The 136,732-nt window shown below is 47.1% G+C and overlaps 2 protein-coding genes across 2 annotated transcripts; one reads left to right on the top strand and one right to left on the bottom strand.

Moving 5' to 3' along the window:
* The first annotated feature begins 42,154 nt into the window (after positions 1–42,154).
* On the top strand, positions 42,155–129,694 carry GPSM1 (G protein signaling modulator 1). Its single transcript, XM_063316219.1, has 14 exons — positions 42,155–42,226; positions 57,595–57,819; positions 58,336–58,471; positions 59,401–59,546; positions 60,633–60,756; positions 71,243–71,358; positions 75,780–75,935; positions 77,910–78,018; positions 80,710–80,821; positions 92,642–92,712; positions 94,295–94,462; positions 126,225–126,384; positions 127,512–127,714; positions 129,134–129,694. Exons 1-14 carry the CDS (start codon positions 42,174–42,176, stop codon positions 129,335–129,337), a joined length of 1,983 nt encoding a protein of 660 aa, XP_063172289.1. The 5' UTR covers positions 42,155–42,173; the 3' UTR covers positions 129,338–129,694.
* Positions 129,695–132,481: 2,787 nt separating this feature from the next.
* Positions 132,482–136,349, bottom strand: DNLZ (DNL-type zinc finger). The gene is made up of 3 exons (XM_063316251.1): positions 136,070–136,349; positions 135,128–135,267; positions 132,482–134,387 (listed from the first exon to the last, which is right to left on the bottom strand). The coding sequence occupies exons 1-3, from the start codon at positions 136,301–136,303 to the stop codon at positions 134,249–134,251; spliced, it is 513 nt and encodes a 170-aa protein (XP_063172321.1). The 5' UTR covers positions 136,304–136,349; the 3' UTR covers positions 132,482–134,248.
* Positions 136,350–136,732: the final 383 nt, after the last annotated feature.

Genomic DNA, 136,732 nt, shown 5'->3' with positions numbered 1-136,732 from the left:
GAGGACTACCTGCATTTTCAAATACTTTCAAACACTTTCAGTCTTGCAAGATTCTGTAAATGTAACCTTATAGAAAGACAGAGTTAGCAGTCCTGGTTGTGCTTCTTGTCAACAAACCCTCCAGAGTCACCTCCCTCCTCCAACCCCTCCCCAGATACATCACCTGCTCTTGCTTCAACTTGGTTAGGATGCAGAGCTGCTTCTTGGCTGTGGATGATGGGCCTCCTGTTCCTTGCAAGACAGTTGGGCAACTGAAAGAAGGAAACAGATTGCAATCAAACTTTGGGAACTGAATTTCTGTCCTTGGGATCCAGTCAACCAATGCTCCCCCCACACCCTCCATCAAAAGGAGGTTCGGTTCTTACTCCAGACCATCGTCCTGGAGCTGATTCCCCATTCCATAAATAAAAAATGGGAGGAGCAGAAAAAGTCTAAAAAAGTTGTGTGCAGATGCACGTAGGCAGAAAGTGCTATGCAATCCTAGTTTTTAGCCTTGTTTCCATCTCCTTTTATCTCTATCTCCAGGCTCCATTAGCTCTACCCAGAGCCCCAACTTGGTTGCAAAAAAACTGTAAGCAGAATTTTAGGCTGCATCAATAGACATGTCCTTTCCAAATCCTGGGAAATCACTGTCTACCCTATCATGCATAGATCAGACCCACTTAAAGTTGTAATAGGGTGTGGGAATGACCGTGGGAGACAGGAGGAAGAGCCACAGACTGGACAACGGGTGTGGAAAAGGTGTCTCAGCCCACAGAAGGAAAAGGGGCATGGGAAACATCTCAGAAGGGGCCCTCCCTAGTTTTCTGGACAGTAAAAGGAAACACAAAAGCAGAATACAGATCAAACAAGACAGGAATATTATTAGCCAAATTCCTGGATGAAGCTTGATTGCTTAAATTGATGCTGGAAATTTTTAAGGCTTGGTACTAAATATGGGGAGACAGGAATTCAGTAATTGGAGGATGGAAGCATATCCCCAAATGTCGTAGAAGCATGGATAGATTGCAAAGTTTAAAAGGGATGGACAGGAAGAACTATACAGTGAAATCTTGATTTAACAGACTTTGGAAGCAATGGACTGAATTTACATTCAGACAAATCTGTGATTTCCCAAATAATTTTCCTCAATTTACATCATTTGTGTAATGATATAATTACAAATAATTACCAAATAATGCAAATGATGTGGACATTTGGATTTAAAGGATGTCTTTTCCCTCCCCATGGTCTGTTAAATCAAGATCTTTCTACAGGTAGTCCTCAACTTATGACCATTTGTTTAACGACAGTCTGAAGTTAGGATGGCCTTGGAATGGGTGCTTTATGGCCTGTAAAGCACTTCCAAGTGTCACAAAATGTCACACCACCACCCTGCGGTCACATGATCACATTTTGAGTGCTTGGTACCCAGCTTGCATTTACAACTGGTTGCAGGGTCCCATGGTCACGTGATCACATTTTGTGGCTTTTTTTGCCATTTCCCATTGGGAAAAACACTCATTAGGGAAGCTGGATTTGCTTAACAACTGTGGTGATTTGCTTAACAATCCATGGTTCACTTAACGACTGCTGTGAAATTGTTTGTAATATTGGGTCCAGTCACGCGGTAACTCAACTTACGACCGTAACAACTTATGATGGACGTTCTGGTCCCAACTGTGGTCATAACTCGAGGACTACCTGTACATTTCCTTTCCTTTCCTTTCCTTTCCTGCCTTTAACTTCTCTGGTTAATTATTTCTTCTTCTTCTGTGTTTTGCATAAAATTGCTTACCCCAGAAACACAAGTTTTGGTAGAAGCCGTGATGACATCATGGACATCGTGACATCATCATTGTGTGATACACATGATGCTACCCCTTGCCTTCTCTTGACACCCATGCCCTAAAGAGGATTTTGTTGTATGGATTTTTTGGGGGTGGGGGGTAAACTCTAAGAGGGATTTCTGCATTCGAGAGGCTCAAAGGGGGACTGCTTGGGGCGAAGGGGTCCTCACCGCTCCCCGTGTGCCAGCCAAGCCAGCTCGGCCTGGGCTTTCTCCTGGAGGGCCTGTCCACGCAGCCGGAGGAGGGCACGCTGGTGACGGGCTCGCAGCTCCTCCTCCCTCAAAGATTGCTCCACCAGAGTCAGGCTAAGGCGGCCAAAGGACCGGGATCCTCCGTAGAACTGGCTGATCTCGCTCCACTAGGGACAGAAGCACAGCGCAGGGAGGCAGAAAGATGTGACTTTTTTAGAAACGTGACCCACGTAAGTCAATTGTTCAACAAACAAACAAACAAACAAACAAACAGTGGTTTTTAAATTAAGGTCTAACGCATGGATACATAAACATCAAACGGTGAGGGTTTGGATCAAATTAAAAGGTCTGGGAACCCTTGCACTAAAAGATGGTTTTGATCTTTTTTTTTTTAATGAGGGCAGTTAGCTCAGGTTAAAAAGGGTAGATCTGAGAGGAGAAGCAAGGCCTGGGCTCAGCCCCACTACCTGGCTGTTTGAATCTGCCGCCTCAGAGAGATCTTCTGCAGGGGTGGCTTTTCTGGGGGGCAAATTAACTGGCAGGGAAGGAGAACCAGGCGCCTGGTGCTGCGCAGGGAAGACATGGCCATCTCGTCCAGGTTGGTGCTCTGGGGAAAACGAGATAGAACATTCAAACCTTCATATCTGGCATTATTTATTTTTTAACGCAATGTATCTCCCCCCTCCCACTGTAGGCATTTGCAGAGCATAGTGGTAAAATATGACAATCGTCATAAATGACACCACAGTATACTAATTCATTAACACTGGCTTCTCCGACTCTTCTCTGGAAAGTCAGACTAAATCACAAGTGTGACTCCAAAAGCAGATTTGTAATCTGCTGTCCACCTTGCTTCCTGATGCTTTCTCAGTTCATCAGTTTTAGTCTCTTTGGGCTTCTCACATATCCACCTTCGGTTTTGAAAATTCAGTTCATGCCATTACTTTACAAGTTTAAGAAAAAATATTGGCGTGGTTTAAGAAAGGAGACTATAAATTTCCTCCCTTCCTCCCTTCCTTCCTGTTGGAATTATCAGGGGTCAACTCAACATTGTCTCATAAGCATAAGGTGGTCGCTCTAGCAAATCGCATCTCTATTGTGCTTGTGGGATATCACATGGGTCACCTGATTTCCACTTCCTCCTTCTTCTTGGACTGGGGGATTAACAGTCCCCATTACCCTTCTGGCACACGTGCAAGCAGGAGCTGCTGCAGGAATGCAGCCCTCCCCCCACCATCTCACTTGCACGCAGACTTTCTGTTCTACATAGAAAGTGTCTACAAAGAACCGCTGATGATTAAGTGCTTTCTTCCATGAACCTACCTGTACCCAGATCTACTGACTAAAAGTAAGCTGCCTCTATTTTTTCTTCACCTAACTACAGGGTAAAGACTGAATTTATTTCTGAACACAATTAAACTTAATGTGCAAGTTCTCCTTTTTGGTTCACGCTTCTCCTCTGCAAGATTGCGGTTAGCTGGAGTTCTTTCATTAACCTTTAAAACTCCATCACTTCCTTCCTCCTATCTCAGGAGACTTTGATCTGAGACTCCACAGGAATGTCTTCCCACTCTGGCCTCTCCAGAAGAGAGACTTCAATTCCTGGAATTCCTCATCCAGTAGGACCATTGCTAGGAACGCTGGAACTGAACCCTACACATTTCAAGGGGACCCAGCTTGGGAAGGTGGCCTCTAGAGCCACTGCCAGTCATGGAAGACCAGTAACCCAGAACCTGGCGTCCTCTAGATGTCTTTGGCTATGTCCCCATGTCAGTGCCTCTAGGTAGACCAAACCAAGAAATCAACTCCACAGGAAGGCTAAAACTACTTTAAACATGTTTTACCCCTTGTCACCTTGGCAATGGAGCCTGCATATCTCCATCAAGGTCATCTTCCTTACTCTATGCCCCACTAGCAACTTTTATACCATCTTCATAGCTTCGACTATCCATTGCTGAAGAAATAGAAAGCTTGTTCTCACGACTGCTATTTCCACATGAGGAAGACTCTGAAAGGTTCTAGAAGTTGCCTGGTGGAGAAACAATCAGTCTCTGCTAATTTGCATAAATCCTGGTGGCCAAAATTTATGGAAGGAGAAAGTTGTGGAAGCCCAGTGGAACCTCCAAAGATCTCAGGATCTTTGTGGTGGACGGGAGACAGAAGAATGGGAATATTTCCAATGACGCTCACAGACACGTGCACAGAGAGAGAGACTTCTCAGTCTGTGCAATTTTTCTTTACATCTTACTTAGAGGCTTCTTCTCATGACTGTCTCCTTCTGGCTGGTCCTTCTGGTAAGAGCCCTCTGGAGCTTCAACCACAGAGTGGATTGACTGGCTAAAAGGAGAGAGAGAGATGTGAATTCAGATGCTGGACTTCCACATGGCCTTCAGCCTAAACAGCCTGATCCACCCCTAAAGTTGCACTTTGGAAGCATCTGGTTGGCACACTCATGCAATCTCCCTCGGGGGAGATGGGCGGTGACAGAAATTTGAAATATAAACAAATAACTATAATAAATGACCTCCACCAAAGCCCCACCTATTCCAAAAACGGCGATCATGGGGAGTGCAGACAGTCCAAACCATCTCCTGTATAGACTACTGCAATGTGCTCTACATGGGGCTACCCTTGAAGAGTATCCAGAAGCTACAGCTGGTCCAGAATGCGGCCACATGAGCAATTTTGGGTGCCCCAAGGGTGGCACACGTAACACCTTTGCTGCGGGAGCTGCACTGGATGTCAGTCTGCTTCCGGGTCCAACTCAAGGTGTTGGTTATCAACTTTAAAGCCCTACATGGCACGGGGCCAGGGTACCCAAGGGACCGTCTCATCCCCATCACATCGACCCATCCTGCCCAGTCATGCAGAGAGGGCATGTTGCAGACCACATCTATGATGGGGAGGGGACCAGGAGGGGCCCAGGTAGAGAGCCTTCTCTGCCATTGCCCCTGCCCTATGGAACACTCTTCCCCCAGCGGTGAAGTGGGCCCCCACTGTCCCAGCCTTCCAGAAAGGGATGAAGACCTGGCTCTGCCATCTCGCGTGGGGCACGAGGAAGGGTAACCAACCCTGGGGGTGGTTAGCACCCTGATGATGCTCCTGTACATTAATTTAAGAACTTTTTACCATCTATCCCCTTGGAATATATTATTTATTTAAAATGATTGTTTTTATTGCATTGTTTTATTGTTTTATTGTATTTTAATTGGTATTTATTCTTGCTTTATTGTAAACTGCCCAAAGTCACTCTTTGAGTGAGATGGGCAGTGACTAAATTTGAAATATACAGTAAATAAATAAAAATAAATAAATGATCAGAAGCAGAACTCCCAGGATGCTCCCTGCTGCTGCAAATAAATAACCCCTTAGAACAGGAAGGCACCTTTTGAATTTTACTCATCTTTATTTGCTGAAGCTTTGATATGGCTCCCATCAGTCATTCATGCTACATCTCCAACAAACTATTCTCCTCTGGGGTAAGCAATGTTACACACAGGGCAGAAAAAAAAAGTACAGGTAGTCCTCACTTAACAACCACAATTGGGACTGGAATTTCAGTTGCTAAGCGAAGCAGTGATTAAGCAAATCTGATCTGATATTATGATCTTTTTTGGGCAGTTAAGCAAATCACCACGGCCATTAAGTGAACCACATGGTCGTTAAGCAAATCACGTGGTTCCCCATTGATTTTGCTTGCCAGAAGCTGGCTGGGAAGGTCAAAAATGGCAATCATGTGATCACAGGACAGAGTAGTAAATGTGAACCGGTTGCCAAGTGCCCAAATCGTGATCACATGACCGCAGGGACACTGCAACAGTCATAAGTATGAGGAATGGCTGTAAGTCAGTTTTTTCCAGCACTGTCAGAAGTCAGAACCATCACTAAACAAATGGTCGTTAAGCGAGGACTGCCTGTAAAATAGAGAAATTAAACGTATGGGAGAAGAGAAAGGAAGCACAGTTAAATCTGGGTTACACCAAATCCATTCGCTCTTCAGACCTGTTTGTCCCTCCAAACCATCCTTGCCTGCACCACGTCTACACACCAATTCTCCCCACTGCGTTCAAGAGAAACTTGGAAAGGCTTTCAAGACGGATGCCAGCCCTTTAAAGTAGGCCAGGTCAAGAAAAAACAGACACGGCAAGGATTCCAGGAATGCGACGTTATTGTTGTAGGGTATAATAACCGAATCCTGAAAGACTGCAGAATTTCTCTCTGTCCCCCCTATACGAAACCCAATCAAGGCAAACTTATTTTGAGTTTCTTTCTCACGCTTCCTTCAATCTCTAGACTGGGCAGTCTCTTCTCCAAGTCCCTCCTTAATATCTCCTTAATATTGCCTTGATAATCTGAACTGCGACTGTGGGACGTCCCGCAAACCTGACACCGCACCGCGATGGACTGTCCCCGCAGAAGGGGTTTCCTGGCTCCCTGCAAGAACTCCGTCACCTCGAGGGCACTGCTGTCCAGTGGCTAAACGATCTAGATAGCCGGCCACAGGCTTAGTTACTTTAGCAAAGCTCATACATAACTTAATTGATTCACAATTCTATTCATCATTTGTATTGCGTGTTTTTAAAATAATTTATTGTCCCAATGTCCTAAATTTTATATATTGTTTTTGTGATTTTTATGCAGCAGTGCTGCATTCTGCTATGCCATACAAAATAAATAAATAAATCTCATTCTTCCCCCCACTCCCCCGAATGGCTCTTCTATATCCCTGCCAAGGTCAGCCCTAAATTCCTTTCCACAACAAAACCCAGTTTTACGCTAAGCACTATTTTATGCAAGCTGGGACCTCTAATCTAGAGACCGACTTGCAAGGCAACACACTGTTGCTTGTATTCTGCCCATGAGAAGCTACTGTACGGGCCCGATCCTAGTACACCCAGGATGCTCCTATTTACCAATAGAAGAGAATCCATATAGCCCAGGGTTGAACTGGGGAGTCCTTGGTGTTCTCTGAGCTTGGTTGTGTGCTTGCAGACGTTTTGTTACCCAACTAGGGAACATCTTCAGTGCTAGAAGGGTGTGCAGTTTGCTCTAGCACTGAAGATGTTCCCTAGTTGGGTAACAAAACATCTGCAAGCACACAACCAAGCTCAGAGAACACCAAGGACTCCACATGCTCCTATTTCATTATTAAAAAAAACATTTTTACAAATGTCAGGAGGAGCATGGAACATGGAAGACACCAAAGGAGGTTCTTGGGAAGAAATGGATGTTCCTGGAAGCTTGGCACTGAGGCCATGGTATTCCTTTAGCCCTCCACATCTGGACAAGGGAGCAGACTGAGCACCATCCCCTTCGTTGATGAGAAGCTGGGCTACCTGAGAACGCATTTGAGCTCTTGTTCTTTGGGACCAGGGCACAGAGCTCAGCCCGTTTGCCTTGGCAGAGCATCGAGGGACTGGCTCAGCTCACCAGATTAGTGAGGGATGTGTGAAAAAGAGGACCTTTCTGGACCAGGCAGAAACTCTCGGCAGATGTTTCCTGGGGAAGGGAGTCAAAAGAGACAGACTGGAGGCCCTGTTTTTATTTCAATCGGCAATCTGCTTAGCGAAAATCTCATTTCATTTTTCACGTTAATAAGCTTTTTCCCCCCTTGTCACAGGATGACCCAGAAACAGCAGGGATGGGGTGAAAAGGGGGGGAGGGGAGGGAGGGGGGGGAGGGGGTGGCTTATAGGCCATGGGGTGGGGATGATGGGTGAGAGGGCAGAATTTTTTTCTTCCCCACTTTCTCGAGGGGCAAATCACGTCTGCGGTAGCATTTCAGGGACCTGCTTCACAAAAGCCACATTTCAGCGCACCGATATGAGAGAGAGAGATCCCTCCTGTGCACGGCGCGACTTTGCAAGTGCAGATTTCATTGTGGCTTCAATAGGGAGGAAAGGATTAAACATGTCTTCCTGCCTGCTGCGGGACCAGTAATTATCTACCATCCGTTCCATGGTATTTCTACTTTTTCGGAGAAAAAAAACACTTTATTAGCTGAATATGAAAAACAAACAGAATGAACAAAATCCCTCTGCTTTAAGAATTTGGCCCCTGTCAAAAATGCATACATTACAGGCTCTTCGCCTCACCGTACTTGTGCTTTACTACAGCCTTACTACAACTGCCACTGTTGTAAAGTGGTAGTAATTGCCTCAGACTCTGCTTTGCATTCCACAGTTCCTGCTTTGTGCTTCTCTGTGTCTTTCCATGGGTGTCCATGGGCCCGGGGAAGGGGATGAAGGATGTCACAGGATATTGATTTGCAGATTATGCCAAACTATGTTTGACCAGGGTTGAACGCTCCATGGTTGACTGGAATCAAACAGTTGTTTAAGCTATAAACCAGGTTTTATAAACCACAATGACTGGGTTCAACCAGGCCCAACTCACCAGGTCTTCTAATATGGGTTGGGAGGGGTCATTCATCAGTCTGGGGTGACGTATCATCAGGAGGCTGAAGTACCTCAACTAGATATCACCATCCTGGGCCAAGCTGGAGATGCTGTGAAAGTTCTGGACTGGGGTCTGGAGGCTGTGATGTCTGGATGGGACCACACAAGCTCAGATTTCATCCCACCAAGACAGAGTTGGCGGTCATCCCTAAGCCTTGGATAGCATCACTCCTGGTGCTTACTGTGGATGGGTCGTGCTCCCCCCAGAGAAGGAGGTTCATGGCTTGGGGGCCTTTAGGATCCTCAGATTTTGGCTAGTGCACCAGTTACGACCCTAGCTGGACCAGGATACCTTGACCACAATATAACTCACATCCTGATGATGACTGTCCAATTGGACATCTTCAGTGCAATATGGGTGCTGCCTTTGGAAACCACCTAGAACCTACAATAGATACAAAATGCCCCACTGAGCCTGCTGGTGGGGTCAACCCCACCAATTTAGAATAATACAGTTGGGAGGTATTTTAATGGTCATCTACTCTAACCCCTTCGATGCAGGATCTGCTAAAACATCTCCAACAGAGGACCATCCAGCCTCTCTTGGAAGATCTCCAGGGGAGGAGAACTCATCATGTGGCAGCTGTTCCACTGGCTGACAGCTCATATAGTCAGGAAGTTCCACCTGATATCTAGCTTGAACCTAATTCCCGGTACTTTTAACCTGCTCATTCTCTGGGACAAGAGAGAATAAATCCACTCCCTCTTCTCTATGGCCACCATTCAGATATTTGAACACTGCAGAACAACCCCTCTACTAAATTCCCTACAGGTAGTCCTCACTTAATAACCATTTGTTTAGTGATGGTTCAGACTTACGACAGTGCTGAAAAAAACAACTTACAACCAGTCCTCACACTTACAACCATCGCAGCGTCCCCACGGTAACATAATCACAATTTGGGTGCTTGGCAACCGGTTCACATTTATGACCATCGCAGCATCCTTCATGTGATTGCCATTTTCAACCTTCCCACATGGCTTCTGGCAAGCAAAATCACTGGGGAACCACATGATTCACTTAACATTCACTTGGTTCACTTAATGCCAGGGTGATTCACTTAATGACCACTGCAAAAAAGGTCGTAAAATGGATCTCATTTGCTTAATCACTGCTTCCCTTAGCAACCAAAATTTCGGTCTCAATTGTGGTCATTAAGTGAGGACTACCTGTACTTGATTCCCAGTAGAAATGTGTGCATGACATTTAAAAATCTCCAATATGGTTAAATTTGGTGAAATTGACAATCTAACCCAATACAGGTAGTTCTCACTTAACAACCACAATTGGGACCAGAATTTTGGTTGCTAAGCAAAGCGGTCATTAAGCGAATCCAACCCTATTTTATGATCTTTTTTGCAGCAGCCATTAAGCAAATCACTGCAATTGTTAAGCAAACCACGTGGTCATTAAGTGAATCATGAAGTTCCCCATTGATTTTGCTTGCCAGAAGCCGGCTGGGAAGGTCAAAAACGGCGATCATGGGACAGTGCAAGGGTCATCAATACAAACTGGTTGCCAAGTGCCCACATCGTAATCACATGACCGTGGGGACACTGCAATGGTTGTAAGTGTGAGGATCAGTCATAAGTAGGCTTTTTCAGCACCCTCATAAGTCAGAACCATCACTAAACAAATGGTTGTTAAGCGAGGAGCACCTGTATATTATTCATTTTGTCTGTCCCAATGCTGAAATACTGACAGGGTCTAGCTCCACTTTTTGTTTCATGCACACACAAAGGCGAGTGAAAACAACTGCAGTAAATAAATCCGCAGGATCCAATTGGTTAATCTCTTGTTCAGCTTGAGCAGAAAAGGGATCAGCAGGGATTTCAAGGGGTGCTTGTAAAGATAATCAAGAGACTTCAGTTCCGTCTCTGCCATATGCTGAAACAGATTCTCCCAGCCGAGGAATTATTGCCAGAGGAGCGGCATAGCTTAATATCTCCATTTTTATGCAAAGGAGGTTCTCAGGAGCAGGCCAGGTCATTCAAATGGGATTAGGGGACTTGTAGTCATGAGAAAGCTTCACGCCATAGCAAGTTTGGTGGGAAGAAAACCAAAGAAGGAAAGCGAAACAGTGGCTTGTTCAGGTAACCCATGTGTCTTATTTAGCTTGGGCGTAGCCTGCTGTAGAAACCCAGCCAATGATGGTTCTTTGAGTCAACCATGGTCAAACAAGCTTGGTGCAGAAGCAGTGGAGGGTGACTGGGAGAGAAAAGTGTTAATTGACGCAAAAAGATGATTTCTTCATTCATTCCTCTCACCCCCAGGAAAGTGTCATCTGTGGGCAGGTTTTAAGGGTTCTCAGTATAATATTTGAAGAAACCGATATTTGAGATGGAGGTCCATATTGGATGTTCTGCTGATTTCAGTAAAAATCCAGAAGTAGAAACTGGAAGTTTTTTGGGGGTGCAAGCCATTGTCAGCCACAGAAACTCCCCGAGTCCTTTTGGCCTCAGCCTACCTCACAGGGATGTCGTGGGGAGAAAATGAAGTTCCCCCCTCCCAGGAAAAAAAATCTAACAAAAACAGTGGATCATAAAAATGTGCATGAGTATTCAAATAAAAATAATGCATCACAATTATGTGTATTTTTTTTAATTGGCATTCCTTTTTCTTTCTTACACTGTTCACTGGTTGCCCATTTATTCTACTGTTCGTTATTTTTATTTATTTGCTCATTTTTGTAATCAATCCAAAGTTACTATAACTTGGGGATAAAAATGGTCATCCATCAGTCTGTCTCAGGCAGGATGTAGAAAATCCCACTTAGACAGCGAATGCCATCCATCAGATTCCCTTGGGAGAGTTGGACCTTTTTCTATAAAAAAGTTTGACTTAACACCAGAGGCATCTGTGAGGGGGGCAGGGTGGAGGTTGAAAAAGGCAATATTTATGTAAATTCATTGATTGATTGATTTAAGCAATTTATATAGCCACTCATCTCACAACAGTGACTCTGGCAGGGCACTAAACCAACAAAACACAATACAAAAATTAAAACCTAAATTACTAAGTAAGATGGTGGCGGTCAGTGGGTGATCAAAGCTCTACCCCTTTTTTACATGCATCATATGTAAAAAGGAGGAGGAGCTTTGATCACACAGTTGAGGCTGCCTTCTTGACTTTTTTGACACCCCAGCAGACACTCCTGTCCAAGATATTCTGAATTAGCAGAGCAGCGATGCCATGTTCCTGTTGCCATAGTAACCATGGATGCTTTCTCCGGGACCACAGGCTTCCCTCTGTAACCATGGTTACAGAGCTGCCTATCAGCCCATCAGCCTTTTCCATCCAGAGGCTTCTAGAACTGTTGGATTCCAACTCCCATCATTCTCAACCAGCCATCAGCAGCCTAGAGAGCAATCAGGCTGCATCCAAGGTGGATTCTACGTCCCCAAACAGTGCTTGGCTCAATTCCTTCCCAGCTAGCCAACATCTGGAGGCCGAGGAGCAACAGCAACAAAATCCAACCCATCTACCCCTCCAGCCCACCCCCCAAATCCCCAGAGCTCATACTTCCTGCCTGAAAGGCTTTTATCTCAGTCTTTCACAGCTTGGGGCTCATGGCCTCCAAGATGTTGCTCAACTACAGTTCCAGCTTCTCAGGGTACCAGCCAGGTTGGGGAGGGCTGCTGGGATTTGTAGTTGAGAAATATCAGAAGGCCACCATTTCTGGCCAAGAACAGCTTGAGGCGAGCTATCTGAAAGATCTTGGGCACCTTCCTTTGGAGAGGCCAGGTGGTGCCCACTGAGAGGGTTAACAGCCCCATCCTGTGGGCACCTGTGAAACGGCACGGTGCCGGGTTTTGAGAATGAAATTCCCTGCGTTTGAATCTTATTTTTGGAAGGACGAACGTGAGCTGCTCAGAGCTGCCGCTGCTGCTGACTGAAGCCACATTTAAGCCTTAATCAATAAATTAAATTATGGGATCCTGATCTACAGTATATCCCATAGGGTAAGTGGGATTTTATTACACCCCAAACACCACTCAACAACATTTCATGAGTGGTCTTCCAGGGCTTCCAGCTGGCGAAAACCAACATCTTCCATAGCTCTTTCCTTATTTTTCACTGTCCCCTGGACTCTTGATTTCTCTCTTTAGCCCTCTTCCCTGGCAATCCCAAAGTAGCTGAAAAGGCTGGCTTCTTATAAATGTGATTTAAAAATAACCAAGTTTAATACAGTCACCTTTCTGTGAGATGGGTGGCTATACAAATTTGATAGATGAATAAATAAAGAAAAATAAATCCTAGTCCTGGGCAGAAAACTTATTCTGCCTTCCCCCACCCGCTAGTCAGTTTGAGGAAAGAGAAATGCTTTCACAATCGCTCTCCAAAAAGAGGAGAAATTGGCACTTATTTGGAGTGGTTTTGCTTTCAGCCTCTTTTCTAATTTTCCCAGAATTCCCTAAGGCCTGTTCCAATGATGGAAGGGAAGCAGCATTGCAGCATGGCCCCAAAAGCTCCGCCCCTTCTGGGAGGGCGGGCAACGTAGAAAAGAGGCGGGGCTTCCATCACAAAGCTGCTGTGGCTGGTCTGACTCCGTTTCCCAGCGGGGAAATCTTCCCATGGGGCTGTTTTGGACCCAGAAGTGTGGCCAGCAGAGGAAACCGCAGAAGAGGAGAAGAAACACTCAAGCAAGAAATCCCTCCCTTTATTGCTTCCAACAATAAAAATGTCTCAAAGCAACCCCAGAGGTTTCTGAAAGTCTCAAACAAGAGCGTAAAGTAAAAAAAAAAAAACCGAAGAGAGGCAGTCTGGTGTAGTGGTTAAGAGAAGACCCACATTCAAGCACAAAAACTCCTGAGGTGACTCTTAGCCAACCAGTCTTGTAGCCCAGCCTACCTCACAGGGTTGTTGTTGTGGGGGAAAAGGGAGGAGGGAGCACCTTGAGGTCCTGCAGGATGGGCCTTAATGAAGGCTTAAAGAAAATTGGATAATAGAAAAAAAGGGAGCTTTTTTTGTAATCATAGAGAAAGAGATAATTTTGTACTTGTACTTTTATTTGCTGCAAAGGAAATCGGAGCTGCTTCTTTCTATTTCTATTTATCTTTTCTTTCTGCACTTTTCGTTTTTCATGTATTAGCTTGTGTTAGTTTTTATGTTCTCTTTAAAACTTTTAATACTATACACACACATGCAGTATATATAAAATGAAGTCACGGGGGCAAAGAAAGAACAAGCTTCCAGGCAGGGTGTGGTCAAAAAAGTCAAGATGGCATCCATTACGGCACAATCACAGCTCTGCTGAAAATGGACGGAGCTTGCCTCCTATCCTGACTTTTGACCACCCCTTGAGGACACCCCTGCTCCACCATGGGCAGGATCCAGGGATGCCCCATGGGTTGGAAAGAGGTCCACGGGCAGGGTGCTTACCCTCCACTGAAGACGCAGGCTGCTGGCACAGAAGGGTCCTTCTCCCCAGATCCCACCTTTGAAGCGCCACCTTGGGAAGAACAACAGAAGTGAGGCAGAAAAGGAGGACGGATCTGGCTGGGGAATTAAATCGGCCTTCCTGTTCCATGTTCTTTCCAGTCTTTCCTCGCCTGACTTTGTCCTCCAAAGCACCCAAATTTCCTAGCCAGGTTTAACAAGACATCCAGGGAGATGCTGGTTTCCAGTCCTTTGGCAAACCTTCTGCCCCATTGCTTTGGGGGAAACAACCATCTTCTTTCGGTGACTGTGCTTCTCCACTCTTTCGCTAGAGACGGGGGCTATGTTGACTCCAAGTATCAGGGGCATCTGGGGGGGGGTCTAAAAAGTCAAGATGGCAGCCACAATCATGTGATTAGACCCCACCCTTTTTACATGCAAGAGTGGGGCTTTGATCACATGGTTGACCCCCCTCTGCAGAAACCAATGCCAAACATGCAAAGGATTGGGCCTGCATATGTGAGGAGGAAGGAACTGATAGGAAGATGGCTGAGAAGAGAAATTCCCTGCACATAGAAAACAGACTTGCTCTACAAGAGTGCCATCTTTCTCCATTAGTTGCCAGTTTTACGCACCTTGAATTCTACATGCAGGAAATTGCACTCTGCATTCAGCCCAATAGAGAGTTCAAATCCCTCCTGCTATTTAAGTCTATATTACATCTAACTGAGCAAAAGCCCAAGAAGGAAGGAACTTGTCAGCCTTGCAAGGTAGACCAGACAGGAAACACAACCAGATGAGCTAATTCTACTTCATTGTAAAGCTGCATTGACAGAATCTTGCAAGTCTGGAAGTACAATTCTCCCGCCATCTCCTTTACCGCCCGAGAAACTAGGGAGGGTCCCTTCTGAGCCTCTTGCCTGGCCCACTCTCCAGCTGCAGGCTCAGCTGCCTCTTATCTGCCTGTTCCCCTGGCTGTGGCTGTCCAGGTTTCAGCCTCACACACACACACACACAGTTTCTTGGAAATTTATCAGTTTTATTTTCAGGTAACAGAGTTAGCAATGTACTCAGGAATGTCAAAGAAAGCAGAGGCTTGCCTGAGAAGTCTAAGGTCATTCCCGCATACCAGAACTTTTAAGGGCAACTACAGTAAAACAAGGGACGCGGTGGCGCTGCGGGTTAAACCGCTGAGCTGTTGATCGGAAGGTCGGCGGTTCGAAACCGCGCAGCGGGGTGAGCTCCCGTTGTTAATCCCAGCTCCTGCTCACCTAGCAGTTCGAAAACATGCAAATGTGAGTAGATCAATAGGTACCGCTTCGGCGGGAAGGTAACGGCGTTCCGAGTCGTCATGCTGGCCACATGACCCGGAAGTGTCTATGACAACGCCGGCTCCATGGCTTAGAAACGGAGATGAGCACCGCCCCCTAGAGTCGGATTCGACTGGACTTTACGTCAAGGGAAACCTTTACCTTTACAGTAAAACAAAAAAAGTAAAAATGGGTGTAGTGCCCAGTAAATTTGATTGGGTACTATACTTCCACACTTGAGCTTTTTAACACATATGTGACTTGGCTAGTTATTGAAATCTCATTTGCCCTTTACAATGTTAATTGAAACATTCCTGTTTATTGGTTCAGAATTTAGTTCCTAGTACTTCGTTTAGCAAGCTTTTGTCATCTGAAGATCAGTTTTTCTCTTTGAGGGGAACAAATCTGTTGCTTCTTTGTCTATGATGTTATAGGTTTCTTTCCAAATGGAAAGGAACAAATAGAGATAGAAGCAAGTAAATGATAACAAAAGGAAAGCTGCTGGCCAGAAGAAAAATCCATAACCCCGAGAAAAATATTTGTTGGGCCAACCTGAGTCCCAGGTCAAATAAAACTTGTATAAAACTTCTGCTGAGCTAATAAAAGCATTGCCCTGTTGTGGATTAAGACGTTTCATGGAAAAGTGAATACATGAAGAATAATTCAGCATTTCCCGACCTTGTGCTGCCTTGCAATAAAATGGGCTGAATGGAGAACAGGAACTATCCATTTCAATGAACAGTTCCTCTAAAAAATGTTGGAAGTTCTGGCAAATCCAGCATGCCTCATTTGCATGTGAATTAACATGTAAATTAAGTTGTCCCACAATGCAACTCTGAGGAAGCTGTTTCTTGCCACTTCCTTTTTCTCTTTTCCCTTCTTCTCCACCCGAAGCAAGCACAGGGATGTGTGCTGCTCTCCTCCATTCTGGGCACCATGTGGTGGGCCTGGAATTCCCCTTTCTTCCATGCAGCTCTTGTCAGCTGTAGGGCTGAGAGTTTAGGGCAAAACTAAGTATTTAGAAAGAAAAGAAGAACAAAGGAACTTCATTTTTTCACCAAGATGGATGTAGCAGAAGCAACAATAAAGTCAGTAAGAAATTATTTTACTAATCTGTCTAAGCATGTGATTCTTTATGCTTGAGAGGGCTGTGTGTGTAAGATCCATAACCTGTGTTTCTCTGGCATGCTCATTAAAGCTATCTAAGATAATTTTCTTTTTCTGTGCCAGCTTCTCAGCTGTATTATAAGCCCAGCTCCATTTCAGTGGTTCTAGCAGGCCACTAAATTGGCCTCAAAAAAATCCCCTCTTAATTTGCCAATCTACATTAGATAATACTGGATTTAATAGTACATTATTCTTATTCTTGGATTTTATAATTTTTACTGTGGCATAATCCTCCTGGAATCTTTCAATTTGGAAGGGCTATAAAAATGGTGAAATTAAGCAAGCAAGCAAGCAAGCAATAAGACAATAATGACAATACTAATTTGCAAGAGAGTCTGGCCAGTTACTGTAGATAAATAAATACATAAAATAACAGTAACATCTGGTTTGCTAAAACAAGGAAGGACGATGCAGGAAACATCTCTACCAACCTTCATTTAGACCTTTTGTCTCCATCACGCTGTGCCTTCTCTCAAGTGAGTCCATCTGCATCACTTGAAGGCCGTCCCCGTCAACTGGCTGAAGATGTTGGATGATCCTTTCCTTGACCATTGGGATTCCTAACCCTTTCTCAAGACAAGCCCTCTCTCCTTTGTCTTGAGGACACATTGATGGACTCAATGAAGGTCTTGAACTCCTAATGGCCGCTGCATGTTCTGGGGCATCCAACTTCTCATGAGGAGCTCCAGGTGGAGTAATCATCTGAGACCTCTTGGAAACAGATGGAGTTCCAGGTGGACATCCTTGGTCCCTGAAGGCCTTGGTTGCTTGAAACCTCTCCATTTCTCTCCCCAACCTCTCACTGAGATCCTTAGCTAAGTTGTGAATGGCCCTTACTCTCTCTTGCTTGCTTCTGTAAGAAGAGGAGGTAGAGATGTCCGAGGAGAACGGGGTCTCCATGCCAATAACATTCCCTCTCCAGGTAAGAAAAGGGCTTGGTGAGCGGTCACTTGCCCGAGGGGAGGAGATGTCCAAGTTCTTGAGCTTCAGAGGGCTCCTCAGTTGAGCTTCAGGACGCGTGGGGGGACAGAATCCCAGCATTGGTAGCACTTGTCCGGTTTTGGCCATCCTTGAGTCCAACTCACTAATGGCATAACAAAGGAATTCCACAGAAAAGAACACATCAAGCCTCTTTTTTATTACTGAACTGTTAGTGTACAAAATAAATCCAACAAGATAATCCTAACAATACCTATACGATTGCACCAATTGAATCACAGAGATGGAATGGGTCTTGAAGATCATCTAGTCCAACCCCTTGCTCAGAGCAGGATCCGCTACAGCATCTCCAACAGATGACCATCCAGCCTCCATCTGAAGACCTCTGTTGAAGGAGAACTTGCCACTTCATGTGGCAGTCTGTTCCACTGGCTGACAGGTTGTACAGTTAGGGAATTCCTGCCCAGCCCAAACTTCCTTCCTTGTAGCTGGTTCTGGTCCTGCCCCCTGGGGCAATAGAGAACAACCCCCCCTCCCTCTTCTCTTTGACCATCCAACAGGTCCTGTTTGACAATAATTAAATTCTCAGCCATTTTTCCACTAAGCTGGTCTGCAAGTCACTTTCAAGAAGAAGAAGTAATCAAATGAATCCAGAAACATATGCAGAACACAGTGATAGTTTCAGTAAAATAATACTTATAAACCTCTGCTACATCTTTGCCTGCTTATGCAACTGGGGCCAATTGTCACATACCTGCTGACTTTTGACTCATTCTTTAGCAGAGCCCGTGATGCTTGATGAACCCATTCTGTGTCATCTCTTCCTGGGTGTTGTCCACCTGTATATTTCTAAAGTTTAAAACAGTGTCTGAAAATAGCACAATTATTTTATATTAGCTTTCCCCAACCTGGGACAGATGTGTGGCCCTCACCCACCAGTATAGCCCATCTGGCATAAACATTGCAAAGAATTCTGGGGGTTGAAGTCCAAATATCTGGATGGCCATTGGAGGCTGGACAAGGTTTTTTATAGTGTTATAAAATGATTTAAAGTCACCTTCAGGGGTAATGGAGAGAGGCAAGTCTAATTATCTCATCCTTCCTACCATTTTGGGGTACTGTATAAGACGTTGAATTAGGTTGACACAATTTATAATCCCCAAGGAGGTTTCCTTTCTTCTGACTTAGACTGTTAGCACCCAGCCACTGTAACCAGTAAATAATGGTTTATTGTTACATGGGAATGCAGCAATTATGACTTATTCAACAAACCACAGCTTATTACAACATGCAACCGTGGTCATTACATAAAGTTATGAAATACTAGTATTATCTAGCCTGGAAAAGTGGGCAATTAAAGTTCCTTTTCCGCTCCTGAATGTCCGTACAGTACCTTTTCCACAGATCAGAGAAATATAATGACCCCAGGAACAATTATCCTTCAAATCCAACCCAGAAACAGATTATTTTCCCTCCCTGGAACAAATCAGATGGGTTCATACAATATTGTAGACTAAATACAGTTGGAACCTTTGCATGTAATCTCATCATTTCCTGTGGATGCAGCCAACTGGTTTAGTTTGGTAAGCCATAGTTCAGTTAACCATGGTGTAGCATTTTACGCAAACAGCTGATGCGGGCTGCTGTTTCTGAGATAACATACAAGCCCCATTGTATGTGGGACTCCATCTTAGCACAGGACTTTCTATAGAGTTCTCCCTCATTTATCACTTCCTTGTGACCTTACCAAATCAAGATTATTCTTGGTGGATGGGATGGAAGTCACATCTTCACTCAGTTGCTTTGCACAGTGGCTTTTTCTGCCGACTGCTTCTCTCTGCTTTCGGTAGACTTCTTGAAGTTTCTTGTTTTTCTCTTCATGGGCTTGCTTTGAGATCCTTCTCTCTTCTTGGATCCTCCTGTTTCTCTCAGCTGCCTTCTGGTCCATAAATTCACGGACCTCTTCAGGACTATACGGCTTCTTCCAGCCCTCTACCAATCTGGTTGTGGGTTGGCGTTCTTTCCTAGATGTGCCACTTCTCAGAGGAGACCCACTTGGTCTTCCCTTGCCATGTCTGGAGGTCTGTCTCATGCCCATCATCTGAGCGTTAGCAGATGCATTTTTGATCTTGGGAGAAGACGTGGTCTTCAACCCATCAGAGGAACCTCTCTTAGATCCTGCTTTTCTCGCTCTTCCTGTGGACCTTGGCTGATTTTCACTCCCCTTCTCTGTATCGGGAGCCTTCTGGTGCCTTCTGCTCCATTTCTGTATCCAATTAGGGTTCTTCCAATCTTGCACTTTAGGGTTTAGATCTGCAGCTTGTCTTTCTCGCTTTGTCTTCTCCATCTCAGGCTGTACAACATGACCATTTTCACTGAAGCTTTGCTCTAACTGGGATACTGTTAACAAATCCCTCTGAGGTTCTGGGGGAAAGAATATCAGTTTCTGTATGTTTGGTCTCTCATCCATCTGTCCAGTGTTGTTGTTTTTTTTTCAGAGTGGGCATACATGATCCTTTAAAACTCTCCACCAAGCTTGATCAGAGAAATTGAGTGGACAATTTCTCCTCAATTCTCCAGGGAAGGAGAAGTTCTCCAACCATTTCCCCAAGGCAGGATCCTCCCTCAGCAATGGTATCAGCACCATTATTGAAAAAGTTTCCTGCGTTAATTTCTCTCTTTTCCCTCCCTGAATGGAAAAGGATGATGCAGCAAGGGACAGGACATTCACACACACACACACACATGCACGCACAGCCATTTGCACAGAAGTACAAGAAGGCCAACTCCTCCCAGGAAAAATTATCTGATGTTCTCGCCTCCTCGCCAGAAATTTAGAAACCAAATGATCTTTTGTCAAACGGAGTGAGAAAAGAACATATGCTGAATTTCTCTGCACATCATATGTTTCTTCTGAATTTCTTCCTTTTTGCAAATCTATTCTGCACAGTTCATTAAACTAGGAAGGAAGGAAGGAAGGAAGGAAGGAAGGAAGGAAGGAAGGAAGGAAGGAAGGAAGGAAGGAAGGAAGGGGAAAAGGAAAAGGAAAAGGAAAGGAGGAAAGAAAGGAGGGAGAGAGGAGGAAGGGAGGGGAGGGGAAGAAGGAAGGAAGGAAGGAAGGAAGGAAGGAAGGAAGGAAGGAAGGAAGGAAGGAAGGAAGGAGGTTATCTTCCCATGCCCCTCATATCAAGATGGCAGAGTAGTGGTCACTCAGGGCAGGGAGATGGAAGGAAACATGATCACTGGTTCCATGGGGACCTTCATGCAGTAAAATCCTAGAGGTGCCATGAGAGTGCAGTTGAAGCTCTATTTTTTAGGTTTGTCACGGAGCTTCAATTGGACTCCCATTCTGACTTTTTTGACCACACCCCTGAAGGGTCACCACTGATGCATGAGCCATCATCCTGCCAGCATACCCCTTGCCACTCCAGCCACCTGCAAATCCTAACAGAATCAAGAAACTCTCTGAGAGCCAATGCATCCCTGTATCAAGTCAGTTGATGGCCCCACAAACAGGCTTCTCTAGCCCGGCACACTCCAGGGATGTGGGCTTCCAGTCCCAGAATCACCCAGGTCCTTCCTGTGAATTCTGGGTGGGAGTCGCCACACATCCGGGGGGAGCCATGCTGGGGATCATCCACAGGATGAAGAGCAAGAACCAAAAAAGCAGAGTTTCTGCAGAACCTGTATGATGCTTCTTTCATCATCCCTCCCATCCAAACCTCCTCTTCTGATGCCAATTTAATTTAATTTAAGCCATTTAGGTGCAAATTCAGAAGAAGCACCAACTTCAGAAAACACTTATTCAAATGTTTCCTGACCATCTTGGCTTAAATTCGTTTATTTCATTCAATTTATAAACTGCATTCTATTTAAATGCCATTCTAGAGAAAACCCAAAGAACAGGAATTAGCTGCTTTTGATTAAACTTTTAGCAGGGGACAAGAGTGTTCTCAGGGGTGGTCAGAAAAGTCAAAATGGCAGCCATGTGCCCATAAAAAACCTGGCAGAACTTTGAATTGCACCTTCGTGATCACCACCTTGTTTTTTTTTTTACTATACCCTGAAGGCCAATTTGGTCATAAATACTGCCAAGGGGAAGTTTCAGAACCAAGAACTGATCCATGGCCCTGGGACTAATGGCAATCTGAAGGGAACTCCCTTGAGCAGTGTTTCCCAACCTTAGTAACTTTAAGACATGTGGACTTCACACAAGCTGGCTGGGGAATTCTGGGAGTTAAAGTCCACATGTCTTAAAGTTGGTAAGAATGAGAAACATTGCTCTTAAACATGACTTGAACCAAAATAAATGATACGTATATGTATATATTTTTTTAATATGTATCTAAACGTACCTTTGATAGGCTCCTTTCCTTTGCTTTTCAATCCAATTTTCAGGTTTGGATATTTCAGAGGTGGGCCGAGAATGTTTCTAGCCAGTTTTTGGCCTTCTCTCCAAGCAAATGCACCAAATAAATTAACAGCTGGAATTTAAGCACAAAGAGGAAGCTTTCAGAAACAAGCAATGGCGAAGGAAGGAAGGAAGGAAGGAAGGAAGGAAGGAAGGAAGGAAGGAAAAGAAGTTAAAGAAACAAGAAAAAATAAGCAACTTCCAGCCTTCTTTACAGCAGTTATAAATGAAATCATTATCCCTCCTCCCTCTTATTATTGCAAAAATCTCTTCAGCCCCTTATTTAATCCTTTTTCAACCATGAAACCCATAAATCATCACTTCACTTTTTTCCAGTTTCAGCAAAAAGTCCATAAAAGTTTCCAGTATTTTAGGAAAAGACTTGTTGCTTTATCCCTGACCAAGCAGGTCAGTTTTGTCATCTGCCAGTTCTGACATCTTTACAATCCATTTCTCCATTGTGGGAATTTCAGTATTTTCCATCTTTGTACATATAGCAGCCTTGCTGCAGTTACATATACAAAACCAATCTTCCATGAGTCTTTTCTAATTGGTTAGCCGTAAGTCCCATCTTGACTTTTTTGACCCCTTTTGGCCCCTTTCTCTTATCCCAACTGTTTTGGGATCCTCTGATTGTGGCCTTGGAGCTCTCAGAAAAATGCAGGGGGTCTAAAGGCAACATCCAAAAATGCACAACTCCCTTGAGGACAATCATTTGCAAAAACTGTACGTTGGGCCATTCTGCAAAGAGAAACTTAGCCAAAGTGAGAAACAGATCCAAACCACAATTGATGGTTAAGTTTCAAGGCTGGCCAGGAAAGCTAAGTGAGGAAGCTTCTAGTGCCCCCTGCTGGAGCTTCAGGCTTACGACGATCTGCTTGGAGCTGAGCAACCTTCTCTTCCCACCCAGCAGAGCATCAGAGGTGTAAGAGCCACTGACCGAAACGTCCCAGAGATTCCCCAGCAATGCTCCCTCCCGACTCCATGAATATTTTATCTCCGGCCTGACTTAATTTTTTGTTAACTGCTGCAAATCTCCAATTCATCAAACCTCCAGTGCTTTACCTCTGACCTGCGACCCCTCATTCATCTCCCCTGCTTCGTCCCTGACAGCATTTAATGGCTGGCAAAGCTTCCCACCAACGCTGACAGCTACAATGATGGATGCCTCGCGTGGCCCCGGCCGATTATGACCTGCCCTCTCAGGAAGAAGACCGTGCCATTTTTCAAACAATCCATTAAAACAAAGCACTGGGGGTTGCGGGAGAGACAGCCGGGGAAAATTATTTAATTTTTCATGCCTTTTAAAATGGAACACCCACCTCTGCTTTGCATTTGGTGGGGAACCACATTGTCTGCGACTGGCTTCCTCGGAGAAGATTTTTGTTTCAGATCAGTTTTCTATCGAAGGGGAGAGCATGGCAGACCTCCAGGGGGTCCATGGGGGGTCAAAAACCAAGTAGTGGCCACACCTATGCAATCGAAGCCTCGCCTTGTTTACATGGGTGGGGTTGATGTGGGTTGCTTGTGGCTGCCATCTTGACTTTTTTGACCCCTTCCCTTGAACGCCCCTGCAATTTGCCATTTACAAAGACGACTGTTCAGAAGAGATACAGGTAGTCCTTGCTTAACAACCATCCATTTAGCGACAGTTCAGATTTATGATGGCACTGAAATAACCAACTTCTGACCAGTCCTCACACTTACGACTGTTGCAGCATTCCCCCAGGTCATGTGATTGTGATTCAGGTGCTTGGCAACTGGTTTGCATTTATGACCGTCGCCTGTGGTCACGTGATCGCCATTTGCGACCCTCCTAGCTGGCTTCCAGCAAGCAAAATCAATGGGGAACCACGTGATTCGCTTAATGACCACATGGCTCGCTTAATGGCTGCAGTGATTCACTTAATGACCACTGCAAAAATAGTCGTAAAATTGGGTTGGATTCGCTTAGCGACTGCATCGCTTAGCGACCAAACTTCCAGTCCCAATTGTGGTCATTAAGCAAGGACTACTTGTAGTGTTGAAATTGCAGTAGGTTCTGCTGGTTATAGAAAAAAGCTAGACCCTGAGATGGTGGTTCAGCACTTAAAGTCCCCTCTTCATTTTTCACTCAACATCCCATCAGAAGTGGATGGCACAGTTGGCAGCAACACATGCCACCAGACTCAGGTGGCCACACCCTTAGAAACATTTTCTGGGGGAAGGAAGAACAGTTGACCCACAAAAGGCTTTGAAGAAATTCTCAAACTTCCATAATTCCTACCTCTGCAGAAACGTGCCCGGAATTCTGCAGCTAGCCAAGCGCAGAGACTGCATGGATAGACACAGATAGCAAGGCTATCTGCAGGGGGGAGGTCAAAATCTGCAAGATGGCAGGCCTGGCATGGCGATCAAAGCACTGCCCCTTTTGGACGAGCATGTGTTGAAGGGACAGGGGCTTCAGTCGCACCCTCCTGCCTGCCCTCGTGCAGATTTCAAGACACACGCCCCACCCGCCCCATTGGTGAGATAAACTGTTTTATTATGGAGAAGAAACAAGATATATATGAAGAAGAACCAGGTTTGTTTAACCTCAAAGAGAAAAGGCTGGAGGGAGACATGACAGAAGACTTCTCCAATCCTTGAAGGGTTGTCCCAGGGAAGAGGGGACAGATTTATTCTCCAAAATGACCAAAAGCAGGGTAAGGACCAATGGACGGAAGCCTTACAGAGAGAGATCTAAACTCAAATTAAGGAGAAATTCCTGACTGTGAGAGCTGCGAAGCAGTGGGCCAGCCTGCCTCCTGGAGTCGTGGGGTCTCCATCAGTGGAAGTTTTCAAGAAAATGTCAGGCAGCCATTTGTCTGGGATGGTTGAAGGATTCCTGCTGAGGACAGGGGGTTGGAGTAGAAGGCCTCCAAGTTCCCTTCTGATTCTATGATTGCTTGATTCTTTGATTCCTTGACTCCATGACTCCATGATTCTATTCTCCATAGCTTCTGTAGGTAGGACAAGAACCAATGAGTACAGTAGAAGCTATGTGCAGGGAGATGCAAGGAAGAATTTCCTGACCGTGAGGGCTACGAAGCAGTGGTCCAGCCTACCTCCTAGAGTCAAGGGGGCTCCATCGCTGGAGGGTTTCAAGCAAAGGTTGGGCAGCCACTTGCCTGGGATGGTCTCAGAATTCCTGCCCTAAGCAGAAGGCTGGACTAGAGGACCACCAAGGCCCCTCCAATCCATGATTCTACCTGCCTGCCACAGTTCACAGCAGCCAAGGTCTCTCTATGGGTCTCTTCCCTTGTGCTTCACTCCAACATCTTTTCCTCCCACCTTTCCCCTCCACAGATTCTGTTCTTCAGGCCCAGAGACTGCTGGACTTGACCCCTCTTGACTTAATGGTTCTGCCTGGCTTGAGAATCAGAGCTTCCCACCTTGCCAGCTTCAGCCCTTGGAAGAACAAGATACGAAGCTAAACTTGAGGCTCATTTTGGAAGTGACCTGATTATCTTCTTGAAGAGCATCTTCTCCTTTCTCTCCAAATGCCCCTCTTGAGGGCAAAGAAGGGTGGATTGTGCTGGTTTGTTGTATCACAAATGCACACACCACTTTGCTCAGTGTGCCCAATATGCTTTCCCTGATGATAAACAATGCCAAATCATTCATTACAGCCTCAGGCCTGTCCCCTTGGCCCAGCCACACAGTTCGTGTGAGATCCTTGGCATTTCAGATGACCCAACTGGGCTGTTGACCTGGTCAGGTAATTGACTACCTGTCCACCCCCAGGGTGGACATCATATTGCATTTCGCATGTCACTGGCTGTGTGATCCATACATTTTATTCTCATAAGAAGGTGGCTGTGGGCTCTTGTGCTACTTAACAACTCCCATCACAGGCTACACCCCCACATTGCAAGTTCCCTTTGGGATGAGTGAGTATGCCATGTTCAGTTTTTTTCAAGTTCTCATTTCTGCAAGCACGTCAAACCTGGCTCATCAAACTTTAGAGTTTCCAATAATATTTAAATCTATTTCACATTTTCCTAAAGGTATGCCACCTCTTCGCAATTTGTCCTAATGCACCCAGTGCTTGCAAATAATTTCTCCAAGGTAATGCATGCTGTGCGTTACTTCCATGCAATAGATTGCTTTGCATCAGGATATATCTATTAATGCTAACTAGCCGGATTGCAAAATTTGGAGAAGTATGAATTGCAAAATGTGACATTGAATGGACTTATAGCCAAAGACTTACTGGTCAGCATTGGAAAGACAAACATACAGTTCCAACCATTTAGTGGTTTGCAGAATTGATTAATAGAGATCAGCTCTGGATGACTGTCAGGAATCCTGGCTTCAATTTATTGATATCCGCATGTCTGTAAATATACGTCTCGTGTGCTTTTGTTTCTTTTTAAAGCTTTTTTTCTTTTATAACTTTGTGAATTGTTTATTTGCTTTTTGTATTTAGTTAATTAAAAAACAGAAAAGAAAAAAAGAAAAGAAAAAGTGGCATTGGCTCCAAATGACAACTTAAATAAATTCATGTTCCAAATGCGAACCAAACAACTTTCTCCTTTTTGCCCAGAGAGCTGGCCTTTATGTAAAAGTTTAAACCATTTGCTGCAGCTGTTCCTCGCTCTCCGTGACCTCACCTCTCTCTTTCTGTGCCTTCAGGGAAGAAGAGGCTGTGTTCTGCCTGGTTTTCAGCTTCTTTCCTGTTCTTCCGCTATGACCTTCACCAAAGATAAAAGATATTACATGATATGGATGACTAAGGAGAGATACAATGACAAAGACTTCTCGATTGCTTCAAAGGGCAGGAACTCACGGAGTCAAAACTACAAGGAAGGAGGTTCAAGGTTCAAGGAGGAACTTCCTGACTATACAAGATGTCAGCCAGCGGAACAGGCTGCCACATGAAGTGGTGAGTTGGCCCATGCTAGAGGTCTTCAAACAGACATCATCTGTCCCAGATGCTCCAGCGCAGTGCTTCTCAACCTCAGCAACTTTAGGATGTGTGGACTTCAACTCCCAGAATTCCCCAGCCAGCATGGGTTAGGGTTAGGGTTAGGGTTAACGTTGCCGAGGTTGAGAAACACTGCCGTAGTAGATCAGGAGGTTGGACTAGATGATCTCTGAGGCCCCTTCCAAATCTATGAGTCTATAATACTGAAGCTAGTTTTTAATAATATCCCCAAAGAAGCCTGTGAGGTTGCTTGGCCTTCTTAGCAACTGGAGGAGCCCCAGGATGCTCTATGATCAGCTGAATCCTGGACTGACTGCTCTGGCTTTGCAGGCATAGACCAGGGTTCTCGACCTTGGCAACGTTAAGCTGTGTGGACTTCAACTCCCAGAATTCCCCAGCCAGCCATGCTTAATGTTAGGGTTAGGGCAACGTTAGGGTTAGGGTTAGGGCAACAGCTTAGCATTGCCAAGGTTGAGAACACTGGCATGGACAATGAAGGCTTGAAGAATTCAGTCTGACCAGACACCAACTGAGTTGGTCCACTGTGTTCCAGTCCAAGCTGCAGGTTGAAATGAGCTATACTAAGTGGAGTTTCTTCGATTTGGGTCTTAGCACGTGACGCAGCCTCAGCTAAGCGGAACTGCGGGGTGAGGAGTTTGGGGAGCGGCCGAAGAACGCTCTTAATGTTGTCCCGAGAACATTGTTCACACGGAAGGAAATTGCACCATCCTTTCTCAGCAAACGCACCGCTGAACGTGGGCAGATTGGGGAGGGCTTCCAGAGAATTTGGGTGGCATGCAGCCCTGGAATGGATGAGCGCCGTGCCATTTTCATCCAAGAAACTAGGGGCAACCAAGTTCGCCCAGCACGCATAATGAGGTTTAGAAATGAATCCCTGCAGACATAAGGACACAACAGGCCCAGAGCTCATGTTCCAAGCTCAGGCAGGCGTAGGGAAGACACCCTTCACGGAAATATGCAGGAATTGTTACTTAGGCAAAAGGGGCTGTACCATTTTTTAAGTCCAGAGCAAGACAATAGCATTCAGAAGCAGCTCAGACAGAGTTCCTCCCTCATTCACTGGCGTATAAGGAGGGGAGGCAGCCCAGCACAAGCAGACTTGCAAGATTCTGTTACAGGTCGTCCTTGCTTAACTATCACAACTGGGATTGGAATTTTGGCCACTCAGTGAAGTGGTCATTAAACAAAACTGACCTGATTTTACGAACATTTTTTGCGGCAGTTGTTAAGCAAATCATGCAGTTTCCCATTGATTTTGCTTGCCAGAAGCTGGCTGGGAAGGTTGAAAATGGCAATCATGTGACCGCGGGACACTGTGACAGTTGTAAATGCAAACCGGTTGCCAAGCGCCCAAATCGCGATCATGTGGCCACAGGGACACTACAATGGTTGTAAGTGTGAGGACCAGTCGTAAGTCAGATTTTAGTGCCGTTGTAAGTTCGAACCATCACTAAACAAATGGTCATTAAGCAAGGACTACCTGTATAGCCAATCAAAGTAGTTTTCACCTTCCTGTGATTTCATAGTCTGGTCTACTCAGTGGCTAACAGCAGAGCCCCTTCCATTTCAAAAGCAACTAAGAACAAGACGTCCTAGACTCACTTGGGCAAGCTGGAGCTGAGAGGGCAGCTTTGCAGACCTTCCTCTTGAGAGGTTTTGTGCTCCGAGGTTCCCCTACAAATGGGAGGCCCGCTGTCTTCTCTTCTGGAGGGCAGGAGATGCATTTGCGCCGTTGGGCAAGAACCATTTTCTTCAGAGCCCACAGTTTCTTATCACAAGGACAGTTCTCCTTGAGGCACCTGATCCTCCAAGCCAGGTGTTGAGACATGGCCAGCCCCGAGCATGGCCGGAGAAGAAGAGGATCATTCCAAGTGATGCCAGCTGGAGCCACAGAAGAGACCCTCCCTTTCCGGAGGATGGAGCAGGGCCCATTGCCCCTTTCCTGCTCCGATGCATGGGCTTGGCACCGAAACTCAGGACCCAACATTGGTTCTGTAGAAGGTAAGGAAGATGACCTTGACAGAGATAGATGTAATGGTGTGTGGGAAAGACCTTGGGAGATGGGGCGAAGAGATGCTGTCAAGGGAACAGTTAGATAAGAGAGGGCATAGCTAATTCTACTTTATTGTAAAGCTACATTAACAGAATCTTGCAAGTCTGAAAATACAATTCTCCCACTGTCTCCTTTAGAGTCCCTCCTGAGCCTTTCTCCACCCACCATCTAGTTGCAAGCTATACCTGCTCTTATCTGACTGTTCCCTTGGCAACATCTCTTCGCCTGGTCTCCCAAGGTCTTTCCCACATGTCCGTATCATAGGCCATATCTGTTACCAAAGCAATGAGGGGAACATGGCTAAGCAGAGAGTACTGCATGGGAAAACAGCTCAGAGAGACACCTCCCCAATTCACATGGGTATAAGAAGGGGGGCAGGAATCCAAAACAAACAGACTTGCAAAACTCTGTTATTGAAGCCAATCTCAATAAAAGTAGTCCTAGCCTTCCTGTGGAGTTGAGTTCATGGCCTTGTCTACCTAGTGGAGCTGACAGATTCCTTGAGCAAGAGAGAGGAGGTATTATTGAAATCTTTCTAAGTGGAGGTCAAGCAGCCCCAGCTTCTCCAAGGGACACTAGACATCTCCCAGATGGTGGCTTCTAAGCAGCCACCATCTGAGTTTGGAGGAACAATGCTAGTTTGGAGAGAGGGAGGTCTGGAAGAATCTTTAGATTAAAAAAAAAACCAACCAGTCTGGGCAGAATATTCCTTGGAACTTCCATACGCACAGACAGACACACAAACTCACACACCCTCTTCCCACTGCATCCTTTCAATCCATCCTCCATTGTTTTTGACCTGTTGAAGCCAATGGCTGAGAGGATGCTGCAAAGGCCAAATAACTGTCTAGATCTATGGGGAAACAGCTCAGAGAGACACCTCCCTAATTCACATGGGTATAAGAAGCAAGCTGACTGGGGAATTCTGGGAGTTGAAGTCTACACTTCTTAAAGTTGCCAAGGTTGAGAAACACTGGATAAGCCTAAGATGAATCAAGGGCTTGTTGAGGACCTCTACAGTTGGGGGGGTGGGGTGGGGGACTGTATAATCTCAGGTCCACCTTGATGAGATTCCAAAAAGTCAAAGAGAGTCTCTGTTGCCTCAAACAGACACAAGTTCCAATCTATCAGGGGTTCCAGGATTGGCCAGCGCTTGGTATTAGCACACTGCAAAATCCACAAGACCATTGTCAAAAGCATCCTCTGGAGTCCCTCGGCCCCACCATCTTGCTCCCCAATGATCGCGGTCTCTCTCCCATCTTCCTTTTCCTTGCCTTGCCCCCAAGGGAGAACATATGGTGCATTTCAGGGCCTTTTTCGGCAGCTGGCAGCTAAAAAGCTTCTGATTAATGTTTTCACTTGCAGCAGCTGTGTGTACAAAACACACGCCCGGGCTTGCCAGAAAGTGGTATTTTTGACGGTTGGGAAAGAGGAGGAGGAGGAGGAACTTGGCAGGAATGGACAAACTGCCAACAGGGTTCTCTCCACGGCCTCTGCCATGGAATTGGAGATGGGAGATTTGTTACAGAAGGGGCTGACTAGACCCTTGCCGAGGTGTCACAAATATGGGCGATCACCCTGTTCCACTCTTGGTGCCCATCACTTGCTCTATAAGAGATGCTGTTGGGGATTTGAGAATTAAGAAACAGCCCCTGCTTCTATTTAAACATTTATAAGCCACCCAACTCCATTATGACTCAGAGCGGTGAATTCAACAGCCAAGGATGGTCCTGGCAGGACAGCGATGCCCCTCACCCTGTGACATCATCCTGCAAAGGATGCAGCTAAATGGCATAATTTGCATCACTGGAACAATGGCATCATTTGTGATGCAATGGCGTGTGTGCGATGATGTCATTTATACAATGACATCATGCACACAATGGCATTGTTTAAGGGATGAGGTTGTGTGTGGGATGACATCATTGGCTGATTACACACCTTGTCGCCTCTTCTCCCTCTAGGGGTGCTGAAAGATAGACTCAATACTCCTGAACTTCTCCAGTGGTTTTTGAAAACTGTCTTCATCGGTGGCCTCCCCATTTCTGAATGCAACGATTTAACTGGGCACAACTCCTTCCTTTGATCTTCTGTGATTCTCCCCACATGTTGGTTTATAGGGGGAGTTTTAGCTTTGTGAGAATGGGAGGAAAACTCCATGCTGTACCTGATTTTACATTTCTTCCCTCCAGGCTAAAATTCTAGTTCCTTTAGTCTCCCACTAGGAAAACTGCTCTGCCCTTCTCAATCATCTGGGATCCCCCCCTTTTTTTTTGCCCCTCATCCAGGTGTGTGACTTAGCAAATGTGAAGGGCTTAAGAAGTCCCTTAGATTGGCACGAAGATGCCAGATGCTTCCCAGCCAACAGAAGGCAGTTTTCAGCCACTGAATTCTGCTGCAATTTTGCACTAAAGCTTGGTTCAATTCCAATGGGTACAGTGCCTGTGGGGAGTGGGATATTGCATTTTTCATGTTGCTTCCTGGGAGGGAGAACATAGGCCTGGGGCTTCACATCATTTGGGGAATTTGATCTGCCAGTGAAGGATTCTGTATGGAGATTTTATTTTCTTACTTCTGAATTTATAAAGCACCTAAAACTCCTCTAAGCCATGTATCAAAGCCACAGCTGTAGGCAAAGGAATCACAGATTTTTGTCCTGGCCAGGGGGTGGACTAGATGATCTCCAACTCTCCCATTCCATGATATTTGGGGAGAACCCTGAAGACCCTTCTCAGTGGAGAAGAGACAGTGCTTACTTAAAATCTGCGAAGCATCCCTTCTTACCAGGGGGTGAAAACTTGGTCCTGAGTAAGTTTGTCGGTGCTTTCAGCAACAAACTTGCTCAAGTGTTATTGAGCACTTTGCTGAATCGTTGCACAACACCCAGAAATAGCAGCTTCCCTCTCGGGCTGGGTTTGCACAGCCATGCCATGGGTGGATGGGGTTAGAGGATGGGAATGGGGATGCTGGGGGATGCTAAGGACCCCTTCATCGGTGTTCCCCTCCACAGCTCCATTACCTCTTTGCAGCAAGATAAATCCTCCAACAGATCTTCCTTCTGCTCCTCCTTCCTGTCCAAGCAAGCAGTGGGTCTGAAGGCCAGCTCAGATCCAGGCAGGAGCCCTGGATGGTGGCTGGAGAAGCGGGAAGGGACACACCTTTGTTTGGGGGCAGGCACCCACGGTAGCTGCCAAGGAGTTGCCAGGCAAACACACGCTCACCACCCTGCCAGGCTTCACTGTCCTTCAGTTAGATAGCAAGATCTCAGGACAGAAAGGAGGAACAGATTCAAACAGAAAATGAGACAGAGAGACCTTAATAGCAACTTGCACCCTAGCAGCGGAGGACATACACAGAGGAGGAAGCACATGGCACTAACAGAATTTATGCTTTCCTGGCCCCCCAAGTTAGTAGAGGGTCCTTCTCTGAGAAAGGATGGAGCTCAGCACTGGGCACTTTCATGAGTATGATTACAGTAAAACTCCGATTTAATGGACCATTTGGGCGGGGGGAGTCTGTTGAATCCAAATGGCTATTAAATCAGAACGTATGTAATTGACATGATTTATGTCACTTGCGTAATTAGGTTACTGATGTTTTACATTCATAAGAGAGCCAGCTTGGTGTAGTGGGTAAGCTACCAGGCTAGAAAAGGGAAGATGGTGAGTTCTAGTCCCACCTTAGGCACAAAGCCAGATGGGTGACCTTGGGCCAGTCACTCTCTCTCAGCCCTAGGAAGGAGGCAAGGGCAAACTACTTCTGAAATCTTGCCAAGAAAACTGCAGGGACTTGTCCAAGCAGTCACCAGGAGTCAACACTGACTTGAAGGCGTGTGCACACACACACACACACACAGAAACATCCACATTTATAAAGGCAAATGATCTTAATTGGTACAAATGTCATTTCTGCAATTATTCCAGTGATGTAAATTGATGCCCAGGGTATAAATCCAGGCAGGTTTCAGAAATAAAGGCCTATCCGTTATTTCAGGAGTGAAATGAAATCAGAACACACATTTGGTCCCACTGCAATCAAAGTCCATTAAGTGGCATCTGTTCAATCAAGGTTTCACTGCATTTCAGTTTGGGACGAGGGAGTGGAGAGTGGAAATAGCTGTACAATAATTTGCAAAATAAAGGAAAAGCAAGAACAATATGTAAATCCTTTGCATACATATCTTTGGTTCATTTTCATATTTCTGCATTTTAATGACCTGCTCATTTAGAAATGGAAATTTTGATGGCTCTTCAATTTAGGAAAACTTTTCAATATTAGCTGGAGGGGTCACAAATAAAACTGCCCAAAAGTGGCCTTGAACTTGTAGCTACTGTGTCCCCAGTTAATATATCACACCCACTTCATAGCAGCCCTGCTCACCTGCAACCAGGCAAGGGTACCTCTGTGCATGTGCAAAGTGCTTTCCTCTCACACAAACCCACTTCACCACTTGAGACTTGAGTTTAGCTGGGCAAATTGGACCCCTTCTTGTCCTCTGCTGCAGAGGGGTGTGTGTGTGTGTGTTTTAGATCCAGTTTTGCAAACTCTTACCAACTTTGCCCTTTCTTGACAAAGAAGGCCCCCAAATCTTATTTCCATGTAAACTACACTGCAATGCCCTGTAGATGGTGCTCGCAACAACTGGCAGAAGAGGGCATTTAAATTTATATCAAAATAAAAATAACCTGGTTTTAAGACTGAGCTGAGGTAAAACCGCTGGCCCAGAGTCACCCCTGGTGGGTTCCATGGCTGAGAACGGGCTTGAACTGGATTTATCTTTTCGTTATTTTAATTCTTTTTAATTCTCCCTGGATCTGCTCCTCCTCTGACCATGTTTGGCAACTAATTCTGTCCCAGATGACAGCTGCTGATCCGTTGCTATTTACTTGGAGGGGACAGTTTTGATATGAAGCCTGTTAACTTTTTACAAACTTATAGTGCAACCCTAAACATTGTTGAGGTTTTCCTACTAATAGATTAAGCTACTATTATACCTAATCATTTGGCCAGGTGAAGGGGTTGCATTTGATTGTCTCCTCTCACGTGCTTCATGCAAAATAGCCTGGGGGGAGGACCTGCCCGGACTTGTTCTTCACTTCCTCTTTTTCTCTCTGCTGGAAATGTAGCTCAGCAAGGCTTGCTCCAAACGGAGCTAAGTACTTTAAATGTTTTGCTTTTGTTTTTGTTTTCTGTAAATAAATTATTTGTATAGAAATGCTTGGTGTGTGACTTTTTTGACCTCTCCTGGGCTAAAGGCTTTCCCAGCATTCTGCAACAGGTTATGGGCCCAGTAAACAACGCAGTAAAACCCAGAGAGAAAAGAGAGGTCAGCTCCACACCTCGTGCACAATTTAAAGGCAGGTAGCAAAGACCTGTGAAGATTTTCTTTGGAGCCACCTGGAGATTTTCCAGCAACTGCCGGTCTGCAGGACTTAGAAGCTAGCTGAGGTGACTTGCAAAAGAAGGAAGAAGCCATGGCTGCCTCCCAGCCCTCAGCGATGCCTCTGGAGCGCCTATCAGAGACCAACTATTTGAATTGGGCACTGAAGATGGAAATGTATCTTCGCAGAGAGGATCTTTGGCTGCCAATTGGTGAGCAAACCCCCCAAAATCCCAATGCTGAATGGCTGAGACAGGATGAGCGGGCTAGAGCCACCATTATCTTGGGAGTTGAGGACAATCAGCTAGTCCACGTGCGAGGCATGCAGTCTGCAAAGCAACTTTGGGACGCTTTGAGAGACTTATATGTAAAGGCAACAGCAGGGAGTAAAGTTACTCTGACGAAAAAGCTGTACAGAGCCTACCTTGCAGAAGGAGATAGCCTTCCTGAGCACCTGCATTTTATTCAGCAGCTGTTTGTTGAGTTGCAGGAGAGAGGAATGGAATTTACACCTCTCACAAAATCCTATATCCTCCTGTCCTCACTAAATGAAACGTGGGACACGCTGATTTGTACCCTGGAGGCTATGCCTGAAGCAGACCTCACCCCATCGTATGTTACACAGCGCTTACTCGCTGAATGGGAGAAGAGAGAGGAAAGATTCCCCCCCATCTCTTCTGGAAAGCTGCAAGACCAGAAAATGAAGGAAAAGAAGGGAAAGGAACCTGAGGCCACAGCGCTAGCAAGCCAGCGATGCTTCACTTGTTGTTCAGCTGGACATTTGCAAAGAGACTGTGCCATGAGACCCAAGAGTAGAAAGACAGAGCAGAAGAACACAAGGGCAACACAGAAGAAGGCTCTTCAGACAACCCAAATTGCACAGGTTGCTGAGAAGGGTAATTCTGATGTATGGGTGTTAGATTCTGGGGCCAGTTGTCATTTATGTAATTGTAAAAGCTCTTTTGTGTCACTGTCTAAAACTGAAAGACAAAGTGTATCTTTGGCTGATGGGTCTGTGACCAAAATTATGGGACAAGGTGACTTGTATTTATACTGCTTAGGAGAAACTGTAAAAGGTGTGTTGTATGTGCCAAATTTACAATCAAACCTTTTATCTGTGGCACAATTGGCTGCAACAGGGTATATCATAACATTTAAGAAAAATGGTTGTGAGATACGTAAAAATGGGAAATTGTGTGCTACTGGTATGTTAAAAGACTCCTTGTACATTGTGCAAAATGCAAGGAAGCCAAGCTGCAAGGCTGCAGTTGGCAACACACCATATCATGACCAATGTGTACACCTGATGCACAGGAGATTTGGTCATGCTAATATCAAGTATATAGCACAAATGCCACAGCTGTGTGCTGACCTAAAGATAAAACCCTGTGACAAATACTTAGATTGTGTAGTTTGCAAAGAATGCAAAACACTGAAAGCTCCTGTGAGTAAGCACAGTGACAGAGTTACAACTAGACCTTTGGAAATTGTACACTCTGACATTATTGGTCCTTTTGCTCCAAGTCTTGGACAAGCAAGGTATGCAATGACCATCATTGATGATTTCTCAAGATACACATTTATCTACATCTTAAAACATAAAGATGAGGCATTTGAGAAATTTAAAAGTTTTGTGACATGGGCAAATGGAAAATTCCCTAGGCCTGTATCTGCACTCCAATGTGATAGAGGAGGAGAATACCTTTCTCACAAATTCAGAAGGTTCCTAGTGGAAAAAGGGATAGAACAAATTCTTTCTAACCCGTACACCCCTCAGCAAAATGGTGTTGCTGAAAGAAAGGGCAGAACCTTGCAAAATGCGATGGAATGCATGTTAAAAGATTCACGATTATGTTTTAAGTTCTGGGGAGAAGCTTTATCGACTGCTTGTTATGTACAGAACAGGTTGTATAACTCTATGATTCAGGACACTCCATTCCATTTGTTTTATGGTGTGAAACCAAAGGTAAGCCATCTTAGAGTGTTTGGTAGCACTGCATGGGTTCACATTCCAAAACAGCAGAGAAGGAAAGGAGGCCCCACAACAAAGAAAGCCATCTTTGTTGGCTATGAACAAAGCCAGAGGAGCTACAGGTTCATAGTGGGAGAGGAATTGATAATTAGCAAAAGCGCTTCTTTTGCTGAACAAAACTGGGGGAGATTAAATTCTAGCTCTCCAGTTGATCTGACCACCACAAGAGAACAGCAAGGACTTGCTGATGGTGATCGTTTGCCTGATGAGGACATTAAACCAGAAAAGCAAACTGAAGATCTGTCTGATGAGACAGATGCTTCTCAGGAAAGGAGTCAAAATTTAAGCCCTGTATTACCTCGCAGATCTCAGAGGAGTAATAAAGGCGTTCCTCCATCACGTTTTCAGGCTGAAACAGTAAAGGCTTTTCACATATTCACAGAACCTGAGTCTTTAGAACAAGTGAATGCTTTACCACCTGAGATTGCACAAAATTGGCATTCTGCCATGCAACAGGAGTTAGCATCCTTGAAAGAAAAAGCCTTGGAGTTGTGACCAATTACCTAGGTTTGGAAAAACACAGGAAGAAGAATGGTAGCTTTCTGTTAAACCAAAGGGGAGATAATGGTAATGTGAATGGAAAGACATATAAAGTCAGAGAAGATTGGTTTGCAACTTAATCTATAGTGTAAAAAGGGGAGTGTTGAGGTTTTCCTACTAATAGATTAAGCTACTATTATACCTAATCATTTGGCCAGGTGAAGGGGTTGCATTTGATTGTCTCCTCTCACGTGCTTCATGCAAAATAGCCTGGGGGGAGGACCTGCCCGGACTTGTTCTTCACTTCCTCTTTTTCTCTCTGCTGGAAATGTAGCTCAGCAAGGCTTGCTCCAAACGGAGCTAAGTACTTTAAATGTTTTGCTTTTGTTTTTGTTTTCTGTAAATAAATTATTTGTATAGAAATGCTTGGTGTGTGACTTTTTTGACCTCTCCTGGGCTAAAGGCTTTCCCAGCATTCTGCAACAAACATATCTGATTAAAACAGTGTTTCTCAACCTTGGTGACTACAAATGTGTGGACTTCAACTCCCAGAATTCCCCCTGGGAGTTGAAGTCCACACATCTTGAAGTTGCCGAGGTGGAGAAACACTGGATTAAAAGAACGGCCCAGTTTAGCCACAAAGGTTTTAACTGCAGGTAAGTGTGCATCATGGGGTTGTTAACCATCTTTTTATTCATGCCTGTTCTCTCCCCAAATAACCTGGTTCCTAAACTGCAGTGGCTGAGCTGAGCTTTGGGTATTTTCCTCCAAAGAACCTCTCCTCTTATTTATTTATTTATTTTTTGATTTGATTTGATTTGATTTGATTTGATTTGATTTCTATAGCTGCCCATCTCAGCGAGTGACTCTGGGCAGCTTACAAAAATAAGCCTTGTTCTAGCAGAAGTAACTCCGAAGAATTTCTCAAGCATGTTTCCCCTTGACATTTAGAAAGGGGCCAGAGACCAGCTAGGCTGGGGGTGGGGTAGGGGGTGCAAACAGGAAACAAATGATGCTTGCCCGCAGGACCAAAGGGCTTTTCCTACAGGAGTTTGTAGATGAACAGCGTTTCAGACAGGAAATAAAACAAGGCTTTAAAGGGGGTGGGGAAAGACATAGCCGGCAGATGGCGCGATGCTCTTGTGCAGGAGCCAAAGGTCAGCGGGGCTGGACAATGCAGAAATGTTGAGCCTGGGGCACTGGGGTTCCCAGGGGAGAAATGCATCTCTGTGTAACAAAGCATCTATTTGTACGACATGGAGCCTCAGTGGCAGAAATGCCTGTTGGGTCTCTGTGGAAAAGTGAATAATTGAGTCTTTCTTTTTCTTTCTTTTTCTTTCTTTCTTTCTTTCTTTCTTTCTTTCTTTCTTTCTTTCTTTCTTTCTTTCTTTTTCTTTTTCTTTTTCTTTTCTTTTCTTTCTTTTTCTTTCTTCCTCCCTCCCTCCCTCCTTTCTTTCCTCTCCTCTCCTCTCCTTTTTCTCCTTTTCTTTCCTTCTTTTTCTTTTCCCTTCCTTCCTTCCCTTCTTTTCCCTTTTCCTTTTTCCCTCCCTTTTTTCTGTTTTCCCTTCCTCTCTTTTCCCTTCCCTTTTTTCTTCCTCCCCTCCCCTCTTCTTTTCTTTTCCCTCCCTCCCTCCTCTCTTTTCTTTCCTCTCTTTTTCCTCCCTCCCTCCCTCTTTCTTTTTCCTTCCTTCCTGCCTGCCTGTCTGCCAGCCAAAAATGGCACTTGAGGAAGTTAACAATAATATAATAAACATAAAAACAAAATTATGTTTATCCAAGTCAGTGAAGAGCACAAATAAAAATATATTAGTAAAAAAATAAACAGCACCAGAGAATTAATCCCCTATTTTCAGCAGATAAATCAGCTTAAGGACCAAAAGTTTTTAAATAACAACTTATTAACCTGCCAGGAACAGGATACCAAAAGAAAGAATTAGTCCAACCTCTTGTAACAGGGAGTTCCACAGGCCAAAAGCAACAGCATGAAAACTCTCTTGCATTCCTGCCTAATGTATCTCAAATGTGGCAGAATAAAATGCAGAATACTGTATGTCTTGGAGGATATGAAAACAGAAAGGTTTGTGTGAATGAATGCAATCTTTCAAAGAATATCTGTAGATATAAGTAAAAATGGTATTGACTCCATGGACACATCCATGTAGTTTTCTTGGAACAGCAGAGAAGTGGCTTACCACCATCTTGTTCCAGAATATTTTTCAACTTTTCAATCTATTTTATCATCCTGTGATTACCTTGTGGTCTCCCATCCAAGTCCTAACCAGCTCAGCTTTCTAGATCAGCCCAAGTCAGTCAGCTGTTGTCACTGGAGCCTGGCAGAGAAGAGGCTCAGACCACTTTACAATGAAATGCACCCCTACTTCTGCCTGTTAGAAACGGAGCAAAACTTGGCCTTTGAATGTCAGAAGCTGCATTCCAAAAGGAGAAACAAACGAACAAACAAAAAGTGATCCAGGGCTAATCCTAAATTTGATTTCCTCTGATTTAAAATCAAAAATTAATTCCAATGCACCAACTCACCCCACAGGGTTGCTGTTGTGGGGAAGATAGGAAGAGGAAGGAGTATTAGGTATGTTTGCCACCTTGAGTTATTTATAAAAATAATAAAGGCGGGATAAAAATTAAATAAATAAAACAATAATAATTTTCTTGGGAGCAATACCAAAGCTGTTTGCAATTAGCTTCTTCCCAGATGGCCCTTCCCAGTATAGTCTAAAACCCTAGTGTTTTCCTGGTGGTCTCCCATCCAGCCAGGTCCAACCTGGCATAGCTTGTTTTCCGAGATCAGCTGACACGGTGCTGCCAAAAAGCCTTAGAACATCATAATTATATGATGTAGAATTATACGCTTTCACTGTGCCTCTCCCAATTATTCTGCAGTGGCCTTATTTTTCTTGTGGTTGTTTCTACCTAAGACGTTCATTTGATGGCAACGATGGCTTAAGGAGGGCCTGTTTTCCTGGCTTCTTTCAGAGGTAGGAAACCCAGGATGGTTTTCGGATGTGGCACAGAACCCCTGGCACTGGGGGGTTTGAAAGAGGAGGCCTCGCCCTCAGCAACGTCAGAAAAACCTCTGCAGAATCCCCCAGTTTTGCTTAGGAACTCTGCTGTCAGCTGCATGGACAGGAGGGATGTTGTTTCCATGGCAGCAGACAACGGTGAAATGCAGTGGAGAACAGGATGCCCAGGTAAAAAAGACAGAAAGTAAAAAAAAGATGCTTTCTTACTACCCTATCATTTGTTGGAAGGCAGCCCCACATCTTGCAAAAAATTAAAAAGAACAGGAAAATAGCATGTTGCCCTGAAACGTCAACCGTAAAGATCAAAGCACCAACAGCCCTTTCTAATTTTTAAAAAGGAGGCGTCGCTTCCTCAGCACAGGGCTGGAGGTCCCCGCGGGAGAAAGGGACGCCCCTCGGGGGAGGGCCGGGCGAAGCCTCCCCGGCGAACCGGCTGACCCCCTCCAGCGGGCTCCGGAGACGAGGGGGGCGCCGGGCGGAGCGGGGGCCCAACGCCCCGCCAGCCTCGCCAAGGGCCCCGGGAGCGCGCGGTCCTCGGAAGGGTGGCGAGGGGCGAACGTCCCGGTGGCTGAGCCGGAGCCTCGCCTGTTTTCGCAGCCCGTCGCACGCACCCTCCGGGGAACACGCTTCGGGAAAGCGCCTCGAAGCCAACCGCGTGGGGCCGAGCTTGCCCCGGTGGAACGGATGATGCAGGCGGCTCAGAGGGGACGGGAGTTCAGTTCAGCAACCTCTCGGGAGAACCGGGGCTGTTTCCACGATCGGTCAACCCCGGGAGGAGAACCTATCCTCGGCTCGACCCTGTTGTCTGGAAGCGCCGAGCCAAGGCTGTGTTGCTGGGACTAGCTTGTGGTGGGAACGCAGCGGATAGGGGGAAACAGGTCCCAGGATTCAGCTTTGGGTGCTGCACTGGTGCCGGAGGTGGGGGATGTCTGGATGATCAGACCTGGGTTGCAATTCCCGAGATGGCCCCTAAGGGGCAGCCAAGTCCGGGCTTTTGAGAAAACTCCCAAGTTGGAGAGAAGATGCTGCTTAAGATCTGGACCCGGGTTAAGGCCTGCTGAATTCAGGCCTGCTGGTTAAGATCTGGCCCACACAACCTAGGAACCCCCCAACTGACCAACCATGTTAGCCAAGTAGGAACGCCACATAATGAGAAGACAGGACACCCTGGAGAAGATGCTGATGCTGGGGAAAGTGGAAGGCAAAAGGAAGAGGGGCCGACCAAGGGCAAGGTGGATGGATGACATTCTAGAGGTGACGGACTCGTCCCTGGGGGAGCTGGGGGTGGCGACGGCCGACAGGAAGCTCTGGTATGGGCTGGTCCATGAAGTCACGAAGAGTTGGAAGCGACTGAACGAATAAACAACAACACAATGGGCTGGGATTGTGCAACACACTCAGCTGCAAAAAAAAAAAAAAGTAGCCAGGCTTAGCAAATGGTGCCCAGCAAGTGGCAAGAACGTTTCTCCAGCCTGGTGAAGTGTCTTGTGTGAACATTGTCCTTGCAGGAAGAAAAGTGTTCCTGGCTTATTTCAGTTACAAACTATTGTTCAGCTTGTCTCAGCTGAATTAATGTCCTTCGGGGTTCCCATCTTTCATTGACCCATCAGCCAACAGGTTAAACCTCAGAAAACAAACTGTGGTTTAAAAGTTGCAGGTGTGAGGGACCGGATTAAATGGGCTCTATGGACGTGACCAGAGCCAGTTTGGTGCAGTGGTTAAGATGCCAGCCTAGAAACCAGCAGGCTGTGAGTTCTAGTCCCGCCTTAGGCACAAAACCAGCAGGGTGACCTCTCTCTCAGCCCTAGGGAGGAGGCAATGGCAAACCACTTCTGAAAAACCTTGCTAGGAAAACTTCAAGAAAACTCACAGGAATCAAAGACTGACTCAAAGGCACACAAACCCAGGGATATGACATGGGAAATTTACTTCCCTTTTAGCCATGTATAAAATCTCCGGGTCAGTTCCACGCGTGGCCTTTTTCACAACACAGAAACACAGCTGGCCCACGATGTGGGCCTTCCTGCTGGCCTCCCACCCAAACAGGCCTGCGCCCGGCTTCCTTCCTGCAAGCTCAGCCCAGCGCCGCTGACCTAGCACTCGCGAAACTTGGACAGATGTTTGCAGCTGGTTCTGCTGCGCAGAGGCGGACCGAAAACCCTGATCCTGACCAAAAGGAAGAATTTCAAGTCCTCATCTGGGCGAGGACGGGGGCGGGCGACGTAGCGGCAGTCCTGGAGGGCCGGGAGCGCTCGCGGGACTGCAGGAGGTCCGCTTCCCTTTCTGGCAAGGGGCGGGCGCGTTGGAGAGGGACACTGGCGCCCCCCCCCCCCGGACAGCCGGACAGACCCGCGGGCGCTCGGAAACCTCTCCGCCGAGGGAGGGGGCCCTCCTCGCGCGGGGGGAGGAGGGAGAGCGCTGACGTCACAGTCGAGGGCGGGGCCGCGCCCGGAGTTCGGGTCCCCGCGCGGAGCTCCGGGGTGAGTCGGCAGCCGCCCGCCGTCGGGAGCGCAGCGCAGCGCGGCGGGGCGCGCGCCATGGCTGGCCAGGAGACCCTCCGGGAGGGGAGCACCAGGCGCCTGCAGTCCAGGTGGGGCGCGCCCGGCGGGGGTCCCGGGCGGGGTCGGAGCTGGGCCACTCCTGCAGGTGTGCCCGCGGGGGCAGCCGGGCACCGCTGGCGCTGGCACCTCCTTGCGCGCTCGCCTCCCCTCGCCTGCCATCCCGAGCGTGCAGCCCGCCCGTCCGCCCGCTGCCCAGCTGAGAGCCAACCGGTTCCGGGGTCAGGCCGGCCGGCGGCGGCGGCTCCGTTCGCCCTCGCCTGCCCCCGGGGGCGCTGCCCAGCCGGGCGCCTCTCCTTGCCGGCCCGCAGATGCAGGCGCCCCCCCCCAGCTATCCCCTGCCGGGAAGTGGGGCTCCCCGCGGCGAGGGGGGTCCCTCTGGCCCTCCAAGGGCGGGCGAGGGGAGCTGCCCCCGTGGCGCCAAAGGCGGGGAGGCCGGGGGGAAATGGGGCGGGGGGCGAGTCTTGCGAGAGTCTGAGCCTGGCTGGTTCGGTTTGGACCTGGCGGTTGGATTCTGTTAACCCGGGTGTAAGGGGTTGTGTGAAGCCGACCCAACCGCTGGTCCTTGCCCAAAAGAGGGGGACCACGGGAGGACCAAAATTTCTTGTGCTCCTTTCTGGTGTCACTGGCAGAATCCCCAGGTGTCAGGATGTGGGGCTTTAAAATGTGTGTGGGGTGATCAGGTCTGGATTTGGACAGCCTCAGCCAAGCACAGCTTTGGGGGGACCCCAGGGCAGGACACCCTCGGTCCCCTTTGCAGGACACCACTGGAAAGCCACTGCGTGTGGCCCGAGGGCGTCACGCAAATTTCCCACCCAGTGGTTTACGGTTCCGTGTGCCCTGCAAAATTGAGCAGAGTAAGCCACTCTCTGCTAACCATCATGAGTAAGTGTGTGGTCTCCTTAACCTGGATTGTGAAGGCATCCCATTTCCTGGGCTATGTGGAGTCATAAAGGGTCTTAATGGGCCAAGTTCACAGCTAATGTTAATTGCGTCCAGACTTTTTCAGGCATTTCTGTAGCGGTTTTAGCAGGTCCGGCACATCTCAGGCTGGCAATTCCCACAGGCAGGCATGAATATTTTCTCTTGTGGAAAAGAGCTGGTCTTTAGAGAGGACCAGTTTAAAAGCAGCTTCTTTTCCCCTTCCATCCCAAAAGGATGAGAGGAATCGCTAAGCAGCCGGGGTCTTTGGTCAACCATCGAGCCCCTAAAAATATTGACTGAGGTTTTAAAACGTGCTTATCCCATTTCACACATTGTGCTAAGCCAGAATATGGTTGGTTGGTGGTGGCTCAGGCCTATGGACCAGGCCAATTGCAGTTTATTCAACAAGCCACGGTTAGCATGGCGTGTGAGTTGAAGTGCAGGATATGGTAGGTTGTTCTCTTCTACAGCAGGTGACACTGAAGGGCAATCTCTTGTTTGTCCGACACTCTAGGCTGAAGTGGTTCGGTGTGTTGTGAGAATCCAGCCTGAATGTCTTTGTGTAAAGGACATTTCCAGCAAATGTCGTCTTCTTCTTCCGAGCATTTTCCCGCTATCGTGCGGTCTGCTTTTTGGATCCTGAAACGCCACTTTGCCCGGTCATCCGCATCCTCAGGGCACAGGCCCTCGATTTGCATGTCCTTATTGATGGTGTCTTGCCATCCCTGTTTTGGTCGCCCACGTGGCCATCGATTTTAAGATGGTAAACTATTTTGGCAACAGTGGAAGTTTCCGCTCTAAGGACATGTCCATACCAACGAAGGCGGCTTTCTCTCACCTTCTCTGTAATTAATGACACGCCTAGTTGTTGTCGAGTGGCATCGTTTGTGACCTGATTGAGCAGGGTGATGCCCGATATCCAATGGAGCACACGCATTTCCATAACATGGAGGCGGCTCTCTATAGCCTTTCTTGCTGCCCGACACTCGGTTCCATACAGTGCCACGGGGCAAACAATCGTCTTATAGATTGTAGATTTGAGACAGGTTGGTATTTGTTTGTCACAAAGCACACTGGAGAGTTCTCGCCAGCGCATTCACCCTCGCTCGCACGTCACTGCTGATGCAACCATCACCTTGGAAATGGGATGCCAAGGTACCGAAAGATACCCACCTTCTTTAAGTTTTCTCCATTTATTTGGAGCGTCCCATGGGTGGTTACATTCTCTGGATACTCAATTTTCTTTACGTTCAGGTGGAGTCCAAAATGGGTGAGGTGGTCATTCCATGCCTGTACTTGCCACTGCAATTCATTCACACATTTCCAGCAAATGTGTGCGACAGAAATCAGAATTTGGGCTTGCTTCCAGCAGACCCCAAAGCAAACATTCAGAGATCACCCTTAGCTCCAAAATATTTACATCTATTAGGGTGTCAGCCGAGCTAAGCAGAATCAGACCTAGTGGATGGGAGGCCACTAGGAAAGTTTTAAAATATATATCTCAGAAGAAAGCTGTGGCAAAACCACTTCCCTGGGATTGCCAAGAAAACTGTGTGGATGTGAAGTGAGTTGAAACTCACTTGCTGTGGTTTTTGAAAAACGGAGAGCATGCAAATGAGCATCAGGGACAGCCGAGAATCTGCCATTCGGTCCCAAGCATCTTCATTAACAAGGACGTAATAATAATAATAATAAATTACTAAATTACTAAATTACTAAATTATTAAGACAGCCAGTTTGGCAAGGAGCTGGGAGACTGTGAGTTCTAGTCCCACCTTGGGCACGAAGCCAGCTGGGGACCTTGGGCCAGCCACTCTCTCTCCGCCCTAGGAAGGAGGCAATGGCAAACCACTTCTGAAAACCCTTGCCAAGAAAACTGCAGGGACTTGTCCAGGCAGTCTCCAAGAATTGGACACAATTGAATGGATTAAAAAAACATTAAATTACTAAACTAAAGTTCATGGCATAAGCCAGCAGTGGTGGTGCCAGTGGTTATTGGCACACAGGGTGCCATACCAAAAAACCTTGCATGGCCCTTAGAAAATCTGCGCATCAACAAAATTTCCATCTCTCAGTTACACAAGGCCACATGGCTTGGATCTGCATATACGCTATGCTGATACATTACGACATCCTAGATTCTTGGGAAGAACTCAATTCGAATGAAGGCCAACACCGGTTAAAGAACTGGCAGCTGTGATTTCATGTTGTTGTGTATAATAATAATAATAACAACAACAACAACAACAACTTATTAAACTTGTGTGCCACCCTACTCTTATCAATTTTGGACTTCTTTCTTTCTGGGATTTGGGAGGATCACTCTCAGCCAAGTCGACAAGGCGCTGAGTGTCAAGGCCGTGGGTCAGAGAGATGCCCGGATCTGGAGCTGCCGTCTGGCTTGGCCACTGCTCTTCCGTGAGGTTGCGCTGCAGCTGTCAAAACACGCTAGAGTCGCACCGCAGGACAAAGCCTGGAATGTTGGCTTCTTGGAAGGGCTGGGGGCTGAACGGCCTCGTGGGGCACTGTGGGTTCCTGGGGTGGCCAAGGAAGGGGCGCCTGTGTGGTTGGCAAAACCCTTCATTTTGCCAACCCAAACTAGAGGGGTTTGGGTTGGCAAAATGAAGGGTTTTGCTGCAAGAAGCTGAATGCATGCTTGGGGGTGCTGATCTTCATTTGCATGCGCAGCCCTGCTCTCAAACTTTTGGCCCTCCAAATGCTGCCGAGTTTCAGCTCCCAGCAGTCCCAGCAAGGTGGGGGATAATGGGAACTGTGATTCAGTGCTCTTCCTGAGCCAGAGGTTTAAAATATTATTGGCTCCCCCAAAGAAGGAAAAATATAGTGTATCTGGAGACCCAAAGAGGAACAGAAAACAGATTTTTGTCTCTTTTCTGACCACACTGAGGTGGCCAAACGTTGTCTTTGGCTCCCAACTTGAAATGTTGTATATTTTCTGTCACTGGAGCAACCGGCCATTAAAAGCGGATGGCCAAATATTATCTAGTTCCTTGATAGTTCTTGCAGTGGGATAGTTGCCGGTGAACAGAGGACTTGGATGGCAGTGCAAAGTAGGGGATGATGGGAATTATAGTCCAGTCTCCCTGGAGGGCAGCAGACAAAGGAGGCAGCTGCAGACAAGTTCATTGTAGTTTTGGACTACAGTTCCCATCAGATCCAGCCTGCATGGGCATCCAGGTACTTTGTTTACCAGTTATCCAAAGGAGGACCATGGACATTGTAGTCCAGCACAGTTGGAGGAAGCCAGAATGGCTAAATTTACATATTATTCCAGTGCTTCTTTCCATCAAGATTTTTTAAAAAAATAGATAGATAAGTAGTCCTCGCTTACAGCCACAGCTGGGACCAGAATTTTCATTGCTAAACAAAACAGTCATTAAGCGAATTTTACAACCTTTTTTGTGCCGGTCGTTAAGCGAATCACACAGTTCCCCATTGATTTTGCTTGCCAGAAGCTGGCCGGGAAGGTCAAAACTGGCAATCGTGTGACCACGGGATGCTGCAACGGTCATAAATTCAAACCGGTTGCCAAGCACCCAAATCATGATCACATGGCTAGGGGGACACTGCAATTATCGTAAGTGTGAGCACCGGTTGTAAGTTGGTTTTTTCAGCACTGTCGTAAGTCTGAACCATCACTAAATGGTCATTAAGTGAGGACTACCTGTATTGATTCTCTGTGGTTTTTCAGTTTTTGTACTCTGATGTTATGCAGCTCCTGTGTCAGTCCCCCATTATGCTCAAAGGCACCTTTCTCTGTCCCTTCCTTCCCTCCCGAGTCTTCCCCCTCTTCTGCATATTGAGCTGTTTCTCAGGGGAATTCATTGGAGGCTGTTTGCACATCTCACCTGGTGATGTGAAGGAAGAGTGAAATCTTTGCCAAATGCCACCCACCGAAGATAAGAGCAAACACACCTTATGCTGGAGGAGACACAGACATCGTGGGAGTTCCTGCAGGATTGCTGCCCTCTGACAGTGGAAAAGCAGAGGCTACATTCACACAAACTGGGTTCACCCAATACACTAAAATGGGAGTGGGCAGTTGGTGGTGCCACATGCTGGACCCCACCCCTTTCCTGTGTGAATGTGTGAAGCAGGCCATCACACTAAGGCAGCATCTGGTTTATATGTTTAAGCGTGGCACGTTATTTATTTATTTATTTATTATTCACATTTCTATCACCGCCCATCTCCCCCTAAAAGGGGGACTCTTTATGCCAACGTAGCAGTTCTCTTTCGTTGACCTGAGTTAAGGGTGTTGTGTGAACTCACCTAGATTTGCCACAAGTCAGCTGTGTGCTGGCCAATGCAGTCTGTTTGCACACCGGATTGAAAACTTTTTATAGGATCTGCTTTTGGATTTGGGGTTCATGGCTGCCCAGCATGACAACATTCACAAGACAGGAACTAAGTCTGGTTTGTGATCCTGGCTTGTGAAGGAAGGAACATCTCAGTTTTTGGCTTGTTCTCAAACAGGCTGTTTATGCCAAATGCAACGTGTTTGTGGTTGCTACCTCTGAGTTTTTATATGTTTTTGCTTTTTTTAAAAAAGGGGAGACTACATAATCTGCTTTCTTGGAGATCCAGCATTCTGCTACTGTACTGGCAGTGATTGCTCTCCCATGTTTCTAGTCCTCAGCATCCAAGCTTATGACCCTTACTGATCCACCTTACTTTGGTAGAAAGAGTTTTGAGGAAATGAATGCAAAGCTGTGACCACTGTAATTCTTGAACACAATTACTATACTTACGTGATAAACGCTGGAAGGCGGACAGCTTTTAAAGAGGGCTGGTGAGTTTTAAAATCAGGAAAAGAAAGCTGTTTTTCTGGATAGCAGTAGACTCAAACATCAAGGAGTGCCAGTTTTCCTGGATGGATCATGCTGAACCCCGTGTGCAATTCAGGCACATCCTGTGCCCCCCATACCTCCAAATAAATCCTAGAATGTTGAACTCTTTGTATGCAAATTTCCTTGCAAATTTCAGAGAGGTTTTAAAGCAAATTCTTTTCCACTGAGGCGAACGAGAAGTGACCGAGGGAAAAAATGCAAGAGAAATTTTTGGCCTGGCCTCTTCCTACTGTGTGTATTGCAGTGTAGGATGATAGATATGCCAGAAGAAACCGGCTGTTAATCTTCCGTTGTAAACCTGAAATAAAGCAAAAATGGAGCCCCAGTCTTCTTTGTGAGTGACTTTCCTGCACCTCTGCGAGCGCTGATCACAAATCCACCTACTTCTTCCCTATTGTGAAGGTTTTACTGTTTACTGTGTTGCTTATATTTTTCCCCTGGATGTTTTATCGCTTACCTTGTGTTGTCACATCAAGGACCTTTGAAGCTGCGTTGGGTTGGGCTGGATTGGGGGACGCACACATCCCAGGCGTGGTGGTGGTGATGCGTGCAAACGCACAGGGCGGTTGAGAATCTCCCGCAGCCGTGGCTGTCCACGGAGCAATATTTTCAAAAGGAAGGGTTTGATCTAGAAAGCTTGCCCTCCGTTCCAAAGTGGAGGAATTGCTTGGACTCTGATCGTGGCTCCTGGTACGAAGCAAAGCTGAGTGCTGAAGATGCGGGCCTTTCCCTGCAATCACACAATGCCACGTCCAGCCACTTGAAACGTGGCTGGATCACCAGGCCCGGATGCCCTGTTGCTTCCTGGCGGCTGGTCCTCAGCCGAGCCTGTAATCAAGTTTCAGCTGACGAGAGCCCGCTGGCCGCACCAGACTCCTTTCCATTTCCCAGCGTTGGCCTCGCTGCCTTGAGTAAATACAGCGGCTCATTTTTCCATGCTTGGTGGGCTTTTCCAGAAATGGCAAATTTCCCTTCCCCAAGTTGAAGCCTTGAGTTTCACTGTACTTTGTGGCTCATTGTTTTCCTCCTGAATTGGACCAAGGATGCTGGGCGAAAGAGATGCTTGTTGGTCAGAGCCTAAGCTATCATAAAAGGGATAAACTTTATGGTTTGCAAGCCTGTTGCAACACAGGCTCTCCAAGGTTGACCACAGAGCTCTAAGTGCTGGTTCAGGACAGCCACCACTCAGTTATATTTTTTAATGCGCCAGGAGGGGCAAGCGAAGGGTGTGACTCGTGTTCCAAATTCCAAACGCTCTTTCAAAGGGTGAAACGGCTGGTTTCCGTGCAAAATCAGCCACTTCGGTTGGAAGTCCTTTGGCTAAAACAGCTCGGCTGGGAGAGGCTGGAGGCGGTAGTAAGCTGCTGAGAAGCTGACCAGAGGGCTGTCTGATGGTTGTTCTGGAGAAAGGTTGTGATCTGTGGTTGTCAAATCTGAATGGGAAATGCCACTTTTTGTTACGCACAGATCCTCTCTTCTGTCAGGAGTGCAGCAGTGATGATCTGTGGTTGCTGGCTGGGGGATTCTGGGAGTTGAAGTCCACACATCTTAAAGTTGTCAAGTTTGAGAAACACTAGTCTAGATAATCTCCAGGCCTTGCATTCTCTGATTCCCCAAAGAAGATATCTCTGAATGATGCCTTCTAGAAAAGAGAGGACTATAAAAAAAAAGGAGCTTTCACTGTTATCTTTTCAGTAAATCCTTGACAAACCTCCCGTTTTAAAAGTAAATTAGTTGTGGGGCCAGGGAGACCTTTCAGATAAAGTTAGGCTAAAAAAATATCTCATAGAATTAAAAAAGATACGAGCCATGTTTAGACGTGCATTCAGTCTGCTGTATAAGACTGGGGGCTTTGTGTCTGGTCTGATCCTGACTATTGTCGTTTACAAGCCAGTGTATGCAGCTTAATGGATTGTGCAATTGCCTCAGCCAGCTGCAACACATTGAATAAACTATGGTTAATGCACAGGGCTTGCCAGAACGTGTGAACAGATTCGAAGTCTGGCATTCGGGCAATAGAGTTGGAATAATGGGAGAGCGAGCGAGCGGTGTGTTTATGGGTAGAGGACGTCTGTGATTTTCCACAATTTCTGAACAAAGCTTACGTTTAAAGTAACACTGATAGAGACTGGTAGAGATTTGTCCCTGGGTGTTCAGAAGTTCTGGTGTCAGAACTGGTGACTTTGATCCTTCTTGCCCAGCAGAGCCTCACACATGTTTTTAGATGCTGGTTTCCAGAATTCCCAATTGGCCAGGCCAGCCAAGTATACAGGGAGTTGCTCACCACAGCAGAAAGGCTGGGTATATATGAAATTGAATAAAAAAAGGGAGTGTGGTTATTACCCACGCCGGGTTCGCTTCATTTCTCTATCCTGCCAGGCGTTGGGAGAAATAATAGACGCTGCCGCTTTCTAGAGTCTTTTTCTGAGTCCTATTTATGGATCTCTGTGCTGCCCAAATTTAGTGAGTAGCCCCAAGTGGCCTTTCTGCGCGTTCCTTCCAAATGCATGGACTTCAGCTCCCATAATCCTCAGCCGCAGCTATGCAGATGGCAAAGACAGGATAATTTTCTGTTTCTGTTCCTTGTCTTCTGGAACAATTGCCTGCATCAGGGTTTTCAGACTGCATCCTGTTAAAAACATAATAATTCTGGAATCTCCCGATCAAGAGACAAAGCTGTCGTGATAGAAAATTGGTTCCGTGTGAGTGAGGTTTTTCCCCCCTTAATTTCACCCTATCAAGTTCTCGTGGAACCCTGGAGGTCCACAGAACACAGTTTGGAAAAACCTGGTCTGTAAAACAGCCGTTCAGATACTTGACTCAGCAATCAGGTCTTCCCACAGTCGTCCCTTCTCCCGGATGAACATACTCGACACCTCCAACCACTTCTCAGAGTTTTTCCTTCCTTCATGATGGGTCTTCTCAGCGGAGGCCTCCAATTTCTGGAATACCTCCTCCTGGAAGTACGGATGGCTCCAAGCCTGCTTACCTTTTGCAAACATGTTAAAACCATCTCAGAGCACGATGTTGGCCTTAAACGTTCTTGGTGCCTTGTTTTGTTACCTGTTTCCATATGATAAATAAATAAACTGTAAAGCCACTGTTTCTTGCCCTGGAACAATGCTGGATAATTCCACGTGACAGTTTGTTAGATACTTGATAGCGCTCATGTCGCCATGCAGGGTTCTCTTAGCGAATCATGGAAGGGACCTAGAAGATCATCCAGCCCAACCCCTTGCCTAGTGCATGAATCCATTGCACCATCCCTGCGAGATGGCCATCCAGCCCCAGTTGAAACATCTCAGGCAAAGAGAGTCCACCAGCTCTTGAGACAGCCGCTTCCATTGTTGAAGAGCTCCTGTCCTTAGAAATATCTTCTTGATGTCCAACCAGCATCTGCTTCCTTATAATTCAGTCCCTTTGTCTCTTTCCCAGTCTCCTGGAATGTCTCAAAATAATTCTGCTCCATCTTCTACATGACATCCCTTCAGATCCTAGAAGACAACTATGATATCTCCTTATAGTCTTCTCCAAGCCAAGCATACTCAATCCCAACATCCCAACATCTCCAAGTGTTCCTCGTACGTTTCCCCTCCAGGCCCCTCATCGTCCTGGTTGGTCTCCCCTAGACATGCACCAGTTCTACCTTCATCAAATTACTTCAGGTGGATCGACAAGGAAGGAGAAACAGGGTGGAGGTCCCCTTGTCAAGGGAACGGAAATGGGTTGGAAAATATCTTAGCGGGACTTTGTGTGATCAGCCTGACTTAGAGCAGGCTTAGCAAACAACTTTTAATTGGAGGAAAGATTGGAAAATTGCAATTGGAGGAAAAATATCCTGATACAAATAACTAACATGGAAAAGGCATTTCCAGACTGGGACACCCAGCGATGCAGAGATCAGGGTCTGAACTGAAGCTCTTGTAAGAAAAAAGTCACCATGTAGTGATGGGTCACCATATTTATTTTTTTTTAATAGAGTAATCAAATGGCTTAAGTCTTAAGAAATGTGTTCCTGGACTCCTCCGTAGCAGTTATTTAATTGCTCAGAAATTAAGTTGGAAGTCAGAAAGCCAAACGTACCAGTTGCATTGATCTAGAAGATGCTGTCCAGCCAAGTTCTGCCTCCTTGAATCACTTTGTAGGATCTTTCCTTGAAGATACTGTGGACTTCATGATGATTGTGGCCACCCACATTCCCTCCTGCAAACGGGTAGGGTCCGTGGCTGGGGGGCACCTCTCTGAAGATCCCACCACTAACATTTTCTTTTAAATCACTTAGTTGTTACCTGCTCACTCCCCATCCCGTGGTATGGATGGCCCTAGGGATATTACAATTCCAAAGTTGACAGAAGGGAGGATATAAAATTCTTTTTATGTTTGAAAAGGTGGCAGCATCCTGTGCATGGCCTGCCAGATTAGCACCTAGTCACCCAGGGAGAGCTTTTAAGGGTTATTCACATTCCATAGCCAGAGAGATGGTGGACCAAGTGACCCTGTTATCTCACAATGATGTGACAAAATATTATATACAGACAGAGGTTTAGAGAAGATTCTTATGTTCCCCAAGAAGGAGTTAGAGAATTGTGGGCTCAGTGGTTACAACCAGATATAAATAGCGAAGGAGGGGTTCCTGGAACAGTTCCTACAAGTTATTCCTGATCCAGTGAGGTTTGGGGCAACAGAGCACCACTCAGAATCTGGAAAAGTTTTGCAACAGGCTGCTCTGCAACTCTGCCCAAGTCTGAAGTGTCAGGGAGTGGCTGGATTCGCAGTGTGTCCCACACTTTGCTCAGAGTGTGTTCTAAGAACCAACCGCGATGGCTTCCAAACCAGGATCAATGTTTTAGGTTATATGTAAACCCAATTAATTGTGCCATGTTTGGCTTATCATGGCCATAACAAATTGTGGTGTGTGCATTATGCAAAGCCAATGGCTGATGAACTCTGCAGGGTTGTTGTTGTTGTTTTGGCTGTTTTCCAAAATGGAAGTAACATCTTGGGAATTGTTGGTCTAGATCAGTGTTTTTCAAACTTGGCAACTTTAAGATGAGTGGACTTCAACTCCCAGAATTCCCCAGCCAGCTGGCTGGGGAATTCTGGGAGTTGAAGTCCACTCATCTTAAAGTTGCCAAGTTTGAAAAACACTGCTCTACATGCTTCCCTTGTGTCAGGGGTTAAGGCCATGCACCAAGTTTTCTTTTTGATGACTCTTGGCTAACTCACAGGTTGCTGAACAAGGCGCAGCCAATTTTGCAGATGAATCCTAGGTTGTTTGGCTAATTCCTGGTTAGGCTTCCTCCTTTTTAAATTGTTGTCTTGCATCTCTGGTTTGATTAGCGGCTTCGGCCACAAGCCACGAATAAGTCAAGAAACTGCAAATGAGCCACTACATCTCAGACGCAAACCATGCCTATCAGGCTATGTTAGAGTTACGAGTCATTTCCAAATTCACCCTGGCTTGTTCAGAAAGCCAGCATAAGCTGATAAAGCATGTTGTGGCAATTCATTAAGCCATCATTTGCTTTATTTGAGCATTGCCTCTTACATGCATTAAATTACATTTAAATCACATTCCGTGACGTATACTTAGCTGGATTAATCCCCATGAATTTAACCTTCTCCTTTCCATCCCATTAAGCATGAAAAGACCTTGGTAACTTGGAGGGTAGGGACACAAGATTTTGCGGTGCCACCATTTGCAAACCTCACTGGCTCGCTAGGACCAGGCCACCCCAACTTGGGTTCTTCGACTTGATTTTCTCCAGATACTGGACTTGGAATCGGAGATGTGCAAAATGTTTCAATCCTAACCATGCCCACTTCAAAAGGCACCATCTCAAGTGTCAATCGGTCATCCTGCACACAAATGGGGTTGGCGGGCTGGCATTTTGGAGATGGCCCATACCCAAGAGCTGGGCACTTCACCCTCAAAGCAGACTTGCCAGCCTTGAAACACTGCCTGGCGGTATGACTAGGTCAAGCGTGACACACACGGTTTTGCATTCGAAATACTTTGCACACCCTTCCTTGGGCTGTGGTGGTCACTAAGATTTGCCCCACATCACATGGGCTTTTTGGTTAGCTTTCAGTCCCTCCCTGGGACTGGTGCACAGAGGATTAACCATGTGCCAGGCGCCTCCTGTGTTTGTTCAGTGCCAAAGAGAATTTCCTTAATACAGCCTGAAGTATGTGGAGGTTCATGGATTTTTTGGCATTAACGTGACACTGGGGCCTCTGCTCTGCCGCTCCGGAAGTTTACAGTTGTTGGGTGTTTGCTTTTTTGGAAAGCTTAGTATCTATCCTTCCTATATTGTATACATATCTATAATGTATACAATAATATGTTATATGCAATAATGCATTATGAATGTATAGAATAAGAGGAAGAGGCTGCGATGGAGATTAAAACCAATACTTTGAGTCTGGAAATACTGTAGGTCTAATTGGCGGTTCCCTGTTCAGCTGTGCGGTTCATACACTCACACAGCAAAGAATGTGGTTTATATGGTTTGGTTATTTGTTGCATGATGCCATCCCCTGCAGTTAGCAAACTGTTTGTCTGAACCAGACCATGGTTACAGGCACATCCCGTAAGCCATGATGAAAACAAATGTGATTTGTGAACTTGGCCCTCAGTCTGGGTGTCAAGTCCAGGAAGAGCTGAAACGTCTAGATTTTCGGAGATGGGGTAGCGACAGAGCGGTTCTCCCAGAGAGCATTAATTCACGTACTGATCTTGGCAGTGTCTTCATTGTCACTGGCAGTCCTCACTTAACAGCCATTTGTTTAGTGATGGTTCAGACTTACAATGGTGCTGAAAAAAAATGACTTGCGACTGGTCCTCAAACTTACGACCATCGCTGCATCCCTGAGGTCACGTGATCGTGATTCGGGCACTTGGCAATAGGTTCACATTTATGACCATCGGAGCATCATGTGGTTATGTGATCGCCATTTTTGACCTTCCCAGCCAGCTTCTGGCAAGCAAAATCAGTGGGGAACCATGTGATTCGCTTAACAACCACATGGTTCGCTTAACGCCTGCAGCGACTCACTTAGCGACTGCTACAAAAAAGATAATAAAATCAGGCTGGATTCACTTAATGACTGCTTTGCTTAGCAACCAAAATTCCCATCTCAATTATGGTTGTTAAGCGAGGATTACCCATATATTCCATATTTATGCTCCCATAATCGGGTGTGATCGCTGTGTCTCTCCCCAGCATTCCCACTTCATTCCTCGCTTTGTTCTTCTTGTTGATGGTAATGCTGGTAATGTTTGAGAATCCCATGATGTGGAGATTACAAATTAATTATTACCATTCAGTTATTAAAGGTAAAGGGTCTATTTTTTGCCCAACCCTAATCCCAAGGAAATCATTAGTTTTTCTCCTGTGGAGAAGGCTGCACGAATGGATTTATCATTTTAGGAGGTTGTGATACTACAAAGTTTGGGAAGCCCCGTGCTGAGGGCTGCTGCACAAAAATGGAATTGTTTAACATGCTCGCTGGGGAATTCTGGGAGTTGAAGTCCACTCATTTTAAAGTGGCCAAGGTTGAAAAACACTGGTCTAACTCATACAGTTCTCTGGTTCCCAAAATTCAACTTACCCCCTACTCCACAGTTAAATTTCCTGGCCAGCATCCACCAGCATTGATGGCTTGTAAATACAGGCTGGATTTCGTGTTTGCCAAAAAAACCCAGAATCACCAGGAAACAGAAAGGGGATAATTAATAAATACACAGAGAGCACTCATATTGACCGATACCAAATCTGAATTAGTTTTAATTAGCTATCCTTTTGATCAATTAGCCCCACCTACTTCATCCTGGCTCCGCCCACTTTGCAGAGTCTGGCCCCTACGCTGTCACTCAAAGGCTGAGAAAATTACATCACTTTTCCTCTGAACTGCACCCATAATTGGGGTGCATTCCACTGCCCAGCTTTCTGAAATGCAGCCTTTTCTTACAACATTCCATTGGCTGTTGTGACTGGGGAGGATGGGACTTGTAGTCTGACATTTCTGAAAAGCATCTGATGGGAAAAAGCTGTTGTGAGGCATTTGCCTCCTGGGATCTGCTATGGATTTGCTCCCCACATTTATCTTCTGCAAACATCAGAGAGATATTGTAGATAAGTGATGATGGGAATTCTCTGGCTGGAAACCAAGCCCAGTTACAATCCTGCACTGAGCTTGGGTTGGACTAGCTGCCCTCTGGGGCTCCCTTTTAACTCTGTGGTTTTATGTGGAGTTCATAGGAAGTTTTTCAATCAGAAAAAAATCCATTGATGATTATTAGTGAAAATCTGGTTGAGTGCACTTATTTGATTTGTATTAGGAAGCTTTACATGCTAAATTAATAATAATAATAATAATAATAATAATAATAATAATAATAATAATAATGTGGATTTGGTAAGCGTCAGAACCATTTCCCCCCCGCAGAGGCTAGGATAGTTGAATTGACCTATTTAATTAGGAGAAAATCAATGAGATCGGTGATGTTTGGATTTATACGAAATTCCAGCCCAGGTTGACAGAAAGTGCTCATGGAACACATGAGGTGCAATTAAATAAACTTCGTTATGGCTTCAAGCCATGGGCTGGTTCCCAAACCACATTTTAGCCATTATGCGAACCCAGCCTTATTATAATAAAAAGTTGTTTCAGGCCAAATCAATATTTTACTCGGATTTTTTAAAGATCGGAATATTTGTAAATATTTTAAAATGTTGTTGCTTAATAGCATATGTTTCCCTTACTTTATTTAGGTTTGTATCTTCCTCGTGTTTTGCAATGTTTTCTGAAAACCACTGGAGGTTTCTGTCTGCAAACTAGGCTGAGATTTATTAACCCAAAAGGATTTCTTCCTCAGAAAAGCTTTTAATGTGATAATTTTGCATGCCTGAAGCGCCCTGTTTATAAATATATGTATTTCATAGGGAGAGTTTGAATTAAAAAGCAATGTATTATTTCCACTGTTACACGTTAGAAGTTTTGCATCTACTCTCATGGTCCAGTTTGACATGCATTGAGGTAGTTAATTAATGTTTAGGAGATGAGGCATTTCTGAAAATGGGAAATATGGTGCAGAAGAGTATGTCAGTGCAGAGATTCTCAAAGTAGTTATGGATTCCTCCAGAAAGTACTTGTGGATTCCTGGGCTGGAGGTTGGACTAGATGATCTTGATTATTTATTTAGAAGATTTTTATCACCACCCATCTCACTACAGTGACCTGGATGGTATACAAGGGTTAAAATAATAGGTCCTCTCCAGTGCTTCCATTTTGATTTGATGCAGTGGATTCCTGTGCTGTGTAGGGGGCTGGACTGGATGGTCTTGAAGGTCCCTTCCACAGAGTCCATTTTGTGATTCGCTGTAGTGGATTCCTGCACTGGGCAGTAGGGTTGGACTAGATGATCTTGAAGGTCCCTTTCACAGCTTACACTCCGTGATTCTGTGAATGTGTGCAGTACTGTGTTCTCCTCAAAGGGTTTGTGGGACTCCCCTGAATATTATTAATTAATACTAAAACGGCTGTGATTTCTAGAAAATGGTGTTTTGACTGAGATTGCTTGCTTGCTTGCTTGTTTCTACTAGGAGGATGGAGGCTTCCTGCTTGGAATTAGCCCTGGAAGGAGAGCGGGCATGCAAAGCGGGGGATTTCCCTGCTGGCGCCGCCTTCTTCGAAGATGCGGTAAAGGTGGGAACAGAGGACCTGAAGACCCTCAGTGCCATTTATAGCCAACTGGGCAATGCCTACTTCTATCTGAAGGACTATGCCAAAGCTCTGGAATACCACAAGCATGATCTCACCCTGGCCAGGTAAGGGCGGTGGGGCCAGAACTGGCCTGTTGGGACATGAAAGAGGAGCTGGGGCTGCAGCGGTCAAGCCCTGCGGGGTTGCAAGAATACCACCCGAGGGGGAGAAACTAGAATATCGAACCCCCTTATTTTCCCTTTGGGGTGGGGCTGGGCTGGAAAAGAAAGGCACATTGTCTGTTGGAGATGGGAGAGATTGTGGGGGGGCTGGGAAAGGAGGGGAAGAGAGAGCAGATGAAAACAGTCAAGAGACAGAAAGAGTTGGCAATTTATTTCATACCTGCAACTCCCCCAATAAAAATGTGGAGCTGCTGAGAAAAAGCCAACATTTTTAGTTCTGCTCCCTTGGAGGGCCTTGCAAGGACACCACGCCTGCTCTCGCAGCCCCCGAGCAGGCAGAAGGAGGAAATGCAACGCCCAGTCTGAAAATGCTGTCCCCCCCCACCCCCTGGCCAGTCCTTACTTCCTTGTGGCTTTCTTCCGAGAGGAACTCCCAGCGTCTTTTCACAATGCCCACAGGACCATCGGGGATCGGATCGGAGAGGGCAAAGCCAGCGGCAATCTTGGCAACACGCTGAAAATCCTGGGTCAGTTTGACGAAGCCTTGGTTTGTTGCCAGAGGCACCTGGACATTTCGCAGGAACAAGGAGACAAGGTACAGAGGATGGCCAGGAAGAGAGCAGCATTTGATGGGGAAGAACAAAGCCTTTCACAGTTGCAGGGTTGCCGCTCTTGACCCCCCTGAGCATTGGCAAGTCTCATTCGGCAGGGAAGAAAGTTTGGGAGAAATTGGAAAGCCCGTTTCAGTGCCGAATCAGTGTAAACCGTGGTGGGCAGCACAAATGCACAATTTCCATTCACTCAAGGGCCAAAGATATTGAGGATTGCAGCCTAAGAGTTTTGGGGGGCGTTCAGGGTTTCAGGGGGTGAAAGAGGTGCCTCAAACCTCTGCTTATCCACCTGCTTTTGCTCCTTAACCTCATCAGGTACAAGAAAAGTCACCGTTTTGGGACCTTCCCAATCTGGGGGTGCTGTGGGGGTCGAGAAGAAACATTGATGGGTTTCCTGCACCCACCCCACAAGCCACACTTTTATACTGCTGGCTTCTAGCCAGAGCAGTGTTTCTCAACCTTGGCAATTTAAAATGCGTGGACTTCAATTCCCAGAATTCCCCAGCGAGCCTGGCCAGCTGGGGAATTCTGGGTGTTGAAGTCCACACATTTTAAAGTTGCCAAGGTTGAGAAACACTGAGCTGGAGTGTACATTCAGGCTGGTTAAAGCTGCTTAAAGCAGGTGACGTAACACTGTGTCATTCTCTGCCACATGGAGGAGCGATGTCACACAGGCCATGATATCACAATGCACCTGGTATGACTATGATGTAAAAAATGTGCTTCCTTTGCATGATGATGCAGTGGAGGCAAATTGCATCATTCCCATCACTGATGACATCATGGCTTTCCCCCTGAGGGTCTAAGTTTCCGAATGCAGCTTTGTGGGGATTCTTCCCTGTCCTGACACCAGCAGCCACATGTGGATGAGGAATTGGCCTTCGACAAACATGAGCTCCTCTTTTTTTGCTAGGTGGGGGAGGCCCGAGCGCTCTATAACATTGGCAATGTCTACCACGCCAAAGGCAAGGAGGCCTTGTGGAGCGTGCCCCCGGAGGAGCCAGGCCGGCTGCCCCAGGAGATCCAAGGGGCTCTGCAAAAGGCGTCCGAATTTTACGAGTGAGTGAAGGCTCTTCTCCAGGCGGGGAGCAGCCAGGGGTCCCACTGAGGCCACCCAATACTCCACGTGGCCCTCGTTTGCTCCCAATCTTGCCAGGAGCACTCTCTGGATTGCAAGGAGGGCCAGGCAAAGCCTAAGCCCGGTTGGAGCCTTAGATCACCAGAAAGCTTGCGGGTGGGAAGTGGTGCCAGGGAAGGGAACCTGCTATTCCTTCTTTTAAAAATTAGTTTTTATTAAGAAATTTTTGCAGAATAACGGCAATAGGAAAAGAAAAAGGGAAGAGTAAGAAAAAGCAATAGAAAAAAAAGAAAGGAACAGCTTCCGCTCTTCTTTGTAGCAGTTATAAATGGATTTATCCTCTCTCTTTAAGATGACATCATAACTCCCTTTTTTCCATATTTTACCCATTCTAATTATCAGACCCATAAATTGCAAGTTCCTTTTTTTTTCCATTTTCAGCAAAAAGTCCATCAAGCATTTAGAGTCTCTAATAAATGTAGTTAATGTTTTTGCCCTGCTATTCATGGGCACCAAGATGTCTGTGAGGACTCCTTTGGCACCCCCACCTTCCCTTCCCAACCACTTCAGTTGGTTAGAATCGACCTGCGTTGACTTCTTACTCTACACTTTTGCCTCACTTTGAGGAGTTGGGAGAGTGAGTTAGCCCCCCCCCACCTTCCAACCCCCCCCAACTATTCCATCTCCATTGTTAGTGAAATCTTGTCATTCACTGGAGCATTGATCTGCATCACTGCTTCAAGAAGCTTCAGCAGTGGGTAGCCCTTGACCAATCTTGTCTGGCCTTGGAAAGTCATCAATTCAGAGCTGAGAGAGGAGACCACAAGGAAATCCGACGGTGCTTTTTAACTTGAAAAACATCCTAAATGCACCTCTTGGGGGCAGAATCCAAAACTGAGCTCCGGGCAAAAGTCTAAGTTGTTAACAAGGAAGGGGAGAAGTAATAAGCAAGGGAATGAAGGGGTGCCAACGCTGCTTTTGAGGAATGCACAATGTTCCTATTAGAAATGGCGTTCTGCTCCTTTTCCCGCGCATTAAGGGCTGTCTCTTTCTGACTTTCCTAACAGGAGGAACCTCTCTCTTGTGAAGGAGCTGGCTGACAGAGCTGCACAAGGCAGGGCATACGGGAACCTGGGCAATGCCCAGTACCTGCTGGGCAACTTCAGCAAAGCGATTGTCTTCCATAAGCAGGTGAAACTCTGGGTGGTCTCTTTTCTCTCCCAGTTTAGACGTCTACAGATTTGGGGGGTGGTCAGGGCCTTGGAGAGATCCGTTGAGATCCACACTTCAAAGATTTATTACAACTGGGATAAAAACAGTATTTGGTTTGTGTTGCCAGTTCTTTTTTTAAACTGTACCCAATTAGACTAACCCAGACTCAAGAAAGCCACAAGCACTTAGATCCTGGATGGGTGGTTTCTTTGTATTTCCCTCTAAGGGTTGGGAGATGTTTTATTTTGTAAAAACAAACCTATAAAAGTGGTACGTGAGTGCTTCCTATATTCCTATTGGTATCTCTATACTATTACTATGATAATTACTATTAAAATTACTACACTATTACTATTCAATTACTATTACTATGTCAATATTTATACTCTATACCAGTGCTTCTCAACTGTGGCAACTTTCAGATGTGTGGACTTCAACTCCCAGAATTCCCCAGCCAGCCATGCTGGCTGGGGAATTCTGGGAGTTGAAGTCCACACATCTGAAAGTTGCCACAGTTGAGAAACGCTGCTCTATACTATTACTATTCAATATACTATACTCTATTGATTACTATTACTATTACCTATTACAATTATCTATATGGCTTTCTACTATTACTAGTATGCATCAACGTTTCTTTCTTAAACCTGTTCTGTCTCAAGTCCCCTCTCCCTGAGATTTCTTGTCCTTTTTCTGTCAACGGCCAGCGTGTAGAGCTCTTGTGCCTTTTTTATGTTGTGCTTCGTCTTGCTGGACTGCCATACAGGCAGACCTCAACTTACGACGGGAATCGGGACGGGAATTTCCATCCTAAGCGATGCGGTCGTAAAGTGCATTGTCACATGACCACATTGCTTAATGACAGCAATCCCGGCACTCCCCATTGCTGTTGTTAACTGAATTCCACCAATGTTAGCTTGGACCAAATCCAAGTCAATCCAGGCTTGGTCCCTCCCAGCCCCGAGCCTCAGTAAGGTAATGGACTGCCTCCCATTCCCCGCCACCTATCTCACCTCCCATCTCTGCCCTTTTGGCCACCCTGCTCCCTGCCCTGTAGGGCGGCAAGCAGCCTCAGAAACACATGGATCTGGGGCTGCTTGCCACACTGTGGCTTAGTGGCTTCTTGGCGCGCCGTGGCACTGAGAATGCAAGAAACCCTTAAGCTGCAGTGCAACACGAAGCCACAGCGGCCCTGGGAAGCCTCAGCCACCCCAGCTGACCTTCCCCATCTTCTTTCTCCTGCTGCAGACGAGGCATGCCCACCCTGGCCCTTTGCAAGGCAGCTGCTGGCCACGTGAGGCTATCTTCCCCAGATCTCACGAGGAAACTCAGGCACCCCAGGTTTGGCATGGGGCTGATAAAAACTTGGTCCCTGAATTTGGGAGATTAACTTTTGCAAGGTGGCTTTTTGCCTACCCAAAAACACAAATCACACAGAAATTCAGGGAAAAGCAAAAGCATTTATTACGGGGTGGGGGTAAGTCCTTTTATAGGGTACAGAGACAAATGATACATACATTTGGTATACGTGATACGTCATAAAGCAAGTAATCAAACAATAAGAGACATTGATTACATGTGAGAATTGAACAATAGAAAACATGGATTCTAGATAACATTCCACAAGTGGCAGATTTATGGGCTATGTCACTCCCTTTCCCAGCCGGGTTTGTGTCATTTTAAAACTTGCAAGTGTATTCAAGGACTTTCAGAATACGCTCCCTATTGTTTAGTTGCTGAAAAGGCTAGTTTTTTCATGTAAAAGAAAGAATGGTTTTGGGTAAAAGGAAAACATGGTTTCTTGAACTTCAAAAGAAGGCATGGATGCCATGCTTAAATGCTAATGTCACTTTTATTAAAAAGCTAATGAAGCCTAAAATTTCAGGTAACATGAGGCCATCTTCCCAGGCCTCGTGAGGAAACCGCCGTGCAAAGCCTTGTGCAAAGAAAGAAGGACCCAGCCGGAAGGGTCCTTCTTTTGCACCGGTGCAGCTGGGTTCCCCTTGCACATGCCTGCCTTCCAAAACCTTGCAAGGAGGCTGCATGCAATTTAGACAAAGCCATGCACAATTTGGACAAGGGAAGGAGGAAGGCCCGGTGTGGCCAGCAGCTGCTTTGCGAAGGGCCAGGCCAGGCGCGCCTCGTCAGCAGCAGCAGGAAGAAGAGGGCGAAGGTCAGCCGGGGCAGTGAGGGCAGGGCAGCCAAAGGGCAGAGATGGGGGGAGATAGATGGGTGGCGGGGTTTGAAGCGCCCCTGCGGTTGTAAGTGCGGGCGGGCTGCCAAGCGCCCAAAATTTGATCATGTGACTGCGGGGTCACTGCAACGGCCATAACTTTATTTATTTGTTTGTTTGTTTGTTTGTTTATTAAATTTATATCACCGCCCATCTCCCCCAATGGGGGACTCTGGGCGGTTTACAATAAATAGCATTAAAACATAGCCAGATAAAAATTACATTAAAATATACATTAAAAAACTTTAGGTGTCATGGCCAGCTCAGGCTCCTCGGAAGATGGCAAGGCGTTACAGGAGGGTCCTCAGACTGGGGGGATCCAGCTGAGAGTTGCAGGCCAGGGAAGCCGTGTTGCCTAGCAACCAGGAGAGGCAGTTATGGGGGGGAAGCCGCGTTGCCTAGCAGCCAGGAGAGGCAGTTATGGGAGGAAGCCGCATTGCCTAGCAGCCAGGAGAGGCAGTTATGGGGGGGAAACCGCGTTGCCTAGCAACCAGGAGAGGCAGTTATTGCTAGCCTCAGAAGATGAAGGGGCGGAGCTAACACCTCCCTCCCACGTGAAGAGAGGCGGGCTGAACTAAGGCACTCAGCAAGATGATTGGCCAGAAAGAACCCTGCCCTGCCAAAGGAACAAATCCTGGTCATGCCGCCCCTATATAAGGGGAGCCGCATGCCTCACAGAGCCATTGGTGACAACTCTCCCTTTACTTGGCTGCTGTGTTCCTCAACTCCTTAGCCTGCCTTCTCCAGTAGTGACCCTGGACCCTCATAACCACATTTGTTTCACCTTCCAGTACCTTGTTTATGATTTGAAATCTCTCTTGCCTCTAATTTAAGGTGGTTGAGTTTTTGTGGGCTGATATTTTGGGCGTGAGGGACTACGTTTGGCTGTTCAAACCTTTTTGCCGCTAGAGTTCTGTTTGAAAACCATTTTAGTAAAGATATAAGACTTAGCTGTGTGTCTGTGATTTCCATGGGCCAGGACAGGACCTCAGGCACTGGTCGTAAGTCCCTTTGTTCAGCGCCGTCGTAACTTCGAGCGGTCACTGAATGGATGGTCGTAAATCGAGGACTACCTGTACTTCTTTTCCTCTCTTTTCGACCATCCACTGAAGAAAGTTGGGGTGGAAAGTTTTTAGAGGACAAAAGTTGGACGGTGGTGTACTAGAAACAGGGAGATTCAAGTTCATCTCCATCCTTAGCTATGAAAATCCTCGTGAGCCTGGCCAGCCTACTTTGCAGGGTTGTTGTGAGGAATACTGGAGGAGGAAATGCTGTGACTGCAGCCTTGAGTTCCTAGAGGAAAGACAAGGTAGAAATCTAAAAATAAACCCCTAACTGCATTCTGCTTACCTTTTCCACAATGCTGGCTAGTGAAAGGGGAAGAATGTGTTATCTTTGTAATGGCATACTTATTCTTGGCTGGGTTCTCTTTGTAATTGTAGGCCTTTTACAGTCAAAAGACACAATATGAAACAAAGCAATATAAACATTTAGCCAGCAGTTCTCAAAGTGTGGTCTGGGGCCCCCTGGGGGCCCCCAAGAACCTTTCAGGGGGTCTGCAAAGTCAAATAAATATTTTAAAATGTCTCAGTTTTAATTTCTAATACAGTAAATATTGATAGATATAATCCACATAAACCAAAGCTCTTTGGGGTCCTCAAATCATTTTTAAGAATGTAGCGGTATCCTGAGACCAAAATGTTTGAGAACCGCTGCCTTAAGCAGTACCGAAAAAACAAAGCAATATATTAAAACTTAACTGTTAACTAATTTATTATATTAAAACTGAACTATTAAGTTAACTATTAACAATATATTAAAACTTAAGTTAACTGTTAACTATTTTAATATATTAAAACTTAACTATTAAATTAACTATTAGCAATTTATTTATTTTCTATCCCATCTTTATTACTTTTATAAATAAGTCAAGGCAGCGAACATACCTCATACTCCTTCCTCCTCCTATTTTCCCCACAACAACAACCCTGTGAGGTAGGTTGGGCTGAGAGAGAGGGACTGGCCCAAGGTTACCCAGTTGGCTTTCACACCTAAGGCGGGACTAGAACTCACAGACTCCTGGTTTCTAGCCCAGCACCTTAACCACTAAACCAAACTGGCTCTCCAGTTTGGTCTAGTGGTTAAGTTATATTATATTATATATTATATTATTATATTATATATTAAGTTATATTAAAACATAACTATTAAGTTAACTGTTTATTTTAGTATATTAAAACTTAACTATTAAATTAACTATTAGCAATATATTAAAACTTAACTATTAACTATTAACAATATATTAAAACTTACTTACTTATTTATATTTCAAATTTCATCACCACCCATGTCCCTCAAACTTAATTTTTTTTTTTTAAAACTTAACTATTAAGTTAACTTAACTATTTTAATATATTAAAACTTAAGTTAACTTTTAACAATATATTAAAACTTCCACCATCCCTACTTGATTCTGAAGCCAATGTGGACAGCTAGGACCACTCAATGGAGCAGAGCTTAACACAGCAGAGAAGCTGTGCACAGAAAGAGAATATTATCTTAAATAGCTTTAATGAGCACGTCAGAGAAATACAGGTTATTGATCTTACACACTCAGCCCGCCCAAGCATAAACCTCTTGCCAGGAAGGAAATTTAGGGTAAATTTAAAACGGCTAAAAAATTGAGCCCAATGAATTTGTTTGCCATTCAATTTCCTGGGGGTTTGTAAAGCTTGGAGGTTTTTGTGATCAGTCCAAACCTCAAAGGGGTAACAAGCACCCTCTAGCAAATGCCTCCAATGTGTGAGAGCAGTCTTTACAGCAAAAGCTTCTTTTTCCCAAATGGGCCAGTTGCGCTCAGAGTCAGAAAATTTGCGTGAGAGGTGCTCGCAGGGGCGGGGGAAACCTGTTTCATCTTTTTGCACCAAAACTGCCCCGATAGCTGAGTCAGAAGCATCTGCTTGCACAATAAAGGGGTGAGTTGGGTCTGGGTGAGCCAGAATGGGTTCTCTAGTAAAAGAAGCTTTAAACAGTCAAAAGCTGCTTGACAATCAGAATTCCAGGCAAGTTTAGCCCCTGGGGAGGTAACTTGCTGGGTTTCCCCCCTCCCTCTAGTTTTCAACAAGTCAGTTAGAGGCAAAGCAATTTGAGCAAATTGGGGGATAAAATTTCTATAGAAATTCACAAAGCCTAGAAAACTTTGAAGTTGACGCCTGGCGCAAGGGGGTTCCCACCCATGATGTCTTGTACTTTGGCAGGATCCATTTCGACCCCCTTGGAAGAAATACGATAGCCCAAATGGTCCCGCTGGGACTTGTGGAACTCGCATTTAGAGAGCCTGGCATACAGCTTAGCATCTCTCAGTTTGCGCAAGACTTTCTTGACAAGCTGAATGTGGTCTCTGAAGTTGTCAGAATAGATTAAAATGTCATCTAAGTAAACCAGGACCCCTTTGTACAAATGCTCATGGAGGACCTGATTGATATATTGCATAAACACTCCAGGGCCCCCCGCTAACCCAGATGGGAGGACTTGGTATTGATAGGAACCTGGAGGGCAGTTAAATGCTGTTTTCCATTCATCCCCCTCCCGAATTAGAATTCTAAAGTAGGCTTCTCTGAGGTCAAGTTTGGTGAATACTTTTCCCTTCAATAGGTGTGATAGCATGTCTTTCATTAAGGGGAGAGGGTATTGATCGTTTATTGAGATGGCATTTATTCCACGGTGATGTCATGAGTAAGGATGGCCAGCAGGGGGCTCCCATCCAGGCTGTAAAGCGCATGCGTAGCACTGAGGAATTAGGTAGCCATTCCAAGAGACACAGATCGGGCCCGCCTTAACCTTTGGGGTTTATATGTCTGGGTTTTTCCCATGCTTCTTCAGGTTGTTAGGATTTCTGTTATGTAGCAGTAATAAAACACTAGAGACCTGTTCCTTGTCTCAGCGTGGTTCCTGGCTGTTAGGACAGGTAATCCGTGCAGAGTCTCAGAGAGCCATCTTTTTTCTCCCGGAAGAGCACCGGGGCTGCCAAAGGTGAATTGGCAGGCTCAGTGAACCCCCTCTCTAAGTTTTTGTCAATGAATTCCCTGAGAACTTGTTTCTCAGTTTCTGACATAGCATACATTTTTGGCTTAGGTAGTATAGCCTTTGGGTCAATTTCAATGGCACAGTCAGTTTTTCTGTGAGGAGGCAATTGATCACACTCTTTCTCATCGAACACGTCAAGAAAGTCTGTATACTTGGGTGGAATGTCGGGCTGTGCCACAGGTTCTGCCACAGGGGTGTGGTTGAGGAGGGTGCCGGCTACATTCCACCCAAGCTGTGGTACAGTAAAGAGGTTGCCAGCCCCATTTTTAAACAATAAAGCACCTGAGTCCCAGTCGATTTGTGGCTTTCTACTCTTTAGCCACGGGAGTCCCAGGATGATAGAATAGTTGGTAATAGGGGCTACAATAAATTGCAAGGTTTCTTTAAGCCCCCCCAACCTCATGGCCAAAGTCTCAGTCTGGAATTCCACAGGTCCCCTGTGGGCAACTGAACTGTCCATCTGAGTGAAAATAATTGGATTTTTAAGTCTTTTGGTTTTAAGGCTCAGTGTGTCAATTAGGGTGGGGAGTATCAAGCATTTTGTGCACCCCGAGTCTAACATAGCTATCAGATTGGCTTTGTACCAGGTTCTTAAGTTTTTTAGTTCTACTTTCACCAGCAAGGTGGGGCAATCATCACTCACCAAAGGGTCTTCCTTGTTGTCTATCTCCGAAGTAGGCATGTTGCGCCCTGGAGTTTCCACCTGCTTGCGGGCGCGATTTAGAACAGGTGAAATTCGTTCCCCGCTGGCTCCAGTTCCTCCTGTTCACAGTCTTCGCCGGAGTCAATCAGGGACTTCACCTCTGGATCCTTTTGGGCCAGTGCCTTTGCAGCGGCTGCCTTGCGTCCAGTCGGTGGGGTTTTAGCCAGTTTGGTTGCTCCTTTCAGTGTGTCTGACTCCCCGTGTGGGCATTCTGCTGCTCTATGGGTGTCCTTCCCACATTTGAAACAGCTGCCTCTTTTCCCTGGCCGGTCTTTCTGGTCCTCCTTGTCACGGAAGAGTTTTCGCTGGGTGAAGGGAAATTGACCTGGGGCTACAGTGTTTTTTTCCATCGTTTGCGCTCGGAGTTGCCGACGAAATTGGTATTGGGTATTCTCCACCTCCCCTGCTAGGCAGATCCATTCTTTCAAAGTGGGGGGATCTCCACGGCAGAGCGCCCATCTCAGGATTTCTGGCTGCAAGCCGCCTTTGAAGTAATCAATCTTAGTGGTTTCCGACCAGTCCATAACTTTTCCGGCAAGAGCTTTGAACTCCATGGCATACTCCACCATGGTCCTTCCCCCTTGCCTAAGTTGCTGGATACCTGTCTTCGCCCTCATCTTGTTGAGTGGGTCCTTGAACCAGTCTCTCAGTGCCCTCATGAAGTCATGCAGGCTGTTCAGCTCCAGGGCCATGGCATCATGCAGTTGCACAAACCACTCCACCGCAGGTCCCCGGAGTCTGGCACCTACCTGGCTCACTTTCTTGTACTCAGTGGGAAAGCAAGACCCATATTCCTTCATGTATATGGACACATTGGTCAAGAAGAACGCCAACTGTCGTGGGTCTCCATCGAACTTAACTTGTATGTCCTTCGGGGTTGCAGCCGGTGTCACCCTGCTGGGCAGAGCTCTCCCCCAGTCGCCTTGGCTCTCTGGGTGGCCTCCACTCCGCCAAATCCTCACTGGGGATTTGAAATCCTGGGTTGGGGTTAGGGTACACCGTCTTCCTCATGAGTCCGGCAACGCCACTCTGGATAGCTGAGTTGAGATCTCTGCCAAGGGGTACGCCATGGTCTCCAGGGTTCTCAATACCTGCTGCAACACCACTTCCATAGCAGACATCCTCACCTCCAGGCTCCGCATTTCTTGTGGAGTTCCATTGGGGTCTGGAATGGTCCCATGCGACCCCGGACTCTGCACCCTTACTTGTGCCTCCACGGGTGGAGTGGCTCTTCCCTCTTCTTCTCTGGCACCGGCCTGGGAAGGACCCATCTCTGGTTCTTCTATGATAACTGAGTCTGAGGCTCTCTCACGAAATTGAGGGAACGGAGGGCACTTTCCAACTCCGTAGTGTTGAGCCTGGGTTCCATCTCGCACTCGCTGTCCCTGCTCCCCGAGCTCTTCTCCGTCTCAACTTTTTCTTCTTCCACTTTGGCATACAGCACTGTCCTCTCCGATAATGGTAAAGGCAATGGCTGCTTAGCCCGGGATTATCCGTGTTTAGGCATGGTTTGTCAACTCTCAGCTGATTACTTGCTCAGGAAGAGTTTTCGAAAAGATGGGATTCGCAGCTTAATGTCAGTGCCTGATCATTCGAGCATTCACACAATCACAATCAGGAGGCTGGGATTCCTTTAACTGTTTTCATGAAGTGTAATGAATGGTACAGAAGGCAAGCTACGAATAAAGATTGCCCGCTCAAACCTAACTTAAAACTACATTCCCTTAGTTATTCCCCTTTCCCATGAAACCATGTCACCCCCCTCCCATCCAGATGGTATTCCTGGCATATCTCAACCCCGTGTCCTTGATGTCCTCCATAGCCATAATAAACCACTTCACACTCCAACTTCACACCCCCTCCCATCTGGCAACACGGATTCCATTCCTTGGAGAAGGAAATGATGGGAGATGCTCCAATAAGGGTTCCTGTAAAACCTTTGATCGGGGGGATCTGACATAAAGAATCACATGCTTAGACAAAGTAGGTTTAAAAGTAAAAAGAGTCTTACTGATTTTATTCTTGGTTCAGTTACATCCATCTTCTGTGGAAAAATGAAGATTCTTTGTTTCTTCTGTTCTTTCCCTAAACTTAATGAACTCTCAGCCCTCATTGCTGCCAAGAGCTGCGTGCAGATAGGGGCAGAATCCTTCCCTAGGTCCATGCATGTGGCCAAGATGGAAGCAACTGCAAAAGCATGCTGCCTCCTCAGACGGTGGAAGGAGGAAGAAGAGAGAGGAAGTGGGAGTGGCAACAAACAGCTTCCTCGCACGTAGAGAGTCTGCATCCTAGAGCAACTCTTATATATGCAAAAATGAGGCATGCTGATTTGTTAACATCTCCAATAGATTCACTAGCTGTCCTTAATTGGATCGTCTTGCAATTCGGCTGCTGCAAGAGTTACCTTGCTATCACCATCAGACAGCAAAAACTGAATGTCTTCCAAACGAAATCTGCTTGGTTTCTTTTTTCTTTTTTTCCCCCTTAATAGAGGCCAGAGGACATCACAGGGAACCTCTGCGTGAAAGTTGCAAAAGGAGAGCTGGCCTCTTCACTGTCTCCAGGACAAGATCTGTACAGAAGGGCTTCTCTCAAAATCTTGCCTTTCAGCATACGCTAAGGGCAAACACTTAACCTAGTACTGAAAACAGCAGTCCCATATTTATTATTGCCTAGATTATTTAAACAAGAAGGCACTTGCTAGGAGTTGCTATAATGGATGGCAATGTTCTACAATAAGCTGGATGATTTGGTTGTGTTTGTTTGCCCCCGCGCAAAGAAGACCCATAATCTTGGCTTAGTCGTAGCTAAGTCAAAACATATAGTCCAGCGATAGGCCAACACGGGAGTGTTTGTGAGCTTATAATAGTGGTAAAGCGACAGTCAAAAGTTCAGTCACTGTTACTCTCTTCTCCTGGACAGCTGTCCAAGCAAGCCATTGCAGGCAGTTCCAACTGGCACATTTCACAGAGCCTAATTTTCAGACCCTGTCGGTGCATCCATCTCCTAGCACTTAACACTGAGCAAAAATGCTTTTTTTGGAGAAGCAGAGAATCAAGTGGGTGGGAAGGGGTCATAGAAGTTGTCTAATCTGCCCCCTCCAGAAATCCACACAAAAGCATTTCCTGCAAACGTCCACAGCATTTAGGGAAATTATTTATTTTGTTGATTGATTCATCCAATTGATCTGGCTGCCCATCTGTCCAAGAAACTCTGGGTGGTCATATAAACAGGGTGAATGTATAAATAAAATAAAGAACATGGGTTTTTTTCCCTTGGTCCTGAATTTTGAACAAAGCAATAAGTGTGCCACATGCTTCTTGGAGCTCCTTGGCACTTTTGTTGCCAAATGTATGTCAGCCGGGGGGGACTGGGGAGACAGTGCCCCCCCGATAAAGGGGTGATATCCCTGCAGTGATGCCCCCTGCCTTTATCCGTTTCAGCGACTTAACATCGCCAAGGAATTTGGAGACAAAGCCGCCGAGAGGAGAGCATACAGCAACTTGGCCAACTCTCACATCTTCCTGGGGAGCTTCGATATCGCCGCTGAGTATTACAAGTAAGCCGCGGGTCTCTCCGGGAAAGCCAACACCTTCTAGATCCATGTGGACTCTTGGCAGTAGATCAGCCAAGGGCTCCTGTCTCCCGGTCCTTCAGCTGTGTCGCCCTGAATGTTTGGCAGAAGAAAACGCAGGGGGAGAATTCACATCTCTGCCTCCAGAGCACCCTTTTTTTAACCAGGGAGGAAAACCCCTGGAAGGAAGGTTCCAGTCCCAGCCCTGTGTCACGATAACTTCATAAAGGTCCAGCACATGGGATGGTGACTTTGTCTTGTGCCCCAGACGGCTCTGCCCTTCCCTGCTTGAACTGCTGACTGGCTCCACCTCACGCCTTGCCTTCTCGCTTTCTCCTCAGCCTGGAGAAAATATTTGGTCTCATTTCTATCCAACCCAGAATTGCCTTATGCAGTACTTCCATCTTCTGGCAGAAAAACTGTACAACTTATTTTAAATTTCAGAGGAGGAAATCCCTGGCGGATTTGGAAGTTAAAGCAATCAGCTGAAGGCAGGTTCAGATCAAATCATGTGTTTATTACCGTTGATTTATGACAGCCAAAAGGCCAGAACAACAGCAAGATAAAATCTAAAAGGTAAATACACACACACACACACACACACACGGTGCACCAAAAGTCAGGCCCCACAGACAACTTAATTACATTAAATGTTCAAATTGGTTGCTGTTTCCTTCTAAACATGTCCTTACCTGTTTGTCCCATAAACACAGTAATATTTTCTCTTTAAAGAAAGTAATAAAATATATTACTTTTGGTACATCACATATATGTATAGCATACGTATATGTGTATGTATATGTATGTATATGTACATACTATATATGTCTACAAGTCATAAAACGTAACATACCTAACACAGGGAATGAAAATATAACAATGAAAGGTAAGGAATACAATAAGGAATCGGACACGATTGAACAGCTTAAAAAAAAGATAACATAAAATACAAGTAAATAGATGAGAGTCAAGATCATCAGCTACAAATAGGGCATAGAAGAAAGAGAGATGCAGAACTGGGCAACCTAGGAAGATTCTGTAAACTCTGTACTTGGGTTCTTATCAGAAGGTGGAGCAAGAAAGACACTTCGGGCTCTACGCCCAGAAAGGTCTTCAGGATGAAGTGGGTGAGGGTCACCTGAGAGTCCTTGCGATGGGAACAGCAAAGGAGCGATGGCTCAGAGACTCTCTTGAGCCACCCCCTGTGGGCACAGGTGCTGGGGCACAGGGACACCCTGAGAGTGACCAAAGAGGGCAGCTGAGGGTGGTGCATCAAACCTGGCTAAGGTGAGGGCCCTGTGAAATTTCGTATGTGATGGGTGGTCGATAGGAGGCTGGCCCCAGCCCTTTTGGAATAGCCCCCCAAATTGTGGGAGTAGACACGGGCTTCAGCTGGCTCGAAGGGCAGATCTGCGGCCTAAGAGCGCTTCAGGCCGCTCTTTTCCAAGGCTACGGAGCGGAGGGTCTCCGCTGAGAAGCCCAAAGGGAGGGTGTGGTTGATGGCTTCCTTAAGCCACGTTGACCTTGAAGACCCAGGGGACCAAACTGATGGAGAGGAGCTTTTCCTGGCTGAGAAATTCTCTCTCTCTTCCCTGCATTCCTCTGTGTCTCCGAGATAAAGGGACGAGATGAGATGTGAGGGAGATTTAGGACAGCAAAATCACGTTGGTAATATTTAAGCCAGGAATCCAAGTCTCTTTTAAGAAATAACTTTAAATAGGTTGTAAGCTGGATTCCTTAATACTGCAACATCCCTATATGCTGGCCACCCTTGTCTTCCCTGGGATTAAATACATTCCTGACAGATGGAGCATTCTACAGCACCGCCCCCACCCGCTTCCCAAATCCTCTTTCTCTCCTCCATTCTTCCTCCTCCTAAAAACAGTGTTTCACTCTCTTGGCAACTTTCAGGTATTCGGACTTCAAATCCCAGAATTCCACAGCCGGCATGGCCTTTGGCGAGAATTCTGGGAGTTGGCATCCACACGGCTTAAAGTTGCCATGGCTGCAAATCCTGGGCATGGTCCTCGGCAGAGTTCAGTCGATTGCATCAAGGAAGGTAGTAGGAAACTACAGTATTTGGTTCTAAAAGAATGACTGGCAGAGGTGTGGCATCGTCATCTGTCTCACTTGCTATAGAAAGAGAAGGGACTCTTGAGGCCATCCAGCCCATCCCTTGCTCCATGCAGGAATCCAAATTGCAGCATTATTTCAATTTACTTGTTTGTATTTGTTTAAAAGATGTGCACGGCCATCCATCTTAGAGCACAACTCCAAGCCTTTGCTTCGAGCCATCCAGCCAAGGAGAGCTGGCCATCTCCTCAGCTGCACTGTTGCACTGTCCTTATTGTTAGGAAATCTTCCGTAACATTCAGCCAGAACACACTGTCCTGTAGCTTAATGCTTTTGTTCTGTGCCTTGTGCTGTTCTGGGCAATGCCCCATAGGTACTTGACAAATACTATCCTGCCCCAGTTGGTGTTTTTTCCCCAGCTAAAATACCCAGTTTGACTCAGTCTCCGTGCACAGAAGTGTTTCAGCCTTCTGATCCACTCACTGGATGCAAAAAGAATTCCAGGAAAGAAAAGGGTGGATTTCAAAATATGACTAACAAAGAAGAGATGGCAGTTTCAGGGTCAGGCTTAACTGGACACCAAGCAGTCCTTCAGTTTTGCAGTTTGGGCAAAGGAAGTTGTAACAGCTCAGAGGAAAAAAAACCCCTCCTTTAATGAAGTCATTCATACATGAAGCTGGGAATTTTGCTTTTTCAGTTGCCAACTGAACTGAATTCTGTACCCCAACCTCTTATTTTTTGGTATCAGCCTAATTGAAGAAACTCCATGTGACTCTTGCTTCCCTGGTGGAACGTTCTGAGGCTTGACAAGGAACATCACTGGCTCTGCCCATTCTACTGAACCCTTCTGAAAATTGGGGGGCCAGAACTGACCACAGGGCTTAGGGGAGGTGGTCTAACCAACACAGAACAGGGTGGAGCTTCCCCACAATTTGGGGAAAAGACTCTTCTTGGTGCGTCCCGAGATTGCATTTGCCAGAGCACAGGGCTGGCTCATCCGCAGTTCCATGAACCTTATCAAGCAACGTTGGGATGATGCGTTCAGGCTTCTCCCAGTTGGGTCTCTCCGTATCAGTGTTTCTCAGCCTTGGGAACTTTAAGATCTGTGGACTTCAACTCCCAGAATTCCCCAGCCAGCATCTTAAAGTTCCCAAGGTTGAGAAACACGGCTCTATATATTTCAGATCTCATTGCCTATCATCCCAAACACTGGGCTGATGGGATGCAGAATCCAAATTAGCCAGTTTTAGGGAAATTTGGCTAAATCAGGGCCTGCCTTCTCATCAGAAACAACAGATATTTTGAGGGAACAGTTCCTCTCAAGCTTATCATTTTACATCCCTCTGAATTTAGCACATCCGTTTGGGAAGGTGGGAAGCCACATATGCTTGGTCATGTGAAGATGGAGCGTAAACTGTATAAGCCGCCCAGAGTTGTTGAGAGTCAGGTGGCAATTATAATAATAAATTATTATTATAATTAAACTGTGACTTTCTCTAATCTCCCAGCTACCCCTTAGCCCAGTGTTTTACCACCACTTTTAATCCACTGGTTGAGCTGTATCATACTCTCCAAAGCCTTCCCTAACTTTTAAAAAAATAGTCTTTATTAAATAAAACGGTGCAAGAAAAAAGAAAGAAAGCAATACAAGGACAAAAATTATGTATCAACAATATATATAGCCTTTTTGTATATGTATGCAGAGTTTTGCACAACGGTTTCAATAAAAAGTAACCATATTTCATTATAATTGTCCATACGTAAGCTATGTCGTTCACAGCTCACAAGTCCTTCAACCCGCTGAGCAATTGGGACCATACATTTCTCCTTCTAATGTTGAAGGATGAGTCTCTTAGTGATAAGAAGGGTGCAGAGAATTCATTTTTGTTGACCGTCCATCAGTTTCAGTGTAATATCTGTGTGGTTCAAAAGGGTGTCTAAAATATTAAACTATTGCATAATAATATTGACAGGGTCAAACTAATATAAAAATTCCCAGAACGTAACAGCTTAGTACACCACACAAACATGTCTTTTAATTCTTAGGGCATCTCTAACAATACAGTAATTTATTCATTCCTTTTCCACATAAACACAATGGGATCCAGTAAATCTGACCTATTATTTTTGTGTTGATTCAGTAAGATCTATTGATTCTTAGGTGTTCCTTAACTTGAGGATCTCCAGATGTACAATTCTAGAATTCTCAGTTTTCAACATATCTGGAAGGCACCAGCTTGGGGAAGATGATCTTCCAAACAAGGCAGAACATGAGTTGGCTTCAGTGTTTGATTTAAGAAGTTGTTCCATCTCCTCTCTCTCTTCTAATTTAGGAAAACCCTCCACCTCTCCAGGCAGCTGAAGGACCAAACGGTGGAAGCCCAGACGTGCTACAGCCTTGGGAACACGTACACCCTTCTCCAAGACTATGAGAAGGCTGTGGAGTACCACCTAAAGCACCTGGCCATTGCCCAGGAACTTGGAGACCGGTAAGAAAGATCTGGGTTCTCTGTTTTCTGCACTGTTTTTTTAAGCTGGTGGTCATTTTGAGGTCTCTTTTGCTAGAATGACAAACGTGCAGTTCAGGAAGCCGCTTCAGTTTATGGTGAACCAGAAGGCACAGTCCAGCTTATGCTGGTGGGAAACAAATGGAATGGAAAAGTGATTCTATAGCAGGTGGTGACCTCCGAGGACAGAAGCTTTGTCATGGTTGTCTTGGCCTGGCCGGGCCCGGTTGGGTTGGGTTGGCTGCTGAGGTTTTGGGACACCCAGTTCACCCACAGAGAAAACCAGTAGGTCACTCTAGATCCTATGGTAGATGTTGTAACGCTCCCCGATCAAACGTTCCCAGAGCATCTGATCGAACTCGCATACATGAATGGAATCAACACGTGTCAAATCTTGCGAGTCGCTGGAAGTGGGAGGGGGGCGAGCCAGGAGTGTGAAACCATCTTGTTTGGACTATCTCCGGCATTCAAGGTCAGGCTGCTGAGAGCCGTTGGAGACACCTGCACGAAGCTGAACGAACTGGCACCAGAAAGTGGGGCTGCGTACCGAAAGGGGGAGGGGTTGGTTTCATTGGACTGCTTAACCTGGGGAGAGCGCGGGAATTTCTATTCGCAACTTTTTCACTGTATTGCATACTACACTTCATTAAAGAGATTTCTCCTTTTACCATGTATGAACTGAATTTAATGGGAAGCTGAGTAGGGCAGTCATCACGGATGTTTTGCTCTGGGAGGAAGAGCTGGTAACTTCTCCAGAATGCCAAACGGTCTCTCAGCTCAGTCCCAAAGGAGGAGTTAAGATACCTGGGAACAGTGGATTTCAGGCCTTGGGGACCAGCGGGATGAGGTGCTGGGAGATTCCCTGCATTCACTTGAGGCTCCCCCCCCACCCCATTTCCTGGGATTGGTGGGGGAAAGGAAGGCCTGGCTCCAGCTGCCACAGTCAAAGCAAGTATCTTCCTGGCCTTCCCAGGAAGCTCTGGGCAATCATTAAATGAAACTTGATGCTTTAAATCAAAATGAAACCTGAAGCATCAAATGAAACTTGAAACTCTTCCCAAGCATATCCCTGAAATCAAGCAGCCTTTTGAAACCAGTTCTCAGCCTGCCAGACCCCAATCTTAACCATCCCTGCTCCTTATTTTCCTGTTTTACCACAAGATGGCATTGCCACCTTTTTGTCTTTTTCCTGGTAAATTTCCCAGACCAAAATTCGAGTGTCACTCCACTTTTGTAACAGAACCGTTGTGGCAGAATATGACCTGTTGGATGTCTGCCTGCTTTTCTATGTGTTTGCTGTATTCACTATCCACTGGCTTCCAGTAAAACCAGCCTCAATTCCATAGGGTTTTGTCTTGGCTGTCAGACCTGGATTGCTTAGGGACTGGGTGTGGGGGGTCTTGACTTAAGCCACTCATTTCTTCTAAAACAGTGTTTCTCAACCTCAACAACTTTCAGGTGTGTGGGCTTCAACTCCCAGAATTTCCCATCCAGCATGAATTCTGGGAGTTCATTCACACATCTTGAGGTTGAGAAACACTGCACTAGAGCATCTCAGACAGCTAGACGGAAGTCCTCAAGCAAATGCTGGCTGGGGAATTCTGGGAGATAACCCACACAGCTAAAAGTTGCCAAGGTTGAGAAACACTGCTCTAAAGTATGAGCAATGCATGGTGTGCACTGATGAAGGTCCCCAGATCTCTATAACCAGAATGATTGCATTCACCTGTCACAACAAACCATAGTTTGCCTTGGCTATGGCTGGTTGAGCAAACCAGAATTTGGCCAACTCCGTATGAGATTCTAAACCCAAGCCCAGCAAGCCACAGTGTGTGAACCAGATTCTCGTAGCTGTCCAAGCAAATATGGACTTGAGGTTCTGTGATCAAGGTTAACTTCTGGAAGCCAGCTTAATGCACTTTCTGGTTTTCCTAACGATCATTCCTGGTCTTGCAGAGTGGGAGAAGGAAGAGCATGCTGGAGTTTGGAGAATGCTTATATTTCCCTCGGGAAGCATGAACAAGCCTTACACTTTGCAGGAAAACATCTTGAAATCTCCCAAGAGGTATGTGTGTGTACGTGTCTGTGAATGCTACAAATCTGCCTGTGCTATTGGAATATTTTTGTGGCCTGTCAAAAAGACATTTCCTTGCAGATTGAGAGAAAATAAAATCAAGTCGCCCTGCTTTGCACGATGTTGCTTGGTGACACAAACAGGAAGCTGGTTCCTAGAGGGGATTGACCAGAGCTCTGGATAGTGGAAGAAGGAAGTCAGACGTGCCACAGACCATCATAACTAGGGAAGGACAATCTGACCTGATGCAAAGCAATTTGGGGGGGTACTGGGAGGTGCAAAAATGGGGCTGGGGACTGCTGCTTCTCAAGCTGAGAAGAACGTTGAATGTGCAGAGACCAAGCCAGTCTGATGGAGGTTTTCAAACAGGGACAATACAGTGGGTGCCTGGGCTGCACAGAACAAGGGTTGGACTACGTGACCTCAAAGATCCCTTTTAACTTAGGCATTCTACAATGCTCTAAGAGCCGAAGGGGGTAGTAGACATAGAGTTCTCCCCTCATTATACCCCCAAAACAGAATGATAGATTTGGCTGAGTGCGACCAGCCCAAAATCACGTAGTGAGCTAGGTGGATGATCTGTGGAGATCTAAGCTTGGATTTATTTTTTGACTGTAAAGCAGTTAAGTAAATTAAAGTCCTCCAATTGCTCCCGGCCAAGTCCACTTTAATCTTATGCCCTGCTGCCTCTGCTCTCGATGGTCTGCGTCGTTGGATTTTATAGTTCTCAAAGTAGCGGATGTATTTAGAGTGCTTTTATTTGTCAAGTTGCTTGGGTTGGAAATGGGTTTAAGGTCTGTTCCCAACTTTTCATTTCTTGATGGGGCCGGTTGATCAAGGAGAAGCAAGTCAGAAATGTTATAAATAAATCCTAAAAGAAAACTAAATCTGTCTAACAGAGGGCAGAGGCAGGGAAGTCAGCCGCAACCCCCCCACCCCCAGCTTTGAAGTTAGTATAACGCATTACGCCTGCTTCTCTCACCCTGGTATTAAACTGTCAGCTGCTCCGGATAAATATTATTTGCTAGTTGCAATTTGGAGTTTGCAGCACTTTGTGGAGCGCTGATTACTCAACTCCAGATGGGAAGGGAACAATGGGACATTTCTGGGCAGGGGGCGGCTGGCACTGTGGGAACAGGGTCCCCCTAATTATTGACTCAGGAGGAATGGGGCCGACAGATTGTCTCCCATTCGGGGGGAAGCTCGGAGGCGGAAGACGTTCCTTCTACGTCGAGGTTCCTGGAAGAAGAGTCTCTGCTACGCGCAGGATTGTACGGACTGGGAAGTGAGCCGGATCCTGATCCACCAGACCAGATCCTAAACAAGAGACAAATCAGCTTGCAAGATTTATCCCCACTTCAGGTGGGGGTGGGCTGCCCTACGGCTGAAGTTTCAATTACGCTACGCTTACGCCTTCATGGATCCTCTTAACCAGTTCTAGCTGTTCCCAGAGATGCTTTTTCATCTTCCGTGTCGCCTCTTGCGCTGTCGCGCCCAGATCTGTGGCTCATTCCCCCCCGAAATGGGAAGGAATCTGGTAGCACCTTTTCCGACTAACAAATTTTATGTAAAGCCCTAAGCTTTTGTGAGGAGCATATGCCCTTAAATGAAATCTGTTAGTTGGAAGCTTAGGAAGAGGAGACAGGACAAGACCAGACTCCTGATTTTGGGCTGTCATAAATTGACATGGCTCTCCTCAATGTTTCTCAAACTTGACAGCTTGCTGGGGAATTCTGGGAGTTGAAGTCCACATGTCTTAAACTGGCCAAGTTTGAGAAACACTGTCTTACGCTGCTTTCTCCAGAGTTTCTTGCAAACAACGATGTTCTCCCTCATCTTCCCCTGCCTCTCTAACCACTTACTTTCCTGGCTTATCTTTCCAAGCAAAAGGGTTTGCTAAGCCACATGGGCTGTGTTGGGTTTCTTCTTGTCTCACTTAGGGCCAGTCCCTCTGAACCCCAAAAGCAGCCATTGCTTTTCTAGTTGGATGCTTGAAAGATTAGGTCTTAAACACTCGCTTCCCTATAGAACAGAACAAATGTGTGTTTTGTGGCATGCCCTGCTTTACTTCATCTTTCCTAAAGAGGAAAGCCCATTGGCACCATTTTGTGGCACGTTAGGGATTTGTTAACTGATTCATTAATTGTTTGAAGCTCAGTTTTGGGGTCCGCTCTCCAGCCTGTTTTGCATATCACTGGGTTCTGCACAAATTCTGCCCTTCTTGACTTTGTTTTAAAAAAGTCTTTAAATCATTTTCAAATGTCTTACCAGGAAGAGCAGAACAGACTCTTTCAGCAGAAGGTGGATGCTCAACAGTTGAAGTACCTCAACGGAGGCTGGATGCCCATCGGTTGGGGATATTGTAGTGGTGGATTCCTGCTCAGGGCTGGGGGTTGGGCTAGATGATCTCTGAGATCTCTTCCAACCCTTACATTCAAGTATTTTCATTTTTAAAAATTAAACACCAAGCTGGCATATCATGGGCATTCTTAGAAAATAAAAGCGATGGGACGCCTTGCAAAGCTCATTAGGAATATAGAGCATTTGAGAGAGCAAGGGGGATTTGGGGGCTCCCTACTTTGGGCTTTTGGGGGATTCTGGCTTTGGAGGTCCTCTTTTGAAGCTGCTATAAAAGGCGGCATCCCTTTTTATTAAATAATCACGGTAGATGCCCCTTTGCAGATTGGGGACCACACTGGGGAGACAACGGCGTGCACAAACATTGCACAGCTGCGATTGGCGTTGGGCCTGGAGCGGAGCGGCGATGGGGCTGATGCCGGATATGAACTCCAGGGTGAGTGTGTTCTTCTTCCAGGATCTTTTCTTTTCGCCCTTCCAATTTGTTCTCTGCCTTCTCTCGCTCCAGTGAAGAGCAAAAGTGGCCGAGGAAACAAGTTGGGGAAAGCTGTTGGTGAGCTGGCTGCGACGTTCAGAGCCGCCTCAAAAGCAGTTTATTCTGTCCCACAGCAGATGGGTGGCCCCTTTCTCCAGCACAGAGCAGGTTTTTAAAAATGCAAAGAGCATTTGGTGGAGGAGGGAAGGAGTGATTAGGAGCACCCACAGAGGTGGGGGAGCATTTTCTGCTTGCCTCCATGTGAAAAATCCTGGTATGAAGTTGAAAGCAGAAGTTGGGGGATTTTCCAAAGTTGATGATGAAGATGGAGATGATGAAACGGAAGTGTATGTATGTATTTATTACAGTACACCCATTGTGAGTCTGTTTATTACGTTCACTGCAGGTATATTTATCGAGTACATTCAGTGCAAGTGTACTAATTACATTTCTTTTTTAATCCATTCAATCGTGTCCAATTCTCGGAAACTGCCTGGACAAGTCCCTGCAGTTTTCTTGGCAAGATTTCCGGAAGTGGCTTGCCATTGCCTCCTTCCTGGGGCTGAGAGAAAGTGACTGGCCCAAGGTCCCCCAGCTGGCTTTGTGCCTAAGGCAGGACTAGAACTCACAGTCTCCCGGTGTCTAGTCTGGTGTCTTAACTACCGAACTGGCATTAAATGCAAGCACATTTGTGTATTACACCCAGTGCAAGTTTCCTTTCTTTTTTGTTTTCTAATAACTTTATTAGATTTGTAAACAAGAAAGATAAAAACTAATAGAAACAAATATTTAAGATTAAAAAAAGCAAAAGAAAGAAAGAACAAAACCAAAAATGCAGGACAAAAAGAAAGAAAAAAGAAGTATAAAGAAACAACTTCCGATTTTCTTTTACAACAGCTATAGGTATAAATTTGAATTAAACTCTTACTGTATGGTTACAACATAACTTTCATTTTTTTATAATCTACTATTTTTTCTAGTCATCAAACCCATATATCATCATTTCGTTTTTTCTGCTTCGCGCAAAAAGTCCAAAAGGGCTTTTCTGCCTCAGGAGCTGTACTTGACTAGAGAGACTGCTGGGAGCATTTTTGAAAACCCCTGCAGGTCAAAGGCAAAGACTGGTATGGGAGGGAGAAGGACCTCACCCGTGAGGTCCCAATCCACACATGAATCGCGACCTACCTCTATACAGACAGAGCCCCTCTCCCCCACTCCTTGCCGTTAAGGAAAAGGTGCCAGTTCTGGACACTTCAAATGCCTTGGCACAGACCACTTGCCTAGGCTCAGATGAGTCATCGGTGGGCCCAGCATTTTGTGGGAACCCCACTTTTGTCTTAGCACGTGGTATAAAGCCAGCTGTTATACATTATTAAGCCATACTCTGGTTTGTGATGTTTTGTGAAACGGCATTTAAGCTTCATGGTTCAGTATGAAAGCTTCGGCCAGGGTTGGAACCCAGGACCGGATGAAGGGTGTTGATCCTTCCTTCCTTCCTTCCATCCATCCATCCTCTTCTCTCCTGAATCCCTGGAACATTAAATCCTGAGCTCCCTCAATGCTCATCTGTAATTACAGGAGAAAATTGTCAGGATCAGGAGCACAGCTAATCAAGCGTTGCTGCTTCTCTTCTGTAGCTTTGATGGGGCCGTAATAGCCTCGTGCATCAGCGTAGCATCATTCTCAAGGTCAAACGCGCCCTAGTCTGGAGGACAAAATGAATTTAAAAAGAAAAAAAAGTGTGTGTGTGTGTGTGTGTGTGTGTAATAATACAGGAACGTGGCTGAGTAAAGAGGCAAGAATTCAACAACAACAACACTCTGCCAATCCCTCCAAAAACAAAAAATAGTGGAGAAGAGACTCTTTCTCTGGAAAATTCATTTGTACCTGCTGTGATTTTATAAAACCTGACTTGCTGGGGCAGGAAGGGCCAGGATCAGAACACGGAGTGTGTTTGTCTGATTGCTCTTTTTATTTTTAAGGAGCAGGGGCAGGTTTAGAGCTGTGGGGCCAGGTCCATCCTCTGGCCTCCTCCACCCAGGATGGTGATGGGAGGATGACCCCTTCAAATGCCAGAGAGAGCCTGCCGGTGTTTGCCTCATTCTTGCCTGCCTAGATGTGCCCTGTGTGGCAAATGCTCCTTAGTTTTTTTTTAAGATAGTTTTTATTAAAAGATTTTGCATAGATAATAAGAAATACATTCAAAGAAAGAAAAAAAATAGTAAAGTAAATGTGAAAAAAGAAAAGAAGATAGAAAGAAGAAAAAGAACAGAAAACAAGGAATGAATGAAGAGAGAGAGAGAGAGAGAGAGAAATAATTGATTGACTGACTTTTGATGATTAGAAAGAATACGTTACAGAAAGAAGGGAATTATGATGAAATCTTAGAGAGAGGTTTGGTTAGAATTGTATGTATAACTGCCGAGAGGAAGATCGGAACCAAAAGAAAAGAAAAAGAAAAGAAGATGGAAAAAAGAAAAAGAAAGTAAAAGAACAGAAAACATGAATATCTAAATGTGAATGTGAATGTAAATAAAGCTTCCGATCTTCCTCTTGGCAGTTATACCGTACATACAATTCTAATCAGACCCCTCTCTCTACGGTTTCATCGAAATTCCCTTCTTTCTTACGCAGAGAGTCCGGAAGGGGTGAAGTCGCCCTAGTTCTTGACCAGCTGCCCACCTCCCTGCCCCCCCGCCCGGCAGGACTTAGAAGCGTCGCCGCTGCGTTGCCATCCCAGGCCCGGTCTCCAAGGGGCTCGGCTGTCCACAGAGGGCCGGCCCTGAACAGGTCCACAGTGAGGCTTTATCTGCCTTGTTTGCACACCTCCAAGGTGACCGAGGCCAGCCAGCCGTGCACCGCGGAGAGCACACGCCTTCGGACCAGGCTGGCGGGTTCGTGTCACGAGCAAGCTCCGTGAACACCCTTCCTTCTCCAGCTCCTTATTTGCTCTCAGCGATGCCAACCGTCACTGTTTCTCTCGCTGTTCGGCCCTTGGAGGGGGAAGAAATATAACGTAGGTAGCTTTTGCGCCCCCCTTTCTCTCCACGGGTGAACCTTGCTGAAAATGGGCGCATCCTGCGCCTTCATCGCCCATCCCCAGGCCCCAGAGGATGAACTCCCAGCTGCCTTCGTAGTTGGAGGAACGCGGGAACCATTTGGGCCGCTCACGCCACCCAACGGGTTTCACAGCAGCAAATCCCAGGCAGGTTGGAAGGCTCTCTGAAGGCCATCCAGTCCACCCCTTGTTTTGTGCAGGAATCCAAATGAAAGCACCATTGTCAAGAGATGGCTACCCAGTCTGCTCCAAGCCATCCAGTGAAGGGGGGCCAGCCTCTCTGGGTCACTGCTCCCCAACTTCTTGCTAGGAACGTTTCCCCTGGTGCTCAGATGGGATCTCAGTCCTATAATTCGGTTCCCGAATGGTGGAGGAGCAGTCTTGATCTCCTTCCGGGTGGCATCCTTTCAGATCCCCAGGCGTTCAGGCCAGGATCCCTGTTCTGTATGTGTGTTTACAGTTGGAAGGCGTCACTGACCCAGGGCAACATGAGTTATTGTTGAAATTGTTGGGTTTTAATCACGGTATGCTGCCCAGGGTACCGTTGCGAGATGGGTGGCCATGTGGCTGGCATGGTTTTGCCAACGGGCAGAAGGACCCGGGAGTGTGGTGGAGCCAGCGCAGCAGCTGTACTGGCAGTTTTGATGAATGGGATGACCTCGGCTGAGAGTTTTATGCATTTTATTTTTTTTAAATATGCTTTTGTATTGTTTTTTCCCCTTGTTTTTAAATTGTTCTTTTTTGTGGTTTTTCTATTTGTTTTAATTGCTTGTAAGCCGCCCAGAGTCATATACAGTATACGAGATGGGCAGCTGTATAAATCTGAATAATAAAGTCAATAACTAAATATATTATTTAAATATAAATAAATACTTTGGACGGCCATCCTCCCATCTAGGCTGAGGCCTTCGCTCTCCTTTAGCGGCTCTGCTGTGCTGCTGCTCCGCGGCCTGCCTTAAGGGAGTCGCACACAAACGGCACGGGGCGAAAAGGGGCTCCTGTGCTCAGCCTTGCCCCCCACACCTGCAGCATCATCGGGCAATGCCATAATGCCAAGCATAGAGGGCAACTGGCAACACCAAAGTGCTTGATTGAGCCAAAGAGCCACAGAACCGTCTGCCGTGGCTTAAGTGAGCAGTGAATATTTAGGGTGGCAGCTTGCTGAAGATGCTTTTCTTGTTTTCTCAACTCCGGTGTCTGCTTCAGCATCCACCCTCGGCCCTCTCCTCTTTGTGTGACTTTCTGGGTGCCGACCTCGGCAGAGGCGGATGCGGGGGACGCCCGTTTCTGCAAAGGTTTTAGCTGCGGGTTTCTTCTGACGGCTGGCAAGACAAGCCCCTTCTCTTCTCCCCCTCCTCCCGGCTGAAGGACGCATTTGAACGGCTTTAATTACGGTTGTTTAGCTTCTCCGAGAGGCTGTCCGACTTAATTGCCGCTTAGCTCAGAATCGGCTGGGATTTGTTGCCGCGTCTCTGCGTTTAATCTTTCATTTACTTCAAGAAGCGTCTCCAGCTTGGAAAGAGGTTCAAAAGGGTGCAGAAAAGAGGAGACAGGTGGGGCGTCTTCCTGCCCCGTGGCTGGAGGAAGATTGATGGGCCTCCTGCCTGTACGACGAGTTGCTCAGTTCCAGATGCACACAGTCGTTTGCGCAGCAGACGTAGGAGAGTTCCCGTAAGTGTGGAGATCCAGGCCAGGAAAGGTAGAGAAGAACGCTTTTGTAGTCCCAGCTGTTGGTCTCCGCCTTGTGCAAGGGAGACTGATCTGTAGAGCAAGCAGTTGTGGGACCAAATAAGATTTCTGGGTAATGGTGGGTCCAGATCAACCTTGCCATTTCTTGGAAAGTTCCTTGCGTGGTGAAAGAGGCTTCTGTTTTTCTAGTTTAATTTCAGCTGGAGACTTTCTAGCCCCAAGACAACAACAACAACAACAACAACTTTTCTCCTTCCCCTCATCTCCTCCTCTTCTCCTCCTCCCCTCCTCCTCCTCCCTTCTCTGCTCTACATCAAGTCACAACCTGGAGGTTCATAGGCAGGCAAGCTTTCCAATCCCAGGATGACATTTCCAAGACTGCTTGACCCCCAGTGTTGATTTTCTGCTTGAGACCTTAACAGAGCTGTTTGGCTGAAGTGGGGAGAGGAAAAGAAAGAGGCTTCCCACGTTCACCTCTGCAGATGTCTTTTCAGGACACTTGTCCATCGGCTGGTGTTTTCACTGCTGCCCGCCTGTTTTCTCAGCCCGCAAGAGCCCAGGCCCTCTGGACGAGCCCCGGGGTGTTCCTTGGGCCATCTGGAAGCCGCCTGTCTTGCTTCTTCAGGGCTTGCTGGGAAGTGAGGCAGTTCCTTGCTTGTCAAAGGGAGCGAACCCTCACCGAGGCCAGCATTCCTGGCAAGGTATTGTGAACGGAGTCATGGCAAGTGTGCAAACCAGGGTTTGTGGCTTCTTGCAGCTCTCCACAGCTTGGTGTTCTCCAAATGAGGTGGACTTTGGCTCAAGAGTTCTCAGAAGTGGCCTTGTCGCTAGGAAATTTGGGGGACCGAGTCCTGACACCTAACGAGTGGCTAGTGGGGAGGGCTGGTGGAAAGCAATATGCGACCGTCTGGCAGCCAAACCTCATTAAACAAAGCACGGTTTATTGCAATCGTTGTGTGGGAAGGGGGAAAAGAAGAGGAAAAAAAAAGGAGAAAAAAAAATCTAGGGAGAAATTCCTTCCAGATCGCTTCCTTCAAGATGGAAGGGAAGAAAGGAAGGTTGCAAACCACTTGAGAAAAGATTGCAGTCTGCCAGACTCCTCTTCTTCCCGGGCCCTGCGACATCCCTAAAATTGTCATCTCTTTTGAAGGATGAATAATCTGCATGGGATTGCTTACTTTCTTTTCTTCCTTGATTGCATTTCGATCCCACCTTTTTCCAGAGACTTCAGGGGGGTGGGGGTGGGGTCTTCTGTAACTTACTCCAATGGCAGCCCTGTAAGGAAGGACTTGCCAAGGGGCAGGGCCTGCCTGTTCGCCGAATGATCCCTACGGCCTGAGGTGGGACTTCAGCCCCGCTCCCCCCATGGCCAGTAATGACTCTTAGCTTCACGCTGTTGGATTATCTTGCACCCAGACCAGAGGTAGCATGTGTGCGTGGCAACGGTCTAGGTTTTTTGTTTGTTTGTTTAAATCTAAGGCAAAACTTCCTGTACAGCGAGAAAGAACCGTACGGCAGAGGAACAGTCAGCCTACGGAGGTGGTGGATTCTGTACAGCAGAAGTCACTTGTTGAGATGGGCGGCTATAGAAATCGAATAAACAAACAAACAAATAAACAAATAAATTCTCCATCAGTGGAGGTTTTGAAGAAAAGGATGGACAGACACCTCCCGTGGGTGGTGCCACTGGTTTTCCTGCACTCTGCAGAGGGATTGTTTATTTATTACATTTGTTGGACTAATTTATTAAAAATTAATTTATTAAATGGGTAGGACTAGATCAGTGTTTCTCAACCTTGACGCTTCAACTCCCAGAACTCCCCAGCCAGCCAGAGTTGAGGTCCCCGCATCCTGAAGTGGCCAAGGTCGAAAAACACTAGCCAAGATGATCCTTGAAGTCTCTTCCAACTTTAAAATTCTAGAGGGAGGAAACCGATACAAAAGCGCAGCCTGGTGGTTATCAATTTAATCAAGTAAAATATATATAAATTGCTTTTGTTTTTTCTTTGCAAAAAAACTTCTTTAATAAAAAATTAATTTTAAAAAATAGTCAGTAATCCTTGCATTACTGCAGGGGTTCCAACAGCGTGTTGGAAACCTGGATTAATAAGCCCCAGTGCGGAGGTTCACTTTGCTCTGCCCAAACTGTGTTGAACTGTATTGTGGCTTCAGTGTGATGCTCTGGTTCACACGCTACAGCCAAGGCAGCCGTTTGGATTCCCACAGCAACGGACTGCCCAACCCTAGTCTAGCAAGTTGTCTGAACCTGGCCAAGCCAAGGCCTGCATTTTGTGCAGCTGAAGGTCAACATTATTGCGGGCGGGGTGGGGGCTCTTTATTGCTGTTTGGGAGGAGAAATTGCATTCCTGGATTGGAATTAACGGGAAGGGGGGGTAGTGGAGGCAGCTGGCAAGAGGGAGCTTTTGTGTCAGGAGAGAAAAGCTGGTGGCTTTGAGCCAGCAAGAGTGGCCGTAGCTCTTTTCTGAGGGCCCCATCTCTGCTTCCTACTCGGAGAGAATTTAAATGAATGATGAATAATAAAAGCTTTTCTCTCCCCTCTCTCTTTTCCAACAGTAGGAATGCTGTGGGGGGGGGGGTGGAAATATCAGAAAAGTTTGGGGAAATAAACCTTTTACTTTCATTCTCTCTCAAAATTCTCTCCCCTGGAAACCCGGGTTTCCTGCAAGGTCCAGTCTCTCAATCTTCACTCTTACTGAGAGAGGAAGCCTAGCCGGTGGATATGACATTTTTAAAAACTTCCTTGAGCAAAGTCAACAAATCAGACACACCTGATTTCTGCCTCCTTCAAGTCTGACACATAAATTCCAACCTTAGCAGGAGGGGGAAAATGAAAAGGGAGAGCTGAAACGAAATGAGAGAGGGAACGAAACAAGGTGGCAAGAAAACGCAGCTTTCAAATATATACCTTTGCAGGATTCTGGTTTGAAAAATCTGCAAACCCACCCAAACGGTCGTCAGCTTTTCTAAACATAGGGATGAATCGTTCCAGTCTGCTCTCCTGGCCCTGAAAGTTACAACGCCCTAGTTTAGAGACTTTGGCAAACCTTAAGAGAGAGAGCGGGCATTTAGAAATGCCCCTGAGGGTTCCCCCCCCTTTCATTTTCACTTGTTTGCAGTGCCAGTTGGTAAACATGGCAATAGCAATGTGGGGGCAACGGAGCACCAAAGGAGGAGGAGGAACATCTCCAGAGATCCTGTTTTCCTTAGCTACAGAATCCTATGCTGTCGGAGGCTGTTGATCTGGGAGGGGGAGGGAGGGATAGAATTCATTTTTAATTGAATTTGGGGGATACTGAAGGAGAGAGAGAAATAGTCTGGAGGTAGGCAGTATCAGCAGCTGTTCCTAATGCGCCCAGTGCCGCTTTCTGAGCCTGCTAGGAAGGCGCCCAGCACTGAAGAAACTCAGCCTTTCTGGTGTTAGGTGAGTATGCGCCGCGTTGCTAGACCCAAAGATGGGCGGAAACGTAACATTCAGGCCGAGCATGTGTTGCTTCTGCTTGCAGAGAACTGCGCTGTGGTTTGGGTTTTCTTGACGGTGAGACTGAATCTGGCCCAGAGGGAACCGGGCTGAGATTTTGGAGATGAGATTTGGGTTTAAGGCTCCGCCTGGATCCTTCTTGTGGCCTCGAGCAGCATCTAATGCAGCCAGCCTCGGTTTCCCGTTTGTAAAACGATGGGATTGCTGCGCTGGCAAGCTGTTTTAACAGGCTGAGAGCTATGTGGGGGCAGAAGCAGGAGAAGTTGTTTGGAGCTGTGTTTTAATCTGCTTTTTAAAAAAGTCTTCCCAATTTTTTCCCCCTTTCTCCCCCAAGCAAATACTCTTAACACCCCTAAAACTGTCAAATTGTCATTTTAGGGAGCATTGGCAAGGGGTCATCTAGCTGCCCTCCTAAGGGGAAGTTTCCATCTCAAGACGTCTTGTGGGTGGTAGTTCCAGAGTTTAGGGAACCGCTGCTCCTAATTTTAGGTACACATCTGTGATGGGGGAGGCACGTTCCTCCCTGAGCTACATGCTCTTAATACAAGTATTTTGGGTTGTGCTGTGCACTGGGGAATTAGGCAATTTCAAAGTCCCAGCACATCTGGAAGCTTCGAGAGAGAAAGGCTGTGCTAGAAATCTCAAGAGCTGGGGCGGAAATGATAAAATGCCAGCACAGTGACGTTAACCTTCCTTATTATGGTTCCTTTATTTTGTGGGTCAGCTCTATACATTTAGCCTCAGCCAGTGGCAGCATCTGGGTCAGAGTCAGGCCTGATGGTAGCAGGATGGGAGACCACCAGGAGATCTCAGAGATGTAGATGAGCCTAGGAAATCAATAAGGTACCTTGGACTGGTCCCTGTCACTCTCCTTGGCTTATCTCGCAGATTTATCATAAGGATCCAGCTGGAGATGAAGAACCCATCTCTGGCACGCTGGGCATCCAGGAGGCATGAGGAGTTGGATTGGAGTGGCATGTAAAGCAGAGCAAAAAATAAAAATATGGCAGGCTTGCTTTGTGAGTAAGTGCAGAGCAGTTTGTAGGGGAGAGTGTGAAGCAATGATGGGAAGAATGAGTGACAGATTTGCTCCAGCTGGTATAGGAACTGATTAAAGGTTAGAAGATGGCACTGAGAGTGGCATTGCGTCAAGACCTACAGTGCCTGCCTGGTGAAAGAGAAATGCTGGTTGTTCTCACGGGATCCGGTTTGGCTGAAGGGCCTGGGCGTCTCGCATTATTAAGAAGGGTTTTGGCACCTGGGAACGGCCTGCCTTCATTTCGTCAAAACCCGCTTCCCTTGCTGTCTCGGAAGCAAGGTGCCATTACCGGCTCTGCCAATAAAAATAGGCAAGTTTGTTTGTGGAGATCTCCTTTCAAGCTCCTGCTTGGCACTGGCAGAGGAAGGTGCCCTTGATCTGGGGAGGAAATGGGCAGTTTCTTGGCACCAGTTGATTTCTGCAGTGCCAGCCTAAGCCACCTTTGCCCCTTGGACAATCCATTGACACAATAACAGTTTGCAATCTAACCTGACTTATAAAGCAAATCCCTTCGGCCTGTTCGTCCCAGCGTAGAGGCTTAATATTTGCATGACTTTTCCCTCCAGAAGGGATCACAAAGCAGCAGACAATAAACACAGCAAAATTCTCACAGTCTGATGGCAGAAACAATGAGCCACATTTTATTATGGCAGAAGCTTTTATTTCTTGTCTATTATCAAGAGTTGTGTCGATCAGGGCGTGATGTAACAGCATATGGATTTCAGAATTTCACATATTGGGTGAACATAGCAGTTGTTTTAATCTAGATTGAGGGTTTAGCATGTTGGGGGAATCCAGGTGCAAGGTGTTCTCCTGAAAGAGGGGAATGTACACCCACGGAGTTGTAAAAGGGAGAACGGTGGGAAATATTCCTTGCTGGATGCATCAAATGAGATGCATCTAATTTTGTTGTAAACCGCCCAGAGTCCCTGTTTTGGGGGAGACGGGCGGCAGCAAAATTTGAAAAATAAATAAATAAATGTATAGATGTTGGGGGTGCAGGCGGTGATAGTCGCCCATTGAAATGACCATTCACAAAACCGTCGCTGAATCTGAGGCAGACACCTTTGCATTGGTGATCTATGAGAAGCCACAGAAACAGACTAAGGTCTTACCCAGCAATGTTGTAGTTCTGTTCAGTCCCCTAGCAAGAGGGGAATAATTGTCTCTGGATATTGTAAAAGCTTAGTTCCATAGTGGCCTGTTGATTCCAAGCAATCACCATGTTCTATAAATATTTCCTAACGTTTTTCCAGCGCAGGCAGCACCCACCACTTGGCCTATTTCTATTTATCTCCCAGCCAGATTGACTTTTCTTCCTGGCCTTGGGGCATCACAATCATCTGCTCTGTGGAAAAGATCCTGGGATTTGTTGTTGGTTTGTGTGATTGTTTTTAAAAAATAGCTGCAGTCTTTTTATCTGAAATCATTCTGGAACGGGAGAGCCCTCCTCTATGTGATGTCCTTTCCGGTGTTTGAAAAGGGCAGTTATATCCCCCTCAGTTTTCTCTGCTTTAATCACTTTTCATAGGACTTAAATTTCCATTTTTCTGATTAACCACCATGCCCTTGTCTGGCCTTTCTCATTCTTTCTGACTCCTCCTCCAAGTGTGGACATAGAACCAGATGTAAGCCACGGTGGGACCACTGCAGAATCATATCGGACAATGACTTCCTGTCGTTTGAAAGCTAGACATCAGTTAGTAGAGCTGAAAACTGGATTTGCCCTTTCTGTTGCCACTTCACGACGCTGGCTCGTATGGTTTGTGGTCCACTACTGAGATCTTTTCCCTAAGTATGGTAACCAAGCCAGAAGTGCACACTGTTGCATTTATCACGGTTAAATTTCATTCTGTTACTCTCGACTCATTTCTCTGATCTCTCAGTGTTTCTTCTGAGTAATAGCGATCCTCCCTTGGTTCGGCTCATTTGCAGATTTGATAGCCAGTCTCTGAATCCATAGCTCCTCGTTAGAGACCCCTTCCTGGACATTCTCCTCCACTGGGTGCAGGGGGCAGCTGCTGGGTGTGCCCTTAGTTGAAGCACCTCCCCAAGTGCTGAAATGCTTTTTCCCATCAGGTCTATTTTGCTATCTTTGGGGCCCCAGGCTTTTTAATGCCCTAGGACTCTATTAGTGTCTCTGTATGCTGTCTGTGCTGACTGGGAAATACTTCGTGGGCAGTTCTTGGGGTTGAAGCTCACCCATCTTAAAGTTGCCAGGGCTGAGAAACACGGCTCTACTAGCTTAACGTTTTTGCTGCAAAGGCACTCCCTAATTTATTTTCTCTCTGCCAGTGGATTGATGATATATTACCTGTGCTAGCTGCCTTTTAGCTTAACGATTTAGTTTGCTTAAATTTAGAGCACCCCAAGCCACCTTGGAAAGCTTTGTTGCGGTGCTGTGTATTGTCATATGTGAAAATGAAAGAACGTCTTCCTGATTTGCAGTTTCCTCCGTCTCGAAATTCTCACCAGTGACAGCTGCTTCTCTTCCAGGAGCCAGACCAAAGTGGGCCCAGACAAACAGCATGAACAGTCTTGAGCTCCTGAGGTTTCCATCTGAAAAGGTAAATGGAGACCCTGGTTGGTAGTGCAGGGGCAATAATTCCTGTTGTTCTAATACAGCTTTCCCAGTGCTGGGTGTCTTCTGGATGGGTGGACTTCAACTCCCAGAATTCTCCAGCCAGCATTTGGCTATTGCTGAGAATCCTGGAGGTTGAAGGACGTCTTTGAAATGGGTGGACTTCAACTTCCAAAACTGCCCACGAAGTATTTGGCTGCTGCTGAGAATCCTGGAGTGAAGTTTACACACCTGGAGAGTGCCCACATTTGGAGAAGGCTGCCCTAAAAGCTGAAGAGTCAGTTAAAAGCAAGCTGCGGGGGTAACAGGAGAGCCTTCAGCACTTAGTACAGTGAGAATCCAGAGGATTAAGCATGAGGAGGACTGATGGGTCATAAGCAGTGGCTTGTTCTGGCTTGCTTTGCAGGAGATCCTTTTCAGGAAGGTTAAGAGCTGGTTTCACTGATTCATTCATTTTTAATGACAACTTGTGCCCCGTTGTTCTTCTCACCTTATGTTGTTCTGGGAGCAGGGAGTCAGAACCAGCTTCGATGTCATCTTAGACCAAGCATGGAGGGGTCTCCCCAAGGAACGCCAGCAAAACTTTCATTCATTCATTCATTCATTCATATATATATATATATCCCATCTTTATTATTTTTGTAAGTAACTCAAGTTCGGAACGTACGTCATACTCCTTCCTCCTCCCATTTTCCCCATAACCACCACCCTGTGAGGCGAGTTGGGCTGAGAGAGAACGACTGGCCCAAGGTCACCCAGCCGGCTCTCACGCCCAAGTCGGGACTAGAACTCTCACTCTCCTGGTCTCTGGCCTGGTGCCGTCACCACCAGACCATACTTGCTTTGGATATCTGCTCCTCTTGGGACACTCTGTCTGCCAATCCGTTTGGGGGGATCTTAATATTTGTGCACATGGGCTCTTCCTTCCAGGGTCACTGGTGTTCTCCTTGCAGATTCCAGGAGTTAGAAGGGACCCTTGAGGGCATCCAGTCCAACCCCAGCTCCATGCACGAATCCAGATTCAAGCTGCCCAGACCAAAGACCAAAGCCGGGGCCCTCTCAGGGAGCTACAGCCATTCTCTTTGTCGTAAAAACTTGCGTGTGTGCTGAAGAGAGTAGCAATGGAGCCTATGGAATTATTTTGTGGCGGGGATGAGTAGAAATGGAGATCCTTGGCCATGACTTGGAGCACAGTTACTTCCTTTTTCCATCAACATCATCCACTGTTTGCATTACTTGCATTTTATATTACCCAAGTTTTGCATTTTATACTATCCAAGTTTTCTTGGAAACGGCCAGAAGCAGCAGGCTGCAGCCGGTCTGCCCTCAACCAACATTTGACGATTACCAGCAAAAACCAAGCCAGCCGGGCTTTCCGGCCTTTTTTTTGCGGGCAAGCAAGGAACAAGCTGAGCCTCTGCAGTGTCTGAGCATGTGCGACTAAGTCACTATGCCAACCCCACAGCAGTGTCACAATGCAGGCACGTAAAGGAGAAGTGATGATACTGCGGGGCGGCCTTCCCCTTGCCCTGGGGAATTGTCCCTAAATTCCTTTATATTTTTTTCAGGATCAGAATGGAGAGACCCATCACTTGGGAAACCTTGGGATAACTGGGAAAGATTTCTTGTCGCTCTCTGCCAGATCGCATAAATGCCAGGAAAACCAGTCGCGATTGGAGGGTGGCAGTGACTCTCCTCTGGAAACCAGCGATGTCCAAGTCCAGTTATCTCAGCTGGTAAGAAGAAAAAGTAGCTAAAATGTTTCCCTGGTGCCAATCAGTGCCGTAGTTTCAGCTCTTCTTCCGATTGCCTGTCTTTTCTCACTCATTTAGAAGGGCCTTGAATATGCCAAGAGGAAAATAATTAGTAAGGTTTATCTGTACACATCACGTGCTAAAAGGAAAACCCTTTCAAAATGAACATAAACCCACACACAAAATCCAGGGTCTCACGTAGTCACACTTGCCTTCTCAGGGCCAAAAAATAGAGCAGCGGAACTGCACTTTATAGAGAAGAAAGTTCAGAAGCTTTTCTTTCCAGGTTTCAGTTCCATAGGAACACACACAAAAGCAGGAAGTGTTTTTAAATTGGTGGGCCCTAGCATTTTAAGAAATCGCTGCTCTTGTGGTTGGATACTCCGCATGGAATTAGAGTGGGTCTTCCAAACATCAACATTTTGGTCTTTGTCCAGCTTGTTATCTTCTGCCATCCAGCTGCATGGGCTGGAAGGGAGCCTATCTGAGCAGAGCAATTACTTGAAGCTATTTGCAAAAGCCAGTCTGATTTTCAGTGAAGAGCTTATTTCTTATCTTGATTTAGGAGCACGGTTACTGCAGTTTGTTTCTTAGATGTAGGCTAAAGCATGTGTTTGCATTAATTAAAATTTGGATGGGGGGAATTAACAGTGCTAAAATGATGTGAACTTTAAAAAGCAACGTGTACATTTCAACAGATGGGTTCTATATTATGCTTAAGCGGAAGGCATTTTCTTTTGAGTGCAGATTAGATCTCAAAAACCAGCAGAAGCTGAATAAATGAGCAGATAATAAATAAACAAATGAACAAATGAACAGCAAAACTATATGAACAAACCCATTTCCATATGCATGGAAAAGAAAATAAATTCTGCAGTTGAAAATGCAAATTTGTGCTAATCACCAAATTTACCCTTTTTTTGGCAGAAGCCTTGGATTTTTAGCATGCAGAAATTACAGGTGTTTAATTCTTAATGCACTTACATTGATAATAGCCTGGTTGTCAGCCAGTGTCTCTAGGCCAAGGCCTTTTATAGGCACTGGAAAGATGGGACAACCAGATTCATGTTGGCTGACGATCTGCAGACGTGCAGCTTGATATGTTTAGATTCTGAGCCATTTTTATGTCCTGTTAGCACTAAACTGCCATTAAGGTCAGGAGTTTTGCTCTGCAGAAGAAAAGTAATAATAATAAAACCTTGTAGGAAACACAACGATCAGGGCTTATTTTTGAAACTCAGTTGGTCTGCTGTGCAGGTGAGACATTGGGAATGACGACGTTTTTCTGCATTAATTAAACACAGTGATTCCCCGTAGCTTTAATAATTGTCCGTATCCTAAAATTACCCTTCAGTGGTGACTTTGGGGAGACCAAATAGAGCTTGGCAGGCTCAGATTTAGCACCCCTAGCATATATAAAGGTCGTGTTTTCCTCAAATGGAGTTTGATGCCAGGTCACTACATGGATATCCTCTGATAGCATGGAAGTATTTTGCCATTGCATTCTTTCTGGATTTTTTTAAAAAAAGATTTCCAAGTCTAGTTTATATCCCTGGTGGCCTCCCATCCACCTGCTTAGCATTCGTGGTCGGTCAAGGTCAGCTGTATGCTTCTGCCTGCTGTGGCTCCGGTCACAACAGGGCACTCAGGGAGAGACGTAAAAGAACAGGAGAGACTGCACCTCCAAGATGGCCAAGCTCAGCGTGTCCTTACGTCCCGCTCCAGTCCCTGCGAGATAAAGGTTTTGAACCACTGAGCCAAGTCTAGCAAAGGAAGAACAAGCTAGCCAGGAAAGGAGTCTACGTTCTGGGCGGAGAGCATAAATGGTTGTGCTGCATCTCCCAGAGAGATGACTAAGAGGTGAAATTCTAACCACCTTAAATACCTGCCATCCCATGAAGCGCTGTGGACGCCTTGTCCCCTTCATTCCAGTATCAAAGGAAAAGGTTTAGAGAAGTATTAGGGAGGATGTCGCAATGATATCATCTCTTTTGGTCATGAAACTTCATTGGAAATTGGAAGCTGGGTCTGTGGCGGAAGCTGTACGAGTTGATTTCACTCCTTGGCAGGGGATGGTATAGACCAGTGTTTCTCGACCTTAGTCATTTTAAGGTGTGTCGAATTCAGCTCCCAGAATTCCCCAGCCATCATGCTGCTTCTGGGAGTTGAAGTCCACACATCTTAAAATAGCCAAGGTTGAGAAACACTGGTATAGATGACCTCCGAGGTTCCTTCCACCTAAACATCTTAAAGGAGACGGTCTTTCTTGAGCAGAAGGAAATTCTTTTTCTAAGGAATATGTCTGTACCTACGTAGGCCCTCATCGCTACGTGTGCATAAGTTTTTCTCCTTCGGTACACTCTTCATTTAATCCCTGGACTATGTGCTTGACTGACCAAGGTTCCTTTAGTTAGGTGACTTTTAATTGTCAGCTTCATTAACGAGGCACTTGGCTGGTGGCAGTGCTGAGAAATTAATGCAAAATGATCGATTTGAACATCTGGACTAATCGTCCTTAAGGAAGAATCTTCAGCATTAGTCCAAGGACTGTTGAATTTTGCATTCTGCTCTGGTGGTCAATCTGAGGGTGGACATAACACTTTTGGCTGGGTTCACCCAACACGTTTGACCGTTTCCTTGAAGACCTGCGCCATTCGTGCCATGTGCTAAATTAGTTAAAGTTCACGTTGGTTAGGGAGTTTGGGGGATGGCATAGCAGGCGGAGGAAAGCTTTCTTTGCACCATGCCTACCCTTACTTACTTTTTAATCTCCTACCTTTGAAAAACCTTCCCTAAAAGGGATTAGACTCCTTTAATGATTTTTCTGCTCTTTCTGTTCTTTTCTGCTCTTTTCCTGTCGGCCTCACCAGGTTAACCAGACAGGAGACACAACCAGATGAGCTAATCCACTTCATTGTAAGGCTACGTTAACAGAATCTTCCAAGTCTGGAAGTACATTCCCCCACCCACCCCCCATCTCCTTTACAGCCCGAGAAACTAGGGAGGGTCCCTTCTGAGCCTCTTGCCCCACCCACTGTCAAGCTGTGGGCTCAGCTGTCTCTTCTTTGGCCATTCCTTGGCAGTGTCTCTTCACCTGTCTCCCAAGGTCTTTCAGACATGCCATTACATTTCCCAGCTTTATAGTGTTTTTTGAAGTACACCAATGTGTATTTCATTGCAACTTAAAAAAAAATAAAACACCTCCTGCCTGGTGTTTCCTGCAGAGTGGCACAGAGGGTTCAAACTCTAGGTTTGTGCACAGGTTCTATAGTTTGATTCCTTTCTTAATGATCCCCAACAGAGAGCTTGTGGTTTACAGTTTCCTAGAGTCCATTTAGAGGCTGGAATAAGAGAGATCTTTTATGCCAAGACCCTGCTAAAAACCAGGGGCTCTGAATCAGCCAACTGTATTGATTCTAGAAAAGCAATTTTAGCCAGGATGCTGTTTGTCCACTTAGTTTAGATTGCATGGATGGTTTTTAAATTGCATTGTCGGGGCTGAATCCAGATCAAGGCTATTGCATGACAGGTAGGATTAGTAGTCCTCGACTTATGATTACAGTAGGGACCCTAAAATTCATTGTTAAGTGGTGCGGTCATTAAGTGTGATCACACCTGATTTTACAACATTTTTGCGGTGGTTGTTAAGCGAATCACCAGTCGTTAAGTGAATCACGCAGTTCTCCATTGATTTTGCTTGTTGGAAGACAGCTGGGAAGGCCACAAATGGCAATCATGTGACCCCAGGATGCTGCAACTGTCGTAAATACATGCTGGTTGCCAAGCGCCCGAATTTTGATCATGTGACCATGGGTACACTGTTATGGTCATAAGTGTGAGGACCGATCATAAGTCACTTTTTCCAGCACCATTGTAACTTCAAACGGTCGCTAAACAAATGGTCATAGGTCGAGGACTGCCTGTAACTCTTTTGCCCAAATCCAGCCTGGAGGGGGAGGGAGCACAGGGGGCCCAGGCTTGGTGCAGAAAAGACTACAGTCTGCCTGCCTTCCCCAGGAGGTTCCAGTCCAGTTCAGTCCCTGCAATTCCCACTTCAAATGCCATCTCTGCAATTGTTAAGTGCGCAGATGGGTTTATTTCACACGGCATCCGTCATCCCCACCATCCTAAGCCCCAGCCAACTAGTACAGTTTGTGCTGCATGATGGATGTGAGCTTGAAGCACATGCCTTAACAACTGCAGGAGAAATCCAGCTTCCAGGCTTCAGTTTGTTCCTCCAGTTTTTTCTCTACAAACGCATTCCACTCTGAACCGTCGTTTCTTCATCCCTGCAGAGTCAGTGTAGGATTTTGCTTCTTTTTCTTTTTTTAACTTTGGAGTTAAAGTTCTTCTTTTTTAACCTTGGATGAAGCAAGGCTTCCTTCCACAGTTTGGGGTGTGTAACCTGTCCGAGTCCGTTTCTAGGGTCATTCTGGGCAAAGAAATAGGTTTAGTCAAGTTTGAAATCTTTTAGAGTGCTGATAGAAAACTGCTAATGGGCTGCTAATGTAACTAAAACTAATAGGACCACAACTTAATTTAAAAAAAAAATCAGAGATGGTCTGGGGCATCCTGCACTGAGCAGAAGGTCGATCAATGTTTTTCAAAGGGGAATTCTGGGAGTTGAAGTCCACATATCTTAAAGTTGCCAAGATTGAAGAACACTGGACTAGGTTTGGATATGACATCTTCCAAATCTGTGATTCTATGATTCGTTGTATGCTGGAGTTTTAGGAAACCTGGGGCTATTTGGAACAGAAAACAGCCAAGAAGCATTTTTGGCTCAAGTTAATTGGAGGGTAAACATAAGCTAGCTTGCTTATGTTTAATTCCTGGGTTTGAAAAAGGCACTCTTCAAAACTCTTCAAAACAGGTCTCCGTTCACCTGTTTTGGGGCGGAGCTCTGACAGTAAAAACAACTTCTGCCCTTAATTTTAGCAAGTATTGACTCAAAACAGGAGAGGATAGAAAGAAGGGAGAAACAGATGTCGCTTCAAGAGAGCTGCGCTCCAGGCAAAGAGGGGGGGGAAATCACAGTTTTATCTCCAATCGCTTAGAATCTCTGAAGGACAACCCACAGATCTCCTTTAAAGGTTTTTCTAACGCCAGAGGCTATTATACAATTTATACAATTATGTAATTATTTACACCAGTATGTCGCTAAAGCTTTTTATAGCTTAGAAATTATTTGTGACATTTTAATTCTTCTTTTTTTAATTGTCAACACTTACATCATGCCTATTAATTTTAGCAATTGATGAAATTTAAAATCATAAGCTGCAAAATGTAAGCCTCTAGCAGCTGAAAATGAGTTAGGTAAGATAAAGCTGGCAAAAAAAGAGAAAAATCTGCAGAAACTTAAATACTGCGACCTTAAAAATGCTCTAAAACTGTCTCAAAGCAACCCTTAAACATACTTAAAATAGGGCTTTTAGAAAATAAAGGCCCTTCAGCCGTGAAAACATCCAGAAAGCCATTTCACCAATCAGGGGCCATTTCTGAATAGTCATTTTTCCTGGGAATCGTCCACCCAGAGCCACTAGGTGGGACACGTTGAGAATAACCTCTCAACATAATGCATAATTCCTAGCTGGGAAATGTGCATCAGAGAATGTGCTCTCTTGTATAGATCTTAATTGCAGAACTCCATCGCATATGGTGCCGGGTTGCCCTTCGGAGTCCTTGGGAAAACACTGGTATAAAAATATAGTGGGTAAATAAATTAATAAAGAATTGCTTAGTGTCCATTTGCTATTTCATCTGCTGTGCAATGGTAGGCACGATATATTCAGCTCTAGTTATGAATTAATTGGGAGGCTCCTGATGCAATCTTCCCTGCTTGTTCTCTCTGGGTTGCAGTGGGATTCTGAGAGAAGTTCTTGCAACACGCTTGGAGCATGTCCAATTGGGGAGGTTGAGAGAGTCTTGTCACTGAGTTCATCCCAAGTCAGTGGAGCCTCCATGGTTAGAGAGACTGTGTCTTTGAAATGGTGGGGGAGGAGGGTTAACCCTACCCTCTTAAAGCTCTGCCTGGCACTGGCTGTGTATTGCGTTGGCCAGAGTGGGAACCCAGCTTTGATCCAGCAGAGCTTCATAGGATATGTTGGCTGGGTTCACACAATCGCTAAACCTGGATTACAAAACCCATTTTTATGTGGACATTGCCTGCAGAGCCCTTCAAAACAAACCACATTATGGCTTCAGGTGACAGCCTCAATTTGTTGACATACAGTCCAACCCATCTGAGCCGTCCTTGGCCATTGGTGCCAACCTCAATCTCAGTAACGGTTGGCCATCAAAGGCTCCATGGAAGAACTCTTCTCTGTTCCTTGTTTAGCTTTATGAGCAAACCAAGTTTCTTGGTTTCCTCAAGCAAAGCCCCAAAGTCCAGAAAAGAAATAATTCTGATTCTGGCTTGTAGGAGAAGAACGAGCCAAATGGGACACTCCTAGTTTGCATACAGAGCTAAGGAAAGCGTGGATTGGTTTCCTGGTTTGTTTTACCACTCCTGTGGATGAAAGGAGTCAAGCAACAAACCCAGCTGAGTGAATTCATGATCCAGCCTTTGGAATCCTGGCTATAAACCTGCAGTAGGGGTAAATGGATTCCAACTTTTCCTCAGTTACTGTTTAGACATTCCTTGCTTGCATCTTGCCTGGAAATGCTGTAAAACCATAAAGATGCTTTTCCAGTTCTCCAAAACGGACACTCTTAAAAAGGCAATTTGCTGGAACGGAGAGTAATAAATCCAAGTGGCCCACAGTCCATAAATCTCCCAATATTTTATTTTCTCCATGAATCTGGAAATTCTCATTTGTCTGGGATGTGTTTGAAGCATGCTTTTGCATATTTAATGCAAAATATTATTATGAAGCCGTTAGTGGACAGCTAGGACCACTGAATGGAGCAGAGCTTAACACAGCAGAGAAGCCACGCGCACAAAAAGAATATTATCTAAAATAGCTTTAATGAGCACGTTAGAGAAACACAGCTTATTGATCTTACACACTTAGCCCTCCCAAGCATAAAGAATCACACGCTTAGACAAATTAGGTTTAAACGTGAGGAAAAAAAGTCTTGCAGATTTATTTGGTTCAGTTACATCCATCTTCGGTAGAAAAATGATGATTCCTTGTTTCTTCTGTTTCTCCTTAAACTTAATTTACTCTTATTTATTTATTTATTTATTTATCAATCATATTTTTATCACCGCCCATCTCCCTCATACGGGGGACTCTGGGAGGTTCACAATAAAATACCCTTAGCCCTCATTGCTGCTAAGGGCTGCGTGTAGAAAAGTGGGGAAATCGTTCCCTAGGCCCATGCACGTGGCCAAGATGAAGGGATACTGGTGTGCATCTTATGTGCCATTTCTAATATTTCTTCATTCCCCTCCTTAATAAATTACATTGGTGCAGTCAGAACCTTTTCTTAAAAGACTAAAAACGCTATCTCTTGATATTTTTCAGCCCGCCTCCTTTGCAAATTGTGCTTTCCGGGAATCTTAGAATATGTGTTTTGTGTTCTTCGCTAGGGTGAGACATCAAGATTTTTTTAATACATATTTCTCCAACAAGAAATAGATTTGGCTACCTCTGGGGACAGTATTCTCCTACCGATGGGCGTGTGCTGGCCCAGATCTCTGCCAAGGTTTCTGAAACAAGAAACCATCACCTTCAAACTGAAGAAAGGAAATCAGCAAAATTTTTGCAAGTTTTTGTAGACTTGCACAAGATAGCTTGAGATTTTGGTGATCTGGAGGACCTCTTGCTGGAATCCTGCAGTTTCATGGATTAGTCACCCCATACCCACAAAGAGCGACGTCCCATGGGTGAGGGCGCTGAGTGTTTGTTTCAGTGATGCAGTGAAAAAGATCTTAACTAGGCTCATGCAAGGCAACCCTGGTTAGCCGAATTGCTATATTCACACAACCAGTTTGATCTGATTTCTGAATTAACCATTTTCTAGCTTTGCACTGCACTTTGAACTGTAGACTCACCAAACGGGGTGGATTCCTTGCCCCACACTGAGCTACAAAAATGCTGAGTTGAGTATGTTTTGTGAATGCAGCCATTTGGCCTTAAAGCAACGGGAGCTTTGCAAAAGCCCACGCTCAGTGGCTTAAGCAGGGGGTCATTCAGACACAATGGATGGCCCACCAACTGTGCACCCTCGTTTTATGCCAGTCGAGCATATTCTACGAAGCAGCCACTGGTTTCGTTGCTGTGCTTAACTACGAGAGGATAGGGAACGACGCCTGAGGGTTTCGTCTAGCTTGGGGCAAATTTTAATTTCTTTCCAACGTCAGTCTGTCTTGTTCTCACCGCTGTGGCCCCAGCCTGATTCTCTGGAAATTTTTCCTACCTGCGATGGACAGATGGAAACGTGGCCTGATCGTTGCAAGGCGAGAGATGCCAGGCGTCGGTTTCCATGAAGCAAAGGCAGAGGGTAGGCGAGGGTAAATTTTAAGTCCCTTTTCAAATTAGCCCCACAGCTTTAGCATTTCTTCCCAGTTCCATGTATTTGCCAGCAGTATCAGTTCTGATGAAGTATTCCAGCATCTTTGCCTTTCTTAATTGTTGAACACTCTCTGGGCCAGAAAGAAAAACTTCTAACCCTCAAAACCATATTCTGGCCATCGTTACCCAACATTGGCGATTTTCACTGTTGCTGAGGGCTGGGCCCACCGGAGGGATACTGTCGTCCCTGTGGTGTCAGGGCGAAGGTGGGGACCCAAGGTTGGAGCCCCCCTCAGCCAGAGAGCCTAACCTGAGACTTTGGCCCAGCCTTCCTCACGGCGTTGGTGGGGTAGAGAAAAATCAGAGGGAGCCCCGTTGGTCTTTTGCTCCTGGATAAAAAGTGGGATCCAAATCAATAAAATAAAATAAAATAAGCTCAAGGCAAAACCCCGAACTTTCCCAAAGTTCTCAATCCCCAGGAAAGCATCAAAAATCTGGCCTCGCCTATCTGCAAGAGGGTGCACTAAGCTGAAATGGGTAGTTTGTGGTTCACAGGGCTGTGTGAACACAGCCATGATCTTCAGCTGCTGGGTAAACCAGACCATTACATTAAGCCTGATATCACTTGTGCAGGAATCACACAATATGCTTAACCAGGTCAGTTAGGAAGCTATTGGCTGCATCCACAGGTCCTAAACTTGGGTACTGTTAACGGTGATTAATGAGTTCTTTCTGTCACTTAATGAGTGCACGAGCAAGCTACTGGGCTCAATTTGTTGCGCAAAGCCAGGGAAATGGGTTAATTAAGAAGCTAGGCTACGCGTGCTCTGGGAATGCGACCCAATTTTGTCTTCGTAAACCAGCTTTAGGATTTTAGACCACTGTGCGAACCAGTCTGGGATTTTCCTTCCTCTCCCCATCTGGACAGCCTTTTGCCCCCACCCCCAGCTATGAAGCTGTAAACTTTGCAGGGTTTGGGACAAAAGAATGCTTTTATTCAGTGCCCCCCCACCCCCCAGACAGAGGCATTGCAAATTCAGGAAAGCTCAAAGTCACATCTATAACTGAGCCCTGTGGGATGCCGAACAGTTATTTATTTCAAATAATGTAGGAAGATCATGGAAATCTTTGGGGCCAAGACCCTCTCCAAATCAGTGACCCAAGTCCAGTTGTCCACCTGAACAAAGAAGATGGTTTATTCCTAGAAGGCAAGGACTCTGCCAGAGATGGAGAGCCCGTTTACACAGAGGACCCCACCTATTCCTTCAAAGAAGGATGCTGACTCACAACCCCACCTGCTGCGTCCGCCCTTCCCATTCTTAGAAGCACCCCCGTTGCTTCCCACCCAGATAACTCGGGGGGGAAAGGTCTCCTATCTTAACAAGGGACCAGCCCTCTTCGTTTCCCCCCATTAGCTGCCTCTCTCCTGAGTAACTGCTAGGCTTCTGCCTCTTTTGCCACACAACAAACGAGAGTCACGTTTCCTCCCAACCCGATTTCGCAAGCCAGACTTTGCACTGGGTCACCTTGAAGGGAGCCACGTCCCACCCAACTTCCCCTGCTCTCCCAGCTGCAGAACACGACCTGCTCTGGAGGTTTCTCCCCAGCCTTTTATTGCCTTTTCTTTTAAATTTAGGTTCCTCTTTTCCCCACCTTGGAGAAATGTCTCCTCAGCCCAGCAGGCAGGCATGCGATTACAAGCGTGGGAGGACTAAATTTAGAAACCTTGCCTCGTTCCACTGAGTCGCCCTGCATCTCGTGTGCTGACATAACGGTCTCTCGGGCCATTTGAAAAACATGCAATTCCTGCCCTTAAAGGCGCTGGGCCTCCGTGACAAGGTGATCCTTTCCCAAGCAGGTTCAGGGGATTCTGAACCAAACACGTGATGATCTTTCCTCTTTGGGGTGAGCAAAATGCAGGCCACTTTCCCTCGCATTGAGAGCAGTTGTGCAGTTTGACAGAAGACTTAAGGACATTTCCTTGGGGGGTGGGGCTGACAGATGAGGCCCGACATTTTGAGGTTTTCCTTGAAGCTAGGGAATGACAGTGCGAGCCATGTGACACTGATGCCTGGTCTTGTAGCAGTGAGTCCTCTTGACATCCTGAATGCAAATAAATCCCTTTTTGAGGTTCCTGGCTATTTTCTTTCCATCAAGGGTCAAATTTGATGCATTGGGGCTGGCAGAGAAAAGCTAAGGCTTGTATGACGTCCAGCTCCCTTCCTTTCGGAGCATATTTTTAAAAGTATTTTATTTATCAGATGGTTGCAAAAACCCCACCAACCCTCTGAACTCTTTTGCCCCTTAGCCAAGCCATGTACAGAACAAACATTACAAGAAATTTAGAAATGAAACTGAGAACAAAGCAATAAACTATCGCCAGAAGTTTAGGCAACTATTGCTGGAAACATGAGATGCTGACATTGAACAGAAATACATTTTGTTACTTCAGAAATATGCTGCCCGCTGGAAACTGGGCAGGGAAAGGTATAATTTGCTCCAGAGGCATCTATTGGGGGGGCCAGAAAGGTCAAGATGGCACCTGTAGCTGCACAATCGAAGCCCCACCCCTAATTTTGGGGAAGGTATGGTTACCCTGGACTCTATTTTAGGCAGGTTGTTCTTCTATCCCAGTGCGATTCTGTCTAAAGTGTCATTTAGAGCTAGGACATTGTAAGGTAGCATCTACCCCAAGAAAGGAGGAGGTGCTAAAAAGAGACTACATTTTTGGTTATTGGCAGTTGCAAGCTTCAGTTAGTTTTGCATTTCATTAGTTCTTTGTCTGCAAGCATGCACAGGATCAAAGCATCATTTCTTCATTCCTGCATGTTTGATGGGTTGTTTTTTAAGCCTATGTACAATTCATCCCAGGAAAATTAAGGTTTGAGGTTCTGCCTTCTTGGCATTTTGTCCATTCTCTTGTCAGTTTCACAGTTTGGTCTTACGGTCTAGTCAATTCCATTCTCTGTACAGTAATGCCTTTCACAGTTGACAGGATTTTCCCTGTGTGTGTAAGTAGCGTGCATCTTCTCCCCATAGTTTATCACAAGTAAACCTGAGGAATCTGATAGTGAATGGAGGCGGCCATTTCCCCAAAATTGCCTTAGTTGGGGACTGTTTTCATGGAAAATAATACCCGGAGAGATTGAATTGTGTGTTGCATGTTCCCTGAGTGAGACAGCTAACGCACTGACAGTAAAAACTGTCACCCTCCAGAATCAACTAAAATATGGGGCTGTCTTTTCACTGGAAAATAAAGGGATAGGTGGGTTGATTGATTGATTAAGTGCCACCAAGTCACTGTCAACTCTTAGCAACCTCACAGATAGATGTTCTCTCTGATGATCTGTCCCCAGCCTAGTCTTCCAAGTCTTCCGGTGGTGCCCCCATCGCCCCTGTAACTGAGTCCATCCGCCTTGCTGCTGGTCATCCTCTTCTTGTCTTTCTTCCCACTGATTAAGTGCCATCATGTCAGTGTTGACTCTTAGTGATCTCATAAATACTTTTTCCAGGAGGATCTGTTCCTAACCTGGTCCTTCAGGCCTTCCAGCCATGCCCCCTTCGCCATCCTGAGTCCATCCCCCTTGCTGCTGGCCATCCTCTTCTCTTTCCTTCCACCTTTCCCAGCATTAGGTCCTTCTCCAGAGAGCTGGGTCTTTCTGAAGTAGGATAATTTGAACCTGGTCACTTGTTGATGTTTGTTTTCTTGGCCATCCATGGTATTCCCAGGAGTCTTCTCCAACACCAGAGTTCAAAAGCATCAATACTTTTCCTATCCTGCTTCTTCAAAGTCCAGAAGGGGTAGAGGCTGTCATAAAACCTACCTGTGTAAGAATCTCTAACCTATTAGCGAAGTTGTTTATTTGTTTATTTGTTTATTTTTATACTGCCCTAAGGTTGTGCTAATTAGGGCTATCCATCAAATCACAAAAGCTCTTAGGATGTTCCATCACTGGTGCAAAAGAGAAAGAGAGAAAGAGGGTGTTGAGCAAGGTTACAAAGGCTGCATCATATAACATTTTGCATTTTATCAGTCAAAAGTGGTGCAGCGGGTTCTGCATTCCCGTGACAGGCCAAGCGACGAAGGTGGGCAGAATCGGAGATGTGGTTGCTGCCTCCATGAAGTACTCAGTAATTAAAAAGGAGAGATGCTTGTGTATAGGCTGTCTGCCACCTTAATCTGTGCACAGATCCCTTCATTAGCTCTGCAGTTTGGAAACAGTAGGTGGAAATAACCAATAACTGGCTGTAAAAGGGGCCAAAGTGGAAGTTCTCCAATCCATAACTACAGTTTTCAGTGCTGCAAAGAAATGCATGTTGGTCCCGATGTTCCTGGATCCCCAAAACTCTGTTAGGGGACAGGCACAAGACAGAAAATGAGGCTGTTGATTGGCATTCCTTTCCACTGGATATTTTGCACTGTGTGCTGGATGGGCAGAAAGGCAGGATATAATTTTGCTTGGAAAAGTGAAGCACGGTGGCCCAGCAAATGGGGTTGGGACGGTGGAAAAGGTGCTCCTTCTCACATTTGCCCCTGGGAGACTTGCTGGGCTGCCAAGTGAGCTTCTGTTATCATCCATCCCCTCCTCAGTGGCAATGTTGGAGGAAAAAACAATAGGATCCCATTTGGAGCCTTTGAGGCTTAGCCAAAAAGGAAGGAGGGATTTAGGGTGGAGCAAAGGAGAATGAATCTGGGTCCCGTCTTGCTGCAGCAGCTCTCTTCCCGCTTCTCTCCCTGCCTTCTCTCAATTTGCCGCTATTTTTAATTCTTCCCAAGGTAATCAAGTCTAATTTTTAAAAATTGCCTTTCTGCCTTGATAAAGGCACTTGGCCTCTTAAACATGGCAGCCCTCCCTCTCCCCTCAGAGGGACTTGTCGATGTTTCTAAGGAAGCATCTGAGCGACTTATCCTTCCCCCCTTTAATTAGGAAAGTGATTCAAGAGCATCTTCCCAAGACGGTCAAATGAAGGGTGTGCATTTGTTAGTGTCCAGTTGTGTGCAAATAGATGACAAGCGCAGAGCTTCCAGGACGATCCAGAGGGATTTTCATAGAAACTGTGAATTTGGCCTTTTCACGTCAAGGGAGTTCACCCACCACCTTAAGCCAGAATGGCTGGGGCTGAATGGATTGGGAAGTTTGCAGTCCGCATAACATGTGAACCAGAACTTGCCAGAATCAGGGTTGTTTCTTTGAGTGTCACATGTAGTGCAAATGTAGAAATTGCCTTTTCTTCATCAGGGTTGAAGATCGTGTGTGTGTTGTGTGTATTCAGCCAAATGTGGCTTGTCTGTCATGGTTGTGACATAAGGTGCTGTGTGTACATAGCCAATTGGAAGTTATTCAGCAAACTGTGGTTCAAACAAACCCTGGCTTCCTGCAGTGGGTAAACCTAGGCTCTGTCCTAGCTCTGCTCAACATTGTGGTTTAATCCACCAGACATTGCTCCTGAAGAAACCTCTTTTTTGATGGCCAGCATCCCTCCTTTTGAGCTCAGCAGTAGGTGTGTGATTGTAATGGTGTGTGGGAAAGACCTTGGGAGACGGGGCTAAGAGACGCTGCCAAGGGAATGGTCAGATAAGAGGCAGCTGAGCCCACAGCTGGATAGTGGATGGGACAGGAGGCTCAGAAGGGACCCTCCCTAGTTTCTCGGGCTGTAAAGGAGACGGTGGGAGAATTGCACTTTCAGACTTGCAGGATTCTGTTAATGTGACCTTACAATAAAATAGAATTAGCTCATCTGGTTGCGTTTCCTGTCTGGTCCACCTGGGAAGGCTGACAGCAATTGAAGGCTTGCACTGGCCTAATTGAAAGAATTGCAGCCCTCCAAATCCCAGTTAAATAGCTGAGCCTGTGGGTGAGGATACCTCCACCTTTCTTGTGTTTTTTTCTTACCGGCCCTCTGTTGACTGCAGTTCCCTCTGCTAAGCCTGGCACCACGAGCATAGCTGGCAGGGGCATCTTTAACCACCCACATCATCTTACAGGAGGTAATATTTCTGGCCCGAAGGAGAGCGTGGTTACCTTGAAATGTAACGGTGCCCATTTTCCTTGGCCTAAAAGTGCCTCTGCAGCCTGACTCATCCGCCCGCGGGGCCAAGTCTGAACCGTGTCTGTCGAAATTGAGGTCAGCCTCCCTACTCCAGTGAGGATTTATCTTGTGAGAGGGATGTACACCATAACCGTGTCGCCTGGGGCCAACATCCCATTCCTGTTCGCCTTTGAAGGTGGGCAAAAGCCATCCTTGGAGTCAGATAAGCACCGTCTCATCCTCCCCCTCCAGAGCATCTCGGCTGTGGAAGGGAGCTTCCTTTTCTCTGAAGCGAGAGCTACTTGATGCCCAGTTTTTGCACTCTGGGCTAGTCACTTCCAGCAGTACCGCCCGTCTATTGCAGCCAAAACTGGCCCCTTAAAATGGGTTTCGTCACCATACAGAATGTTTGCTCCCTAATAAGTTTTTTATTCCGTAAGGTGCTGCCAAACAGTCACTTGACTGTGGTTAGATGGCGATGGAGGTTTTAAAGGTTGGTACAAGAGCTCCAAGCGGCTGACGGCAATCTTGCAGAGGAGAAGCGTGAACCAAAAAGGAGAGCTTGCACTTTCAGCTGAATTGCATTCAGAAAAAAATTCAGTCTTCACCCTGTAGTTAGATGAAGAAAAAATAGAGGCAGCTTACTTTTATTCAGTAGATCTGGGTACAGGTAGGTTCATGGTAAAAGCACTTAATCATCAGCGGTTCTTTGTAGACATTTTCTGCGTGGAAGCGAATTGGTGTGGGGAGGAGCTGCATGCAGCAGCACCTCCTGCTTGCACGTCTGCCAGAAGGGTAATGGAGATTGTCAATCCCCCAGCCCGAGGAGGAGGAGGAGGAGGTGGAACTCAGGTGACCCATGTGACATCCCACAAGCACAGTCGAAGGGGGTTTGCTAGAGAGACCCCTTATGCTCATGAGACAATGCTGAGTTGACCCCGATAATTCCAACAGATGGCAGAAACAGTTTGCTGGGTTCACACAATGCGGTAAAGCTGAGATGCGTAACTGGAGTTGCCAAGGGTGCAGGTGGCCCATTCTGAACCACAGTTGCTGAAAAACAGCAGTCCTCTTTTCTGCCGTTTTGAGATGGGAGCAGCACAGATAACCCATCCCGCGGGCCCATTTTGGTGTTCCACAATGCCCAACCAGGTGCGTTCACCAAACTCATGACCGCGGGGGGCAGGGGGGGTGGGAAGCTCTCTTCCAAAGTTTCTCACTGACATTTGCTCTGCTGCCTTCAGTTCAGGAAGCTGGAAACAGCTGTTGATTTCTCGTCCTCTTTAAAACCATGTAAAATTAGTAGGCCGTGTCCCATTCTGGATGAAGTCACAAACCCTTCCTCCCTCAATTCCAAATTTATTGAGGGAACTGTGTTCAAACTCTGTGAGACAGGGAAAAAACTCTGTTCCCATTTTTCCCACTGTGCCTAATGTTACATCAGATTTTTATTCCATCACCTCTCTCTCTCTCTCTCTCTCTCTATCTACTATCTCAAAGCGGCAAACATACAGGTAGTCCTTGCTTACCTACCACAATTGAGACTGGAATTTCGGTTGCTAAGCGAAGCGGTCATTAAGTGAATCTGACCTGATTTTATGACTTTTCTGTGGCGGTTGTTAAGCGAATCACTGGGGGGTATTAAGGGAATCGTGTGGTTCCCCATTGATTTTGCTTGCCAGAAGCTGTCCAGGAAGGAAAATGGCAATCACATGACCATGGGACGCTACAATGCAAACTGGTTGCCAAGGGTCCAAATTGTGATCATGTGACCACAGTGATGCTGCAATGATCGTAAGTGTGAGGACCAGTCATAAGTCAGTTATTCCAGCCCTGACGTAAGTCCGAATCATCACTAAACAAATGGTTGTTAAACGAGGACTACCTATACCTTCCTCCTATTTTCCCCACAACAACAACCCTGTGAGGTGGGTTGAGCTGAGAGAGAGGGACTGGCCCAAAGACACCCACTGGCTTTCATGCCTAAGGAAGGATTAGAACTCGCAGCCTCCCGGTTTCTAGTTCAGCACTGCCCAAAACTGGCTTTCATGCCAAGCTGAAAAACTCAAATTTCCTGTAGTCTTTCTTCATAGTTTGCCTTTCTAACACCTCATGGCAGACGTATTAGATATGTTCTCTGCCTTGAGTTGGCCAGATATTTTTTTTAAAAGGTGGGATAAAAATATAATAATAATATTGCATTTTTACTATTATTATTATTAACATAGAATTTGTATGCTATGATGCAGGGTGGTTAGGTTGAGGTGTTTGGGGGTTTTGCGCCTTTTCCATCCGTAACTCTAAGCATGCAGTGGCTGATCGTGGTGTGCAGGTTACATCCTAGGCCAGAAGAGGCTACGTTGTGCCTCCAGTTCACATGTGAACTCAGCCACTGGGTTCTGTCGATCCCGGTCAGCATCTCTCTTGGGAATTTAAAATAACAACGCACAAAGAGCTTCTTTTTCTTGCCAGATAATTCCGGCGTGGGGGGTCTTTTCTGGCCACAAAGAACCCAGACGGGGCAACCTATAGCCAGAACTAGGGGTGTTTGCAGGGCGGGAGTCAGGAAAGTCAAGGAGGTGACCACAGCCCATGCGATCAAAACAGCAGGCTTTCTTCTTGGCTTTCTTGACCCCGCCCTGCAGATACCCCCGGCCCCATCACAGAAATATGCCTCGGAATCCTTAAGGCCCTGGGCAAAAATGCTGGTCTGGCTGTGAATTGTTGGCCTGTAGTTCTTGTCCTAAAACTCTTTTCCAGGGTCACCCTAAAGCCGAAAAAAGGTGATTTTCCAGAATGGGACTTCAAATCCCTGGGAGGGGAACTTTCTGCTGGTCTCCATCCCCTGCTGCTTCCCCCAGAAGTACACAATGGGGGCCCTCCGGGGATTGTCAGACCACAACTCCCAGCAGCCCCAGCTGATACGACAGGGGATGCTGGGAGTTGTAGTTCAGCCCCCCTAGGGGTGCACCCATGGAGCCATGGACAAGGGGGAGAAGGATTTCGGGGGCAGGAAAACGGGGGTGGCCAAGGAGGGAAGTCCTGCTGTGTTCTGGGGCCTTCTTGGGAAGCCTTCGCTGCTCCCCCCGGAGGGGGAGGATGTAGGGGCTCTTGGCTCTCCAGTCGCGGCGGGGGCGGGGGGGAGAGCCCGCTGGAGCCTAACTCTCGCTTCCCGCCCCTCCCACCCCGACAGCTCGCCTGCGCCCCACCGCGAGCGGAGCGGCGACCGGCGGCGCGGTGCGCGGGCAGCTCCGCTCTGGCTCGGCCGACTCGGGGCTCAGCGGGGCGCCCGGCGCGGCTCCCGCTGGCTGGCCGGGCGAGGGCGAGGACGACAGCAGGCGCCCCGTCTGGCCGCCCTTGCGCAGCTGTCCTTGGCCGGGCGGGGCGGGGCGCGCCGCCCTCCCCGCGCCCCTCCAGGCGCTCGGAGCGGAGCGGAGGCAGAGGACTGGGGAGGATGCCGGCGCCGGAGTCGCGCCGCTGCCGGTCAGGGTGAGTCAGCCGACTGGGCTCCGGGAGCCGGGCGTGGGCAGCGGGAAGCCGGCGGCGGCGGTTCCAGCCCGGGTCGGCTTTTTTCTGGGCGCGGCGCCACCGGCGGAGCGCGGAACGGGCGCGGGGAGTCGCCGGAGCGTCCGTGCGGGCAAGTTGGAGGAAAGTTTGGGAGCGGAGCGCAGAGGGCGAGGGGGACGCGAGCGAGCCTCCCGTAAGCCCCCCTTTCTAGACCCGCGGTTGATGGAAGGAGCCCGGGAGGTTCCATCAACAAGCCGCGATGCTCCAAGCAAGGTGGTCACATCCCGGCTTGGGGAGAGGCGTGAAACCAGGGCCGTCAGGCTCGGGGGCTCTTCCTCACTGCCCCCCAGAGGGCTCAAACCCGCCCCGGGAAATATTGCCACCGATTTCCCCTCGTTCCCAGCCGATCGCCGAGGCGGCTTCGCCCGACTCGGTGCTCCCGGACTAATCTAGCCTGCTTCGCTAACAAGGTCTTGCCGGGGTGGCGGGATCTGCCCAGCTCCCACCTCCAGCTGCTGCGGGTAGGAAAGACCAGACTCCCGGCTTCTGCGGAGGCATTTCCCCGCAAAAGCGCTTTCCAAGCTGTTTAGTCCTCTCCCGGAAGACCGCTAGACCTGCAGGCGGTAGAGAGGCGGCGAGTCCTGTGCGGTACCAGGTTTCTCTAAATCAAGAAAGCGCGCCGTTCTTCCAGCGGTGTGTTGCTAATAGGATGCAGTGGCAATTTCCTGTGGCGTCTGGAAATGGAACTTTATACTGTTTAATCATGGGGGGCGGGGGGGGGAGATGGCTCTGTTTTGCTTCAGTGATGACTGTGGTTAGATGCTGGTAAGTCCTGGTTGCAAGCTGTCCATGGCCACCCACCTCCTCCTTCTGGAGGCACAGGTTGATTGCTTCCCCTCTGCCTTTCTCTTGTAGCACAATCCCCCCTCCTCATTCCCTCCAGCTTCAGCCTGGACCCCTCCCCACCCCCTATGACTTTCAGCTGGTCTCCTTTGGACACGGGCTTGCCCTTTTTCAGAAGAGCGACAGACCCGTGTTCAAAAATACCTTGGGCAGCAGGTCCCTGCTGCAGAACAGAGGGTACGCCTAACTCCCTTCTGCTCCATCCCACACACTGACACCTCCATGCCCACAACCTGTTCCTGCAGTTCTAAGCCCCTGCCTCAACTCTTTCAGCCCATTTCAGATTTGGGAGCGTGATTGTGGTTCTCTTCCTGCCAGCGGACGGGAGGGGAACAAAGCTGGGAGAAATCTGCCAGCCCCTTCGTGCAGGGGGTGCTTAAAGACAACTCAATTTGCTGCTGTGCCGTAGGACTTGGCAAAGGGGGGCAGCAGCTTTTGTGCCAGCTCAAGGGCAGGTGGGCAGCGGTCATCCAGAAAGCTATCCATCCTTGGCAGGAGATGCGTGGGCAGCCCAAACACACCTCTTCCCTTCCTTCTCTTAAGTGCTTGGATTTGCACAAGGCGCTGTGCCAAAATTGAGCAAACCTCAAAGTGTGAACTCTTGATTATATTAGCGAGGTTGAGAGGCAGAGGTCTGTGGCCAGTTGCTCTGCCATTGGCACCAGCACCGGTTTTCCCCTACCCAGTGTGATGAAAAAGCACAGATTTTGTGAGCTTTGAATCCAGTGGGTTGGTCGGAAAAGCTGCTACCAGATACCCCCTCTATGGTAGACGCAGCAAGAAGCACTAAGTGGATGGGAGGCCACCAGAATGACCCCAGGCTGTGGGCTAGACTGGAAGAATACCCAGAGAAAAAACAAAGACTAATAATTCTGTGTGTCTGCTAAGAGAACCACAAAGCTGTCTGTGAAGTCACCAGGAGTTGAAGAAATGTGGGGGTGGGGGGGAGGCATGCTTGTCTTACGAAATGCTCTCTTTGACTCTTACGTGTTTGTTTATTCAGATCCCACCTTTTTCAGGTTTATCCCTAGAGCAGTGTCTCTCAACCTCAGCCACTTTAAGATGTGTGGACTCCCAGAATTCCATGCTAGCTGGGGAACTCTGGGAGTTGAAGTCCGCGCATCTGAAAGTGGCCAGGGTTGAGAGACACTGCCAGAGACCAGTGCGGCTCTCTTTCTACAATGTCTATAATGAAATTTTGGAAATTCTTATCTAACAGACCTTGTCTTATTTGATTCTGTGATGCTTGTCAGTTCCCAACTTACTCCTTTGAGAATAAACACTGTCCTAGAGTCACAACACCCCTCTGAGGTAGGCTGGGCAGAGAGAGAGAGCAACGGAGCCAAAGTCCCTCATGTGGCTGAGGGGGGACTGGAACCTGCCTCTCCCCACTCCTAATCTAGCAGCTTCCCCACTGGACCACCCTGTGGACAGGCTGGCAGCAAGGCTGGTCAAGAGAATGACCTCCAACTGCCCAGGCCAGATGTATCTGAAGAACAACCGCTGGCACTGGACTGTGGCAATTTGGGGGGCAGCTTGGGGAGGGATGGAAAATGTTCTTTGGAACTCTGTATTGGCCTGGCCAGTTGGGGTGGGTTGACCGGGGAGATTCACGGCTGCATTAGGTACTGGCTCTGATTCAGGTTTGCATGACCAATGCTTCCTGTGGCCTCTCGGTCTGGAAGGGGCAGTCTGAGACTGGGGGAGGATGTAACCCTTTGCCCAGCAGCAGAGTCCAGTCCAGACCACAGGGACATCTACTGCAGTTGTTGTGTTAGTCAGGAAGAGGACTGTGTGTTTCCCCCCAGGGCTGATCACAATGGCGTGCATATAAGGGAATCAGTATGAGGACAAGCTAATCCCCCACCACCATCAACAGCCCCTGTCCAAATTCCTGCACTGGGCAGGGGGTTGGACTAAATGATCTCCAAGGACCCTTCCTGCCCACACAGTCTATGAGTCTTTTAAACTCCTCCCCCTCAAAAAAATATCTGTATACTTAGTATCCCCAATAACCAGGTTAATTAAGACCTAGCAGCTGCCATCACATGAAATCAAAGCTGTGGAAGGGAGCAAGCGATGTTGCGTGTGGCATCTGCTGGATGCCTCTGTCTAACAGTGCTAAACCGGGTTACTGTTAATCTCGCGCATGCTTGTTTTGGAAGCTTCCCATATTCTGCAAACCTCACTCCTTGGGTTAAAATCTTGATGGAGAGTCAATTTGTTAAGCAAATATATTGCACGAATGACCTGCTTTTGCGGAGAGGCGAACCTGGTGTTTTAACACAGGTGCTCTCATTGTCCTTCCCTCTGGCAGAAGAGAACAGCCACTCTCCTGGGGCCGACCCATTTCCTTGCCCCGCACAACAAGGCCGGCACGGCAGCTTGCAGGCGTCTGTGATAAATCCAAGGCTTACCTTGGAGACGAGGCGTTCCCGAGCCGGACAGTGCTTGCGGCGGCCTTGTCCATTCAGAGTCTGTGTTTGTCTCACGGAATAACGGTTGTGAATCAGAGGAGAAAGGTTTGTAAAATTGCTAATTTGGTCACCCGATTTAGAAATAATTTCGGTGAGCAGAGCTCTTGGCTAGAACGTGCCATCCTTCTTCTGGCTATACAAAGCAAGCAACTTTTAAAACTGCAGCCAATAATTTTGGACTCTCTTTCTAAATGTTGCTTTGGGAAGATGGATGCGCCTCCCTCGTTAGCTCAGCCTTTCCATGTCTTTGGGGTGGCTTTCTTCATCCCCCAGCAGCACCATAAGGCAGAAAGCTAACTTTGCATTATTGTGGAGGCAACAAGAAGAGGCTAGTTTTTTGGGGGTGGTGGTGGTGGACAGTTTACTGCCAGAAGAGTATTTATAACCAGCAGGTGATGCTGCCGTGAAACTGTCTATTGATGGGAAACGGTTTAACTCTCTGTAGGGTGGAGCTTAACAGAAGCAGCTGAAAAAAACTCAGTGCCAGAAGCTGCAGACATTTCATAGCCTCAAAGTTGCACATGGTCTGGTTTTTGCAGAGTGATTTTGAGAGCCCTTTCCTGCAGGCTCCTCCGCTTACTCTTGGACCTCTTTTTTTTTTTGCAAAGAAAGGAGAGTTGGTAACTCCCAGTTTCCTAAATTTGGAAAGGCCAATGTCGATCTCACCGTTGTGACTGCCATCTTGACTTTTTTGACCACACCTGCAGACCCCCCCCTTCCTCCTGCAAATATGCTGTAATGAAACTTCAATCGTCTAGCATAGTGTTCCTCAACCTCAGCAACTTTAAGATGTGTGGACTTCAACTCCCAGAATTCCCCAGCCAGCCATTGCTAAATCATTCCCAACCATGCTGGCTGGGGAATTCTGGGAGTTGAAGTCTACACATCTTAAAGTTGCTGAGGTTGAGGAACACCGGTCTAGCATACGGCATGAAAGTTGGTGTCCTGGCAGGGAATGACGGATCCACAGTCCAACCTCTTGAAAGTTAACACGTGGGGGAAGGTGACCTAAATACAGGTTCTGAGACCCATATTTACTTCCGTGGGATCATGGAAGATCCCAAGAAAGGGATCATCTGTCTCTCCTGATAGGTCTGCAGCACTTTTCCCTGTGCATCAACCATGTTGTGAGAGTTAATTGTCACAATGGCCATGAAAAGCAAGAAGAGAGTGGATCTGACTCTTGCATAGGCAAAGGACACGTGCAAAAAAGCCCACCCACCCAAAAGAAGGGAACAAGAGGCTCACTAGGTGGGGCAGGATGAAAAGCCAAACCAAAGACATTTTGAACCTCGTCTTTATAAATAAGGCTTTCTCTCCACTGAGCAGCGGCTGAGATGCTTTTGGTCGCAGCCCGCAGCTTTCTCCAGCAAAGAGCTTGTCTGAAATGCTTGTGTTTTTCTGGTAAGCGTCTCCAAGGGGGTGTGGTCCACAGAACGGACCTCCCAGCTGTGCCTGCTGCTTTTCCTTACCCAGCCAGGGGAGGGGACGAGGGTGGTTCCGGTCCAAAGGTCCGGATGACCTACCAGCCAGAGAGATGTCGGAGAAAGAAAATGTGCAATGAATTCCGCCGCTGCGGCGGGACGTCGGTCGCCAGCCGGGTGCCTGGGAGCGAGCGTGGTGCACTGATGTGCATCCATGGAACGAGACAGGTGGCGTTCACCTGGCACTGGAGAGAACGTCTAGGGTTGCAGCTGAATCCTGAAAAACGGCTCCTGTGCTCCAGGGACCGACACAGGTGGAGCCCTGTGGCCTGTGCACGGCTGCATCCCTTTCGGTTCCCAAGCAGAGGAGAAGAGGGTGCAGTTCCCCCCCAGCTGAAGAATGCCCTCCCCGGTCTAACCAAAGCCGTTCCCACAGCTCTTACAACATTATGATCCTCTATGGGCAGTTTCTTGACTTCCATAGAAACCCGTGGGGTGTGTTGTGCAGCTCGGACAGGAGGCGGTCTGTAAATACGAGCCAAAAGAAAGCGAGGGCCAGGATGCGTTTCCCTCATCAGATTTCTTTGGGGTGACCTTGTGGACTTTCTAGGCCTAAAACTCTCAGCGTGGGTCCGCAACCCTGAGATCTGTGTAAGTAAGCCCATCTGCAGGCAACCTCGCCTGTGATGTCGCTTGGCATCTGTGGGCTCTGGAGAAAGAATTGTCCTCTTGCAAGGGGGCGGGGCGGGGGGCTGCCTCTCCGTTTTTAAGGTCACCAAACAGTTCACTACAGCGGTATTCTTAAGCCCTGTTTTGTGGAATGAGCCATGCCAACCTGCAGCATGCATCGTGCTTAGCCACAACGAGTGGAGCCGCCCTTCATCTTAAGCCCAAAGCTTCAAATCCACATTTTGAGTTGCTCAAAGAACCTTCTCTAATTTCCAGGGGCAGGGGCTGAAAGAAGGCAAAGGTAGACCCTGCCTTCTTCTGGATCGTTTTTATTAATAGCCTTTGGCCCTGGGATTTCCTCATGGTCCCCCATCCAAGTACCAAGGAAGCTGTTTCAGTTCCCTAAGTTAGATTCCAGATTTCCACTTCTGATCCTGCTTAGCTTCCCAGCCAGACAAGGTTGGCCACTGTCTCCAATTGCTGCGATGGGAACCGCTTTAGTCCGGGAGGAGGCTGCTGCATCTGCCCGTTGACGCCCCCTGTTTTTCGTCCATTCGCCTGACTGCCGGTCTCCCCAAGAAAGACATCAAGCCACGTGACCATAAAAGTCCATTTTCATCGCAAAGCAAGTGGCAGCCTGGTCATCCCTTCCAGTTTTAAACCCCCACCCCCCCTCTTTTTCCTTTGTCAGTGCAGGGCACCATCTCCCTTCCCTGAGAGCCTCAAATCTCCTTAAAAGAAATTAGCATTGATTGCAAACGGTTTCTCAGCCAGCGTCCAAAGATGAGCTGGACTGCTGCTCTCTTCCAGCTCTGTGGCAACAGCAACACCACAGTGTGTTGTGCCAACTTAGGAGTGAGCCTCTAGGAGTTCATGTGTTCAGTCATGATCTCTTCTTCATGGTGCAATCATTTGATTGAGCTTTACCTGAAGAAACAGTGACTCATTTGCCTCCCTTATAAATGACCCAACTTTTAATCATTTTGTTCAAGCAATTTAATTATCTGCATTCGATCGCTGGCTGTCTCCCCAAAGTGCCCTTCTGAAAAAATCTGTGGATGAAGCCTGTCCTGTTAAGGGCAGAAACAAGTTTTTGACCCTCGCAGGATAAAACTGGGCACAGAGTCAGAGGAGCTTAGCCCCCTGGATCCGGTAAGATCATCTCACGCCTCGATCACAGAACACGCTTAACCAGATCGACAACAGCAAATACTTTAGAGCAGAAATCAAACAAACGTTGCAGTCCAGAGGGATTTTCTGCCCCCACTCTTTGCCTCTTTCTAGGGGGGTTAATCAATCCTATTCCTTGTTGATCACGGATCAGTTCCAGGACAGAGGTCAGAAAAGTCAAGATGGGGGCCATGGTTGTGATCAAAGCCTCATTCCTTTTGTACAAGCAGCACATGTAAAAAAGGACACGGCTTTGTACCATCCTGGCCCCCAAACAGCCCCATCGACATCTCAGTTCTGGCGGTTGTTTTAGCCCCAAACTCTATGGGGACAATTATGAATCAAATTAAGCCCACTTAACCCAGCTCAGTGGAAGGGAGGGCTCATTGTAGATCATAGTCACAGCACCCGGACAGTCTTGGCTGTTCTCGAGCAAATTAAGCAGGGCAGATGGGGGACCACTAGGAAATAAATAAAAATAAACTTTAAAAAATCCCAGGTCTGTAAGCTAGCCTGGGAAGAAGTTGAAAAACATCCCCTTTACCCAGAAGGCTACACAGAAGTACCCATCATGTACCCAAGGCAGGAATTTAGGTTTGATTCAACAGAGATTTCATTTTACCTGGAGGACAACCCCTCACTTTCAGTTTGCTTTACGGATTTTCTGGCTGGGTGGTATGACGCCCGGCCATGCAGAACGGCAGTTATTCGTGTGACATGGGTTTGGCATCTTCTACCCTGGAGGGATTTGGCATCTCATGCTTTGTTAGAAATCTAACAAATAAATGCCTTTTTGCATCATTGTCACATAAAAGGCATTTGTTCAATTAACGAGGGAAGTGACAAATGATATTTGGGGAAATGTCTTCTGCAAATATGGGATGTCTTCATCACAAACAGCCCTTTTTCCTCAATGACCTTTTCATTGTTTTCCTACAAAACAGAGAGATTGCAAAACTGTGATGTTTCAGGCATCGTCAGCGTAATGAACGATACCAGGCTGCCCAGACGGAGCTCTTGTCCCCTTCTGGTGTTTCTCACCAGCTCTGGTGATCTCCCACCTATGCAAAATGCAAAGAGCATTGGGGAAACGGCGGTTATTGGCCTTTAACAATTACTTTGCCTTTAACAAACGCCCCCTACTTCAGACCCACTGTGGATCTCCAGAAGATCCTCCTAGCCTGTAATTTCTAATGTGGTCAAAGAGGTAAATTATGAAATAAGCGACTGAGGAGTGAAGTGTATGTGATGAACGCCTACCCACGTTTCCAACCAGACTCACGCAAGAAGCTTATGGATGTCTGATTTGTTACTGGATAGTGTGCACGTTCAAGAGCAAAGCTGAGAATGGCAAAAGCGCAGGTCTTTCAAACAATTAAAGCCTAGACAGCTCCAATCCCTCCCCCCAGAGTCAGAAAGAGTCCACTCCCCGCAGCCTGCAGGTGTTCCTAACGGTTCCTGCCGGTCTTCGGGAAAGTGTCCTTGAACAGGCGAGATAACCCAAACAGACATTCCAAAGTCTCTACATCAGTGCCTGGTACAAAGAACAAGAGCAGCCCCCTCCCAAACAGTGACACGTGTCAGCACCAGCATGGCATGGGAACTGGTTACGATGTTCACAGGAACATTGGAACAGGAACCATGACAGTGCACTTCAGTTTAATTGGACTGAAATATTAAATCAAATGAAGTCAGTGTTTGGTTTTGTGCCAGCCATCCCATGATGGACAGTCACCCCAATGGTCTTCAAATGCCCAGTGAAGTCTTCAACTTGGAAAAAGTTGGACAGACGATAAGCACATCCGAAGGAGGTGGGTTTATTAAACCTTCTTCCTTGTTTTGCTAGCTTTCTACAGGTAGTCCTTGCTTAAAAGCCACAATTGGGACCAGAATTTCATTTGCTAAATAAAGTGGACATTAAGTGAATCTGACCCAATTTTATGACCTTTTTTGCAGCAGTCATTAAGCAAATCATCACAGCCATTAAGCAAACCATGTGGTTGTTAAGCAAATCACGCAGTTTCCCATTGGTTTTGCTTTCCAGAAGCCATCCGGGAAGGTCAAAAATGGTGGCCACGTGACCATGGGACGCTGCAATGGTCATAAATATGAACTGGTTGCTAAGCACCCAAATCGTGATCACGTGACCAGGGACACGCTACGACGGTCATAAGTGTGAGGATCGGTTGCAAGTTGTTTTTTCAGCACTGTTGTAAGTCTGAACCATCACTAATTGAATGGTTGTTAAGTGAGGACTACCTGTACATGCAAGGTGCTTTTTACATGGGAGAGCACTGAAGTATGTCAAATCTCATCCTTAGTTCATCTTCTCCCCGCTCGTTCTGCAGAGAGTGTAGCTTAGCGCTTCCATTTCATACCTTGTAAGCTGTTCATTTAACCCAGCGTCTCCCACCTTCGGGCATGGCTGAGAATGATGGGAGTTGTATTTTATCTGGGCTAGGGAAGATAACTCATGGAAGGGCACAGCAAGCTCTTTGGGCCTCAAGTTTTCCAAATCCCTTCCACTTTTCCTTAAGTGTAAATCAATACATGTGTTTACCAGAAAGGCAGAATTCAAAAAGAGGCATTTAGAGGCAGGCAGATTCTCCTCTGGGATGATAACAGATCTGGACCCTTTTCATTCATTCACTCACTCATCCCAAAGCCTTTTGCTTCTTGGGGAAGCTTTTATGGGTTTGGAAGGTCTGTCTCTATGAGCAAAGGACCACTGAACTGTTCAGAAGGAAGAAAGCCTGTTGCGTCCTTAACTCCACTCCTGATCAGCTTACAGGCAGCTGAAGACCACACTGCTGGGATGTCTAATTTTGATAATGCCCTAAATAGAAGCAAGTGTGTGCGCGTGTGTCTTTGTCAGCTTGGCTGTAGAAGAGAAGAATTATTTTCTCTCCTTTACCAAACCACGCCATTAACTCCATCGGTGCTGGCAACAAAGGGCAGGGTACCCGCTTCCTACTGATAAAAGGAACAAAAACCAGAAGGTTGGGAGATGGTGTGAGAAGACTTAAAGGGGCAAACAGTCACTGATGACGTTGTTGGCCATTATTTCCTTATACCTTAGCATGAAAGTTAGAGCTGGGCCAAACATTTCTTCTGCATTCTTCCCCGTTTCATGGAAACAGGTTTCCTTTCTAAGGAAGAGCATTCTGGCAAGAGAAATGGAGAGAGCACAGGAGGCCTGCACCGGGCTGCTGGGACAGTCCAGGGAAAGTGCAGTGTCTGGTTTTTTTCAAACAGGCCAATCTCTGTGCTGCCTCCTTGAAATGCCAAGGGGTCGTGGGAGAGCCTCTTCCCGATCCCAAGAGGCCTTGCTGAGTGATGGGAAGAGGACAGGGCACTGCAGGATCTCTGGACGCCTCACAGTAAAGCAGCTTTCCCCCATGGCTGAATAAATCTTCAAGGAACTCAAGAGTGCCTCTTTTCTGCAGGAATTGGAAGGAAAGTTTCAACAGAGGACTCTCTCTGTTAAAATGCAGAATTAATTGAAAGTAGTCCCATGAGGATTAAGTGGCCAGTTGCTTGAATGTTGGTTTTCCAGTGCATTACATTAGCCTGAATAAAGTGCATCCCAAAAGTCCTTTATTAAGCTCTTTTAAAGCTTAAGGGGCACCTTGTATATTTTATTATTTTCTTTGGGCATCACAGGAGAGATGAAGATGTCCACTGGGCTCTGTTTGTCCCTGGCTCAGGTGAAGTGAGGATTGCACAGGTGTAGAGCTGGACTTGCCTCTCCCTCCATGCCCAGCAGGGCACAAGGGTGCCTGGACCTTGCCCCACGGTTGCCCAACCGCAAGCAGGGGGTGCCAGGTCATGCCTCGACTTCCCTGAATCAGATTTTCTGGTTTGATTCCACACATTCTGCTTGCCAAGCTGAGTTGGTAGGGTGTGTGTGTGTGTGTGTGTGTAGTAGCAGACTACACCTTCCTTCTCTCTTCATCTGCCCTGGTTAAAAATAACCCTGGATCCTCATTTGGGACTCATGTTCTTTCTCTGGGACTCCTTTACTGTAATTCAGTTGAGCTGCGCAGCTTTATTGTTTATTTTCCTGTCTTTTCAACACCCAGAGGTTAGGCCTGTCATGATGAAACGACACAGCAAGGAAACAAAGTTCAAGAGATGCCAAATTCCCTCGTGGGGGATAGGCGGGAGCTGTGTGGCATGGAAGATGACAGTACGGATGGTTCACCTGCTTGCTTAACCCATTTTTCTGGGTTCGTACCACACACTTGAGATAGGCTGAGGACATGCATGAAATGGGAGAAATACTTTGCTTTAACCTGCAAAACAAAATCTTCACATTCTGGATGGGTCACAACTGTTTTGGGTTGTCCACTGTTAGGCACCACCGAAGCCTGGATCGCTTTGATTTTCCAAATCTTGAACACACAAAAAATCTGAATGGACAAGATTTGGCCATGGAGCAGTTCATACACCTGAAGAACCTGCCCCCGGCTGAAACTAGCTTAGAGTGCTGTGTGAGTCCAGCCACTAGTACAACCCTAATCTCTGTCTCTAGAGCTGCTTCTGGCCTGGGGAGTTTCTTCTTCTCTCTCCCCCTCACCGCCTCTTCTTGCCAATCTCTGTCCCTGCACTACAAATACTCTGTGTTCGGTGTATTGTACAGCCCCTAGCACATTGCTGGGGCAACTTGGAAACCATATTGTTTTTTATGGGTTTGAGCAAATGGAAGCTTTGTTCCAATGCAAATGGCAGGCAGAGGAAGTCCAAAGAACTTGATGATGGAGATGAAACTTCTTTCATTTTCCACCCTAGTTCCAGTCTGGAGTGAATTTCCTGAGCTACCCTCGTGGTGGCAAATTGCATGTTTTCCTAATGGATTACGTTAGGCAAAAATGGTGTTGAGTGGTTGATTTCACACAGTATGTTTAACCAGGTCAGTAAAAGATCAAATGGCTCAATTCACACATTGAACTTGGTTAGCCTCAGTCTTTTATTTTCTGTTCTGTTTTGGTTTTCCAGGATGGGTGAACTTGGTTGTTTGAATAGTGTATAGGTAGTCCTCACTTAACAACCATTTATTTAGTGATGGTTTGGACTTACAAGGGTGCTGAAAAAACTGACCTGTGACTGGTCCTCACACTTACGACCATTGCAGCGTTCCCCTGCGGTCATGTGATCACAATTTGAGCGCTTGGCAACCGGCTCACATTTATGACTGTTGCAGTGTGTTGTGTTCACGTGATCACCATTTTCAACCTACCTAGCCAGCTTCTGGCAAGCAAAATCAATGGGGAACTGCGTGATTCACTTAAAGACCATGTGGTTCACTTAACGCTTGCAATGATTCACTTAACAACCACTGCAAAAGTTGTAAAATCAGGTCAGATTTGCTTAATGACCACTTCGCTTAGCAGCTGAAATCCCGGCCCTAGTTGTGGTCATTAAGCGAGGACTACCTTACAGTGTAAAGCATCTGCAAACTCTAACCGTGTGTTCATAACAAGAAAAAATAAGAATCATTGATGTTCTTGTTGCTTTGCCTGTCACGCTCACCCATCATATGATTTATTGCTTTGAATCTGAAGGGCAGCTGTTCTGATTCGCTAATTTGGGGTTAGCACGTTTGTGTAAAGCCAGACCTTGAGTTTCACTAAAGCCAAATGCGCGGGCAATCTAGAGGTGCCAGACAAGGAATCAGGGTGCTGAATCATGTCCCTTTCAAACCATTTGCACATGTGGGCTTAGCAAAACCTTCCAGGGCACCTCTTCCGTACGGGACCCTGATTTCTCTTGTTGGGAAGGAACATAGTGACATTTTTTCTGCTTGGGGAACAGATTGAACCTTTGAGTGGGATGGCAAGGGCCAGGGCCAGGGCCAAAACTATTGTTTGTTTAGTTTAATCAGTCTTCAAACACATTCTCTGCTATTAAACAAGTTAATTCAGTGGTTCCATGGTACTGGACGTTCCCCTTCTGTTTCACTAAATTTGACTGCAAGATTTCAGGAGCCACTCTGGGTGACATGCTGTGGGGTTTTTTTCTCTCTCCTAGTTTTGGTTTTGGCCAGTCGATGGGATGATCCATTTGAGGGAATTTGTCCAACGTACTAGATTAGGTTGAAGTTATAGCTTTGTGTTGGAAACCAGCCATCCCGTTAAACCAGGAGACGGCTTATTTCGATGTGGCCTGTTCTGGGATCCCAGGTGTTTAGCTGGGTTTGCAGTGCAGCAGATCATGGGAATGCAGCCGTGGTCATGCTGATTTGGGGGCTCTTCGCCCCCAAAGCTGCTGGGCACTTACTGCAACCCTTCAGGCATTTTTCCTTGAACCTTTTAAACCTCCAAATGCAACTGGAATTTTTGCTGTAAGCCAGCTTGGGTTGCAGTTTGTGGCCAGAGAAGCTGAAGTTGGCGGGGGGGGGGGGCACAAAGGATGGCTGACCTATGCAGTGGACCCCTGGAAGAGGACTGGCTGGGCAATGTTCTCCCTCAACAGAAGAGGCATCAGCGGTTCATCTGCCCCCCCCCCCACACCCCCATGGAAGTTGATTCGGGGCAGAGCTCCCGTTGCAAAGGGGCTGAGATGCTTCCAAATGGGGATGATTCTCCAAGGGGACCCTGCCGTCCTTCCTTCTTTATCGCTGTTGAATTAGTCCCCTCTCTGTCGCTTTGGCACAGTGCAGGGAGGAAATTCATAACTGCTCTACCTTAGCAAACGTTTCCTCCCCCCCCCCCCGAAGCTTTGCAAAGAGTCCCTTAGGGGAGCCAGCTTGGACCCTGCCCAGCTCACCCCCAAGTTCCCCAGGTTGGACGGGGTGGGTCCCCAGGCAAAGCCCAGCCAGCACAGTTGGCTCGAACCGAATTTTCCCTTTGGCCCTTCTCTTTGCGAAAACGGTGGCCCCGGGTTTGCATCGCGAGAGACTCTTTTGAGGAATTAGTCGAACGGGCTTTGTGGCAGCTCTTTGAGCAAGGCAAAGCTGGAAATTGAGGCTCCAGTAAGGTCTTTTTCTGAAGAGAGCAGAGCTGGTAGAGGGGAGGAGTCAAGCCCAGTTCTAGTTTTATCCGTTAGGAGTGATGATCAGGACTGGAAAACCACCTCCTCTGCTTCATCCCCCTCCTCATTGCAGAAAATCAAGCAAGCCCCTTCCAGTGAGGACTGCTTCTTCGACCTTCTGAGCAAATTCCAGAGCAACCGGATGGACGACCAGCGCTGCACTTTGGAGGATGCCCAGAGAGGGTCAGAGGAAGCGGCTGCTACGCCTGTCCCTGCCCTGGGGGAGGCACAGAGTAAGTGGGCCACCCGCCTCCTTGAGCCTCGCTCCGTGTCCTGTGCTGGTGCAGGGCTGTTGCACAGCTGCAAAGCAACTTGCCAGGGGAGGGAGCGGTTGAATTGCACCACCAGGAAGCCTCCCTGGCACTGAAAGAGTCAGCGGAAACGGAAGCGGTGTCCAATACCCTTGGGAGAAACCAGAAGGGCACAGCTTTGCCCCAAGCAAGCGCCCTGTTCAGTCTTTGACACCCTTCGAGGTAGGCCAGGTCAAAGAACAGACACCACAGGGATTCCAGGAATGTTATAGTTATTGCTGTAGACCCAACAACAGACTCTTGAAAGCCTGTCCAGCTTCCCTCCGTCCCTTCTTATACTGAAGAGAATCAAGGTGGAGTTAGTTTGAGATTCTTCCTCGTGAGTCCAGTTCTTCAACCTCTGGACTGCATAATCCCTTCTCTACGTCCCCCTTAATGGCTTCCTTCTCCCAGATCAGGTCCAGCTACCTTCAATGGCAGGATTTCCAGCCAGCGCTGCCCGTTGGTCAAAACTCAGAGCGTGGTAGCCGCCTGAAGGGCACCCGATTGGAAGAGACCAATACAGTCCCTGCGTGATGTGTTGCAATCAGGGCCACTGATGGGGTGGCCCCTCAGAGGGTCTAGCGGTGTTTCTCCAGCTTGGCAACTTGAAGACAGGTGGACTTCAACTCCCAGAATCCCCCAGGCAGCATGAAGTCCACCTGTCTTCAAGTTGCCAAGTTCAAGAAACACTGGTCTAGCCTGAATGCTTTGCAAAGCAAGCTGAGCAAACCAGCAGGGCTTTTCCCTTAGAGATTTTGCTTTGGGACATTGCGCTGGTTCCCAGCGAAGTCAAGACAGGAGAACCTCAAGCGATCTGTCGATCCTGCACTTGGGGATACCAAAGGGAGGTGATTGCTTCCCAAGCAAAAGTAACAGCTTGCTTTCACATTGGGCTCTGCAGAGGCCACTGGGGGTGGAATAGACCCCTGGGGGGTCCAGCAGCTACCTCCTGATCTTCAAGGCTGCCTAAATGAGGGAGAGTTGAGCTGAGCTGAGATCTCCAGGGGAAGCTAGAGTGCCCCCAGGGCTGGCTGGCTTGCTCACCCTTTGGCTGCTTCCTCCCCCAGCTCATTCTGTGGCCTCCCCGCAGACCGAGGAGCTCTTCGACCTCATTGCCAGCTCCCAGAGCCGGCGGCTGGATGACCAGCGGGCCAGCGTGGGGGATTTGCCCGGCCTCCGCATCACGCCCAGCAACCTGGGCCACCTTCGCATGGACGGCGAGGCCCAGGAGCCTGGCGACGAATTCTTCAACATGCTCATGAAGTGCCAGGTTGGTTTGTGGCTTGTTAGGGCCCTCCCACCCCTCTTCCTCCTGCTGTGAAATTCTTAGAATGGGGGGGTGGATTCCACCTCTGCCAAACCTCACCACACTGATGGGCTTTACCCATTGCACTGTGCCTTTATGTTGCCCGGGTGAGCATAGAACCCTTGAAGCGTTAAAGTTTTGGCCTTGGTGGGAAGGTCTGGGTGCAAGCCATGATTTAGCCACAGAGTTCATAGGGGGATTTGGAGCCCTTGCTCTCTTGCAGCCCAATCTACCTGTGCGGGCTTGTTGCAGTGGAGATGAAATGTGGGGAGAGGGAGAGACACCCCGACAGATCCCCTCTTCAACAAAGCAACAAAGCAGGATATACGTAAATGCCGTAATAAAGTAAACAAGCCCACCATTATGGCTAGTTCAACAAGCCATAGTTCAGACAAGCCATGGCTTAACATAATGGGAGAAACCAGTGTGTGTTTAAGACCAGGGGAGAATGGATTTTATGGTTCCAGGTCTGTCTGTAGGAACTGCGTACCATTCCTGCCGGGCTTTGCTCAAACCTGGGCCAATTCCGAAAATGATGTAGTACATACCATGCTTGATGAATTAATACTTGCTGGGACTAAGCAGCCAGATGCCTCCATCTGAGATGAGCTGAACACGCTCATGGCAGAGAAAGACACTCATTTTCTTTTCCATCATCTCATCTGAATTAGCGGTTGATCATCAAGACTCCACTCATGATCAACAGCTGCTTAGACCTCTTAATCTTTGTTAGGGTTGTCCTCCCGAAACATCTTAAAATTAATTAATTGAATTAACCTTGGAGAGAGAGGAATTATCCTGGCAGATTGATAGCTGTTCAGTGCAGTCCAGTCCAGTTCACGAGAAGTAACGGCTAATTTTTTTCTAGCATTGGGCACCGCTCAGCCTTTGGAAGAACGTAATGGGCAGCGATGCCAGTCCAGAAGCACCAGGGGCTACGCACAGGCTGGGCACCATGTCCTCCTCTTGGAGAGCCAAGCAGGAGGGGACCATTTTATTTATCAATCAATCAATCAATCAAATTTTATCATCGCCCATCTCCCCCCCACCATCCTTTACCCATTGTGGGGACTTATTTTTGAGTGTATCGGTCCCACTGCCCACCTCTCACTGAACAGATCTTCACCAGGTCAAATTGGTTGTTCTCTAAATTAGGTTACACCCATCCTGGCATCTTGTGCTTTTTCTCCCAAGACGCTCTGGGCAGTGCACAGTGTTCTCACTGCCTCCCACTGAAGTCTCCTGACAGCCCTGCCATGCTGGCTGGCAAGGAAGACCTGCCTGGTGGCATCTTCTGTAGGAACCCATCAGAAGACCCCTTTGTTGTGGTTTGGTTGACCTCCCTTAGTCATGCATGTGGCCTTTTCCTTTGCTCCTCTGCAGTCCTCCCGCCTTGACGACCAGCGCTGTGCCCCGCCCAATTCCATTCCCCGTGGCCCCACCATGCCCGATGAGGACTTCTTCAGCCTCATCCAGCGTGTCCAAGCCAAGCGCATGGACGAGCAGAGAGTGGACCTGGCTTCAGCCGAGGAAGATCGAGCAGAAGACCAACCTCCAGATCAGCAGCAAAGGCCCAGCTTCAGTTAAGAAGCCAGGGCAAGAGGCCAGTGAAGGGATGGACTTCTGGATGCCCCCAGCTGAAGATCTGGGCCATGGCGTTCAGCATGTTCATGGGGGAGCTGGCTGCTTTCTGCACTTTCTCACCCTGGAGAAAATGGCAGTCACGAGAGTGGGGAGCAGAAGGGGTGGGCATTCTCCTCTCCAAACTGCCTCTGTGCCAGTTGGGCAAGGTTGGTAAGGGTGAAGCATCTTCTCTGCTTGAGCATCAGCTATGAAAACCAGGCTGAAGACCTGAGAAGGAGGCCTATGGGTAAAGGCCATAAGCTGAAAACCTCTGAGAAAGATGCAGGGGACCACCTGCAAAAAGGAAGGGGTTTGGGTCAGGCCCAAACCTAGAAACAGCAGCAGCAGCAGAAGGGGCTGCCAGATAGGGTTGACCCCAAGCCAGGCTGAGCTGTGCCTCTGCCACTTCAGCCCATGCCCTGTGCCAAATTGACAGCTGACTTTGGAATCTGAACTGAGGATGGCAATCAGTGGATGTGTGTGCAAATCTCTTCTTGCAGAAATATGGACCTTGGTGCCCTTTTTTCTCAGGTGCCATCTGATGCTGGTTGGAAAGGTGCTGGGGAGGAGAGAAAGGGAACCGAACATCCAGAGCCAAGATTCCCATCTTGGTTTCCGTTAGCCAGGGGAGACTTCGGCCCATAATTACAGCTATTGCAGCCATCACCAAAGCAAGGTACTTGAAGGGAACCTTTCTTATAGTGGCCAATTAAAAGGATTTTAAGTTAAAATAAGGGATGTGTGCCTGCAGCCTCTGATCGTTTTAGACAGGTTGTAGCCCTCTTTTAATCTTGTTTCTTTGAAGGCAGGGAGGAGTTATTCTCTCTCGCTATCTTGGACTGTTGATTTGGAGTTTATGTTCCTCAGTTTAACCAAGGACTGTGGTGTTAGACCCAGTTTGTTGCCATTACCCTGGGGAATTGATTTGGATTTTTTTCCCCTGGCATCCCTGCTTGTATGGCACTTTCAAAACTCCGGCCTTCTTAAGGAGGGAGTTGTGTTAGGCTGTGCTGGCAAAAAAGCCAGGAGGAGTTGGGTGGCACACTGCAGCTCCTGAAAGCATCTCCCTTTTCATAAGATGCGTTAGTTGGAAAAGGTGCTACCCAACTCCTGATTTTTTGCCTTTTTACCACCTCAGGATTGGAAAACCTCTCAAATAACGCAGCGCTCCTTAGCGTGTTTCCATCCCCTTTCTGGTCAAGTCTCCTTGCTGCCGCCCAGAAGGATCTCTGTCCTGAACTGCGGGCCAGGGCCACAGAAAAGGCCCCTGCTGAGAAGGGGGTCCCTGCCAACCACACGGTCTGGTCCGAGATCTGGGCCAGATCAAGGAAGCCCCTTAAGGCAGGAGCCAGCCTTCCCGGAGGCTTAGTTTGCACAATGCACAGGGCTCTTACCGGGAACCCAACCCACGCTGGGAGACTGTGCGTTGTGTGCAATTCGGAGAGTTCAGCCCACCGTGCTTGAGAGAAGCCTTTTGTCCCAACGCAGCCCTTGATGGAGCCTCCCACACTAGGAAGCCCTGCAGAGGCCCTTCTCTGTTTCTTGAGCAGAGGGTGCAGTCTGGGCCCTTGATGGCAGAGGAGGGAGACACCCATCACTGGTTGTCCTGGGAATCCAACTTCAGTGGCTCAGAAACCCCGACAACTATGGTGAAATGCCAGCTCTGCTTTTCTCCCTCTCTCCTGCCCAGCGAACACTGCCAGCGAACGGGCAGCCAGGTTGCCCAGCCCCGCTGAATTAACTGAAGGACTGAGATGGGGGGACTATATCTGGCTGGGTGAGCATAGCTTATCCCAGATCCAGCAGCGTCTCAGCAGAATCGTCTCTGATTGCATCCGGGGGCGGAGAACCAGGAGAACTGACACGGAGAGGCTTAAAGAGGTGCTAAATGCCGCTTCTGGTCATAGTAGCAGCCGGAAAGCCTTTCTCGTTGGAGCCCATATGCAGTGGGGAGGGCATGCCAGGGGACCCAGCTGCTGGTGCAGAGTGCCCCACGCTTGGTGCTCCTTTGGCTTACCAAACCCATTCAGCTCTCCGCTTCGGAGGGGGAGGTTGGCCGCTGCCTGACTCGCCAGAGCCGCTTGCCCTGCCCACAGGTGAGGCGGCCAGGCCCTCCCTCCTTCCAGGCTGCAGCCAACCAGCCCAAGCAAAACACCACTGCAGTGCTGCCACAGGGAAGATTGGCCCGAGTACCTGAATGTATTTGCTAATTTATTCTTTTTGCAAGTGTAATTTGTTGTGAGGGCGGGAGGGGAAACAAAGCAAAGAACTTTAATGACAGGGTACTTTCCCTTTCCCCTGAAAAATCAAAGAGCTGCCAAATTAATTCATATATAGATACCTTGGGGTGGAGAGGAGAAGAGAAAAAACGTTGTTTAATAAACCTTTGTGAGCAAAGTTCTTTGGAAATTATTTTCTCAACTGTCTGGGCACAATCTAGTTTTCACGATGAAAAATGAAAACCAAAGCTGGCAGTCGGGTGGAGGCAGAGAGGAGAGAATTTGTTCTCTGGATCCATTTCTGGCCCTTCCTTCCTTCCTCCTCACCTCCCGCTGTGTAATCAGCAAAGGCCCGTGGAACCATTTGCTTGGGTTGGATCCTAACAGTAAGCTTGTCTCAAACCAAGATGAAAAAAGCGTGGATTCCTGATTCTGCCCTCCCCTCCCCTCCCCGCCCTGTTTTTTGAGTGTATGCAGAGAAGCATCTGGAGATGCTAATCTGTCTGCCAACCCCCGTCCGTCCACTCCACCACACAATCTCAGTCCAAAGGCCGAGAAGCAACGTCCACTTCTGTCGGTCTCCTCCAGCTGCTGTGCCAACTGGGGCATCGGTACAAGGCCAAGGCAGCACAATTGGGGAATCAGAACACCCAACCAAGCCCAAACACCTGGAGAACCCCAGGATCCGAGCTCAACTACTTGCACCCCAAAAGAGATTCCGATGCATTCACTGGACTGGAAACTGCTGGCTGCGACGCTGGTACCTGTCGGCTTCTCTTCCTGGGCCTGCCCTGCGTGAAATGGAAAACATGGGCCTCAGCAAATGCAGATTGTGTTGCCTGAAGCTGAAGAGGGCAGGGGGGATTTGTGTTGGCTAAGCAGTCACCTATGCAGCAGCTTGGCATCCACTCAGGTTCTCTGGTGCAGGACATGCTACATTCAGCTTCACGCCACAATAGGAAAAAGCATCAATCCTTCTAATATTAAAACACTTTTAATATGTATTTTTGAATACGGAAAGAAGTCTTTCCCTACCATCTTCTGTTTGCAGCATTACTGCCACCTGGTGGGGAGAAGGAAAATGACTGTTCAGGGATGAAGGAGCCAACTGTGGGTTGAATCAAAGGGCTTTGGCCTTGCGAAGGCCCCGGATGGGGCTGAGCAAGGCTAGCGTGGCCTTGATTGTGCAGCTTGCCCATTCCTGAGCACTAGGCAGACCCTCTCCATCACGAATCAGCCCGCTTTCGTTGCTAGTTCAACTCAGCCAGATGAGCCAGTAAAGGGGGGCAGCATATGCAGCCACCGGGGAAGAGATGGGACCTGGAAGTGCGGTTGGCCATCCCTGCAGCCAAGAGGGTGAATTGGGTGTCTGCAGGCGGTGGCCAAAAAGGTCAAGATGGCGGCAGTGACGGCGCTACTGAAGCTCCTGGGAGCTTTTATCACACCTCCACCACCACCATCTTGACTTTTTTGACCATTTGTGCAAAGTATGGGCGATATATAAACCTCAGCACAACACCAGCTCCCACAAAAGACAAGCTATGTTCCTGGGTCTTCATAAGTTGCAGTGTGATACTATGGAAGTAGCCACTGTAGTTTGCCAAGCAGTTTGTGTCTTTGAATACTGGGCCAGCCTAGCCAATTACTCTTTCCTCTGTAAAGCAACTAAGCTTCGCAAACGTGTCTCGGGCTTCAGCACCCGACCAATTCAACGCTGCAGCAGAGCGCGACTTAATGATGGAAAACATTGGCCGTCAAACCATTCGCGACAGGGAGCTCCGGTAAGCTGGCATTTCGGATCCACAACATGACGCCGAGTCAGGGCCGAACTGGGCCACGCGCTTCCCTTCTCCTCCTTCCCAGCCTCACATTTGGCCAGCTCGTTCCCCTCCGTCTTTTCCTTTGCTGGAGTGGGGAGAGGTGGCTCAGCACGTCGATCATCAAGCCCAAATTTCCAGTTAAGCCACGGTGAGCTTCCATCCAGAACGTTTCAAACCCCAGGATGTTTCCTCCGACCCACCAGAGGCTTTTCCTACTTGGTGGTAAATGGCCATCTGAAGACACTCTTAGTCCAATGTCTGCCAGAATCAACCTCCTTGTAATTTAAACCCCCTGCTTCTTGTCCTGCCTTCTGGAACAAGGAGGGAAGAAACCTAACAGCATGCCAAGCCCGACGAGGGCGTACTAGAGCCACATTAACTGCAGGGAGCCTGGACTTATTCTTTTGGTTTAGCTGACGTTTGTTTCTTCCTAATTGGTCGGCCTATCAGGATGCACCTACACAACGAACCCAAAAGAAAATGCGATCCCCTCCCTGGAATGCCTTGCGTAGGGTTCTTTCTCTTGCCCCAAGAAAGCCACAGGCGGCCCCTTAGCAGGCTGAAGGCAAGTCCCCACACGGGTGCAGCCGCACATCTCAGTCGCATCTTGTCTGCCATGTCCTACAAGAAGAGAGTACAAAAAATTCACGTTCAATAGCTAGACTTCATCCTGTGCAGCCAGAAAAAAGCATTTCTCAAGTATCAACAATCCCGCAATCCAGAAGATGGAAAAAACTCAGCTGAAGGGACCTCACAAAGCATTGCTTCCAAAAAGGTGTAATTAGTGGAGTTTTTCGTTGTTTACTTCTGGTTTCGACTGAAGACATCTGTTCCGATCACTCTGGATCTTTTTCTCCCTCGCCTTTACTCAGAAGTTCCACCAGTTTGGGGTCTTCAAGCAAGAGTTCAAGAGCGTCTTCGCCTGCCACCCGCCTCACTCTCTCTCCTTTAGCTGCGAGGATTTCCTCTATGTTCCTAATTCACAGACAAAATCATGTTACAAGGAAGTGGGAAGCATTATTGAAGAAAAAGCTTTGGTTTGTGAACATGAGAGCTGACTCTAACGGGAAACTGCAAAGGGGAAAACACCCCCACCTTAAAACCAACTACTGCAGAGGCCATCTTTTCCATATAGAAAAGAAGCAGAAACAATTTTTCCTCTTCATCTTACTTCAATTACATGAGGGTTATCACATGGATTTCGTGTTTTATTTATCTCTGTTTCCTGACCCTTTCAGCCTCCCCTTGCTGAGAGAGACTAATCACTGCCCACAGTAATGGAGTACAATGGTTCCTTTGGATTTTGATCACAGAAGGGATTCTGGCTTGGCACTCACTTTGCAAGCTAAAGCAGTAAACCAAGATTTGTGGATTATGAATTTTGGCTTATTTCTTGTCAGCTACCCTGTTCTCTGAAACAAACTATTTCTGGATTCTTCCTTTGAATCCATCAAACTCTCTCTTGGCACTGTGAAGTTCACCAGTCGTCTTCTTGTGTCCTGCAGCTGCAAGAACTGCCTGCTAAACAGAAGATTAAATAAAGAGCTTCTCCTTGCACGCAGATTTGCTTGCTAAACTCCAGCAGCCTTGACTGAAAACTAGTCCATAGTATTTGCTCTGTACTGTTCCCAGGAGCTAAATTCCAGCTTCACTCCAGCAGCTGAAGGATCAAGCCCTAAAGAGCAGAAAGGCGTGCAGAAGGACAGCACACTCACCTTTTTCCATCCAAGTCAGAGAACCAGCCCAAGTTATCAGCAATCACATGATGGTTGTTGCACCCTGAACATTTCACTATGACAACTCCCTGATGATAAGCCACCTTGGAAATAGGTTTTGCAGATCGTGTCCCGCATACCTGAAAAAGAAGCCAAGCTCCACTCAGTGACATTTGGAAGTGCTTCTCTGGGATATCAAAGGCGGGGGAATTGGAAGGACGTGCCCGTTCATTTACATACAATGCATTTGGAAGGCCGCCCAACTCCCAGTGACTCTGGGTGGCTTACAGAAGAGTGAAAACAAATAAAGAAAAGAACTTGTACGCCTGGACAAAACACATATTGTATTACAAATAAAGCTGCCTGGGGCTCAACGAACAGCCTAACCCCCACCCCAGGAGCAAAGCCACAGCTCCAAAGGGAACCCTTGTCGGGTGAGCCAGGGAAATCTCTGGGGCGATGCTGTTCCAGAGGGGAGGCATCTGCAGCTTTCTCAGCAGCAAAATGTAAGCAATCAGCCACCGCTGCCATTTCAATTTCCCAGCCCTGCTCCAGGTACTAAGCAGGCTGGACCTCAATTAACCTTTTCCAGATCAGTCCAGATCACCCGGTTATTAAGCTGAGTGGGCAAACCACCCTCAGGTCAAGCACAACGCCCGCTATCTTCGCAAGCAGCTTCATGGCATTCTCTCAGCAGAAATACAGAAGGGACTGGTTCTTTTTTAAGCTTTCCAGTGCTAGGCGGCAACTCTTGCATTTCCTGGTGGTCTCTTATCCAAGCGCCAACTAAGCCTAAACAAGCTTCGCTTCCCAGTTGAGATCGTTCGGCTTCCACCTCGCGCCCAGCGCAAAGATGGCGCCCTTGGCTTCGCTGCCCTCCAACGCTTCTACACCCAGGCGTCTTCTCCGCCAAGGCCGGCGACGCATTCCGTGCGAACTCACCTTACACGTGTACACCAGCCTGTAGTGCGCCGCAGACTTTGCGGGCTCCTGCTGTCGCGTTCCGGCCCCCAGCGTCAAGGCCCGTCGGCGGGCAGCTGCAGCAGGGGACGATGAGGGAGCAGCGGGCGAGCCCCGCACAGGCCACGCGCCCAGCCCCCGGATCCGGCCCCCGCAGATGCTGAGGAGGCCCCAGCCGGGAGGCCGGAGGAGCGCTGACCAGGTCGCGGCCGCCATCTTTATTGCGGGCAGATGCCCCGGCCTTTGCCGGCCCTCGAAGCGAACTCGATCCGAGCTGCAGGGCCGGCAGGCACCACGAGGGGTCAGCAAAGGACGGGGCCTTGTGCCATCTGGCAGCCCGAAGCAGCCTGTGGCGCCGATATGCTCACCCCGGGGTTGCGAGCGGGCACCTGCCTTCCTGCCAAGGATGCGGGCCACCGGCTCTCCCCAGGCTAGAGCTTCACAACAATCTGCCCAGGTAGGCTGGCCAAGTCTCAAGGAAGGCTTTATGCACGAACATTCTCTGGCGCGGCTCCTCAGGACCTTTGTCGGAAATGGCGCGCCGGAAATGGCGCATGCTGACTTCCGAAATCCGTCCGACCCACGGAGCCAGCAGCCTCAGAGGAGGGGAAGATCCCGAGGTGGGAGGAGCGCGGCGTCCCCGGG

The sequence above is a fragment of the Candoia aspera genome, chromosome 16 (assembly GCF_035149785.1).
Source record: "Candoia aspera isolate rCanAsp1 chromosome 16, rCanAsp1.hap2, whole genome shotgun sequence".
Classification (NCBI taxonomy): Eukaryota; Metazoa; Chordata; class Lepidosauria; order Squamata; family Boidae; genus Candoia; species Candoia aspera.
Note: the sequence above shows the minus strand (reverse complement) of the source record. Positions and strands in the feature narration are given on the sequence as shown.

What these genes read in the sequence shown, in the direction of transcription:
- GPSM1 (XM_063316219.1), top strand. Translation starts at nt 42,174, where the DNA reads ATGGCTGGCCAGGAGACCCTCCGGGAGGGGAGCACCAGGCGCCTGCAG. An exon ending in TGAGGTTTCCATCTGAAAAG is followed by an intron (nt 92,713 to 94,294) that starts GTAAATGGAGAC and finishes TATTTTTTTCAG; the next exon opens with GATCAGAATGGAGAGACCCA. An exon ending in ACATGCTCATGAAGTGCCAG is followed by an intron (nt 127,715 to 129,133) that starts GTTGGTTTGTGG and finishes GCTCCTCTGCAG; the next exon opens with TCCTCCCGCCTTGACGACCA.
- DNLZ (XM_063316251.1), bottom strand. Translation starts at nt 136,303, where the DNA reads ATGGCGGCCGCGACCTGGTCAGCGCTCCTCCGGCCTCCCGGCTGGGGC. An exon ending in GGCTGGTGTACACGTGTAAG is followed by an intron (nt 135,268 to 136,069) that starts GTGAGTTCGCAC and finishes CTTCTTTTTCAG; the next exon opens with GTATGCGGGACACGATCTGC. An exon ending in TCTGACTTGGATGGAAAAAG is followed by an intron (nt 134,388 to 135,127) that starts GTGAGTGTGCTG and finishes TCTGTGAATTAG; the next exon opens with GAACATAGAGGAAATCCTCG.